The 108709-nt window shown below is 39.9% G+C and overlaps 1 protein-coding gene and 1 long non-coding RNA gene across 6 annotated transcripts; both read right to left on the bottom strand.

Annotated features, from left to right (window-relative positions):
- Nucleotides 1-30519: 30519 nt before the first annotated feature.
- Nucleotides 30520-91649, bottom strand: anxa5 (annexin A5). Of its 2 annotated transcripts, none has more exons than XM_062983605.1 (13): nt 91552-91649; nt 63765-63808; nt 52310-52394; nt 50041-50135; nt 49473-49586; nt 43734-43824; nt 42991-43070; nt 41215-41271; nt 34895-34988; nt 34486-34581; nt 33069-33127; nt 32427-32549; nt 30520-31554 (listed from the first exon to the last, which is right to left on the bottom strand). In XM_062983605.1, exons 2-13 carry the CDS (start codon nt 63771-63773, stop codon nt 31492-31494), a joined length of 966 nt encoding a protein of 321 aa, XP_062839675.1. In that variant the 5' UTR covers nt 63774-63808; nt 91552-91649; the 3' UTR covers nt 30520-31491. The 2 variants fall into 2 exon arrangements, with proteins under 2 accessions (XP_062839675.1, XP_003221850.1); XM_003221802.4 differs by lacking the exon at nt 91552-91649 and adding an exon at nt 64224-64376.
- Nucleotides 79278-93151, bottom strand: smim43 (small integral membrane protein 43). Of its 4 annotated transcripts, none has more exons than XR_010007012.1 (4): nt 91552-93151; nt 87626-87671; nt 87184-87241; nt 79278-81260 (listed from the first exon to the last, which is right to left on the bottom strand). It is a non-coding gene; the product is annotated as a small integral membrane protein 43 (long non-coding RNA). The 4 variants fall into 4 exon arrangements; XR_010007014.1 differs by having other exon boundaries at nt 87626-87740; XR_010007013.1 differs by lacking the exon at nt 87626-87671 and having other exon boundaries at nt 91552-93150.
- Between the last annotated feature and the right edge of the window lie 15558 nt (nt 93152-108709).

Genomic DNA, 108709 nt, shown 5'->3' on the forward strand with positions numbered 1-108709 from the left:
GATACTTTTAATTAGGTTTAAATATCTAGATCCTGCTCAACTAGGATCCAAAAACAAAAAAAACTCAAATAGTGAGAAATAAGAAACAAACATGGACAGGATTATACCATGAAAGGAGTTAGTTTGGTCCTCGTTATTCTATGGTTAGTTAGATGTCTGTCAGATATTACAAAAAATTAATGGTAAGTAATTCATCACTTGATTTTAGTTATATCCCAGGCCTAAGATACATGAAGACAAGGGGGAAGAATTGTGGGACATACAACTAAAATATCTTCTTGCTGTTATGGACACTAGATGAAGGTGTCTCTCGGTTTATTCCCTCAAGGAGCTTTTAAGCAGACATCCTTGACAGTATAATACCCTCTGGTGAAAAAAGGCATTTTAAATAAATGTTGTTGCTGCTGTTATTGAACTTGCAATGTTAAATATGCAAAGTTGCTTGCTTTAAAGTCATTTCGTATTCATGGAACCCTAACACAAACCTATCATAGGGCTTCCTTGGCAGAATTTATTCAGAGGGAAGTTGCCTTTGGCTTTCTCTGAGACAGAGAGATAGTGACTTACCCACAGTCAGGTGTAATTCAAAAACAAAATCCACTGTATTATAACTTCACTTGCAGTGGTGACATACTTCCAATCACCTTCAGTCACAGATATTTGATTTTGCTCTGCAGAAAAACTGATGCTTCATAATATGAATAATTTCCTAAATTATTAGTTATTGTTACAGCCATCAGCTGTAAAATCCAGCTGTGAATGTCAAAGGAGAGGGATTAGATCATTTCTCCCTCTGCTGTTTTCTATGAAAATTGTCATTTGAAGCAAATAGCACTCTTCCTGGAATTCTATTTGAGGACTATAGCAAAATAACAAATAATTATACTTTAGAAGAAGTTGTGAAAAAAGTATAGAATCACAGAGTTGGAAGAGACCATAAGGGTCACAAATTCCAAACTCCTGCCATGCAATCAAAGCACTCCTGACAGATGGCCATTCAGCCTTATGTAGAGATGACAGTTCAAGACAGAGCCATAGCCAGAAAAAAAATTCGGGAGGGGTTTGAAAATTTCGGGGGGGGGGGGTTGAACCCCTGACCCACCTGCCCCCCAGGTTCAGACCTGTCAATATCTGCTTGAGATAGTGCCTGGAGGGACTCTTAATTTTTTACGTCTCATAGACTTAGCATGGGGATTTGGTTAACCAGTAAAAATTCATGAGTAAACCGGGTTGTTTTTTTTAACCTGAAAAATTTCGGGGAGGGGGGGTTGAACCCCTAACCCCCCCCCCCTCGCTACAGGCCTGGTTCAAGATCATTTCAGATCCTGAGGTTTCTGTCCCAGAATCTGAGACTTAATGAACAGATCCCTGGAAATGTTGTTAAATACCATTACAGATGCTAATATCTTCTCGTTGTGATACACAGAAATAGAACATATTTTCCTATTCATAAATTAAGACAGAAATCTTAGTGAACAGGCTCAAGTGGTAAAAAGAAGGGATTATTCTTTTTTCACTTGTTTAGGAAGATGGCAGAAAGAACATTTCAACTAGTTTACTTTCTTCTCGCCTGAAAGTGGAATGCAGAGCAGAGCTAGAAAGGAGAATGCTATTTAGGAACTTAACTACACGTGGATGCTTAATTTGTTGCCAATCCGGAGCATTAATGCTCCAAACTGGACCCATAGGCAACAGCACTATTTTTCAGCCCACAACACTTGCAGGATAGAGTCCAGGCTGTCCAGATGGGCCAAGAGCACTTTGACCCTTCTAGACCATCATCTTACCATTGAGAGCAGAAGCACCTGAGAAACCAGGAAGAATGGGGCATCACCCGCCTTATCCCTAGTCATATGGGCATCTCTGCTGATGTCAACATGGGGTGCTTGTAATGAACAGGAACTCTCAGAGAGTTCTGTGGTCATCCAGCAATAGTGATTGCAACAAGACAGTGATAATTCTTCCCCTTTTCCTTGAACTTATCAGCATCAGACTCAGTTGTGCAATCCATGCTTTGCCAAATTGAGTTGCTCTGAAATCTCAGCCAAACTCTGGAGCATCTTCCAACTTTCTTAAACTTGGGGTTAAACTGGATTGACCTGTATTACATATGATCGATACCTGGACATCATGGCGATAGCAAGCAGCAACTTCACGGTAAGTGCAGTGTATTCATCCCATTTAATCATGCTCTGAATAAATACATACATAGACCCCCTGAAGCGTCTGCAAACAGCAGCAAAAAAAAATCAATTTAACCTTGCAAATTTGAGCTCTATATTAGCTGAACTGAGTTCTGCACACAGTCCTTCCTTCCTTGTCAGAAGAAACTGGGCCCTCCAAAACTGGGAAATTTACACTTTCTTTTCCATTCATGAGATAACCTTCAAAAATAGGATACTTAGGGCAAGGCACTGAGATCTGGAATACCTGTATGCAAATGCAATCCTTCGGGCAACTACGGTAATCATTCTGCAAGCACATGCATGTACACACAAGCACACACACATACAGGGGCCTTTCTGTGATATTTGACTTGTGGGTAGAGAACTAATTGGCTGATACACAATCATTGGGCTCGATAATAATAATAATTTTATTTCTTACCCGCCTCTCCTCGTGGCTTGACGTGGGTTACAAAACAATTAAAATACATAAGCACAGCAAAATACTACGAATGAACACACTATAAACATACCTTCATAAAAGTTACATACCAAGACATATCTCTACAAAATACATATTAAAACACACAAAACAGGGATCAAACAAAGGGTACTCAAATTCATGTTTAAACACTGTCTGGGTAGGCCTGCCAGAAGAGATAGGTCTCTACATGGTTTTTAAATTCTGACAGCTCACTTAGCTGTCAGAGTTCTTCCAGCATGTCATTGGTATATAGTTGGCATACTGCCAGTGGTTAGACAGGTTTAAGTGAAATGTATATTCAAGCAACTCACTTTTGTTTAAATCCTTTATATCCCTTAGGCAATGACCAAACTCACATTTTTCATGGGGAATGAGTCTACCCAAGGCTGGATTGGGGAACTAAGGATCCTTCCACACAGCCATATAACCCAGAATATCAAGATAGATAATCCACAATATCTTCTTTGAACTGGATTTTCTGAGTCCACACTGCCATATAATCCAGTTCGATGTGGATATTATACAGCTGTGAGGTAGGAGCCAGAAATGGGTACCCTTTTATACACTTGTGTATAGGATTCTTTGAGTGAATTGACAGGCTCACACCCAATTAATTTTCTCTCCAAATTTTCAGCTACTTTTAATACACTTCAGTTTTCGTCTCTTCCTTCCACTTTTCCCTTCAATTTATTTCTATGGCTGCAAACTGAGTTCAAACAACAAAAGTATTATGCAGTGTTGGATTTAGGACAAATGGGGCTCTGTGCTAGTTAAGGTATGAGGCCCCTTCCTTGGGCCCCGAAAGAAGCAAGACTGGTAGGCCTACATTCTCTGCTTTGTGGCACACTCCCATAGACTATGAACTCCATTGTTATGTCTGGAATCACTCCAGAACAGAATACATTAGAGTCTCACTTATCCAACACTCACTTATCCAATGTTCTGGATTATCCAACACATTTTTGTAGTCAATGTTTTCAATACATCGTGATATTTTGGTGCTAAATTTGTAAATACAGTAATTACAACATAACATTACTGTGTATTGAACTACTTTTCAGTCAAATTTGTTGTACAACATGATGTTTGGGTGCTTAATTTGAAAAATCATAACTTAATTTGATGTTTAATAGGCTTTTCATTGATTCCTCCTTATTATAAAACATATTCGCTTATCCAACGTTCTGCCGGCCCGTTTATGTTGGATAAGTGAGACTCTACCATACCTTCAAATATAGAATTGTGCCACATGAGCAAAATCCATTGTAAAAACAAATGGAGTAGGAAAATTGGCCCCCTGGCTAAAGAGGCCCTGTGCTTAAGTACACCTAAGCACAATGGTAAATCCGGCACTAGAATTGTGCATTCAATTAGCAGAAGGGAGATGGAAGAACTCTTCCCAAGAGGTTCAGGCAAATGCAAATTTGCTGCAGTGTCTGCTAGCTTGTCTGCTCTTTCTCATTAATAACTTTTGCCATCTTAACAAACCTCTGATGTTGCTTGGCCACATATATTTATGGAATTTCAAAGAACATGACCCCAGTTTACTCTGATGAGAATAACAGCTTGATCCATTTATACTTGTGGAGAGAAAAAGTAGGCTATACATAAACATAATAATATTATTATTCTTTGATACACAAGATTAGTACACAGCAAACAAGTTCACGATGCTGGCTGTTGTATTGGATCACACGTTGGACACTGCCCAAGTGTCTAGGACTATGTGATGTACAGTAGAGTCTCACTTATCCAACATAAACGGGCCGGCAGAACGTTGGATAAGCGAATATGTTGGATAATAAGGAGAGATTAAGGAGAAGCCTATTAAACATCAAATTAGGTTATGGTTTTACAAATTAAGCACCAAAACATCATGTTATATAACAAATTTGACAGAAAAAGTAGTTCAATATACAGTAATGCTATGTAGTAATTACTGTATTTACGAATTTAGCACCAAAATACCACGATGTATTGAAAACATTGATTACAAAAATGCGTTGGATAATCCAGAACGTTGGATAAGCGAATGTTGGATAAGTGAGACTCTACTGTATTGGCAAATAATGCATGCAGATTCAAGTAAGGTGGCCTTTTGCAAGTGACAAATGTAGGGTGGCCTTTAGCTGACAGATGGCCTATTGTTTTCAAGTGCAGGCCAAGGTCTTTAGGCACTGCACCCAGTGTGCCAATCACCACTGTGACCATCTTTCCTGGCTTGTGCCAGAGTCTTTGCAATTCAATATTTAAATCCTCGTATCACGTAAGCTTTTCCAGTTGCTTCTCATTGATTCTGCTGTCACCTGGGATTGCAACATCAACAATCCATACTTTGTTTGCTTTGACTCAGTCCGGATTAAGGTTTATGTACAAGGTCTTGTGGACAAATTGCTCAAATAATGTATGGTTTAAAATCTATTTATTGTATTTTGTTAAATTATTTAATTGTTTTAATTGCTTATGTTTTATCTTTTTTATTGTATATTGGCATTGAATTTTGCCAGAGTGTGAGCCACCCTGAGTCCCTTCGGGTGAGAAGTGTGGGATAGAAATGATGGAAATAAATAAACAAATAAAAATTTTAACACGATTGTGAGATCAGGAATATTGTGCTCCAAAACTCTGTCAGTCTGAATTCAGAAGTCCCAGAGTAGTTTGACTTGTTCATTTTCTGTAACTTTTTCAGGCTTGTGATCCCATTAGTTCTATTTGTGGCACAGGTTCCAATGAATCATTTGAGCAATGGTATTATGCTTCTGCTTGTAGTCCATCTGCGCGATCTTCTTTCAGCAGCTGAATATGTTATTATTTACTCAAGTAACAGATGAAAACATTTGTGATAGCAAGTACATGTGAAGGGTTTTTCTAGTGTACCTGTTTTCCTAGAAAAGCCCAGGAACAAAGGTACAATAAATTGCAATCGATCAAACATCAATCAAAACTAAAGTTCAAATCTCAAAGATACAATATAGAGTGACTTTGATTGAAGTTTGATCGATTGCAATTTACCGTACTTGTGGTTGTATTATTGTTTGGGGAACGGTTTTGAGGGCTTTGTGTTTAAAAAGTACAGATGAATCTCTGTACTTACTTAGCCACAGCCATAAATATGGCTACCTAGCCAAGGCCTGAGATATTAAACTGCACAAGTTTCTGTGTTCTGATAGATACTTGCATGCTAACATAGTAAGGAGATAGATTTAGCCTTGAATGAACACTTGAACTCTGTGCACATCAATTACAAATAGCAGTTTAGCTATATCAGGATTATGTAAGGGGTAAAGATTATTACATTGAAGCTGTCATACTTTGGATATATGAGATAACATGATTCATTAGATAATGCTAGATCATGTTGAAGGAATTGGGAATAAAAGGTGACTGTACTACATAGTGGATTGCTTATTCAAGAAAGCCATGGCTCTGAGCATCCAAGACCTGAGAAAGAAAGTTGATGATGCTGGAGATTTCTCATTCATAGGGACATCACAAATCAAAGGCAACAGCAAATAATAATAATAATAATAATAATAATAATAATAATAATAATAGCATATTGCACTGAAACAGTACAAATTCCAACATTGTCTTAAAAGAGAAAAGCAGAGTATATGTTATACTTAAATGATAGAGCTATACACTGAAAAGTACAGTTCTGATCTTGTATTTCTCTGTAATGAGACTACCCAGATAGTCTGGGTCTGGTTTAGACCTGCATTGAATGAAATACACAAGTAAAAACTTTCCATTTACAAGCATTTTCTTTTTCCCCATACTGCAGTTATCTTAACACAGTTTGCAAACACTCTTTGTGTATTTTCTGTAACAAGCAGAATGTATCATATGTTTATTTCCTTTATTGTTCTTAGAGACAAGTGGGAACTTATGCTTGGAAGAAATGTCGAAGCCTGTTTTAAGCCAGAGGAAAGATGTTTGTCGTAATAACTGTAGCTAGCTACATGTTGAGATAAGAGTGGTAAAATTGAGATACTTCTGCTTGCTACGTACCTAGGGGAAAATCAGTTTTCAAAGCGAAAGGCGGAAGATGGTCAAGTCATTCCTTTTTTGCTGCCACTTCCTATAGTTCTCATTAAAACTCTGTGATCTAATTATCCCCTGAATAGTAAAGCTATTTGCTAAGCAAACTCCATCTTTCCCTTCTGCTTCCCGGAGCTTTTGGCATGGTTTATCTTAGCCAGCAAAATGGAACTGGATAATTATTAAATAGATAGTTGCCGGTGCCATAACTGAACTTGCCATTTATTTGATTTATGAATTCAGTAATCCCATAATGTTGGCTGCAGCATTCCCAGTTCTACCACTTTCAGGTGCTGAAAAAACAGGTCAAGAACTGCACTTTCTCTCTCTCAGCCTGCCACCATTGTCGGATGCACCAGCTACTGCTGGACATTGGTGTACCTCTTTATTTGATTTCTACAGGTCCAATTATGATTGAAAGTGGCACACATAATCACAGTTTAAGTCCATTTAAAAAATCCTATGCAACATATCACATACTAAATGCCACACGTATCCAGTGTCCAAATATTCTATGCATCTAATGAGGTGTTAGCCTATATAGTGCTCAGCAATTTTGAAACCTAAATGAAAAATACAATAAGCTGCAAATCGTAGATTGCCCTCTGTATTTCCCTTTATCACACCTTAATCCTTCTCCCTTGAAATTGCAGCTCTTCTCTTTCCCATCTTTCTCTCTCAAATATCAGACTCAAATAATAAACATAGCCCCTTCTGTAGGATTTGCCAAACTAATGTAAGGGCTTACATTGGCTAATATATCTATAAGGTTCCCCGGCCTTGTGAGAATTGAACCTGGGTCCCCATATCCATTCATCTCCAGACATATTTTTCAAAGGCAGAGCTAGATTTACAGCAGTTTTGTTGGTACAGTAGAGTCTCACTTATCCAACACTCGCTTATCCAACGTTCCGGATTATCCAACGCATTTTTGTAGTCAATGTTTTCAATACATCGTGATATTTTGGTGCTAAATTCGTAAATACAGTAATTACTGCATAGCATTACTGCATATTGAACTACTTTTTCTGTCAAATTTGTTGTATAACATGATGTTTTGGTGCTTAATTTGTAAAATCATAACCTAATTTGATGTTTAATAGGCTTTTCCTTAATCCCTCCTTATTATCCGACATATTCGCTTATCTAACATTCTGCCGGCCCGTTCATGTTGGATAAGTGAGACTCTAGTGTATTTAATAATATACTAGATAGGATTCATTGTTGTTAGTTATGCTGCTTAGGGGATACCGAAAATGTTCCTGGGTGCCTGTCCACACACACCCCAGAAAGCCCATGCTTTCTAGGGTGGGCGTCCAGATGTTCTCCTGGAACTTTCTGGGAGAAGATCCGAACACTGTCACCTCCTCCCTAAAAGCCCCCCAAAGCCCTGTCTCGATGGGCTGTCTGGATAGGCCCCCAAGCAATCTTGGTTGCCTGAAGGTGGCTGTGGGAATTCTGAAAACTGTGCCCCAACTAAAAGGTTATTTTCCTAGACTCTGAATATTAAAACATGCGCATGAAATAAACTGCTTCAGCTTATACATAGGAATTATTTTTGTTCTGTGGAATTCTGCACTCTCAACCATAACAGGCTGCCATCTTAGGCCTCTCTGAGATTTCATTTGAAATCTTACACATTTTGCTGGTTGCTGACCCGTTTGATGTAGCACTGTGCACTTTTCCCAATTTTTTTCCTCTCTAAATTAATAGTTCATCCTAAATGGATTTTTCATAATGATGTGAGGTAATCACAGTGGATATGTGATTAGGTCATTGGCTTTTGTTGTGTACCAAAACAGCGTTGTGCCACTATATTTCTATATAACTTGCTCTTCACAACTGGTGCTGAAGATTTCATCTCCTTAAGGCTAGGCATCTTCTGTTCTAATGAATTCTGATAAGAACAAAATGCAAGCGCATGAGCTGATAGAAATGCTAATTAGCTAAGTCAAATCTGTCCTTCGTGCATCCATAATGTCCTGTGTTACACTGGCCAAACTGATTTTTTCTAATAAGATTCTACACATGGTTGCTCCAAATATCCCAGCAGGCATGGATTAAAGATTCACTGAGTTTAAATCCCAGCTCAATAATACATTTATCTATTCTGGATTATAAGTAGCTCTGGAGTGGTTCCACACAGGCATTAAAACATGGTTATAAGACATCCCAAAGTTGGGGTTTCCACAAAACATACACTCCTCATGTGCACAGTGGCAGAAATTCAGTTCAGAATGATCTGCAATCAATGGATCTTTGTGGCCACCAACCAAGCCTGGAACCGGTTCCTGGAAGAATATGTATCCGCTCTGAAGCCAACCAGTGTTCTTTAATTCAATTCCTGATTCAGATTAAATGGCTGTGTAGAACCACCCTCAGTTTCTCATTTATCTCTAAGAGTATAGAATCATAGAATCATAGAATAGTAGAGTTGGAAGAGACCACATGGGCCATCCAGTCCAACCCCCTGCTAAGAAGCAGGAAATCGCATTCAAAGCACCCCCGACAGATGGCCATCCAGCCTCTGCTTAAAAGCCTCCAAAGAAGGAGCCTCTACCACGGCCCCGGGGAGAGAGTTCCACTGTCGAACAGCCCTCACAGTGAGGAAGTTCTTCCTGATGTTCAGGTGGAATCTCCTTTCCTGTAGTTTGAAGCCATTGTTCCGTGTCCTAGTCTGCAGGGCAGCAGAAAACAAGGTTCCTCCCTCCTCCCTATGACTTCCCTTCACATATTTGTACATGGCTATCATGTCTCCTCTCAGCCTTCTCTTCTGCAGGCTAAACATGCCCAGCTCTTTAAGCCGCTCCTCATAGGGCTTGTTCTCCAGACCCTTAATCATTTTAGTCGCCCTCCTCTGGACGCTTTCCAGCTTGTCAACATCTCCCTTCAACTGTGGTGCCCAAAATTGGACACAGTATTCCAGGTGTGGTCTGACCAAGGCAGAATAGAGGGGGAGCATAACTTCCCTGGATCTAGACGCTATTCCCCTATTGATGCAGGCCAGAATCCCATTGGCTTTTTTAGCAGCCGCATCACATTGTTGGCTAGTGTTTAACTTGTTGTCCACAAGGACTCCAAGGTCTTTTTCGCACACACTGCTGTCAAGTCAGGCGTCCCCCATTCTGTATCTTTGATTTCCATTTTTTCTGCCGAAGTGAAGTATCTTGCATTTGTCCCTGTTGAACTTCATTTTGTTAGTTTTGGCCCATCTCTCTAGTCTGTCAAGATCGTTTTGAATTCTGCTCCTGTCTTCTGGAGTGTTAGCTATCCCTCCCAGTTTGGTGTCGTCTGCAAACTTGATGATCGTGCCTTCTAACCCTTCGTCTAAGTCGTTAATAAAGATGTTGAACAGAACCGGGCCCAGGACAGAGCCCTGCGGCACTCCACTTGTCACTTCTTTCCATGATGAAGACGACGCATTGGTGAGCACCCTTTGGGTTCGTTCGCTTAGCCAATTACAGATCCACCTAACCGTAGTTTTGTCTAGCCCACATTTTACTAGTTTGTTTGCCAGAAGGTCGTGGGGGACTTTGTCGAAGGCCTTACTGAAATCCAGGTACGCTACATCCACATCTACACTATAGAATTAATGCAATTTGACACCACTTGAATTGTCATGAGATTTGTAGCTTGGTGAGATTCCATAACTCTTTGGCAGAGAAGGCCAAATACCTTCTAAAACTACTCCTCCCATGATCCCATGGTGCAGTGATTCTCAACCTGTGGTTCCCTAGGTGTTTTGGCCTTCAACTCCCAGAAATCCCAGCCAGTTTACAAGCTGTTGGGGTTTCTGGGAGGAGCCCCCGGTGCACAGCAGGTTAAACCACTGAGCTGTTGAATTTGCTGACCAAAAGGTTGGTGAGGAATCTGGGGAGAGGAATGAGCTTCTGCTATTGGCCTAAGCTTCTGCCAACCTAGCAATTCGAAAACATGCAAATGTGAGTAGATCAATAGGTACCACTTCTGCAGGAAGGTAACACACTCCATGCAGTCATGTTGGCCACATGACAACACCAGCTCTTCGGCTTAGAAACGGAGATGAGCACCAACTGCAGAGTCGGACATGACTGGACTTAACGTCAGAGGAAACCTTTACCTTTACCTAGGATTTCTGGGGATTAAAGGACAAAACATCTCGGGACCCACAGGTTGAGAACCAATGCCATAGCATGAGTAGGCTGGCCAACAGAAAAGATGGGTGTGATTCTCTTTCTTGTTCTTAAACCTGGCTTTCTCATTCTGGGCTTTTTAGCCATCAAAGTGGCAGAAGACCCTCTGCAGAAATGTACAGAAAACTGAAAACTGGTATATAATTTAATCACTATGATATAAAATTGCAACATAAAATAGTTGTAACTCAAGAACAAGATGAGTTGCATTCATTGGTCTCAAGTTCTTTATTACTTCTTTGATTATTATGTCTTTAAAATAGGTATATTCACAAGGGGGAGAGGAGTAGTGTTATTGTCAGAATTTAAAAATAGAGCAGTCATATTGAAACTGAATAATGTAACATCTAAATCATATTCCATTAATAACATTGTATCTGGGTTTCACAGACACCTCTCTCTGGAGGATTTCTTTATTACTTCATATTGAATCTGTGACAGTCACACAAAAAGGAGCCCAATGTCTCTGCTGTGTTTTGATTTGGCTGAAATCCACCAGTTCAGAAGATAATGTTGGTATCATTCAATAGCAAACCCTTCCCAGTGTCTTAGAGTGTCTAAGAATATTTTATTAAAACTTTCATTCCTACTTACAAGGGAAAATGGGAGAATATTGCCTTTCTTTATTCCCATTATCCTCTAGCTCAAGGGTTCTCAAACTGTGCTTCGCGTTGCCCTTGGGGCTCCATGAATGATAGTCAGGGGCTCTGCAGTGCCATGCTCTTTCCCAACTATTCTTTATTCCTCCTTCTGAGAAATGCAGGGAAATTAATTGCTTTTTCTGCATGACAGAAGGGGATCAGACTGGATGGCCCTCTGGGGTTGCTCTTATTACTATTACTACTGCTGCTATTACTACAGAAGTTGAATTGCCATCTGTGCTTTGTGTTTTTCCTGAATGGCATAGGGAGGTTGACTGGATGGTCCCTGGGGTTGTTGTATCCTCTCAACCTTCTCTTCCGCAGGGTAAACATGCCCAGCTCTTTAAGCCGCTCCTCATAGGGCTTGTTCTCCAGACCCTTGATCATTTTATTCGCCCTCCTCTGGATACATTGCAGTTTGTCAATATCTCCCTTCAATTGCGGTACCCAGAATTGGACACAGTATTCCAGGTGTGATCTAACCAAGGCGGAATACAGAGAGAGCATGACTTCCCTGGATCTAGACACCATCCTCCTATTGATGCAGGCCAAAATCCAATTGACTTTTTTTTTGCCACCACATCACATTGTTGGCTCATGTTTAACTTGTTGTCCACGAGGACTCCAAGATTTTTTTCACACGTACTGCTATCAAGCCAGGCGTCTCCTATTCTGTATCTTTGCCTTTCATTTTTCTGCCTAAGTGAAGTATCTTGCATTTGTCCCTGTTGAACTTCATTTTATTAATTTCAGCTCATCTCTCTAATCTGTTAAGATCATTTAGAATTCTGCTTCAGTTCTTCTGGAGTGTTGGCCATCCCTTCCAATTGAGTCTCATCTACAAACTTGATGACTGTGCCTTCTCACTCTTCATCTAAGTCATTAATAAAGATGCTGAACAGAACCGGGCCCAGGATGGAACCCTGTTCCAGTCCACTTGTCACTTCTTTCCACAATGAAGAGGAAGTATTGATGAGCACCTTTGGGTTTGTTCGCTTAATCAATTATAGATCCACCTAACCATAGTTTTGCCTAGCCCACATTTGACTAGTTTGTTTGCCAGAAGGTCATGGGGGACCTTATCAAAGGCCTTACTGAAATCTAGATACGCTACATCCACAGCATTCCCTACATCTACCCAGCTTGTAACACTATCAAAAAAAAAGAGATCAGATTAGTCTGGTATGACTTGTTTTTGATAAATCCCTGTTGACTATTCGTTTCTAAGTGTTTGCAGACCACTTAGAAACGAATAGTCAACACGGATTTATCAAAAACAAGTTATGCCAGACTATTATTATCATTATTATTATTATTATTATTATTATTATTATTATTATTATTACTACTACTACTACTACCACTACTACTACTATTGCTATTATTATAAAAGATGGAAAGCAGCTTTCTGAGCTATGAGCAAAATTCTGATATTTATGTAATATTCATGTTGGCTTAAATAACTACACAATATCCCTGTTGGTTTCAATAAATAAAAGCTCGCTTCCAAAACAGTTGGACAGTTGGAATTTAATGTCAGAATGTAATGGCAGGGAACACTTTTTTGAAGGAACACTCCTTCAAGGAAGGAACACTCCTTCAAATGTTACATGGTGTTTCTCAAATAGAAATGAAAAATAGGCACCCCTTGAAAGCATAATAACTGTGCTTTAGCTGTAAGCTTGATGGTTTGTGATGTGATAATGTTCATTCCGAAGCAACAGGTGCCTCATAAATAGAAAGAAGCAATAAAAGAGATTTCAAACTTAGGTTCTGAACAAACTTCAACTGGCTCTAACAGTGAGGAAAAATGTATCCATTGAGATCTTTCAGATTAACTATCAGACTCATGCCAATGTTATTTCTAGGAAGTCGAACTAAAGCACTTTTCATTATTAAGTGATCATTTAAGAATTCTACATTGCTACTTAAAGACTAGCTAAACCCAGCCATGCCTCGCTGCAGCTCAGTGTGTTATGTAATGAATCTGAAAGTAAATAAAAGTTTTGTAGCGAACATTGGTTCACCGAGAAAACACATCATTCACTTCAATATCCTGCCTTGCCTTGCTGTGTCTATGTGGAATGTATGGAAAGGAAGGGAAAAGAATCATTTTTTATTGTAATGCTCTTGGATTGATTAGATTTTTGGTATGTCTTTTTTTCTGCATAAACATTACGATCAGATGGTTTGCCGACTCTGGAGCATGTGACGTGTAATTGCCCATGAGAGAAGCAATTGTTTTCTAATTTCAAACCACACACTTGCAAAGATTGCCCCTGCGCTTTATTGATAATAGTAGTAATTGGAACTCAAACGTCGTGTTGGTCAGAATGAGTGGGATTCCCAGGGCAATCACCCGTAACTCCTGAATGTATGTAGTGTTGGCCATGTTGGGTCTGTGTGCCAGGTTTGGTCCATGTTTTGTCAAAATTTCAAGTTGATTGACTGACTACTTTTCGAGTTCTGCATGCACAAACATAAGCAGGCTGTATTTTTATATATAAAAATTAGTTCAACCACCCTAAGAAGACATAAGCAGCTCCACATCACCATCTTGTGGTCGCATCATTTATACAATATGTTAATACATATACAGCAGGGGTCCTCAAACTTTTTAAGCCGAGGGCCGGTCCACAATCCTTCAGACTGTTGAGGGGCCGAATCATCATTTGGGGGGAAAAAACCGAACCAATTCCTATGCACACTGCACATATCTTATATGTAGTGCAAAACAACAATAATAACAATGAAAGAACAATACAATATTTAAAAATGAAAATAATTTTAACTAACATAAACCTATCAGGATTTCAATAGGAAGTGTGGGCCTGCTTCTGGCCAATGAGATAGTCAGGTTAATTAGGATTGTTGTTGTTGTCATCTGTCTTCAAGTCATTTCAGACTTTGGGTGAGCCTAAGTCCAAAATTATTTATTTATTCATTTACTACATTTATTTACTACATTTATATCCCACCCTTCTCATCCCGAAGGGAACTCAGAGCAGCTGTATGTACATACAATATATTATATTATTAGCATAGCACAATATTGGCATTATACTATATTGAACTATGCCACTATACTGTAATATTATATGCAATATATAACATATAATTAATATTATTATATGATATTATAGTTAGTATTGTATTGTATAAAATGATAATATTATTATCAGTATCATATGTATATACAATATATTATTAAAACAGATATAAAAATATTATATTATAAATGAGGGCGAGGGCCAGGTAAATTACCTTGGAGGGCCGCATCCGGCCCCCGGGCCTTAGTTTGGGGACCCCTGATATACAGTATAATATTATTATGTTTCTGTAAGGAAACAATGATCTAATACAATGATCCCCCCAAAAATATCCAGTTGTTTTAGACTCCAGTTCCCAGAATTCCTGACTGTTGGCCAAGTCAACCAGGAATACTGAGAGATGAAATCCAAAGCACCCAAAGAAACAGTATTTGGGAATTGCTGAAATAATAAATGAAGCAGCTTTATCATGAGAAGAAATTGAGCCCTTGAAAGACAGAACTGGCACAAGATATTTTTCTGCATGATGCAATGTAGAAAACATAACATAATAAATAAATAAATAAATAAATAAATACAACTTTATTTATATTCTGCCCTATCTCCCCGGGGGGACTCAAGGCAAATTCCAGCATACAAAAGGCAAACATTCAATGCCTCCGTGAAACAAACAAATACCAATATAATAATCCCACATAAACCCACTTATGAGTACAACATTAGAACCTAACATCAGTAAATCAAACAAAACATAATCAAACAAAATTTTATAATGACATAAAATCTAAACATAAAACATCCACAATTAATTTACAGGGGCCAACTAAGGTTCGCAAAGTTGATTGTCTGGCCAGGGATGGTAGCTGGGCTAACATAAAATGACAGAGCCCAAATACAGTAAAACAGTAATTCTCAAACCAGAGGTCAGGTAGTTATCTCTACCTAACATGTTGCTAAATTTCCCAGTTCTACTTACAGAAGCAGACTGGATTGGCAGAGAAATCTTACTTCAGCACTGATGAAGATAAGACTGCATCCTGCACTGCACAGGGGTAGGAAATAAGCAAAAGACAACATAACACACATATTTTTGCCCTCCAGTACAGGACTTAAAAGGGCTACTCTCAGGCTCCTAGGTTCAAGCAAGTGACGAGGCTGCTGCCCTCTGTGTAATAGTAGGGCCATTCCTATCCAAAGGCCAACAACTTATTGTAAAAGCATTTGCAAACTACCCCCCTCCACAGATTCATCCAATCCATGGTTAATTGATAGTTGCTACAGCAAGGGGCCTTCATGTCCACAAGAGTTCTATAGGAAGACACTAAAATAATGTGAGACCCCTTGCAGCATTGGCATTGACCAGTCTGGGCTTGTTGTTTATTAGTTCAGTCGCTTCCGACTCTTCGTGAGCTATCCGTTAGCCATCGCCATTACCAGATTCTTCAAGGCCAAGCCAGTCACTTCAAGCATTTTATCCATCCATTGTTTCCTGAAGTATGGACTGATTTGATCTTCTTGCGGTCCAAGGCACTCTCCGAATGTTCCACTAATACCACAGTTCAAAGGCGTCTATCTTCTTTCGCTCACCCTTCCTTATGGTCCAGCTCTTGCATCCATAGGTTACAATGGGGAATACCATTGCTTTAACTATGTGGATCCTCGTTGCCAGTGTGAGGTCTCTACTCTTCACTGTTTTATCAATATTGGCCATTGCTCTCCTCCCAAGAAGTAAACGTCTTCTGATTTCCTGGCTGCAGTCTGCATCTGCAGTAATCTTCATGCAATAATTTATACAAGGCATGGAAAAACTTCAGCCCTCCAGGTGTTTTGGACTTCAACTCCCAGAAATCCCAAACCACTTACTGGCTGTTAGGAATTGTGGCAGCTGGAGGACCAGAGTTTGCCCATGCCTGTTTTATACAGTCCTGATTAAGGCCAAATTGACCAAGGACACCACCAAAGAGCAGTTGCCCCAGCATCTCTCTGATCCTCTTTACCTCCTCCCGCCACCCCTGCTACCATCCCTCTACTTGTCTGCCCAGCATGGATCTTTCCTCATCCCTCCCCCCATCCTGCTCTTTCCATCAGCTCTGGAGGCCCATACATCACCTGTCCTTCTTCCTTCTGCTCTATATCTTCAAAGTATTGCAAGATAGCCTTTGTAGGTGCTCATGGCTGTCTTTGCCGTTGCCCCAGGAAGATGCGAAGGAGGAGGCAGTGGCGGAGGGGGAGGCAGACGCAGTGGCAGAGGCAGCCATGAGCGCAGCAGCGGTGGCGGCTTCCTCCCGTGCCTACTCGCAGCTCTGGGCTCTCTTCTGCTTGGACCCCGGTCCACTGCCTGCCGCCTCAGACCAGCTGGTGGGGGCCTCTGAGCTCCTCAAAGGTGAGCAAACAAGGATGAGAAAACTTGCATTAAAACAGTGTTGTCAAAGGCTTTAATGGCTGGGATCACAGGGTCCCTTCCAAAACAACCCTTCCATTAAAACTTCCTTCCGAGCCTGCCTCCCTCCCTTGAGGCACCTTCCCACAGCCTGTTTCAAAAGTTCCTCAAAGGGCTCCTCTCCAGTTTGTCCATCCCCTCTGCGCCCCCTTGAGGGGCTCCTCCATGCTCCTCCATGCATGGGGTGCCAAAGTCCTTCCTGTCAGAGTATTTGCAGTGCAGCGGTAGTTGGATGGAATCAGTACAGCGCAGAACGAAGAGACAATCAGAGACGATGGTAAAACTATTTACAAAGTTTTATTGTATCAACACAAACAGACTAACAGACGACAGATGAACACAGGACTTGACTTGAACTCTAGGCAGACAGAACTCGACTGAACAGATGCAATCAGTAAGCACACACACTTGTGTCTGGATACTCCCTAGTTCCAGCCACACATCAAGGTCATCATAGCTTCTTGGCAATTAACTCTTTCCACACTATGGTACATTCTGGATGATGCAATCAGTTGCAATACAAGCATGGCACAAATTACATTTAAACACTATCAATACACAAATCCCACATTAACACTTCCTTCCTTGCCAAGCCCCTGGCTTGGATAGTAGGGCCTCCCTTTTATCCAACAGTTTTAGTTATCCGACATTGGGCCCGTCCCTTTATGTCAGATAACCGGAACTCTACTGTAGTTGTACTACAGGATAAAATTAACGCCAAGGCATATTCAGTAGAGTTTTCTATTCTGTAGCTGTTGCAAACATTTGTTCCTGATCACTCAAAACTTTGCAGAATTTATCCATTCTTTTAATTTGTTTTTCTGCCATCTGTTTGAAAATGGTCTGAATGATTCTTCATTTTGAAAGTCATTCTAAAACAATGAGTTTTGTGAGGAAACAAAGAATTTTCATACACACAAAACCCCACCCGTGCTCAAAAACATTTTTGTAAACAAGGCAAAAGCCACTCCCAGAAAGACTGTGGCAGAATACAAACATTTGATAGAGAATAGCCCTCATTAGTCAGACATTTTGAGCATTCAGATGAGAGCTGATTTTGTGAGGCTCAAATTATAGGTTCTTAAAATGACCCGCTCTTAGAATGTAAACAGAAGCTCATCTACATACAACTCTGAGAACATTTTGTTCTTTATGAATGACTGAAACAGCAATTCAGGCCTAAACATTTGTGTTCAAACATCTGCAATCAATGGGAAGTAATGTATTTTATAGCAATGGTGCAGCAACCCATATATCTAATCAGTGCATCTAGACTTCCACTTGCATATTTTCCAGTGCTATGCTCCATTTCCTGAAAAGAACTGTAGACATGTATGCATATTTACTGTGTTCAATGAGCCTTATTCCCAAATAAATGGGATGAAGATAGTATATAACGCTACGTAGCAAAATTTCAAAAAAAATTCTGTTCCTGGTTTGAAAATGTTTTGTTGTTTATTCGTTCAGTCGCTTCCGACTCTTTGTGACCTTCTGGACCAGCCCACTCCAGAGCTCCCTGTCGGCCGTCGCCACCTCCAGTTCCTTCAAGGTCAAGCCAGTCACTTCCAGGATACCATCCATCCACCTTGCCCTTGGTTGGCTCCTCTTCCTTTTTCCTTCAATTTTCCCCAACACCATTCTTTGCCTTTAATATCCTTGTCTCCAGTGAACAGTTGGGCATTATTTCCTGGAGGATGGACTGGTTGGATCTTCTTGCGGTCCAAGGCACTCTCAGGATTTTCCTTCAACACCACAGTTCAAAAGTGTCTATCATCCTTTGCTCAGCCTTCCTTATGGTCCAGCTCTCACATCCATAGGTTACTATGGGGAATACCATTGCTTTAACTATGCAGATCTTCGTTGCCAGTGTGATGTCTCTACTCTCCACTATTTTATCAAGGTTGGTCATTTCTCTCCCCAAAAAGTAAACATCTTCTGACTTCCTGGCTGCAGTAATCTTCGCGCCTAGAAATATAAAGTCTGTCACTGCCTCTACATTTTCTCCCTCTATTTGCCAGTTATCTATCCATCTGGTTGCCATAATCTTGGTTTTCTTGATGTTTAATTGCAACCCAGCTTTTGAAAATGTTATTTCCTGTTTAATTATGTGATACTTACTTTGAAAGTAGTTGCTATACTCTAGAACCTTTGTTTTTGTGACTGCCATTTTTAACCTTTCATATGCCATTTTTAACCTTTTCTTTAATCAACTTTTTTCATGTTTTTATGATAGAACCAATGAGGAAATGACATTTATAGCACAGGAACAAAAAACATGTTATTTGACCACTGGATTTCTCAAAGGATTCCCTTTACAAGTTGGGAAATAATTGCAGAAACTCATTTGTACTGTGATGAGCATCTGGGCGTGAGTCATCCTTATGCAAATCTCCATCCTGATTGCATCCTATTGATTGGGATGCCCGTTCCCATCTAAGACGCAGATAAGAGCATACATCAAACTGTGAAAGTAGTAGATAATCAACTGATCCAAATATAGACATCATGTTTTTAAACACTTAGAGCCAGTTTCAAAGACACATCTGAGCCAATTTACATGGAAGAAGGAATCCTAACATTGGAATTTGTTTGCAAAAGCACTGACTACTGAAAAATTGAGGTTCCAATGAAAAAAGTTGAAACTTTTTAAACATGAAGTTCTGTTACTGTATTTACACAAACAGCATACCTTCCTATGAGTAGATAGTATTCTGCTAGATGAGTTGGTATCTGGGACTTTCAGTGTATCCACAGGGGATATATTCCAAGCCCTCCACCTCCCTGTGGATGTCTGAAACAATGCATAATATCAAACCCTATATTTATACTTGGACTGAAAGTATACCATAGATTGGCACTGGAGGATATAGAGAACCTTAGAAACAAGAGGTTGGGGGATACTATGGAGTGTGGGTAAGTGAAGCTGTGGATATGAAGTGCATAAACAAGGGGATCATACTGTATTGTAAGAATGTATTTTCTTAATTAGTTTAATACAATTTTGTTTACATTGGACGGTGGCAATTACAGTGGCACACATAGCAAAGAAAATGCTGCTTATTTTGACTTTAGAAAAGTTACACCATTCTGCATCACAAGGTAACACTGACAGCTAGATGGCACCAGAACCAAAAGCAAGGTACATTTCATTTTGAAGCCACTGACTGGTAGTGGTACTGCACATTTATATGATAGTTAATTGCCTACGGGGATTGTCACTGCTACTGTAATTTGAAAGAGTTAGTTTATAGAATAAGGTTTAATGTTTATATTTGAAAGTATATTCTGTACTTTTAAAAGTTGCATATTGTTTGATGTCATGGCCGATGGCTAGTACAATAAACAACTAATTCATCTATGGTAGTTAAACCCTCGTTTCAAAACTACACAATTTTAGTTAGCTGGCCAAGGACATTTTATTTTTGGCTACAACTGCTAGAATATTAGTGGGGTCTGGACTGCTTAAACTCATATGCACGCCTGGGGGAAAACTACTTTTGTTCTCACTCCCTCCAAGAGTTTGCAAATCTGGATTAAAGCAATTTTTTCATGAAAACACATTACCAACTCCTTTCTCTATCAGCTGGCATTTGGGGAAGAATAAGGGCAGACTGCTGGGGAAATGTGGGTGATTCTGGAGGATGGTTGTGAATTTTGAATGCTATTTTAAGTGTATTATTTTTTAAATCTGTATTTTGGCCTTGATCCACATTGTTTTATTTGGTTGTGTGGTGGTTTTTTTGTATTCACTTTGTTTTTAATTGTGACCAGAGTGTGTGATTGTTGGCAGCCTTGGGTCCTCGTGGGGAGAAAGATGGAGGTATGAATAGATTTAATAATAATAATAATAATAATAATAATAATAATAATAATAATAATAATACAACAACAACAAAACAACAACAACAACAACAATAATAGTTTATAAACATTCATCTAAAGCTCTCATTAAAACAAAATAATTGTTTTGTATTGGAATAATCATTTTGTATTTATTTAATAAGACTTGAAAATTAGGTTTCCATCATAACCCCAGAATTAATCCTACAACCAAAATCTTTAATCCTTCAAATAGTTTTATGAATGGCAAATGGTTAATCCTTCTCAGAAGGCTCAAATCTTACTCTTTAATAAGGAAAGCTGTTTCTATTGGCCAATCAGAAGGAATCCATGCTCATGATAATTTTAAAGAGATTGTGTAAGAAAGAACTTGAACTTGTAAAAAAAAAAATCCAAATCCAGACTCACTATTGCCAGTACTGGTCATGTGCTTAATAACATCATGCCCTTGAGCCTGACAAAGCTATTTATTCAGCATTGTCGAAAAACATTGGCATTTTAAAATCCATGAAAAGAAGAAAATCTGCCAAATACATCTCAAGCAGTCTGTCAAAGCTGTTCCACCATTAGTTCAAGTGAGGCAGCAGCATCATACAACCAATGTAGGGCACAGAATAGTGAAAAGATGCTGAATATCTTGCAAGTATGTGTCATACAGACTGTTCCAGGATCCCGATGCAAAACTGCTGCACTCTAGTGTAATGGGGGGTGTCATCTTGTGTTTTATATGAGCAGCAAAATGCCTCCAGAGTGGATTCTTCCAATAGTTGCTGAGGTATCCCGAGAAAGATAAAAAAAAACTTGGATCCAATGAAAATTTTACTGATAGAATGGGGCTTGGCATTCTTATAAATGGAAACTATTAAGGTTAAATAGAAAGCAGAACTAAATATAATTATAACAACAACAGCTATCAGCTTTATTCACACAATGCCTTTTCCATAAAATTGGGACTTTTTTCTACTTCAGTGCTACTCAAGCTGCCTGATATGAGGAGCTGGCTCCCCCTCCCAACATCCCAGGGACTCCCATTGGCTGTAATTATACAACTTAACAAAACAAAATGTTCTTGGTGTCTTGGCTTTTAGGTCTGTTTCTGGGGCTATTTAGGACACTGATTCAGAAAATTGCATTGGATAGACCATATCAACTCTAGTTTCTCAGATATGGCTATCATGATTTTCTATGAGCAATCATATGGTGACCGGTAGATGGCATGTTTTGTAACTCAAAATTGGATCTGGTGGGGAAAACTGGTAGTCATGGGCCCAGTTACCATCTTATCCATTTAATTCTTGTTTTTGCACTTTATATGTTTTGTTCATTCAGAAGGCATGAAATAGTACACTCTCTCTGGTACTGAAATATCAGTGAAACAAAAGAATAGTGGGAATGGTAACTGTTTGATCGGCTGATTTTTGGCACTTGTCTGCAGGCCCTGGCAGGCGCAGGCACTTTGGGCCTGCTTGCCACATACGTGCTCTCTTTTCAAGGAGAGTGTGTGTGTGGTGAGCAGGCCCAAAATGCCAGCTCCTCTTACTTGGTGCTCAGCACTCAGCGTTCAGCTGTAGGCCATGGCAGGCACTGGTGCTTTGCCACCAATAGGCCAAAAATATTCATTTTTTCAGACCTTGGACAAAAAAGTTTATTTGAAAAGGCATCCATTTTCGGGAGAGGTGCTTGAAAACAAAAATGGGACCCTACGAATGAAGCAAACAGGAACTGATAGTGATTCTATATAAATGCACAAGTCTAGAAACTGGTGCCATTTTTTTGAATCAAAAGGTCAAATATACCCTGAAACAGAGCTAACATTTGCTGCACCAAATATGTGTTGATTGGTATTACTTCTTTCTTAGAAACTCACCAAGACTAACGTCATTTTAGCCTGGGACTATCCTTGACCAAGTCCTATGACAATGAAAAGTAGACAGAGAAGAGTGTAATGTTAAATGGAGGAGCAATATAGGGATGAGCGACCTAACTCCTAAATCAGCCATTAGAATCAGAATTGCTACTTGCAAGTTCTTTTTTGTCATAGGTGTCCAAATATTTATTTAAAATAAATACATATGAGTCTATATCAGATCATTTCAGTCAAGATGGCTGGAGAAAACTTGCTTGCCTGTTGCGCCCCTGTTCAGACTTCCAACCTCTGTTGTAACTTTTTATAAAACAAAAATATAGTTGGCCTTTATTGTTTGTATGTATGTTTTACAATCTATGTTGCTACTAGCTATTAAAGAGATAGAGGCCTCCATTCTGATACACAATGGTATACATAATGGTGCCCACTGTTTAGCTAAAACTGAGCATCTATGGAATGACCAGCATCTAAGTTGTGTTATCTGTTCAATTTTCACTTTCAAATATTAGGCAGAAACTGACTTCTGTTGTTATCTGTCAGGGCTGAATAGCTTCTAGGACTGTGAGCTAGAAATTAAATGCGACTCCATTATCTATTGCGTCTGTTTTCTACCCATCACTATGCTCTTCGTAATTCAATGGCATTAATACAGTTCTTAAACCATCTTATAAATCAATTCAGCTTTATATAAAATGGTGAATAAACAACTTCTACAAAGAGAGATTTTGATCCACAGCTATTTGCCAGTGATTTATATACTGCTGGTCTGGACTTTATTCAAAGGCAGTTTCAGTACATAAATCTTGCAGGAGGTATTTTCTTTCCAGAATTGATTTATTTAAAAAATCTTTTAACTTCATATAAAATCAAAACCTATTCAGAGATACCTACCTGCAACTAAGTACTGGAGGCCTATTACACGTTCTATAAACACATTTTCATGACGGCTGACAATGCTGTATTTGTTGTATCTATACCATTCGGTGGAAACTTAGTAGGAACTTTAAACCTGGGTTCAGAAAACATGTTGCCATTGGGTTGTTGTGAGTTTTCCGGGCTATATGGCCATATTCCAGAAGCATTCTCTCCTGATATTTCACCCACATCTTTGGCAGACATCCTTGGCAGGTTGTGAAATTAGGTAAGTGACATAGATGTGGACAAAAAGTCAGGAGAGAATGCTTCTGAAACATGGCCATGCAGCCCAGAAAACTCACAGCAACCCAGTGATTCTGAGCATGAAAGCCTTCGACAACACATGTAGCTATTGTTGTACAGATATCATTGGCCAATGGAAATTGCAAGCCAATAAATCTGAAGAGCTACACATTTCATACCCTACAAATATTGTAAGGGTTTCTTGTACTTATTAAGGTCTTTAAACATAAGCGTCCCATGTAGGCATATTGTCAGCATTTCCCAATCATCTGGAAGGCATCAGATGGAGGAAAACTGGTATACATCTTCACATGTAAACATATTGTTTGTATAATCAACTGACTGGGACATTTCCTGTCTCTCATAAGTGTATTACTGTGAAGAAACTGCAGAACATAAGAACATATGTTGTCTACTAGTAGCTTCCCCACTGCTAGGGTCTGTGTGACAGTATCCTATATCCTAGGAATAGGCAAAAAGCGACTGAGATGACTGGTAGCACACTGGCAAAATTTTCTCACTCTCAAGAAGTTCACAATAATTTTTTAAAAATGATCTCCCATGGCTTCCCTACTAATTGCATCTCTTTCAGCTCAAATGTTATGCACCTATAAAATATGTATACGAATAATTCCCTTTGTGTAGCTCTAACATAGAGATTTATATTTAAAACCTCTCATGCAATTACAGGGATGAAAACTGTGCACTTGTATAGATAGATCATCTGAGTCTGTGCCTTATATGGCACAATCATCTTCTGGCTCTGACCCTGATCCACAATTTTGAATAAGGATCTGGACTATCATTGTGTACTTCACTCTACTGACCTCAGAGATTTGGCAACCAAATGGAAATTGTACACCATAAATCGAATGCTTGCCTAATCCTGGTAGCCTATTGTCATTTCTCTTAACAGCAGCCTAAAACATTTGGAGAGTGGCCAAGTACAAACCCAAAAACATGTGCAGTCCCATTGGAACTGGCCCAGCTGTCCAGCAATTGGCTTGTGTAAACAATGTGATCCAGATGCTGAAAGCAATGCCTATCATTCCTCATGGAAGATGGTTCACCCTTTGTTTCCTTGATATGTAAAAATAGACAGGAGTATTCTTCAGTGCACTCTTCTGTTTTCTGGCTGACTTCCCAGATTCTTGATGTTGGACTGTCAACAATCAATGCTACCTACACCATCTTCCTCCATGAAGTAATTTACAGCACTGACATGGGGGCATCGTAAATCGAAAGACAACTTAGAATCATAGAATCATAGAATAGTAGAGTTGGAAGAGACCTCATGGGCCATCTAGTCCAACCCCCCGCTAAGAAGCAGGAAATCGCATTCAAAGCACCCCCGACAGATGGCCATCCAGCTTCTGCTTAAAAGCTTCCAAAGAAGGAGCCTCCACCACAGTCTGGGGGAGAGAGTTCCACTACCGAACAGCCCTCACAGTCAGAAAGTTCTTCCTGATGTTCAGGTGGAATCTCCTTTCCTGTAGTTTGAAGCCATTGTTCCGTGTCCTAGTCTGCAGGGCAGCAGAAAATAAGCTTGCTCCCTCCTCCCTATGACTTCCCTTCACGTATTTGTACATGGCTATCATGTCTCCTCTCAGCCTTCTCTTCTGCAGGCTAAACATTAGGCTTGAGCGATCCATGAAAAAATTGATTCTAAACTCGTTTCAAAAGCAGGGGGCGCCAGCGTTTCGTTTCTGATGTCATTTCCGAATTTTGCCCCCCCAAAAATTCGAAATTAACGAAAATTCATTATTTTCTAAATTAATTCGTTAATGGCGGATGCGCATGCGCAATTCCCAAAAACAGCACAGAGGGAGGGGACTTTACAGGACTCTCCCACCCTCATTTTTTGAGTGATCTTCTTCAAACTTGGTACAGTGGTAGAACACATTTAACACTGATAGCTCACCAAAATTTAGAATGTTTCCCTTATCCTCTGATTTTTGGCGAATTTTCATAGCTTTTATAATAAACCATTTTTTAATAATTGCAGAAATCTGTTCCTGGTTTGACAGTCTTATTTCCTGTTAAATTGGGTTGTCTTTACTGTGAAAGTCATTGTTCTACTTCAGAAACTTTGTTTTTGTGGCTGAAACTTTGTTAAATTGGTGTGTGTGTGATATATACTGTATATATATATATATATATATATATATATATATATATATATAGTCCCTGCATATGTGTGTGTGTGTGTGTGTGTGTGTGTGTGTGTGTGTGTATAGGTAAAGGTAAAGGTATCCCTTGACGTTAAGTTCAGTCATGTCTGACTCGGGGGGTTGGTGCTCATCTCCATTTCTAAGCCCAAGAGCCAGTGTTGTCCATAGACACCTCCAAGGTCATGTGGCCGGCATGACTACATGGAGTGCCATTACCTTCCCGTCAGAGCAGTACCTATTGATCTACTCACATTGGCATGTTTTCAAGCTGCTAGGTTGGCAGAAGCTGGAGCTAACAGCGGGCACTCACTCTGCTCCCGGGATTTGAACCTGGGACCTTTCGGTCTGCAAGTTCAGCAGCTCAGTGCTTTAACACACTTCGCCATCGGGGCTCATGTATATATAATATACATACACATACACACAATGTGGAGAATATGTGGAAAGGTAGATAGATAAGTTGGGAACCACAGCGAAGGCACCTTCCTGGGAGCAAGGTCTAATAATAATAATCATAATAATAATCATAATAATCATAATAATAATAATAATAATAATAATAATAATAATAATAATAATAATAATAAAAATCCCTTACAATATCCAAGATGGCTCACTGCTACAGAATCTTGGGAGGTTTAGTTTGGTATGGTACCATTATTGGCAGAGAAAGCTAAGCTGTAGGAGTTGAAATCCAATCATTTATCCTCCCTATAGAATCAATTTTATATGCATTTTTAGCTACAGAAAAGCTGAAATCAGGACAGTAAAAGAACAACACCCAGAAAATGGGAATTCCAGACAGGAAACAATCAGGGCCAGCTAATACCTCCCAACAAAGGATTCCCCCAGGTAGGAAGCAGCCAGGCTTTGAAGCTGCAAGGCTATTCAATGCTAATCAAGGTGACCAATTGCAACATTCACACTTGCCTCCCACAGACAAGAGTTCTTTCTCCCACCCTAGACCTTCCACAGATATATAAACCCCACTTGCCTAGCTTCGCACAGACGTCAAAACCTCTGAGTATGTCTGCCACAGATGTGGGTGAAACGTCAGGAGAGAATGCTTCTGGCACATGGCCATAGAGCCCAGAATACATACCACAACAGTGTGATCCCGGCCATGAAAGCTTTCGACAACACAACCACAGTATCCATTCAAGTTCATGTAGCGTCGTATGGAGACCTGTATTGGGGGGAGGGAGGGTGCGAATCTGGGCCCCTGGGAGTCGTAGTCCTCCCTCCCTCCCTCCCCGGGAGCAGCCGAGGACGGGCCTGGCCCACACCCCCTCGCATCCCGGGCCTCTTCCTCCTCACCGCCGGGCCCCTCTCTGTCTCTCTCGGTCTCTCCATTCCCGGCTCCATCCGCCGCCTTCTCGCCTCACAGAGAGACACCAGGCCTGAGCTGAGGCGAGGCGGCGGCGGCGGCCATTTCCCCCCTCCGTCTTCCTCCTCCTCCTCGGCCTCCTTCCCCCTCGCCCCCTCCCATTGGCTGAGCCCGTGACGCCCCTTTTGCTGAGGGGCAAAAGGAAAGGGCCTGAATGGTGGGAGTTTGGGTGATTTGCAAAAGCTTTTTTTCCTAATGAAAAAAACGACGACATAGCAAAAAACGGCCTCTCGCGGTTCGAAACCGCGATATCCAGACGTGTGGACAATCAAGGCCGTATATTGCTTCAAAACTAACGAAAGTAACGAATTAATAATGGGTAACGGGGAAATCGAATTATTTGAGCAAGCCTACTAAACATGCCCAGCTCTTTAAGCTACTCCTCATAGGGCTTGTTCTCCAGACCCTTAATCATTTTAGTCGCCCTCCTCTGGACGCTTTCCAGCTTGTCAACATCTCCCTTCAACTGTGGTGCCCAAAATTGGACACAGTATTCCAGGTGTGGTCTGACCAAGGCAGAATAGAGGGGGAGCATGACTTCCCTGGATCTAGACGCTATTCCCCTATTGATGCAGGCCAAAATCCCATTGGCTTTTTTAGCTGCCACATCACATTGTAGGCTCATGTTTAACTTGTTGTCCACGAGGACTCCCAGGTCTCTTTCGCACACACTGCTGTCAAGCCAGGCGTCCCCCATTCTGTATCTTTGATTTCCATTTTTTCTGCCGAAGTGAAGTATCTTGCATTTGTCCCTGTTGAACTTCATTTTGTTAGTTTCGGCCCATTTCTCTAGTCTGTCAAGATCGTTTTGAATTCTGCTCCTGTCTTCTGGAGTGTTAGCTATCCCTCTCAGTTTGGTGTCATCTGCAAACTTGATGATCGTGCCTTCTAACCCTTCGTCTAAGTCGTTAATAAAGATGTTGAACAGAACCGGGCCCAGGACGGAACCCTGCGGCACTCCACTTGTCACTTCTTTCCATGATGAAGACGACGCATTGGTGAGCACCCTTTGGGTTCGTTCGCTTAGCCAATTACAGATCCACCTAACCGTAGTTTTGTCTAGCCCACATTTAACTAGTTTGTTTGCCAGAAGGTCGTGGGGGACTTTGTCGAAGGCCTTACTGAAATCCAGGTACGCTACATCCACAGCATTCCCTGTATCGACCCAACTCATAACTCTATCGAAAAAAGAGATCAGATTAGTCTGGCATGACTTGTTTTTGGTAAATCCGTGTTGACTATTAGCAATGACCGCATTTGTTTCTAAGTGTTTGCAGACCGCCTCCTTAATGATCTTTTCCAGAATCTTGCCTGGTATTGATGTGAGGCTGACCGGACGGTAATTGTTTGGGTCGTTCTTTTTTCCCTTCTTGAAGATAGGGACCACATTCGCCCTCCTCCAATCTGCTGGGACTTCTCCCGTTCCCCAGGAGAACTTGGGAGTGTGTGACTTGGGAGTCACACATAAACATACATATATGTGTATGTGTGCATGTGTGTGTATATATATACACACATTATGAAACTTGGATATTGTTGGATTTGGCCTTTAGTCATCTTCTGCTTCCTTTGTGTTGTTAAAAATAATCCTTCTAATGTGAGCCATACCAAACCAACAAATCATGAAGAATCTTTACGGCAGGTATTATATCATGATGTTTGTGGATTACAATCTAGTCCATCATAGGAATAATATTTTTAAGCATATCTCAAAATTACTTCTCTATCCCAGAAGTGTCATGCTGGAAGCAGCCAAAGGTCTGTTTGAGGGCAAGGAGGAAGAAGGAGATGGCAGTATGTGACAGCAACAATTCCAAGGAAGCAGCAAAAGGGAAAGGTATGGAACGCAATACATACTTCAGTATCCATCTCTTATCCATCTGTCTATCAATCCATCAGGCATGCAACCAAAATAATCATGTTTGAAGACTTTGTCTACTGAAATTATATACTTTTGGAGATGAGAAGATAAATGGAAAGGATTAGAGCAAGAGTTTGGAGCCTCTGGTCATTCAGATGATTTGGACTTCTCTTCTGTGATGACTCATGGGCCATGTAGTCCCGTTCCTGGTACTATTGAGGCAGATGAAGAGGAAAACTTGGGTTTCCCACCGTTTCAGCCAGAATTGGAGCCCTTGCACCTGCAAGATGTTTGCCCACAAGAAGTCAGCCAAACAAGCCTTGAGCAGAAATCTCCCCCATTTTCTCGCCGGGATTATTATAATCAAGATAGAGGCGCTCGGGAGGCGACTCGCAGGAGCGCCCGGATAGCTGCCAGACAATTAGCTGATTAAGTCTGCTTCCCTTGGGAAACTTTAAGGAGTCATGCATCTGGACACAGTATGGGTTTCGTTTCTTGTTCCCCAGGGAAAGTGTTCCTTGGCGGGAAAACAAGATCCTATATAGGTGTTTGCCACAAAGAAATCCTTGCGGAGTCAATTCGTCAGCTTCGGGAGTAGATTGTGTGTGGACTACGCTACTCCAGTTCCCTCGGACCTTGTTCCAGTTTCAAGCCTGCCTTGTCCTCGGATCTTGCCACGGACCTCGTTCTTGCTTCTTGCCTCTTGTTGCCACGTATCAAGCCTTGTTTGCCAAGCATCTAGTTTGCTTCCAGCCTTTGTTGTCAAGCTCCATTGGACTAAAGGACCTTGTCATTTCCCCACGCTTTGCTTGGCAAGGTGTGTGTTTCGGTTATTGGATTATAATTTTGGACTTTAATATCTCATATTGGACATTGTTTTCCTGGACTATATTTGACCTTTCCTGAAAGGTCTACTTCTGAACTATGTTCTTCACTTGTTTTTATTAACTTTATATATTCCTTTAATAAAGATATTAGATGGTTTCTGGCCTCTGCGCATGGTTATTGGTGCTCTGCAGCCTGGGTCTTGACACTTCCTACAATTCAATACTAGGAGGACTGATGAGGAAAACCCAAACTGTCTGGACATCCAAAACTTTACCATCATCAAGTTATAGGCAGGGCTTCAGCAACTGAACAGCAAAACTGAAATGGAAGCGGAATCAGTGTAACATAATAACAAGTCTTTAAAATACTCTGCATTGTGTACCTGCTTTGTATCAACAAATACTACTCAAACAATTATTTTTCCACTTTTTAATAGCACCATACAATACAAATACAGGAAGATGGTTTATGCACAATTCATAATTTTAAAGCCACTAGCAGAAGCTTTTTTTCAAATTAGTATTAAATGTAGTATAAAATATAGTTCTAAAAAATTGGTTTGAATTCTTGGAATGTATTTTGTTTCACTTTTATAAAAAAGGAATTAGAGTTCTGGGTTTTTGTCTATTTTACAAAGAAAAGAGGTAAATTTGTATGAGAGGCATTTCTGTTAAATTCTTTTGAGTTAGGAATGTATACATAAGAGTTGGAATCTCGAATGATGGCTGAAATCCTCTCCTGTATTTTTGAGATCGTAAACTGAATTTACTATGTCATAAAATGTGCAATCGTAAAGAGTTCTAGAGAACTCAAAAGTGCACACAGTTTGTGAATTTACAATTTTTCCTAATAAAGATTTTTTTATTGTTCCTTCATAAATCAACACTTACCTAAATGCCATGGCTTCAGTGGGTCTATTCTTCTTGATACTAGTAATTAAGATTAACCAAAAAAATGGTTTTACTTCGTCCCCCCTGAAATCAGTGGGATGGAAGTAAATCATGCAGATGAATATCTCCCACTGAAAGGGATTTCAGTGCAATTCATTTTGTTGAAATCCAACCTAATGGATTCAGGATGACTGGCCTGACTTTTAAGGAAGCATGTGTAGTGAAATAATGTATAAAATACAATGCATTGAAATATAAACAATGCCAATAAAAACAACAGCAACAACAAAAAAAGGTCCCTGGTGAGCAGTGGCAATCCTAAATAGTTGGTCCAATACAAATTTCAACAGGAAGAGTTACTTTTATCACTTGACTACATATATGCAAATTGCTTTTTATAATAGGGATGCAGCTCTAAATGCCAACAAGCTTAGCCATGTTAAGGGAGGAAGGCACATGGAAACGAGCATCTCTTGTCTTCTGTACTGCTCTTAAGTTAGTCATCTTCGCCCCCACAGAGCAGCAGGAGACCTTTCCGGTAGTCCCCAGATGTGTCTTTCTGCAAATCAAAACAGGGAAGAAGTCAGCTGTGACTCCAAGAAAGAAATCCTCGACATAGGATAGCTTTACCTATCACCATATGAAATCCATTTGTACAATCATACAATTGGAAACAGTAGATGGAATCTATCTGAAAAGTCATGTTATTATCTACATTTCATCCAAAAGCTGGAGAAACAAATCCCGAACCTCCACTTACAGAATTCCAAGTAATTTTTACAAGGAGTATTACAGCAATGCTGATATTGAAAGTTCGCTTACAAAAGAGATAACCAAGCTACAAATCAGTTTCAGCCACAGTTGCTATAAAACGAAAAGGTTTCCCTTGACATTAAGTCTAGTTGTGTCCTACTCAGGGTGGTGGTGCTCATCTCCATTTCTAAATCAAAGAGCCAACATTGTCTGTAGACATCTTCAAGGTCATGTGGCCAGCATGACTGCATGGAACACCATTACTTTCCCGCAGAAGCAGTACCTATTGATCTACTCACATTTACCTGTTTTTGAACTGCTAGGTTAGCAGAAGCTGGGCCTAACAGTGGGAGCTCACCCCACTCCGTGGATTCGAACTGCCGACCTTTCAGTCAGCAAGTTCAGCAGCTCAACGGTTTAACCCGCTGCGCCATCAGGGGAGCCTCACACTTGCTATATTTAAACTAATGTATTCCCATTTCCAATGGCAACCTACAAACCTCACAATTATTGATTTAACACATACCAATATGAAAGAAAATTTCACCCTGTATCTTTGAATTGTTATGGATTATAACATTTTTGTAACAGACATCTCATACTTGTTTCTGTTTTTTAATGGTAACATATATCGAGTTGTATTTTCTATGCAAACAGAGTATAAACTAAAGGCCCTACCTGAATTGCATGGTACAAGGATTTTGCAAAATTCTTTCTGAACTCCTTCCTGATATCCAAGAGATCAATTTCACTCCTTGAAACTATGATTCTGATCAATGTATCATCATCGGTGCCAGCTCCCTGGTTTAAAAAAATAGAGCATGAAGGTTTGAAAATCAATTAACAATACAATCTAGTCAGTGCAAGTGTTAGAATATGAACCATCTGACATACAGCACACTCTGATCTATGGCATCCACAACAAATGTTCAACTAAAATAACCCATAAAAATACTTTGTGTTAGCCATGGTCAGTCAGTATCTTCATTAGTATTTGAAATGCCATACAGCATGTATTAAACATTAAAAGAGTGGGGGGTTTTTTTTAAACTAAGCTTCCCATATATTTTATTTCATATATGGTTGAACATTTTGGGCATTTTCTTTCTCAGACTTCTCAGCAAAAAAAAAAAAAAAAGCATACATGCTTATGTAGGGGTGATATTTGGAGGACAAAATAGGAATTTTTTTTCTAAGTAAGCATGCATAGGATTAGACTATCAAGCAGCTAAAAGTTTCAGAAAATAAGACATAGGTCATTAATTCAGAACTGTTCAAACCTGAACTTTCAAAAATGTTTTTGCTGTTGAAATGACTTACTTTCATTGCATAAAAAAGTGATTCAGCTAAATAGGCAGGGACGCTTCGGACAGACTTCACTGGAAAAGAAAAACAATATATTCTAATGTGAAAGCAAGGTTTTGAAAATCCTATATTATTGAATGGCAGGCTGTTTTCTGGAAATGGCATTCGCCTTCCAACTAAGTGGGCTGTCAATGGAAAGTATTCAGAAGCTACAACTAGCAGGAAATGTGGCAGCCAGCTTGTTTATAGTTTGTGTTTTGGACACCGCATGTCACCAGTCCAGAGCCAGCTGTGCTGAGTTCTGATTTGTTTCCGACTTCAATTCAAAGTGTTCATTATGACGGGGGACTCTTTCATATTACATAGTTATAGTGGTATAAATCCACTTTAACTGCTATGACTGTATCCTATGGAATTTTGGATTTCTTAGTTTAGAGAGGGATAGTTAAAATCTCCAACCTCACTGAACTACACGTACTAACTTCAGGATGTAACCATGGCAGTTAAAGTGGAATTGTAGTGATTTAGTTATGCAGTACACAAGGGGTCCTACTACATAGCTTGAGACCAGGATATATAATAAACCACCTTTCCTGGATGAGGCTGTCTGGCATTTGAGATCTTATGGTCCTGTTTGTGTCCCACTACCTTGGGATTCAAGGTAGCACAACACAGTGCTTTCTCTGGAGCAACAGTTTGGTTGTGATGCTCTCTCGTAAGGGAAGTCAATTTAAATCTATTCCTGCTGTGCTTCTAGTAGCAGGTGAGGATTAAATCCGGGCTTCACTTTTTTGAACCTGTATTTTTGTAATCTGTTCTGGATTTTTTTTTTAACAATTTCACTGTATGATAAGTTGGGTGTCCTGGTGGACAGAGAAACAATAAATTACTTTATTCTTGCTGTGTGCCTTCAAATCATTCCTAATTGATGGCAACCTTAAGCATGGGATTTTCTTGGTGAGCTTTGTTCAAGAGAAGGTTTGTCTTTGCCTTCCTCTGAGATTGAGAGAGTGGATTTTCCTAGCCAAGCTGGGATTCAAACCATGGCCGACACTCAAACCATTACACCACACTGGCTCTCCTTTGATGAATAAATAACTACAAAGAATTGAAAATATTTGTATTTAAACTAGGACTCCAATAGAACCAAACAATGATCTAGGCTGCAATTTTATGTCCACGAGGATATCAGTAAAGTGAACACAATGGAACTGATTCATAAACATGCACAGTAGATCTATCACTACTATCTCTTAATAACATTAAAAATGTAGAATTCAGACCATGTTAAGGTGAAAGGCAACTAAGATCACCATCGCTACTTCCCCACTTCTAAGGACCTCAATAAAGAAGATACAACTATTTATCCTTGAATAAACAAAGTTTGTTTGAATTTCTTCTGAACAATGTACTAAAGAGGACTTCTCATTACCAATTGCCAGAAGCAGCTTCTCCATAGCTCCAGAGGTTTCCCGGTCAATTGTTTCTTCAATTTGAAAGCCAGAGATGGTCATATATTTATCAAACACTGAAAGATAGAATACATGTGGTGACTATGTGCACTTAAATTTTCATGTTATTTGTACAGTACTTATAAGTTGCCAAGAAAAGCATTTCCTCCATGCACTGTATATGTGAGACACTGAATTTGCTACTCACCATATTGTAAACCACTTTGAGTTTCCCCCAGGGGTGAGAAAAGCAGTATAGAAATGAATTTAATAAATAAATAATAATATAGATAATTTTAAATAAAACAATGATATATAACAATAATAATGTTCAACATGCTCAAATCACAGTAACAGGTCTACATATTGCTAATGTTTTCACCATCTTACCCTTCCTCAGGTGAGAAATACTTCGAGTTCCCAGAATGGTGATGAACTTCTCTTCATCTGTTCCCCATTTCAGCTCACCAGCTCTAAACAGCTCCTGTTCAGAAGAAAATAATAAAGTCTTGTTATCTAAGGGCAGATTTTGAAGATGTTTCTGTTTTTCTGGACAAATCTTTTAGAAATGCAGATACTTAGCCACAAGTGTATTTAAATACAGCCTTTACCAAATACACATAGGGACACGCATTGCCAGATATAATAAACTGCAGCTCCTATCATCCTCAGCCAGCACTTGCTATATTAGCAAAGGATAACTGGTGGTAATTCTATTTGGAGGATGGTATCTTAGGGAACCTAATTTGAGGAGGTGCTGAATATAAACAGAAAATTTCACTTTATGGAACATACAAACCACAAAAAATCAAAGAAATTAATAGGGTTGTCCAAAAATTCGTTATGATTCTTATTTCGGAATTGTTTCGGAATGTTCTCGCTTTTTGAACCGAGTATTGAAACGTTGTCCCTGGGCGCAACTGGCAATGTAATTCGAACCATCGTTGGCCCATTCTCTAATTGTGTCTTAATGTTTCGTTAAATTTTTTCCTCCAAAAAAATTTTTTATATATTTTTTAAAAATATTTTTTTTAAAATTTTTTTGTTTCTGCAACCTAACTTGAATGGGAGCCTAGCGCAGCCTAAAATGGCCGCCGCTCCCTGGCCAACCAGAGACTTCCACGATGGCTGGAAAAGGTGGGGGCTAGCGTCCTCTGCGTCCACGTGTAAGATCTCTATAAAAAAACCCTCCCCAACCCAGGCAAGCCATTCGGGGCTGGGTTACCGAGCAGAGAGAGTGGTTCGCATTGAGGGGAGAGAGGGCTAAGTGTTCTGGGGGTTGGGTCTGTTAAGTGCTGGCTGTTGTTGCTGACTGGATATTGTGTGTGTTTTTTGGGGGGGGGGAATTGGCTTGGGGCTTGTGGGATCTGGCAGAGTCCTTGCTGTGGCTTTAGGCAATTTTTATTTTTAAAAGGACGTGGGCGCCAAGGCATTGCTTTCCTGACGCTCCATTTCTAAAGACCTCTGCCTTTTTTTTTTAATTTAGCAATCACTAGATCAGCCCTTCTTAGCAATCCTAAAAGGGGGGGACATTGGAAGTTAGAGTTTCCAAAGGACATGTGCGTTCCTGCGAGGGCATTGCTTCCCTCACGCTCCGTTTGTAATCCCAAGCTGAGTGTTATTGCATCAATCACAAAGACACACATTGTTTTCAAACCTAAAAGGGTACATTGGAAGAAATAGTTTCCAAAGGACATTGCCAATCCTGTCAAGGCATTGCTTGGCATGTGCTGCGTTTCTAATCCAAAGTCCTCGGCCAGAGTTTCATTTTGGCAATCACAAGGTCAGCCAGTGGCACCATAGATCAAAAAGTTCAAAGGCAATTTATAGTTTTCAAAGGACAGTGGCACTCCTGTCAAGGCATTGCTTCCCTCACGCTCCGTTTCTATTCCCAAGCCTTGGGCTGAGTTTTATTTCTGCAATCACAAAGTCAGACATTGATTTGATTCAATAGAGGGTCCACAACAGTTTATAGTTTCCAAAGGATGTGGCACTCCTGCCAAGGCATTGCTTCCCTCATGCTCCGTTTCTATTCCCAAGCCTTGGGCTGAGTTTTATTTTTGCAATCACAAGGTCAGACATTGATTTGATTCAATAGAGGGTCCAAGGAAATTTATAGTTTCCAAAGGACATTGCCAATCCTGTCAAGGCATTGCTTGGTGTGTGCTGCATTTCTAATCCAAAGTCCTCGGCCAGAGTTTCATTTTGGCAATCACAAGGTCAGCCAGTGGCACCATAGATCAAAAAGTTCAAAGGCAATTTATAGTTTTCAAAGGACAGTGGCACTCCTGTCAAGGCATTGCTTGGCGTGTGCTGAATTTCTAATCCAAAGTCTACACAAGTAGAAGAGGGACTTTCACAGTAATAAGAACCCAATTGAACAGGAAATAAGACTTTCAAACCAGGAACAGGTTTCTTCAAATATTGAAAAATAGTGTATTATAAAAAGTTATGAAAATTCACCAAAAATCATAGGAGACAGGAAACTTTCTGCAATTTGTTGAGCAAAGAGTGTTGAATGTGATCTCCCACTGTACCAAATTTGATGAAGATAGCTCAAGAAATGAGGGCGGGAGAGCCCTGTAAAAGCCCCCCCCCCCGGTTTCCTTTTTTTTTTGCGATTGCGCATGCGCGTCTGCCATTTTAGAAACATTAAGAATCATTACAAATTTTCGGAAATATCTTAAATTTTTGGGTGAAAAATTCGGAAATACTTTCTATATCGAAGCGCCGGCACCCCCTACTTTAGAAACGAGAATTGAAACATTTTTTCCATCGATCGGACAAGCCTAGAAATTAAATATATAAATGCTCTTGAATCAAATGCCTCACAGATGGTTTCATATGAATAGTTCATCACATGATAGCTTCCATGGCCGACATTTCACAAAGTTCATAAAGAAAAAACACGATTCCAGATGCTAGCCTTGTCCACTCAAGAGAACTTATTTAAAGCCATCTGCTAGCATTAACTAACTACTTATGCAGATAGGATCATAATTTGTTTTGATATTACACCAACGCCTCTGGTACAATTATAAAACCTCTTTACAACCTTTCTGAACATATTTGCCAATTACTATGTAAATAAGCCTCTATGCAAAAGGAAAATGAGGGCAGCATGCATTTGCCCTCATCATTTTTATGGCTGTCTGTTCAAATCTAAAAGATGCAACACGCTCATTCAAAATGGCATAGCAATTCACAGGTTGGGTTGCAAAGGTGATGTCTGGCCAGATCCTCCATGTTATGCTCCCTTATAGGTCCAAAAGGGTAATGTTTACATTATTATGGGTAGCCTTTCAAATCATTCTGCAACATTTTTCTGGTGCGCTTGGCTTCACCCACTGAATTTTCCCCATGTGGTGTTTATTCCAGTACATTAGAACAGTGCCCTGGATTGCTAAATTAAGTTCTATGCCATTATGTGCCTGTCACTACAAATAAGACATGTGCAGTGTGTGTTCATTCATGTTTTTTCCAAACTATAGTCTTTCCACCCAACAGTCTGAGGGATTGTGAACTGGCCCTCTGTTTAAAAAGTTTGAGGACCCCTGATCTATGCCACTATGTATCTTACAAAATATACGAAGGCTATCCACAAAGTAGGTTACGTTTTGGATTTTTAAAAGGACAAAGTATAGGATAAATCATTTACCATATGCAGCTGAAAGACACATTCCAATACTACAATCTCATGTAATCCCCATTGAAATCTAGGCATGTTTCATATAGATAAATGAGTTTGAAAAGTACTGCTCCAGTAAATTCCCCGCTTGTGTCCTCATCTCTTCCCCTTCTCCCTTCCTGCAGCATAGCCAAAACGCTGCACTGCCAGCCACACCCTCATTGTTGGAAACGGAGGAGAGAGGCGGCAAATTTACTGGGGCAGACCTTTTCAAATTCATTTATCTATATGAAACGTGCCTAGATTTCAGTGGGGATTACGTGAGATTGTAGTATTGGAATGTGCCTTTCAGCTGCATATGGTAAATGATTTATCCTATACTTTGTCCTTTTTAAAATCCAAAACTTAACCTACTTTGTGGATAGCCCTCGTAGATGTGCTCATTTTAGGATGGAGCTCTGAAACCTGCAGGGTGAAGGCCACATAAGTCTTCTCTAGCACTTTAGCTACACTTCCCCAAAGGACAGTTATTTCAATCAGCCAGGACTAGATTGGCAACTGTCACCCAGAGGATCTTTTTGTTGGCTCCTCTAAAATTGTGGAATAACCAACCAGGAGAATTCAACAACTAAACACGCTGTCTGGATTTTAAAAAGAGGTCTGGGTCTGGCCACTGCCTGAATAAGTAACTTGACAAGCTGCAGTGGTGTAGATGGACACATTCAGAAGAACCTTTCTTCACTAGGAACAGAAGCAACTGTTGCCCTTCAGAAGTTTTTGTACTACAGCTCCCATAATCCATCTCCATTGCATATTCTGACTAGATTCGATGAGAATAAAAAATATTTGGAAGCCATTGTTGACCATCCACTACTTTATTACTTCTCACCGGTTTTATTTAGGGAAGGGCCATGACCATGAATAAGAAAGTGTGCTTAAAGGTTAGTGTGACAATGACATGATTAACAATGACTGCAAGGCATTTTTTCCACTTATACCACAGAAAACAGAAGACAATGGCCACTCCTGAGACCCACACTGAATACAACCCAAGGGATTGTGCAAATAGCAAGATGAATTGCTGCCTTTGGGTGTTGTTTTGCTTTGAGAAGCCGCCATTCTGGTAATTTAAAAATTGCTCTTGAAGCTCCCACAGTGCATTCCTTTGAGAGGAAAGTGTTGACTCATAAGAGACTGTGATTCAAAACAAATCATGGTGTTTCTTCAAAACTAATTTAGACCCAAAAGAACACATCTCCAAAGAACAGGTCTCCCCTGCTTGTAGCAATATTGAAGTTCATTCAGAAACTCCAAAAGACCATTTAAAGTTCACAGGGAGAAGAAGATTACTTAAATTTCTGATTAAATAAACTGCCTGATTCCCTGTTACTTTCAAGAGCCTGGTTTAGGGCGAAACAGCAGGAATTGCTCATTAGGCCAACAGGATTCCACTATTTTCATCAGGCCTGCAGAAATCAACATGAAGTTGGCAAACATGTATTGTGAAAATTCCTATTATCTCTGTAAGGCCCGTAAAGTATAGTCAATACTAGTTGAGCATCTCTTGTCCAGAAATCCAAAACACTCCAAAATCCAAAAATATCCATATGGGTGGCTGGGATAGTTACCTGTGCTTTCTGGTGGTTCAATGTACACAAATTTTGTTTCATGAACAAATCTATTGAAATTATTGTGTTCAAAATTACCTTCAGGTAATGTGCTATGAAAAATGTTCAGACTGAAACTGAAAGTCAACAATTAGTCCTGTCTCCAAGCTAGCGTATTATGTTCCAAAATCCCAACAAGAAAAACAAATCCCAATGTTTTTTGGTCCGAAGCATTTCAGATAAGGGAGACTCAATCTGTGCTGTTTTTAGTTGTTGTTTTTTCTTCTACAAAATCTATTTTTTCCATCTATTTCTACTAGAAACTGGAAAGTCACTTCTATTGATTCAAAACTGTGAAAGTACAGTATTTGATGAAGCTGTCATGGGAGGAGCAGCTAGGATCACTATAATTAACACAGCCAGCCAAATCTAAAATAACGTATGATCTAACTGGCTGCTTTGTTGCTGCCACTCTTTTCCTGTTTGTAAACCGGCACAGAGAAAACAAAGTGAAGCCATGGAAACATTATTCACCAGAAACGTTGGCTTGCTTGAAATCTTCCTGAAATAATCTTATCTGTAGTGGCAGGCCCTGCAATATAGTTACTTTTAAATAACAGTATAGCTTTAGCTCCCCACCTTGAAATGAGTTATTATATGACTATCATCATTATGATGTATGCTAAATTGATTTAGTATAGAGAGTTCAGCTAGAAACAAGGCAGCATGGATCAAATCCATGCTCAGTCCTGAAGCTCCCTGTGAGACACAAGGCAATCTAGTAAACTGAACTGCCTCCCAAGGTTTTAGGAAAGTTACATTTCTAGAACTCAGCTCCTAGAATCCCCTTGGCACAATAATTATGCTGCTAAGAAGACTTATATTTTAAAAAACTAACATTTCCAAGTTCTGGGTATTAGAGAACAATATTTGGTATTGCACTGGGTTCCTTTCATTAAAAAAAAAATCTTCACTCACCCTTTACTAGTTCCATTTCAAGTTTTAAAAAAAAAATCTAATTCAATACTGGTTGAACATTTCATTTACCTAATAGATTGGTGGGGCAATTGTTGCTGTTGTTTTGCAAGGGGTCACACTAATTGAAATTCTTAGAAAAAGCAGCTGATTGCTAACATTTTATTTTTCACAGATCGCAATATAGAGCAAAGGCCAGTTTGTTGAGAAAATGGCAGCAGTCACTAAAACATGACTGTCACTTCATTTTCTAGCAGCCATTTATTTCCTAAAAGCTTTTAAAAATGTGTCACTCTGCAAAAACAAAAAAAATGTTTGCCATTTTTCAGTCAGCTCTGTCACCACAACCCTTCTTAAACACACATCCCTGGATTTTGTATGAGCTGCTAATATCATTTCCTTGTAGGAATCTTGCCCTCAAGTTGAATTTATCATTGGTTCTGTCTATAGGATGCTTTCTCAAGCTCACATAGATGAAAAAAGGTCTGAGGAAATCTTACCTGAGCATCTTGCTCCACTAGCTTCTCATTAACTGGGCCATCGGGATCTCTATTAGCCTAAATGGGAAAAAATAAGTGCAGGTTAACTAATATATGGATTAAAACCATACCTTCACTAAACTGAAAATAATTTCAAAGGGAATTTTGTACCCACACTCTATTTCTTCACTTTGTATGTCCTATACCAGGAATTTCCAAATGTTGTTGGACTCCTAATTTTCTTCAGTGTTCATTATGCAAGCTACAGCTGTTGGCTCTTGCAATTCAACAAAGTCTGGAGTGCTACATGGTTCCTACCAACGATCTTTGATACTTTTTACCTTCAGTATGAGTATACTCCAAATACTAGGCTATGTTCTGCCTGGGAGAGAAAGGGCATTTTAGCTCTGAATGCTGAATATAGTCAGCTTTCCACCTCTGTGTTTAACTTTTGCTGATTTGATTATTAGTAGATTTGATTATGTTCTCTCTAGAAATGTCTACATCAGTGGTTCTCAACTTGTTAGTCCTGAGGTGTTTTGGCCTACAACTCCCAGAAAACCCAGCCAGTTTACCAGCTGTTAAGATTTCTGGGAGTTGAAGGCCAAAACATCTGGGGCCCCACCGGTTGAGAACCACTGCTCTACATGATCTGTGTGGTCACTTTCTAGACCTAGAGGACATAGAAATCCCTAGAGAGGTGTTTAAAATAAACATGTTTAAATGTGTGTGGTTTTCTAGTTTAACAGGGGTTCGGCACCCTTAATCTCCATGAAAGTGGAGGGCCTATTGTTCAACAGATCCAACTGCTGAACTTCTATGGGTAGGTCCTCTTACTACCAATCTTATGAAAGGGATAGTGCATTTCCACAAGAGATGCCGAGACTTTTGACTCCGTTTGTTGTTTGATTAGGTTTAACAGAATTTGCAATTGCAGTACAATGCAAAACTGACAATTTTGTTCATCTCTAACACTGGACTAGTAACACTAGCTCTCCAAGGAATAGATGGCAATGAGAAAAAATGAATAGAAGTTACGTCCTTCAAGGCAAGGAGGATAACGATGACTCGATTCTTAGTTCATATATTTGACTTTCAAACATCTTGGAATATAAAGAGTTTATATAAATTGGGCAAATCTCAGTTTGGAAAAAAGTTTTTTTGGAGTTACTCCTAAAATTGGTGGCCACCAACCAACCTGTTGATGGAGGACTGGAGATGTAGTCTAAAAAAGTAACTTTTAAACATAAGAGTCATGTGAACTTATTTTTTCATGTCAGGAGCGACTTGAGAAACTGCAAGTTGTTTCTCGTTTCTGGTGTGAAAGAATTGGCTGTCTGCTAAGGACGTTGCCCAGGGGATGCCCGGATATTTTTTGATGTTTTAACCATCCTTGTGGAAGGCTTCTCTCATGTCCCCGCATGGAACTGGATCTGATAGAGGGAGCTCATCCGTGCTCTCCCTGGGTTGGACTTGAACCGGCAACCTTCAGGTCAGCAACCTAACCTTCAAGTCATCAGTCCTGCTGGCACAAGGGTTTAACCCACCTCGCCACGGGGGGCTCCTGTCATGTGAACTGAAAACATGTTCTAGACTCCAGTTTGTATAAAAGAACTTCTAACTGCACTCCATGCAGTCATGCCGACTACATGACCTTGGAGGTGTCTATGGACAATGCTGGCTCTTCAGCTTAGAAATGGAGATGAGCACCAACCCCCAGAATCAGTCACAACTGGACTTAACATCAGGGAAAACCTTTACCTTTTACCTTTAACTTCTATTATAATAAAAACTTACCTGAAGAAGAACTACCAACATCCTTTGATAATAACCAGAGGTGTCGGATGTTACATGATCTTCTAGGTTAGCTTCATATTCTACAAAAGACCATAAACAGTTACCATTAAACACAATATGAACTATTTGTAATAATGCTGGTTTTGTGAAGCATCAGCACAAAATGATGCTTCACAAAAGCGAAGCATCATTTTTGTGAAGCAATTAATGTTATATGGAAAAGATGCCTATGGAAGTTAATGTAGTTGATGTTCTCTAAAAATGCAGAAACAGCTATAAACTGGCCTAACAACATCAGAAAATGGAATGGAAAAGTGCAGCAAGCATGAATTCATTCTGCTAGCAATTCATCCGAAGATTTATACAACAGGAAATAGCCCCAAAGAGTCATTTTATTACCAAAAACTTTAAATTACTTTCTCTTCCAATTCTGCACTACAAATTAGCATTTGCCCTACTCAGAACTTGAGCAAATTACTTTGTGGATTAATGTCCCCACAATCCTTAGAATATCCAGTAATTGTGTGGTTTTGGTAGCTATACCATGATCTCTAGAATTCCAGAGGATTGAACGGTATCAGTTAAAGTGGAATCATAATTCCATAATTGTTGGATAAATAGGATCCAAAAGAAATTGGGGTCCAAATTCTCAATTGGCAAAAACTGAAGCAATGTCATATTCTACCCATTTTCCATTCCCATAAATGCAGGAGTCTTTCCAAGTTGAAAGCTCAAAATTTTACCTTCTTCATAAACCTGCTTTATATTCCGGACTTCTGCAGGTGTTCTAGAAGCAAAAATTTCTGTCAGGACTTTTTCATTTGTTCCTGCCCCCTGAAAACAATAAAATCAACTGATGAGATGACCTATTTGCTCAGTTCATACAGCTAATATTAACACACACACACCCCAAAGACTGAAGGGAAGGATCAATTGTTTTCACTAGCCTTTTTTAAACTCCATAATATAATAATAACTGCGCTCCATACATTCATGCCAGCCACATGACCTTGGAGGTGTCTACAGACAATGCCGGCTCTTTGGCTTAGAAATGGAGATGAGCACCAACCTCCAGAGGTGGACACGACTAGACAATGTCAGGGGAAAACCTTTACCGTTTAATATCAAAATAAAGATAATTTAACACCCAACACAATGTAAGATATGGCCTGCCTCAAAAGAAATCCACAAGACTCATGGTTACAGAGTTCTGCTTTCGGAATGGCATGTGACCCATTAGTCATACATGGAATTCCATAAATAAAACACATGCTGACTTATACAGGAAACCTCAGGTAAAGTTAAGAGCTGAAATAAGAACTCACACAACTCAAAAAAAGATTCTTTCTCCTAGTATGCTTGACAAACTATTGGTTTTAGTTCAAAAAAATCAAAGTGGTGTTCTTCCCTTTCTATTTTCCCAGCAATATGATCAAAATGAAAACTTCCAACTTGGAAACAATGAGCTCATTTTCTCTAATGTGTCCAGGAAACCATGGGCTTTTGTCTACCCCCTTTTCCCCATATAGTACTCTCCTGCAGCAAAATTTGTAACAAACTCAAGAGAATTTAAATATGTCCCCCATTGTTATTTCTATAGCTGATGTCATCTGGTTAATGTAAGATGCCAATTAGCTATGTCTGCTAATTATTACAATACTCACTACTATTTGTTCAACACTTAAGACATTCAAGATAACACCAACGTTTGGTTTAATGAAAAAACCAGCATTTTCAAACTTGCTTGCCCCAAATGTCTAAAAGGCCAAAGATTTTCTACTCATGCATTATAAGCTTGATGGCACAGACAAATCTAAAAACAGATACTAAATACTTAAATAAGAGGTGAGGGTAACAGAGGCAAAAACTTGGGAATTTTTAGTTACATATAATAGTTACTTGTAATTAGTTTCTATCCCCACTGTTTAAAAAAACACTATGTTACATTGCTGCTGCAACTGATTTAAGGATAATTTCATTCTTTTTGAAGTATAACTATAACTTTAAATTGTTTAATAGTTATGGGTGATATGGCCTCATTAAGAAGGACTATCATACATTCAAACACTGGTTGGAACTATACCTTGCGCTGATTGTGAGACAATGTTGAAATGGATGGGAGGGAAGTGTGTTTGTACCACAAGCTAACAGTTTCCAGCATTTGGGTAATTTTTAAAAAGCAATTAACTCAAATCAACACCTTAATTACTTATAAGAAATGGGAAATAAAAATAGAATGAACAATTGTAAATATTTTGGAGAAGAGAGAAGTAATTAACTCAAGTCACCACCTTAATTACTTACAAGAAATGGGAAATTAAAAAATCAGAACAATAGCTGTAAATATTTTGGAAAAGGGAAAAATCACCACCTTGATTATTCATAAGAAATGGGCAATAAAAAAAAAAGAACTGCAACAATAGCTGTAAATATTTTGGAGAAGGGGGCATTAGAACTATAACTGTATATTTAAAAACGCAACCTTCCAAGTTCTGAAGAACAATAAAAATACACCCTCTATCCATAGATTTTTCATGGCAGGATTTATTTAGAATACAATGGGACTTTTCTATAGACACCCAGTGGGTTTCCATAAATCAACAAGGATGCAAACCGGTATTCAAGCCGCTATGCTACATAGACTCAATGCACAACTTCATCAAAATTCAAACACACCATGTATACATACAGAAAAATGTCCAGTGATACCCTACTCATCTTCTTTTCTCTGCACTACTAGAGTGAACCAAGATGTGTACTCCATCCTGATCTCTCTATTTCCAGTTTCCATGTGCTGCCAGGCCAAATGTGAAAAAGAGCGATTTTGGTGAATGCAATCACAAAGTTCAATGTACTCAGGACCTTTTGCAAAGCAACACTTCCAGTCATGTGCAATTTTGTAACTGGTTTCACAAGAACCTACAGGTCCTTTTTAGACTTTCCAACAGAGGAAGAGAGACAGTCCCTGAGTTACAAACTCACAGTTAAGAACAGGGCGAGACAACAAGAACTGAGAGAAATCTACCCCTAGGAAGGGAAATTCACTCATGAATGAGTTATCATGGGGAAAAGATGTCTCAACTGAAGCTTTATCTCAAATCCTAGTTTCTACAACATGGCATATTTTTCAAAAGGGTGTTACCTCATCCCTATATTATCCAAAGCTTAGATAGATAAATACATAGATAGATGGCTCAAATTACACTTTAAAATGTACAGTATCTGTTCCAACCTACATATAAATTCAACCTAAGAACAAAGCTACAGGATCTATCTTGTTCGTAACTTGAGGGCTGCCTGTATTGGGAATGGAGAGGGAAAGGCTCTTGTGAAGACAAAGTATTGCTTGAATATGGGGCAAAGCAAACCTTGTGAAATTGTTTCCAAAACATGGGTGCCACAACTACGGAGATTTGAATATATGTCTCTACCTTCATGCTTAATGATGGCAGAGAGATCAGCAAAAAAGACTTGCACATTTACCACAGCAGATAGGTTTGTGAGGAAATAAATGGCCTACAGAGAATCTAACCCACTGCTTTTCACACGGGCAGGATTCCAAAACTCTGAACTGTTTACTGTTTGGTAGAAATGTGAATTACTAGCTCGGGGTGGCAAGTCTAATATGTAGCTTCAATCTCTGATTCAGGAAGTAAAGCAACAGTGGAGCTGTAAAATCTTTGGCACCTGAAAGCAATCAATCCCTGCTTTAACCAAACCTCAACTTCTACAAAGCTCTACTCACTTGCATAATACAACCAAGGTGAGAGGAGTAAGAGCTTTTTCATTCATTCACATGGTTGACACAATCATTAACTGTTGACATACGTTACAAAAATTCCCTGCTGGAGTCCTTGTGAAAAGAAGGGAATGTGAGGCAGGGAATACCGCATCAGAATTATGGTTTTTATAGCTGTCCCTTCTTCTGTTTGCCATCTAATTGGTTTTCTTTCTTAAGTTAATATAAAATCATAGCCCTTAGATCTTCTCAGTCACCTCCCATGAAGTTCTCCAGATTCCTGGTGCAGGAGGGAATAAATATTTGGCTACAGTGCTTTGCTGAGAGTGGTTAGGCCACTGGAATGTCATTTGTTTACATAGATAAATAGTCGCTGCATTAGTAAGGAATTGAAGGTTGAATGGGCATGTATATGGTGATTCACCATACTAGAGATTGACAATGTTGAAATTCAATTCACATCACCCTTAGCCAGCACATCTAAAAGGAATGCTGCAAGTTGGGGTCCAACAATTTCTGGCAGGCTGCACAGTTGCCTGACTCAGTATTCCCAAGACTAATCAAACAGTTCTATGGAACATTCAGGCAGGATTTCTCTTCCCACCCTGCTAAACTTTCAGGATTAATTTGAAAGACAAGACCAAAGCATATGCAGAAAGAATATTGTCTATTGCGAACAACTTCACAGAACAATTCACTATCTTCTCTAAGGACCTTATCACACTACTGTATCTGACCACTTTAAATCCTGTTGCTGCCTTCTGCAGACTTCTGGGATTTGTAGTTTAGTAGCAGTTTAAAGGCCCCTCCCTAAACTACAAACACCAGAATTCTACAGGAGGCAACAACAGGATTTAAAGTGGATAAATCCTCTGGTGCAGTGGTTCTCGAACTCTGCTCTTCCAGGGGTTTTGGACTTCAGTTCTCAGAAATCCCAGCCAGCTTACAAGCTGTTAGGAATTGTGGGAGCTGAAGTCCAAAACATCTGGAGGAACACAGTTTAAGAACCACTGCCTGGTGTGCTGAGGACCTTAGTCACAGCTTCTTAAACTGTGGGTTCCAATCCCAAATTAGATGCCCTTAGTTCAATGTTGGGGTCCCAAAAATTGACAAAACTAAGTTTTCTGAACGTCACCTAACGGCCGTTTTATACATTTACATGAATCTGTTGTGCAGTGTTTACAGTGGACTCTGCAAAAGATGCTTCAGCTGTACTTCATAAAAAGGAAAATCAGCCTGTTTTGCAAGCATTGCAAATTCTTATTAGTCTGGTTTTTATACCTATTCTACTATATACCAGCGGTTCTCAGCCTGTAGGTCCCCAGGTGTTTTGGCCTACAACTCCCAGAAATCCCAGCCAAAGTATCAGCTGTGAGGATTTCTGTTATATGTTATTGTATGCTGTGCTCCGCCCTGAATCCCCTTCGGGGTGAGAACGGCAAAATATAAATGTTTTAAAATAAATGCATATATTTCTGGGAGTTGAGGGACAAAACATCTGGGGACCCACAGGTTGAGAACCATTGCTATATACCTATATACCCGTGGTCCCATAAAAATGTCTCAAGGCAAAAGAGTTCAAACCCTCAAGTCAAAAGAGTTCATATCCTCACACCTTCTGAGGATGCCTGCCATAGATGTGAGTGAATACTTCTGGAACATGGCCATACAGTCCGGAAAGCATGCGACAATCCTGTGATCCCAGCCATGAAAGCCTTTGACAATACATCCAAAGAGTTCTCCAGTGGAAAAATTTAAGAAGCCCTGTTCTAAGTGACCAGGAGCCTGAAACATGTTTCCTGGGGGCCTTCTTAGAGATAGAAATAAACTAAGAAGGTGGAACAAATTTCTATGGCTCTGGAGAGCACATTATACAAATTCATAACCATAAGCTCACCAGAAACCACTGATAACCAAGCAAAAGAATGGGATACAGAGTACTTCTGCTTTGTGTATCAAATGTTTCTCCTTTCCCTTGTTTCCCATTCCCCACCTTCTAACAAGAAGCCAACTTTGTGTGTTTACTGACCATGTTCATTGCTCACCCTTCACTGAGTAGTTGGGGAAAGTTTTCTCAGTCTTGTAGAGGATGGGGATCTCACACTTGTGCTCAGCTTGAATAACACTGTTATTGTTATGTGCCTTCAAGCCATTACTGACACTAAAGCGAACCTATGATGGGGTTTTCTTGCTAGTGCCTTCATTTGAAGCTGAAAGTAAGTGGCTTGCCCAAGATCACTTAGTAGGTTTCCATAGTTGAGTAGGGATTTCAACTCTCTAGAATCCTAGTCCAGTGGAATCTCACTTAGATGGACCTTTGGGTTGGCAGGAGATTTTGGTTCTGTTCTTTCCATCACTATTATTATGAAGTATATAAGTCAAAGCAGTTATGTTGGTCAACGTTTAAAAAAAAACTTCAACTAGAAGTACAAAGGCACAAAATGACAAACATTTTGTTAATGTGAAATTTTGATCATGGTATGAATACCTTTACTGTACACAGTCCACTGACCAGACATTGTATGTACTTCCTACAAAAAGATAATGAACCTCTGAAAATCTGATCACTCAGATCTCTTCAAAATTACTCAGATGAATAGGGAGATAAATGGAGTCATTAAAATGAAAGTAATTGCCAAAAACAATCAAGCAGATCAAACACCATAAAAAAGAATATCTGAGAATAAAAAGGAGGCTCAGTTCTCAAGAAAGCAAGATTTGAATATTTTTATTTTCATTTTACCTTAATGGCATGCTTCACTGCATGGGCATCATAAATTCGTGTAGGTCTCATCAGATTAACCATCAACGTCTCAAATTTGCCTGTGAGTTCTGACTTTAGATCATCAACAAGGTCCTAAGAGAAACAATGTAAGATGACTTATAAATGAGAAAAAACAGTTTGAAATTTATGCTTCAGCCAAAGTATATTGCTGGAATAAATAAATGGCAGTATATTTTGGGTGGGGTGGGAAAAGGATTGTAGGTACTTGGTATCTGCTAGGATTTGGTTCCAGGACCCTGCCCCATCTCAAACTTAGTGAATATCAAAATCCATGGATGCTCAAATCCCATTATATACAGCAAAAATGCCCCCCCCCCCTTATATAAAATAGTCAAGTCAGTATTTACTTTTGGGAATTTTCTTTTTTAATATTTTCAAGCCATGGATGGATGAATTCATGGATACAGAATCAATGGATAAGCCAATTATGCAGAGTAATACCAGCAGACTCAAAATACTATCCTTCACAGAACATATATGTGTACACGCATACACACAAACTCCGAACCCAAAGCAAAGTACTCACTCTGCCAAATAAGGTTTTAAAATCCATAGCAATTTCCTGGCGTTGAGCATTGCTCCTGTTTGTTAGGATCTTCAGGATTGTGTCTTCATCAGTCCCTGAAATCATGCAAATGCAAAACAGAGTGATTTGCTGCAAGAAGATGAACATCAATATTTTGTAGATGAAAATGAGTCACAGAACATAATTATGCATGAATATTCCATTCCTAGCAATCCTGCATTACTTACAGAACACAAAATAGTTTCATACAATCTCCAATCTGTCACTTTTCAGTTTATGGTAGGAAATTCAAGGATACTGAATTCCCTAGGAAAATGTTCATGCCAAGAAAATGAACATCATTTCCAAGCATTGCTCACCACTTGCTTTTGTCTAGTTTCACCAACCTACTGCTTTGATACAATTTATTAATCCCATTTCACTATCCCATAATTAGCCTGCAAATCAGATTTAGATATTTAATGACATCACAACTGAGTGAAAGTGGAAAGTGATACCTTCACTCAAAACAGGTTTCCAAGATGTTATTTTGGCTATATTTATTTATTTATTTACAGCATTTATATTCCGCCCTTCTCACCCCGAAGGGGACTCAGGGCGGATCACATTACACATATACGCAAACATTCAATGCCTTTTAACATAGAACAAAGACAAGACAAACATAGGCTCCGAGCGGGCCTCGAACTCATGACCTCCTGGTCAGAGTGATTCATTACAGCTGGTTACAGCTGGCTTGCTCTCCCGCCTGCGCCGCAGCTAGAGTAAAAGTAATGTTCTGCATTGATATGCTAGAGAAGAGTTTCTCAAACTCTGCTCCTCCAGATGTTTTTGGCTTCAGCTCCCAAAATTTCTAACAGTTGGTAAGATGGCTGGGATTTCTGGGAGCTGAAATCCAAAACACCTGGAGGAGCAGAGTTTGAAAAACTAGAATAAAAGCAATATTCTTCATTCAGGTAACCACCTTTTTACCAAGGACTCCAAAATAGCCATTGAAATAGAGACTGCATTTAGGATGGGCACAGATTTTCATTAAATTTATTCCCCCTATTTTAGTTTGGGGCTGCGTTGGCACAGCGCATTAAACCGCTAAGCTGCAGAACTTGCCAACCAGAAGGTCGGTAGTTTGAAGCCATATGTCAGGGTGAGCTCCTGCTGTTAGCTCCAGCTTCTGCCAACCTAGCAGTTGGAAAACATGCAAATGTGAGTAGATCAATAGGTACCACTTCAGTGGGAAGGTAACGGTGCTCCATGCGGTCATGCCGGCCAAATGACCTAGCAGGTGTCTACAGACAACGCCTGCTCTTTGGCTTAGAAATTGAGATGAGCACTAGCCCCCAGAGTCGGACATGACTAGACTTAATATCAAGGGTAAATCTTTACCTATTTTACTTCAGTTTTGTCACCAATTTCTCAAAGACAGAAAGAGAATGCTTTGACTCATCTGTCTGCCAATATTTGCTAAGTAAAAGTTAACACACTGAAGAAATCATTAACATTTCAAGGATACTGATAAAAATACCTATTAATCTGTAATTCTGAACAACAATGGGTTCTTTAATTTAGTAGTGCTTTTATTTCAAAATGTCAACTAATAGTAATTCATTAGGGGATCTCATGAAAAGTTAATGATTGCTTGACATCTTATCCTTTGCTCATAGAGATATCGATGAACAGATGTCAAGCTCATGTGTGGGAGGTGAGACTCAGACCCAGCCCTAAATATTTTTTTGTGGTGAAATTAGGTGCCTCGGCTTATATTCAAGCATATACGATAATCACACTAAACTATGGCCCATCCTTCTCCATTAAGCCCTCATCCTCAGTCTTCATAGACTTTCATATATCAAGGCTCAATGTCAGCAAAGCTTAGCTTCTCAATGTTACCTACATGATTCAAAAAAAAGTTTAGAAGTGGGTTTTTTTGGGTTGCTGTGAGTTTTCCAAGCAGTATGGCCATGTTCAGAAGCATGCTCTCCTGACGATTTGCCCACATCTATGGCAGAGGTTATTTTTGCACTACAACTCCCAGAATCCCCTTGACAACACCACTGGTGGCTGGGGAATGCTGGGAGCTGTATTCTAAAGAAAATAAACCTGCAAGTTCTGTTTAGAAGCCTGGAAAATACTGGGAGCCAACTTGAATGCAGAAGACTCTCTGCTACAAAAGCCATCCTCCCAATGGGCTGCCCTCCACTCCTTAACACAACTTTAACAAAGTAGCTTTAATCACACAGGCATCCATATCATAAGGATCTGTAGCACTTACCCAAGCCTTTCATTGCTTTTCGAAGAGCCTCAGCATCAGCTCTGGCATCAAAGCCAGGGAAAGGTTTCACGGTGCCTCTTGTATACTAAAAGAAAAACAAAATTACCTTGATGCACTGTATATCTATTCACATTAGCCTAAAAGCCATTATTAAAGGGTGCATTAGCCCTTCAATGGTTTCTATCTTATTAACTTCTTTTTAAAGCAATAAAAGCATCTTTTAAATCTAAATTGTCAACCACAAAGAATTGGCACAATTTCAGTTCTTATCCCTAGACGCAGGTACTCCATCAAAGTATCTTCTTTCATGGCAAAAGCTTCCCAGAATCGTGAATTTACACATTCTCATCCATCAGAGAGGAAGAAAGGTTTGCATAATGTGAAAATTTGCATAGAGGACAAATGTGAACATTTACCTTGTTTCCCTAAAAATAAATCCAAACAATCAAGGTTGCAAAAGAATGAGCCACTAGCAATCACAGAAAAAATTAAACACAAGAATGAGTGTTTAGTAGAGTTTGTTGTTTCAGGAATACGTGGCAATTTCCCCTCAAACGTATGCCATGGCTGCACCTTTGCACTTATCCCATTCCCTTGCCCATTGTTTACAACCTGGCCATGTCTACAGTAGCTTACCACCAGTTGAATGCCATTTTAAATTGAGTTTTAAGTTGTTGTTCTATATAAGTTGTTATTATTTTATCTAATTGGATTTTATCCTGTGTGTTTATTTTATGCTCTGTTTTTAGGCACTTTTGTGCCATGTGTAAGCCGCCCTGAGTCCCTTCAGGGAGATGGTGGTGGGATAGAATAAGTTGTTGTTGTTGCTGCTGCTGTTGTTGTTATTCCCCCAATTAAAAGAGCTTTAATTTTTCTTCCTTTTCTTTAGATTTCCATTATTTTACCTAGTAGCCTAAATCAGCCTGCATTGATCTGATGCCCTCAGGACAATGACATCTGGGGATGATAAGAGTTGCATTCAACATACCTAGAGTTTAGGAAATGCTAACATAAGGCAAAAAATAGCTCATATTCATAAGCAGCAATACAAGACCAAAGGTTAAGTCTTTAATAATACTATCCCATAAATCAACTGGGTTCTGTAGAAAATATATTCAGTTATATTGGCCTTCATAGTCTAGCAGAAAGATGATAAAAGTGTACACCTGTTTGTAAATTAACCAACCAGTCATGTAAGTTGTCCTCTCTTCTACACTTTTATTTTAATTTATTTTATTAACTTAATTTATACCCCGCCCTTCTCCCCGTAGTGACTCGAGTCAATTAACAGTCCCACATTTTAGTCAAAGTTTAAAAAGCACAATACAAAAGATTTTTTTTTAAAAATTAAATAGTGCTGTGTGGTAAAAACAGATTAAAATTTAATAAATACACTTAAAACAGCCTTTAAAAATCCCCCCACCATCCCTAGAATCACACCTACACTTCCCCAGCAGCATGCCTCTTATCCTTCCCCAAATGCCTGCTGGCAGAAGAAAGTCTTGACAGAAGGCCAGCAGGGATGGGGCCATCCTGGTCTCTCTTAGGGAATGGACAATGGACAAGAAATACTTTGTTACACATGTGTAAGCCATCATTATGCACATTCTGATAATAGCAGATGTGAAGGCAACATGTTCATCTGTGCCTTGTCTTTGAAAATTGCACATTGTATGTTGTGGTTGTGCATGCTATAGTTTGCATTGCAGCTGGCCACCATGTATTGTGCATTTGGCAATAACACCTAGGTGTTCCACGATGTTGGTATTCTGCATGCGATGGCATAGCCCACAAAGAGGTTACCTCCATCTGCAGGCATTGATGCTATGCTAAGAGGATGTCAGATTGAGGCGCCTGTGTGCCTTTCCTACAGAAGAAGCACTTGGAAAACTGGCAGTTTGTTGGCTTAGAGTAGATATCTACCAAGCAGCCAAGTATCCTTTAGGCATTTCTCTAATTTTGGAGCTGTTAAGAGTACAAGTGTTGAAATATTCCTGCCAGTATGATCTTCTTCTGTTTCAGAGGTGGAAGGAAGCCAGAAAAGCAAGGGCACACTCACCATAGCAGCCACTATTGTGTTTCTACGCCTAGATGTTTTTCCTTTTGTTAATATGGCAGTGTGTGGCAGCTGTTCCATTGAGAGGTAATATGATTCAGCTTTGTCCTGCCCTGAAACACACCACTGCTTTTAAAAAGTCTTTTGAGCAGATGCCAATGTTGGCTAGTTCTTCGTTTTGGCTCATGTATGCCCTCAGATGTAGATCCCTTGTTCCCATTTTTAACAATGAGCCAACTTACTCAAGATGACAAGTTTCCTGTAATGTTCAGATTAGAACCTGGATGAGATTTGTCACTGCAATGGTATGGGAGCTACTTATCACCATTATAACTATGTTATGTTAGAAATACATAGAACCATTTATAAGTGAGATGCCAACATGCCTCCACACATGGCATAATCCCCAATTCCTAAATTGGCATGCTTCCTATGTCTTTCTCATATGAAATGATCATGAGAAGCTTCCTTGACAAAGAAGGAACAAGGGGGATGCAACTTTTGTCATGGCTATCAAAACCAGTCAAAAATGGTAGAATCGTATTAATACATAGGATCTCTTCTGGAACATTTCACATGCATAGCACTTGTGCAGAAAATCTACAGTAAACTAGCTGAGGTGTGAAATTCATTGACTTACACGGACGATAAAAAGCTAGCAATGATTTAATGTGGACACAGTATCTTTTTCCCCAGTCATGTTTAATGTCAGTAAAAACCCATAACTAAGCACAAAATGTTAACCCATCGATTTAAAATGGATCTTGCTAAAGCTCCTTCATCACACGTTACAGTTTGTGTACCCAAAATATGATCCCAAAATTATAGTTCCACACCAAAAGACGCACCAGCTGGAGTAGCACAGGTCTTTTCTGCCAGAAAAAATAACTTTCTGCTGATGTATCTTAAAGACCTACTAACAAAGCACACTGCCAGGAGAAATATTCTGTTGTTTACACTCTGTTGACAGAAAAGTGAAAGAAACAGTGTTGGAAAAGAAAGGGGTGAAGGAGGATGTAATTACATCAGATATAATCTTTCCTCAGCCTGGGATCTCAGTGGCAATGCCAGCACAAAATCAAGCTCCTAGATTGTCTCTAGCAGTCCTAGCCTAAGAGGGTTTTGTATTCAAGCACAGCTAAAGCTAGTCTAGTGTTGGCCTTCTTCAACAGTTAGAACTACACTCTGATTCAGAACTTGTTCTTCTTAACTGACTAGAATCCAATTTTTCTTTTAACCTTGTTTTAAACCTAAAATAATGTTTATAAAGATACAAATGGGAACAAGATTCAGATTAGTCATTGCGAAAACAATGTGTAGCAGGAAAACGCTACATAGCATTTGTGTGGGTGATGCTCTTAACTCAGTTCTTAGATCTTATCGTAACACCAGTCCTGGCAAATTCCAGCAGGGCACTCCTGGGAAAAAGATCCAACAAGAACAAACCCAAAGCATCAACCCCACATGCAAAATTTTGCAATACATCCTCAATAACAAATTATTCCAGTTCAATAGCTCTGTTTATCTCAGGCCCTGAGCTTGCAAGCAGATACATGCGTAGTACCTGTTAAATTAGTATTCTGGGAATAGAGGCCTGTACCATGGCCTAGACAGTTAACCGCTTAATTATTCCAAGAACAAAAGCCAGGTGTTTTAGATCAGCTGCTGTACTGGAAAACTACCAGACTGCCCAAGATTTCATCATCCAGGATAGCTGCCAGCATTTAACTAAGTAAATGAAGCAACCAAGAAAACGACTACAATCGGATCATTTGTGTGCATGCATTCACTCTGAAAACAAGAAAAGCAGCAGAAACCGCATGCAGGAGAAGATGAGCTAAATGGTGATATAAAGAAAGCAAATGAAACTGAGGCCAAACTAAATATTGCCCAACTTATGGCTGATGGTTCACCAATGTAGGAGGAATATATGAGCACCTTCCAGTTGATATAATTAAGCAGATCAACACTGTGATTCTTTATCCATTCAAAATATCCTCAGCCACTTCTCTCCACATGGAAAAAAAACTATTCAGAGTACAGTATCTTTCTTTTCAGCTGGTGGAAAGAGACATAGCCATAGTAATTACAGACATTGTTATGTGCCTTCAAATCAACTCCAATGCAAATTCCCTGAGCCCCTGATCATTCTTGTATGATTTCAGGTGTACACTCAGATAATAAATCTCAAAATGCCACTTGGAATCATTGTAAATACCCCAAAGCTTCAAACAACAAAACAGCTCATCGACTGAAACTCTGGAATTAAAAACCAGAAGCCAAGTTCTGGCTGTCATTAGAAAGACAATTTTACAGCTTGCCACAAGTGCCAAAAATTAGCTCCACTGCGATTTTCCACATCTCCTCTAAAGGAATGCGATTGATCGCGACTTTTAGTTCAACCCTTTATCTGTGTCCTGGGGCAGGGGATCTCTTCCCAGATCTTTTATGTTGCTCTCCCAAGTGAAGGTACAATGCTTGGGTACTAATGCACAACTTATGATCTCAAATGATCAAGAAGTGGGGGATCACCAGTTGGGGATTTCTAATGAATATCATTATGTCCCTAAAAAACATTCCTCCACCATTCACACCAGATCTAAGGCTACTTTTTATTTATTTGAAACAGGGTGGACAACTGTTGCCTTCCAAGTATTTGGGGGTACATCTCCCATCATCCCATGGCATTGGCCATGATGGCAATGGCTGGTGGATGTTGGAGGTGAAAAACATCTGAAGGGACGAGGTTGCCCATCTGACCCAATCAACAGGATGCTTTTTTTTTCGTGTCAGGAGCAACCGGAGTTGCTTCTGGAGTGAGAGAATTGGCTGTCTGCAAGGACGTTGCCCAGGGGACGCCCGGATGTTTTGATGTTTTACCATCCTTGTGGGAGGCTTCTCTCATGTCCCTGCATGGAGCTGGAGCTGATAGGGAGCTCATTCGCGCTCTCCCCGGGTGGGATTCGAACCTGGCAGCCTTCAGGTCAGCAACCTAACCTTCAAGTCACAAGGCTTTTATCCCCTAGGCCACTGGAGGCTGATATTATGGTATAAAATATAGGAATACAGACTCTGTTATGATGGCCAGATGTATACATTACATTCTTTATCAGATACACAGGAATCAAAGCTTCACTTATCTAAGTTCTAAAGGAAGGGTCAACAACCAGAGGGAATAGGATCCAACCCACCATCCCTCATCAATCCACAGACAGATACAAGATGTGACAATACAATACTTCGTCACCATATTAAGCATAAAACCAGATGAAAATGGTGATATTTGAGGATTTCAATTGGTAGCAGGATAAACTGCCTTATTGGTACACATTTGTGGTCAACCTTGTACAGTTTCAGGTGGCAAAACACCTAATAATCTTGCAATTTAAAAATGGAGGGTTTTTTTTAATGATGCGAAAATGGGAGGAGGTGAAGGCACTCAAAGGCACTGTTGCTTCTACTACTAGAACATTTAAGGAGAGTAAGAGAAATACCTTAAGTCTTAAAGCTCAATCAAATATATCCTAGAGAGCAAGAAGGGGTCTTGCTTTTGTATCTGATGTATTGTGTGACACTGGCTGCTCATGCATACTGCAAAAGAAACATACTATATCAGCACAACAACGAGGTGCATCCAATTCCCAGCTTCTCCAGCTGACATCCACGCACCGTGGCAACTGCAAGTGCGGCTACAGACACAGCTGCTTTCAGAAAAGGGAAGTCACGCAGGTCAGGAAAACATCTCCAATTACTAAGGGAGCCAGTAAATATTGCAGAAAGAAGGTTACTGTAGACTTCAGGTAATGGTGCTGCACTATAGCATTACAAGTGCTGGGCAAACCACACTACCACTTATACAGGAACCGAAGACTAAGCATATATACAAAGTCCTCACCACTTTTACAGTAGATGCATAGGAGATATATTTGTAGAAGAGAAAAATTAGAGTACTCTGTTTGCAGTTGGCTCATGTTTGTCCATTCTTTATGCTCTGGGTGATATGCTTTTTGACATACCATTTTGAAAGACAAACAGGCCAGGATGTGGAAGAAATGTAAACAGAATCCCAACAGATTTTTTTCATGTAAGAAAGAATAGTGAGCTGGCTAATCTTTTCAAACCTGTTTCGACTAGTTAACATGTTTAAGATGTTTAACGTGTTTTTGTTTTAAATTGTTTGAACCTATTTGTATTGATTTCACTTCTACGTTACCCTGAAAGCCTGCAGTGCAGGTTGGGGTAGAAATATTTTAATAGATTACCAAATAATCCTTTTCATTCTAACCATTTTTCTTCATTAAATTCACTCTTCTGTGCTGAATTCCCAGCAGCATGAGAAGAGAAATTAGATCCTATATATTTTGCATTGCAAAATGAAAAAAAGTTTAAAAAAATAAAATTGTAAGAGGAAAAAGCAGTCATGTATAAATAGCCACTTGATCAATAATTTTTAAAACTGAAAAATGGCCTTTGATCATGCAAACATGAGTGCCTGGTGTGGAAAAACTGCTTAATTCCTTTCAAAAACTTCTGTTTTTTTCTTCTTTTTTTTAAAATAAGACGACTATTCAAATATCACCAATGTAATCTTTAGTTTGGATTCTTGCAAGTATTTAAAGCCACGTGTCCAAAAACTTTAGAACTACAGTACTAGGAAAAGAAATGTCTACCTCCACCTCTTTAAAAAATCTTTCCTTGGGAGCTGTATTATGGCCTGCTTTCTTTCTTATCAATTCTAGATCTCTTGCTTTTTTTTTTAAATGACCCATATTGTGTATAATGCAATCTGTACTGTTCAGTGTATTTGTCAGCTTTTTTCCCAGTAGTTTATTATTGCCATTCACTTGTTATCAAATTAAATGCTTAACGTTTATTTGTTTATGGCATGTCTATATACCAGCTGTTGGCTCCCAGCAGCTTCCAATGCAGTTGACAATAAAAAAAAACGATGAACTTAATACACGAGAAATAGCAGAGGAGCCATAAAGAACTATTAAACAAAAGTAAACTATGTAAAAGCAGCTGCAGAAGCCAGCACTTCAGTTATAGGAGTTAGTGAAAAGGTTAAAATAACCAAACCCTTTTATAAGTCTGACAATATAAAACAAAGATAACAGCATAGCGCAATCTCATAGCAATAGTTCCAGACCTTACCAACAGCTCATGTTATACATGAAATTATAGTGTTGGAAAGGCCATCATGCCAAACTCTTTTCTCAATACAGGATATCCAACTAGTTTTTCCCCATCAGGCTGTCCAGCTTCTTTTTGAAGACATCCACAGGAGGAGGCCCACCACCACTTTAGGCAATTGGTTCTGTTGCCAAACTTCTCTCTTCAAGATGTTCCTTCTAATGATCAATCAAATTCTACACTCCTTTAACTTCGTTATATCATTCTGAGGCAATACAGAAGTCTGTATCCTCCTGTATATTACAGCCCTTGGGATATTTAAAGAATGTAATCACATCATACTTGCACCTTCTCCTCACCAGCTCCTTCAACCTTTTCTCAAATGTTTTGTTCTTCATTCCTCTTGTTAATCTTTGCATGTTTAGTAAATAACCGAAAAAGAAACCCAGGCCCAAATAACTTGAGATTTCACCCATTTGTTGATCAGTGTTTTCTCTAAAGAGTTCTATCACTAAGGCAATCCTACTGAAGAGCAGAGTTGTGGAGGAACAGCTGCCACCACTGTCCTCCTGAGTCTATTACCTGGCCCTAAGGGTGATGTTGTCCTATCAGCTTTGTCTCCATGGCAGCACATACACACAATTCAAAGGAATGTATCTGTTTTGACTGGAGCCAGTGTGGTGCAGTGTTTTGATTACAGCAGTACAACTTTGAATATCAGAGTTCAAATCCCCATTTGGCCGTGAAACACACTGGGGCAAGTCACACGCTCATTCTCTGAGGAAGGCAATGGCCAGTCTCTTCGGAATAAAATTTACTAAGAAAACCCTTTTGTTTTGGATTACAATTTCTACAATCTCCAGTGACCAATATTAACTGGAGAAGTATAAAACCAAAATCCAAAAAAGCTGTGGGGGTTGTCAAATTTCATTTCTGGAGTGGCATGACTATGTTAATTGCTGGTTGCAATGATTGTGTTGACTCCAGGCACCCAAAATCCAATGTTGCATCAGAAAGCAAAATAGGGGAAGGAAGGTGTTAGAAAAAAATGTATCACTACACATTTTCTCAGTCTGTGTACTTTTCCCAACTCAGTGATTTCACTTCTTACTAGAAGCTGAAGTAGACCACAAGCTAACCATGAGTCAAGATTATGATGTGTTGGCAAAAAAGCCAATGCAATTCTAGGCTGCATTAATAGTAGTATAGTGTCTATCAAGCGAAGCCATGATGTCTCTCTATTCTGCTGTGGTCAGACCTCACTAGGAATACTGTGTCCGGTTCTGGGCATCCCAATTCAAGAAGGATAATGACAAGCTGGAACATGACTGGAGGAGCATGACCAAGATGGTCAAAGGTCTAGAAACCAACCCCTATGAGCAGTGGTTTAAGAAACCAGATACATTTAACATGAGAAGGTTGAGAACTGATAGGATAGCCATCTTTAAATATTTGAAGACAACAGCATGTCATCATGGGGCTTCAGAGACTAGGATTTGAATCCCTGCTCTTGCCAAGAAAACCCCATGAAAGGTTCACCTTAGAGTTGCCGCAAGTGGGAGATATGACTTGAAGGCAAACAACGACAACATGTAGAAACTTATATTTGCTGCTGCAGTGACCTAGGTACAAACTAATGAATTCAAGTTACAAGAGAACAAGATTCCACCTAAGCATTAGGAAGGACTTCCTCATGATAAGAATATAACAGTGGATCAAGCTACCTTTGAAGGGTGGTAAACTTCCTTTTTCTTGAGGTCTTTAATCAGAAGTCAACCGTCCACATCTCCAGAGTACTTTAGCTATGGATTCCTGCACTAAAAGCAAGATGCTAGATGGCCCTTGAGGTGCTTTCCAACTTTTTGATTCTATAAATGTATCAAGTTGTATCAGAATTACCATAACCTTTGGAATTAGATGTTGTACTTTCTGAGACTACAACTCCCAGAATCCACCAGCTAACATGCATAGTAACCATGCTGAAGTTTTATTTTGAAGCTCTACACTTAGAGGTGTTTTGTAACTGGAACTCCATATGTCTGTGTATTTTACAAAGAAGCATCTGGAGGGGATTTGAACTGGGCTTGTGATTCACTGGTGGGTGTGAAGGAACATGTAGAACGGGCAGGAAGGTTACAGCCTGCTCTTACCAAAATCCACATTGTGCTGCCCCAAATCAGATTTATGGAAATATTTTAAAAGACACTGGCAGTTCCAGTCAGGCCATGTGTAATCTGATCTTCGGTTACTCCCCTCCCATGTATAATTTAACCCTCGGCTACCATTCTTCCACACACTGAAAAAGTATCATAAAGATACATCAGGAGACATTTACTTCAAAAATGAATAAATAAATAACTTTTCAAATGCCTTTCAACTTTTAATAAAGCCAGTAAAAAAGGGACTGCAAACTAGTAAGTAAATAACGGTTGAAAGGAAGCACAGCAGACCTTTTCCTGCTCCCTTTTAACCACCAGAAATGGGTAACACCCACCAATTTACAGTGCAGAGAAACTTGGCGAAAAGGAGCGGAAAATGGAAAAAGTCTGACGTGGATGATTTCACAGAGTGAAGAAGAGTTCACACTGCTCCCAAATCAGCCTCTCTTTTAAACATTTCGATTTTTTTTTCAGACATTACTGAACAGTAAACAAGTCGGAGTAAAAGTAAAACTTTCTTCATCCTAACACAGAACATAGGAAAACATTGTTTTGCACCAGGCAAAGGGAAACTTCAACCCTCCAGGTGTTTTGGAATTCAGCTCCCACAATCCCTAACAGCCTCGGGCCCCTTCCTTTTCCCCCTCAGCTGCTTAAGCAAGAAGGAGGAGAAGTTAAGTGGCTGAGGGGGGAAAGGAAAGAGCCTGAGGCTGTTAGGGATTGTGGGAGTTGCAGTCCAAAACAGCTGGAGAGTTGAAGTTTCCCCATGCCTGTTTTAAACAATACTTTCCAGGATGCAAGGCCAGGGACCATACTGGTTTGAGGAATTAAAGGCTTCTAGTTCAAAATAGTAATTTTTCCCTAGTTCTTATATATGTGATCAATTTGCCCCTCCACCCAAAATCACCCTTCTTTGGAAAAGAAATACCTGTGGGGAGGAAATGGCAGGGCAGCACAGAGGCTGGACTTCATTTCTACCTTTTTAGTGGAACCATACTATAATATAATCTGAAAACAACAGAGCCTGGGTTGCTGTGGGGTTTCTGGGCTGTGTGGCCACGTTTCAGAGGCATTCTCTCCTGACATTTCACCCACATCTATGGTAGGCATCCTCAGAGGTTGTGAGGTATATTGGAAACTAGGCAAGTGAGGTTTATATATCTGTGGAAGGCCCAGAGTGGGTGAAAAAACTCTTGTCTGTTGGAGGCAAATGTGAATGTTGCAATTAATCACCTTGATTAGCATTGAAAAGCCTTGCAGCTTCAAAGCCAGGCTGATTCCTGCCTGGGGGAATCCTTTGTTGGGAGGTGTTAGCTGGCCCTGATTGTTTCATGTCTTGAATTCCCCTGTTTCCTTAATGTTGCTCTCCATTTACTGTCCCGATTTTAGAAGTTTTTTTTAAATACAGGTAGCCAGATTTTGTTCATTTTCATGGTTTTCTCCTTTAAATAAAAACAACACTCTGAAAACAGGAATTCTAGACATGAAACAATCAGGGCCAGTTAACACCTCCCAAAAAAGGATTCCTTCAGGCAGGAATCAGCCAGGCCTTGAAGCTGCAAGACTTTTCCATGCTAATCAAGGCGATTCATTGCAACATGTGCTTCAGGCCATGAAAGCCTTCGACAACACAGCAACAGTGTCCCTTTGCGATGATTAAGGTGACTGGTTTCCTGCCCCTCAAACTAACTTACTTCACAGGATGATTGAGGGCACACAGTGCATCCACACTGCAGAATTAATGAATTTTGACACCACTTGAACTGCCATGGCTCAGGGCTAGGGAATCCTGAGAGTTGCAGTTTTACAAAGTCTTTAGCTTTCTCAGCCCAAGAGTGCTGGCGCCTCACCAAATTACAACGCCCAGGATCTCATGGTGCTGAGCTGTGGCAGTTCAAGTGGAGTCAAACTGCATTAATTCTGCAGTGTAGATGCCACTGTATGGCAGAGTCAAAGTGGCCCTGAAATGGAAATCAATAAACACATGTACTAGTAATATCGACAAAAATTGTGACAGAATTGTGTTTCCTTACCTCCTACATTCATTTAATTGGATTTTCCAAGGAGAGAGAGAGAAAGAGAGGAGGGAAAGGCAAGTCTGACTCACCTTGGCCATGGCTTCGGGGGTTTTCCAGGAGATGCAAAGGAAATCTGCAAAAGAGGATGGAGTTCAGCCCAGGAGAAGTCAAAGGAGTGGTCAGGGTGATTTTCAACGCCCACAAACTGAATTCACAGGAGAGTTAACGCAGTTTGACACCACTTGGAAGTGCCGTGGCTCAATGCTCTGGAATCAGGAGAGCTGTAGTTTGGCAAAGAGTGCCGAGGCCTCGCCAAACAACTCCCAGCCCTGAGTCGAGGCAGTGCGAGCGGTGTCAAACTGCATTCACTGTGCCGTGTAGATGCGCCCGAAGTCGGAAAAGTCGCTCCGGAGGCTCCAGCCAACGCCCCAACTTTGAGAAATCTCCTTTCACCGAGGCGAGGAAAACTCTCTGGAATGTATACAATGCGGACCAACCCACCAGGACATCTCCTGTACTCGCTCTCTCAGCGCAGAAGCAGAACTCACCTTAAACTCAGCTGAAAGGGAGGCCCAAAGAGAGAGACGCCGCGCTGCCGACAGAAGGGAAGCCAATGGCGCAAAAGGCAGAGGGAAACTCTCCTCGCCACGCCCTGGGTGGGAGGCCTCTGGCCACGCCTTCCTTCCTTCCTTCCTTCCTTCCTTCCTTCCCTGCCTCTGCCTTGGCCTTCTTTCTCCCTCCGGAATCACAAGATTGTCGGGTGGGGATTCCCCTGACTCATCCCCACTGTGCAATGAATGCAGTTGTAATCCCGCTTGCACAGCCATGGCTCCCATGCTGTCTCTGGAATCCTTCAACTTCTGCAGTATTTGACAGAGAAGCCTCAAGCTCTTGGCTGGATCTGCACGGCCATCTTATTCAGTTTTTGGACCTAAATTATCTACTTTGAACTGGATTGTACTTTATAACAGTTAGAAATACATGCTACTTCCTAACTGGTTCTGTCATAAAAACATGGGGAAAGTTTTATTAAACTGCAAAAAAATTCTTTTTGCATGACATCCCGCAGCACATTTTGCTATGGTTTTCCAACAATAATAATAAATTTTATTTCTACCCCGCCACCATCTCCCTGAAGGGACTTGAGGTGGCCAACAAAATACAGCATAATGTATTACAACATAATACATTAATCTGAAATGATAAAAAAAACCAGAATGACAACCACACACATTCATAACTACAATGTAAAACATTAAAATTCATAAAACGCAGTCACAGCTGCGGATAAAAACAAGTTGTTTCAATTGACATAGCCCAGTGCCAACATGATGCCCAGAGTAAGTCCTCAGACTTTATTTATTTATTCATTTACAGTATTTGTATTCCACACTTCTCACCCTGAAGGGGACTCAGGGTGGATCACAATGTACACATACAAGGCAAACATTCATAGAAGGAGATGCAGTCTTGAAGATAGGTTGGACCCGAAGCGTATAGACTATCTCCTCGAGTCTCAACCAATTCACCACCCTGGACACAACATATTATTTGAGATCACAGAAATGCTGGACCACTCTAACAACCACCATGTCAGACTACCCAGAGAAGCCATTGAAATCCACAATTTCAACAGAAAGGACAAAACCATGAAAATGAACAAAATGTGACTAACAGTATTAAAAACTCTAAAATCAGGACAGTAACTAAAGAACAACACTCAGAAAACAGAGGAATTCCAGACATGACACAATGAGGGCCAGCTAACACCTCCCAACAAAGGATTCCCTCAGGCAGTAAACAGCCAGACCTTGAAACTGAAAGGCTGTTCAGTACTAATCAAGGTGGCCAGTTGCTACATTAACACTTGCCTCCAACAGACAAGAGTTGTTTCTCTCACCCTGAACTTTATCAAGCTATAAAATAATGTGTCCTAATAACACGATTGCTCTTCTTATTTCCTAGAATATCAGCCAATGGAAGTGAGGATATTCCTGGATTTCAATAAATGAGTTACTGTATTGTGGAAAAAGGAAAACAAGAAGAATCAGGCACAAGTTTTTAATGCCCTAAAGTACCTGGTGAATGGTTGCTGAAAATAGCTGGAGACAAAACCTGATGGGGAAAGGCTGATAGTGGATGATACCAGGGGAACTTCATGTATGGTTTGAATAATAGCACAATAAAATTACTCATTTTAATGGGAAAATTATACTTTCAAATAAATATAGCTATATAGGGTTGCTGTGAGATTTCTGGGCTGTATGGCCGTGTTCCAGAAGCATTCTCTCCTGCTGTTTCACCCACATCTATGGTAGGCATCCTCAGAGGTTGTGAGATCTGTTGGAAACTAGGCAAGTGGGCTTTATATATCTGTGGGATGTCGAGGGTGGGAGAAAGAGCTCTTGTCTGTTGGAGACAAGTCTATTTATTCATTTATCGTGTCAGAAGCGACTTGAAAGTACAGTTATAATGTATTTTTAAAACACAAACAAAGTTAAAAACTTGGCATTATACTAGATTTCCTTTGACCAGAAGCTGGCCACTTGGAGTGCCTCTGGTGTGGCTGAGAGAAGGTCCTCCACTATCATTGAATAGCCCTGGTGACCTATCAAGGTGGCCAATTGCAACATTTACACTTGCCTCAAACAGACAAGAGTCCTTTCTCCAACCCTGGACACTTGCCTCGTTTACAACAAACCTCACAACCTCTGAGGACGCCTGCTATAGATGTGGGTCAAACATCAGGAGAGAATGCTTCTGGAACATGGCCATACAGCCCAGAAAACTCGCAGTAACCCAATAATTCGGGCCATTGAAGTCTTCGACAACACATATAATCATATAGTTTCAAGAAAGTTAACATGCTTAAAACTAAAGTTGCTTGTATCAGATTGTAGGAATCAGAGTTGTCACTGTGTCTAAAATTTTTAAAACTTCTGTTTTCTCAAAACACAAAGTTCAGGAGGACTTTTCCAAAACCAAAATTCACCCCTAAAAGTGTCCAAGACACATCTTTCACAGTTAGAGAGAGGGAGATGTTATCTGTACCTCTTTTAAAGATTAACTTTGGAATCAGAATATGATCTTTGTGATAAGAGAAAGTGGGTGAATCTATGTACGGAAGAATCCAAACCAGTCAAATTAAACACTCTCTAAATCCCCAGGAAAGAGCTGAGTTAGTCATATCTGTATGACGGCATGCACAAAAAAGGCAGAACGAAAATCTGGTGGAGTGTAGTAAAATGACAATGAGTCAGATGGTAGTTATGAGTCAGATTCCTATGATGGAGTCCCAGGGAAGGAAGAGGAAAGTTAAAAGTCAGTTCATGTTCACCTCTTACAACTATACTGAGGCCTATTATGTCTAACTTTTTTATTAGACTGACATAAAGTATAATTTATTGGGCAATGTCTGCTACAAAGAATCATTGCATTTATTACCTTGTATAAATCGTACCTCTGAGATTGTTTTACTAACTCTGTTTCAGATATAAATTTCTTTCTATTCTCCTGGATACATTTGGATACTTCAAATGGAACTGTAGGACTGTGTTTGTGGAATACTTTGTAATTCTCCTCTTACAAGTTTGGTGTTGTTATTTACACTAACAGACAAGCATAAGTATTTAAACAGAATGGCCAAGTTAGCAAGGAACAAAGATAAGACTATGACATTGGAGGCTTCCACACTATAGAATATTGCAGTTTGACGCCTGGATTTCAGTAAAGCCTTTGACAAGGTCCTCCCATGACCTTCTGGCAAACAAATTAGTCAAATGTGGGCTAGGCAAAACTACAGTTAAGTGGATCTGCAATTGGTTAAGTGAACAAACCCAAAGGGTGCTCACAAATGCTTCCTCTTCATTGTGGAGAGAAGTGACAAGTGGAGTGCCACAGGGTTCCATCTTGGGCCCGGTTCTGTTCAGTATATTTATTAATGACTTAGATGAAGGATTAGAAGGCATGGTCATCAAGTTTGCAGATTACACCAAACTGAGAGGGTTAGCCAATATTCCAGAAGACAGGAGCTGAATTCAAACTATCTTAATAGATTAGAGAGATGGGCCATAACTAACAAAATGAAGTTCAACACGGACAAATGCAAGATACTCCAGGGAAGTCATGCTCCCCCTCTATTCTGCCTTGGTCAGACCACACCTGGAATACTCTGTCCAATTCTGGGTGCCACAATTTAAGGAAGTTGCTGACAAGCTGGAATGTGTCCAGAGGAGGGCGATTAAAATGATCAAGAATCTGGAGAACAAGCCAGATGAGGAGCGGCTTAAAGAGCTGGGCATGTTTAGCTTGCAGAAGAGAAGGCTTAGTGGAGACATGATGGCCATGTATAAAAAAATGTGAAGAGAACTCATAGGGAGGAGGAAACTACAGGAAAAGAGATTCCACCTGAACATTAGGAAAAACTTCCTAACTGTGAGGGCTGTTCAGCAGTGGAACTCTCTGTCTCGGAGTGTGGTGGAGGCTCTTTCTTTGGAGGCTTTCAAACAGAGGCTGGAGGCCATCTGTCAAGGGTGCTTTGAATGCGATTTTCCTGCTTCTTGGCAGGGGGTTGGACTGGATGGCCCACAAAGTCTTTTCCAACTTTATGATTCTATGATTTATGACTCCACTTTAACTGCCATGGCTCAATGCTATGGAATCCTGAGAGTTGTAGTTTCATGAGGCAACAGCACTCTTTGAACCCAAAAAATCTAAATGTCTTGTAAAGCTACAGCTCCCATGATTCCATAACATTGAGCCATGGCTGTTAAAGTGGAGTCAAACTGCATTTGTTAATAAAATGTTAGTTTATTTATTTAGCGCCCTTTCTCCCCAAGCAGACTCAGGGTGGTTTACATGCATATAAAGGCAAGCATTTAATGTCATAGTCAAATTCACACGCATCAAAATAATACAAAACAACAACAATAAGCTTATGACTGAGAAAAAAAATTAAAATGAAAAGAAGATACAAATACTTAAATAAAACATAATTACACTAAATAACACATAATTATACTAAAAATGTGTGCCTAAACAGATTAAACAACTAAAATGCATTTTAAAAGTGCCCATGCAGATACATCCTGATTTTTGACAATGCAGATACACCTTGATTTTCAGCTCAGATTCATGAGCCAGGTCAAATTGCACTGATCCTGAACCAATCTAGGTTTAACAGAGATATGCAATTTTAAGATTTTGTTCAGTCTCACTTCACTGCTTTAGAAAATAGTCTGCATCAGTTTGAACCATGCTGAAAATTTTATTTACATAAAGAATTCCATACACAAAGTAAGTGTTACTTTGTAAGCAAATGCCATTAGTTTCTGCAACCAGTGTTCGGTCAAATAAATGCATTACCTTCCCCAGGGCCATTTTGCCGGAAAGCTTTGGTGTTCCGTAAGTCTCTAGAATATAAATTAGTTATTACAGAAAGTAACCCATTTGCAATATAGTATATAATGCTGCACATTTTTGTGAGATTTCTGAACTACATTGGGAATGTATAACACAATAAAGCACATGTTTCCTCTAATTTGATAAAGATACAGACGACCAAAGGAACCAAAGACTTTAAATGGATCCCTTGAAGTTTTAGCTGGTCCGGCATCTTACTCTAAGAAGATGGTTGCATTTATTAAGTACCAAATTATGCATCAATCTACTAGCAAAAATAATACATACATGAAATATACCAGACAGTTATGAGGAATTCCCATTTTTATTCTATTGGATGGTAAAAACATCAAAACATCAGGGCGTCCCCTGGGCAACGTCCTTGCAGACGGCCAATTCTCTCACACCAGAAGTGACTTGCAGTTTCTCAAGTCGCTCCTGATATGAAAAAGTAGACTAGAACTGGAAAGGACAGCTATGAAGGTACTAAATAAACTCCTGAAGTATAAAAATTATAATTGAATTTTAAAGTTAGAATTGTTCATGCTATTGTATTTTCAATTTCTATGTATGGTATGTTTGTGAAAGGTGGACAGTGAAGAAAGCTAATAGGAAGAAAATCAACATTTGAGATGTGATGTAGGAAAAAGTTCTGCAGATACCACGAACTGATAAAAAGACAAATAAATGGGCCCTAGAACAAATTAGGCCTGAGCTTTCGCTAATAGCCGATATGACTAAACTGAAACTGTCATGTTTTGCACAATCTCTATGAAAGTGTCTGGTCAAGAGAAGATGCCACAACATCGTCATGTTGTTGGGAGGGGCCCAGATTAGGATGTTACCTCTCAATGACAATTTTTAAAGTCCCCACATTTCTAGTATTACAGAGAGCGAGACACTGAAAACTGTTCACACCTAGAACTTTTTGGTAAATTCACCTGCCCTTTTCTTTGGATGCCTAAATTATACTTCTAAATGCTCCGTGTCATTTTTAGTTACTGTAGTGCTAAAAATTTAGGGAGTGAAATAAATTTTCATAGGAGGGAGAGAATTCGTATACCCTGGAACAATTTTCCACCATTAAATTACACACCTGTGCAGCAAGAGAGAGCTGTTCAGCAGTGGAACTCTCTGCCCCAGAGTGTGTTGGAGGCTGGATGGCCATCTGTAAGGGATGCTGTGAATGCAATTTTCCTGCTTATTGGCAGGGGGTTGGACTGGATGGTCCCAACTCTATGATTCTATGATTCTAAGCTTCAATGCAGACATGATCTTGAACTAACCACTATACACTGTCCAATAAATATATATTCAGTATTCAAGTCTTGAACTTCCATCAAAAGAACATAAGCACTAAGTATCATAACCCCAGTCTACGTTTGTTGGCAAAAAAAAAAAAAAAGAACCCAAACAGCCTGGGGACTAGCGCTTCTGAACTTTTGTGATTCTGCCCATTATGGATAATAAGATAAAGAAGAATTTGGTGGATGTCTGATGGATTTTGCAATCCATTTTCAACAAAAAAAGCCCATGTCAAAAATCATGAATTTCAATCTCAAGCCAATAGGTTCTGATCATTTTTTATAAGAATTATGATTTACATGTTATTTTCATTAATTTTTATAAGAATAAGAACAGAACTTTCAACAGCCTAATAGCTATTTCAAAGTCAACATGATTGTCAGAAATGTTCTTTTTTTAGCTTGATGGGCAGAGAGATACTGTAATATGCCTGTTTGGGTATTACATATGATAGCAGTCAAAAATGATTTATGTCAAAACTAATTAGGATTGTCGGTAAAAAGAGTGTTTACTGTTTCCCTTTCTTTGTGCTGGACAACTGAAAATGGCCAGTGGTTACCTTGAATCTTAAAGGAAAGCACTTTTCATTGCAGAATTGTTACTTGGAAATACAATCAATTTTTAAATTAATGTTACTGGACAATTCTTGAATCCTCTTGTGCTTTCTAATGGTGAAATGGAATGTTAATGGAGCCTTCTCAAAATAATATGGCTAAGCTCCTTCATTTTACTGGAAAGTTGTTCATTTTTCCACTCTCTAATTCCCCTGTCTTTTTATCTAGCTCTCAAAAACAAATTAGGTTGTAAGAACAGATTAGAGAGATGGACCAAAACTAACGAAATGAAGTTCAAGAGGGACAAATGCAAGATACTCCACTTAGGCAGCAAAAATGAAATGCAAAGATACAGAATGGGGGACACCTGGCTTGACAGCAGTACGTGTGAAAAAGATTTTGGGAGTCCTCGTGGACAACAAGTTAAACATGAGACTACAAGGTCATGCAACAGCTAAAAAGGTCAATGGGATTTTGGCCTGCATAAATAGGAGTATACAGGGAAGTCATGCTACCCCTCTATTCCGCCTTGGTCAGACCACACCTGGAATACTGTGTCCAATTCTGGACACCGCAATTGAAGGGAGATGTTGACAAGCTGGAATGTGTCCAGAGGAGGGCTACTAAAATAATCAAGGGTCTGGAGAACAAGCCCTATGAGGAGTGGTTTAAAGAGCTGGGCATGTTTAGCCTGCAGAAGAGAAGGCTGAGAGGAAACATGATGGCCATATATAAATATGTGAGGGGAAGTCATAGGGAGGAGGGAGCAAGCTTGTTTTCTGCTTCCCTGAAGACTAGGATGCAGAACAATGGCTTCAAACTACAGGAAAGGAGATTCCACCTGAACATTAGGGAGAACTTCCTCACCGTGAGATGAACTGTTTGGATTGGAACTCTCTACCCTGGAGGCTCCTTCTTTGAGGGCTCTTCCAACTCTATTATTCTATGATTCCAAGAACACTCTTTCTTAAATAAAAAGAAGCTTAGGAGAGAAAGTCATCTTATTGAGAGATAAATACACTCAACACAGAGAATCGCAACAAGTAATCTGATAGAGGCCAAGATGTAAGACACAATTTATAGTAACAAATAAATACCATACCTATTGTTCTTGTGATCCACATATTGTTATTGTTTTGCACAGGGAGCAACTCCTTCAGCTTTGTGGTCCTTTCATACTATAGTTCTTAGAAAATCATAGACAGGTATGGGGATTTGGAAATAGAGTAGGTGTGCATACTGGGTTTCCTGGGAAATATTTCTTTACTATCAGAATCCTTCAGACATAGAGAATGCTGGGTGGAGGATTTGGCAAATTGTAGCCAAGAAGTAACTGTCCAAGCTCCAATAAAAATTCACTCTGCTTCCCTATAATTTGCATCTTGATTGAGATTGCAATGCAGTGCTTTTTGGAAAAGCTGTTGCACCTCAGCGCTGGTTCACTTTGCTCTTAACACACACTTCACCACAGCAGCTAGGTTTAAACAGTTTATTGATAAAAGATAGCAAAGTCTGAATAAAAAGCAGTAAAAAAAGCAAACATCCAAATGCAATGGCAGTCAGTAAAAAGCAATATTCAAATGCAAAGGCAGTCAGTCAAAAGGCTATAATCCAGAGGTAAAAGCAATTTGCAGACTACAGCCCCAAGTCTCTGATATAGGAAATTAGTCCTGAAAAACAAGGCAACATGAACTTCAATGTAAAAACCAAAAACACAGGTTCCAGTCATGAACATAAACAAGAATCCTTAGACAAGGCAGGAGATGTGCTTCCAAAAATCAACATTGCTTCATCTGAAATCTTTCCCTGTCTCTCCCATATTTACCCATGTTTACAAGCCAAAAAAAAATTCTCTGTCCTTGAATTCCCACACGTTTGCCAGCGATTTTCAGGGAACGTCTGAGACAGTGAACCTTTAACCTTAATTTTGTATCTCTATCTGAGGAAGACTCCTCTGAGTCACTGCCAGAAACACCTGAAACTTGTTGATGTAATAACTCCTGTGAAAGGTCACTCTTATCATTAGTTTCTGTTTCCTCACTAGCCTGCAGCCTCTCTGACAATTCCAAGCCAGAGCCTTCAACATTTCCAGCATCAGAGCCTTCAAAATTTCTCTCTTCAGCGTTGCTTTGGCCAGCCTGCATAAACCCAAATCCCCCTTCATCATCAGACTGAACCACAACAAAAGCCGTGAGTGTATTCAGCTGCCTTGACTGAAAACTGCTAACTACTTCTTGCAGATTGTAAACACAGTATTACAATTGCATAAGGTCAGAGGTAGTCATGAAAAAACAACAACAAAGAAATCCAGAGTTGAGCAATGTCTTTATTAGAGGACATTTATACAACATTTTATGGCAACATTTTATGGGATCCTAGGATTTATAGTGTAGTGAGATGGTTTCTCTGGCTGACTATTTTAAATAACCATCTCTAAACTGCAAAATCCAAGTTTTCATTGTATGTTGTGATGGCAGGTAAAAGTGGGCAAGCTTTCATGTTTTACAGAACTTTTCATCAGGCTAAATGACACAAAGATTTGGAAATTGAAAAAGAAACAGAAGGACATGAGATGGTGTAGCCATGACTATCAGAATTAAATTCAGTCTACAGATATATTACAGATGGAATGCGTCATTAGTAGGTGTGTGCATATCAGATTACAGTAGAGTCTCATTTATCCAACACTCGCTTATCCAATGTTCTGGATTATCCAACGCATTTTTGTAGTCAATGTTTTTAATACATCGTGATATTTTGGTGCTAAATTCGTAAATACAGTAATTACTACATAGCATTACTGTGTATTGAACTACTTTTTCTGTCAAATTTGTTGTATAACATGATGTTTTGGTGCTTAATTTGTAAAATCATAACCTATTTTGATGTTTAATAGGCTTTTCCTTAATCTCTCCTTATGATCCAACATATTCGCTTATCCAACGTTCTGCCAGCCCGTTTACATTGGATAAGTGAGACTCTACTGTACATGTAACACTACCTATTGGGATGAAGAAGCAACATGTTTTGCCTAATGTAAAAGGCAGATCTTTGAGCCACAGCCAGCCTTGCGTTTTCAGAAATAGAGACTAACCCATTGTCTTTCTATCCTGGCATGCATGTTATGGTCTGACTGTGGACTGAAACATGACAAACCGTTGTGAGACTGAATAAAGCAGTCACTTCAGGTAGCAGATCTGGGGTAGGATTAAAATGCAGAAAATTGTTGTTGGTTTTCACTAACCAGAAGTGGGAAGAGGTGCTTGTGAGATTTTCTGCTTCTGCCTCGGTTGGCAACATGCCTTGGACCTGCTCTGAGTACCATGCAAACAATTCTATTGAAACAACCAGCCAACCATCAACCAGTTATTTTTATATATCATTTTATATATCATACAAAAACATTGTATACATTTTGGGGAGGAAAGAGATTTTGAATGGAATCCCACCCCCATTTTGAAAAATGCATTATCTTTAGAGGCCAACCTTGCTTTAAAATTTCCAGCTCCTTCCTTGGAAGCTTTTAAACAGAGGCTGAATGGCCATCTGTCAGGGGTAGTTTGATTGTGCTTTTCCTGCATGGTAGGACGTTGGACTAGATGGCCCATGTGGTCTCTTCCAACTCTATTATTCTGTCATTCTATTGCCTCATACTACTATATAAAATCCAGATTATCTGCTTTGAACTGAATTATGTGGCAGTGTAGGCTCATATAATCCAGTTCAAAGCAGATGATCTGGTTTATCGTCTTTGATAATTTGTTTTATATGGCAGTGCAGATCCAGCCTTAGATTCTATGAAAGTTAGAAGAAAATTGGAGTTGGGGGTAGATGGGTTGTGCAGCTCTAAAAAGATTCTGTGAAAGAGCCTCTTTATCAGAGCTGTTGTTAACTCAGAAATTAACCTGGAAATAATCGCCAGATGCCGCTTGGCCAATGTTACAACTGACTTTGGAGCAATTTTGAGGCTCGACAGGCCAAATGATGCAGTTCAGATAGAAACAAGAATGGATATACTTTTACAGTACTGAAGTTTGGAAAGAGTGAGGCACACTGAATCAAATGAGATGGTGTGGGGAGATCCCTGCAAGAATCAGTCATTCTTCATTTTTCCAGCTAACTAACCACAATGAAACATTACTGTCGTTGTTCCATCTGGAGAAATCCTTCCAAGAAAGCTGAGCTTATTAAAAGGCCCCATCTTATACTGAAGATCCACATCTTTAAAACCCTGCACGGCTAGGTGGATGCCAATTAGGTTTATCCACTTAACAGATTTTTGGGGTGGGGGGGTGGGGGGGAGGAGGTTAACCATAGATTCACATCAGAGGACCTGGAGATTCCTAGAGAGAACAAATCATGAATAATGAAATAAACAAAAGTCAAAATGGAAAGTTTGAAGGGGCGACTGTATATTTGTAAACTTGGAGAGCTAGTGCTACTTTTGTTTGTCTGTCTGTTTGCATATTATACTTTCAGGAGTGGTATTTTCCTACCAGTGTTACAGAACTGAAGCAATCATCCAAATTGCCTTTGCAGAATTCTGGGAAATGTAGTTTAGGGAAGCCGAGGATCTTTCCAGTTGAGAATTCCAAAGGCTCTGCCCAGAACTACATTTTCCAGAATTCTGCAGGAGCAACTCGGACGATGGGCTCCATTCCATAAACACTGGAATGGAATTCCATAAATCTGAGCACAATCTCCAAGGCACCAAAGCTGGACCTCGACATGACATACCTCCTTTCTGTCTGTTCTGTCTGTCTGTCCAAACAGCATTGAATGTTTGCTGTGTATGTGTACTGTGGTTCGCCCTGAGTCCCCTTGGGGAGATAGGGCGGAATATAAATAAAGTATTGTTATTATTATTATCTTGTGAGCTCCCACTACCTTTTAAAAATGACGTCAAACTTTGAAATTGCGAAGGATCAACATTTGGGAAGCCTGGTCTATACTGTCCATATAACACAGTTTCAAACTGCATTTTATGGCAATGTAGATGGAGCCTTAGAGTCAAATGAGATGCTTAACATATATTTAGAAAAGGTGCTCCCTCAAGTGGTAAAAGATGTTTGCTTGTCAAAGCCAATGCTTACTGTGGTTTCTGCATTTTGCATTTTGAATATTTTATTTTGTTATTGAGACATAACAAATTATCATCATTTGCAAGTCTAATTGCCAAGGCACACATCTCCTCTAGACTCATTAAAGGGGGAAAGAAAGCTTTATTGCAGGGGATGCATTCTCATTAATTTCTAGTTTGATTCTTATTTCGAAGTATAGGGACTTATCTTAAGGAGTAAGCTAATATAATAACTCCCTAATGTCTTACTAACATTAATGCTTCTAATCATAAGGATATGTTTTATTTTTATTTCCAGCATTAAGAATTCTGAACAGTGGCACTATGAGTCATGGGAAAGAATTAGGCATATATATATTTAAAGTAAATGAAAATAAAAGCCAAGCACAATAAAATCATCAGGAAAAATTCTAATGGACTCAATCTATGCCACATTTACAAATCTCCCCAGGATCCACTATTCAATAACTTTAGATAATTTTACCCAAAACAAAATAATAACTAAGGACTGAAATTTCTCATCCATTTATGGCGCAGCAATGTCTTCTTAATTGGCCCAACCAAATGGAAATCAATGTGTTCCAAAACTGATCATTCAGTTAGAAGAACTCTGAGATATACAAAAGGTTGGGAGGTTTTAATTATTTGCCAAATGGCTTTAAAAGCTAAGCAGGAAGGGCATGACCACACATTATGGTGCAGTGAAGGGAAGCAGCCATAGGGCGTTGTAACACAAAGCCATTATTAAATGGCAGTGGAATACTCTGAGTTTAAGTCTGAACTTTAAAGCATTTATCCAAGGTGCTGGACCCAGGTTGAGATAGGTTTCATCTCTTGGATAACTCTTATAAAGCTTAGACTAAAACCAAAGCTGAATATCTATTCTGTTGACTTTATAGTTGCCAGCCTCCACTGTAATTGATGGCTTATGTTTGAAAAGCTAAAGAAACTGAAAAGACTGGAGGCCATGGGCATTGATGGAAAGAAATGAATAATGTATGGTTTGTAATTCTTTGCAGAATGGAAAATTTATCCAGATAACATGCAAGTTGTAGCTGTTTACTCAGTACTAGCAACCTGAATTGTTTGTGATCTGTTCTTGTTAATTTGCCCGCAAATATATACACACTTATTGGTTGTACTTCCTGACATATCCCTTCAATGAAATACAGCATTTGAAGGGGAGAGGAACGGTCATGAACGAGAAACATTTGTGGCATACTAGTGTTTCCCTATGGAGGTTAGGTAGACACACAATCCATGATCAGAATTTCAAGATGTTTGTTTAGAAACTTCCCCTGCTGCCTAGGATAATAGCAGTCAAAAAATGAATGTTTCCAAGTTATGTCCACAATACGTAAAATTGTAGAGTCCTGGAAAGTACTAGTGAGATCATGGAAATCATGGCAATCACAAGGCAACATGAGTTCTCACAAACAGAATGAATACGGCAAGACAGACTCACTTTATGCCTTGTGGTAAGCCTGATATGTGTAAACAACAAGAGACCCCTTAGCAAGATATGAATTAATTGATATATTTCCATGGCATCAGCAACAACTTTCATGTGGCTGTAACATTATGGTTTAGAGATTATCAACTTTGAAGCTGAAAAAGTAACGTGCCACTAGCAACCACAGAAAGGGCATTCTTGTTGAGTATTATTTCTTTATTTATTTATTTACAGCATTTATATTCCGCCCTTCTCACCCTGAAGGGGACTCAGGGCGGATCACATTACACATACAGGCAAACATTCAATGCCTTTTAACATAGAACAGAGACAAGACAAACATAGGCTCTGAGCGGGCCTCAAACTCATGACCTCCTGGTCAGAGTGATTCATTGCAGTGATTCATTGCAGCTGCTCTCCAGCCTGCACCACAGCCCGAGCCCAAGTATTACAGACTACAAATCCATCCACTCCAATGAGGGTGGGCCCCATCATTAAGCAAAGGGAGCTGTGTGTGCCATAAAGACTGCCCTCTAAGCCTTGGACTACAGATGAAGGAAGGGATATTGTACCAGGGTCATGTTTAAGCAAGAGTGAACTTCCAATCCACTCAACATTTGCTTATGGAATAGGAGTGCTATCCTGTTTGCTTCAGACAGCAAAATATATTGGTAATAAGGATAACCATTGAATTTTCTTTTTAATATGTCTACTGCTCCTGTGAATGATCAATATAATTGGTATGTCTTTAGCTATCATATAGTATTTTGCAACTGTAATCATGTAGAAGAGCTGTACAATAATGTACAGATTAGTAATCATAGAATCCTAGAGTTGGAAGAGACCTCATGGGCCATCCAATCCAGCCCCCTGCCAAGAAGCAGGAAAATCGCATTCAAAGCACTCCCTACTGAGAGCCATCCAGTCTCTGCTTAAAAGCCTCCAAAGAAGAAGCCTCCACCACACTCCGGGGCAGAGAGTTCCACTGCTGAACAACTCTCACAGTCAGGAAGTTCTTCATAATGTTCAGGTGGAATCTCCTTTCCTGTAGTTTGAAGCCATATCTCCACGTCCTTGTCTCCGGGGCAGCAGAAAACAAGCTTGCTCCCTCACATATTTATACATGGCTATCATGTCTCCTCTCAGCCTTCTCTTCTGCAGGCTAAACATGCCCAGCTCTTTAAGCCGCTCCTCATAGGGCTTGTTCTCCAGACCCTTGATCATTTTATTCACCCTCTTCTGGACACATTCCAGCTTGTCAACATCTCCCTTAAATTGTGGCACGCAGAATTGGACACAGTGTGATTCCAGGTGTAGTCTGACCAAGGCAGAATAGAGGGGTAGCATGACTTCCCTGGATCTAGACACGATACTCCTATTTATGCAGGCCAAAATCCCATTGGCTTTTTTTGTCACCGCATCACATTGTTGGCTCATGCTTAACTTGTTGTCCACGAGGACACCAATATCTTTTTCACATGTACTGCTGTCGAGCCAGGCATCCCCCATTCTGTATCTTTGTATTTCATTTTTTCTGTGTTATGTATGTTTAATTTTTATTAGGGAAAAGGCCATTCCTCCTATCTTGTTCACAGACATTTTTATCCACTTGTTGCATTTAGATTGATTGCTTTTACATCCTCTGTTTTTTTTAAAGAGTTGATCATATTCTTATAAAACGGAGATGTTCAAAAAGAGATGTTTTCACATTCATTCTCTTCAATAAACTTATCACAAGGTATATCCAAAACCCGAATACCAGAATAGCAGAGCACAAAACATGACAACATAACAGCAACTAAATATCCTATCTATCTGTCATTTTTGGATTTTTATTTATACACACTTTTGACAGTTCACAGGACTCTATAGGATGAGCACAATAAAACAAATTAAACAATGTAAGTAAAGACATAACATAAGATGCATTCCCCAGAAACATTATAATCAAACTATAGTTTTTGATTTTGACTGAATTTCATGAGCAGTGGATTGCAACCTTGAACAGATAAATACTCCCACGTTTTCAAGGTTTTAGCTTCCAAGTGGTTTCCTTTATGACTGAAGTATCCAATGTGTAATCGGTAGACACATTGCCTGCCTCTTTTTAATTTTACACTGAAAAGATTTTAATATGGTCTCAGATGTCATTATGGTGTGAGGGAGTGGAGAAGATTGGGGAAAATGTTACCATTGTGAATGTTGGACATAGAGGGGAATGGGGTGCATTGTGCGTAAGTCCACTCTTGAAGCTCTAATGTGACAAGACTCAGAGACAGAGCAAAAGACACATCTAGAGCACCATTTTCCAACATGGACCTCCAGATATTTTATTCTTTAGCTTCCAGAATTATTGGCTGTTGGCTAGTCTAGCTGGGGCATCTAGAAGTTGGATCCTAAACATCTGGAGGATTTTTTTATCGTGCCAGAAGCAAATTGAGAACATACTGCAAGTTGCATCTGGTGTGAGAGAATTGGACATCTACCAAAACGTTGCCCAGGGAAGCCCGAATGTGTTACCATCCTGGTGGAAGGCTTCTCTTATGTTCATGCATAGGAAGCTAGGGCTGATAGACGGGAGCTCACTCCATCTCACGGATTCGAACTGCCAACCTTCATATCAGCAGTTCAACTGGCACAAGGGTTTAACCCATTGATCCACTGCAGCTACCACATCTGGGGGATGAATGTTTAAGAATCACTGAATGTCAGAGGCTGTGTGATTGGGATGATCCAAAGAGAGTACATATGTGTTCTCATACTTACTGATTATTGTGAGTGATTCGGAGTATATAGGAAAATATATTGGGAAGTATGAACAACAACAAATGAATTTTATAGATGATTTGAGAAAATAATTGACGAGCCTTTCTGCAAAATGGGTATGTTTTTGGAATACAAACCATGGATCCAAAGGAATCCTTTTTGTAAAAGTCTCAAGTATAATTCTGAAGAAAATTTTTCTTTTATCCTCACCATTTTGCTTTTTGAGGAAGTGCGTTTTGTATGGCTGGCACACTCACGGTGGCAGCAATTTTGCAATGGAGCCCACAACGCTCTATCACATATAGATTATCATAAGCATCTATTGTATGCAATCAGATGGAGGCTCTTTATGTAACCAGGACACTACAGGCTTGCAGTTTAAAATCATTAGCAGGCATTGTAAGCTCTGCAGAGTGGATGCACCACTGATTGATGTTTTGGCTGTATAGATCTTTAAGAATAATTATGACATAATTTTTTTTGTTTTCTTCACCATCAGTGGTAAAAGTGAGTACTCTTTAATCCAGCTATAAGTACTTTTTATTTCAGTCCAGCATTTCCAGAAAGACAGATACATGAACCTCAAGAGAGGACAAATTTCATTTGTAAAACAAAGTGGATAAAGGTGGCAGAGGGGGAATGAGACTGCTTGCTGAATGTTCATTTTGGTTTTTTATATTGCTGTCAAACGAGATGACTGTCATTCAGCCATTGCCATGGACACAGTCCCATAGAGAAAAGATATTCTGGAGGCAAAGGGAAGGGAAGGGAAGGGAAGGGAAGGGGGAAGCAAAACAAACTTCAGTTCAGGGAAACCCATAACAGGCATTTTGAAAGCTATAGTTTATCACTGAAACACATTCACTATGTTGTGTGGCCATTATTGGTTGCTCCGCAACATGTCCAGTCTCCAAACACAGCAGCCTCGTGAAGCAGATTGTCCTTTTGCACATCCATCTCTTTTTCTCTTCCTCAAGGACAAAAGATAAGCTGTTCGTCATGATGACCAGCAGGACAGAAGGTCCATCTGGAAAGGGAAGATAATCTCACCTGAGCAAATCATTAACACCTTGCATTATGCAGATTACAACCTTGCTCAAAGTAAATAGGACAATTCAGTCTGTTCACTCTTGAGACTTGGAGGGAGGCAGAGTAAAGAGAGAGTATGTGCATCTGTGCTTAACCTTTCCCGTCATCCTACTTTCTCCCCCTCTTCCTTCTGCTCCGCATTCAGTGATAACCAAAATATCTGGCAACCCAGAATCAGTTCAATCTAATGGAGATAGAAAGTGACATATTTGAAAGAGTCATATTCAAGCTCTTCCTTCCCCATTCACTTCTATGCAGGGGTCTTTCAATAAATGGGAAATGTTGTATTCCTTCCAACTTTTCTCATTTAAATATTTTAAATCTATTTAATTCAGTAGTTCATTGCAACAGATAGCTTAATTAGTTTTTTTTTCATTTTTCATTCACACATGCACATATTTGCACATGCAGCCACAGAAAAAGTTAGACATCTGGAAGAGCAAACAAGCGAGGAGAGGCTGTAGCACCTTTGCACTTTAAACTCCCTTTGAAGCAATCAAAGTAAGTTGAGAAGAAACAGGAAAAGTGTGAGGCGAAGAAAGAAACTGGGACATTTTAAAAGAGGTAAAAAAGTGGAATGACAAGGGGTTAATCAGAAGGATACTTGCCAAATTGGGACAATTGTAACATATGCAACTACCTCTCCTTCTCTTATGGCAGAAGGCAGATAATAGCACAAGAAAATTCATGATGCATTTTGAAAAAGTTATGCATAAACTAAGAGGAGCAATATGTTGACAGATGCTAAGGAACTGACGATCAATAGCTTCTGTCTACCCCTTTGCTACTACTATCTTAGAGTTGTATAGTTTATTTAGAATTGTATGTTCATTTAAAACAGCATTTCTCAACCTGGGGGTTACGAGGGGGGTTTCAGAGGGGTCACCAAAGACCATCAGAAAACACATATTTCTGATGGTCTTAGGAACCCAAATCCCTCCAGTATTTTCTGTTGGTTCATGGGGGTTCTGTGTGGGAAATTTAGCCCAATGTTGGTGGGGTTCAAGGGGCTCTTTGATTGTAAGTGAACTATAAATCCCAGCAACTACAATTCCCAAATGTCAAGCTCTATTTTTCCCAAATTCCACCAGTGTTCAAATTTGGGTATACTGAGTATTCGTGCCAAGTTTTGTCCAGATCATCATTATTTGGAATCCACAGTGCTCTCTGGATGTAGGTGAACTATAACTCCAAAACTCAAAGTCAATGCCAACCAAACCCTTCCAGTATTTTCTGTTGGCCATGGGAGTTCTGTGTGCCAAGTCTGGTTCAATTCCATCATTGATGGAGTTCAGAATGCTCTTTGATTGATTGTAAGTGAACTATACATTCCAGCAACTACAACTCCCAAATAATGAAATCAATCCCCCCTAAACCCCACCAGTATTCAAATTTGGGTGTATCAGGTGCCAAATTTGGTATAGTAAATGAAAATATATCCTGCACATCAGATATCTACATTATGATTCATAACAGTAGAAAAATTACAGTTATGAAGTAGTAACGAAAATAACGAAATGTTATGGTTGGGGGGTCAGCACAACATGAAGAACTGTATTAAGGTGTTGCAGCATTAGGAAGGTTGACAACCACTGATTTAAAAGAATAATTGTTGTTTTTGAAGTGTGTTGTCCAAAAAATGTTATTAAGTGCAAAAACATCTACAATCTGTTAGAGATAGGGATATTTGTGACATGGGGATAACTTATCTGAAGATACAGGGTGTGTCTTACACTGTAGGATTAATGCAACTTTACACCACTTTCACTGCCATGGCTCAATACTATGGAATCATGTAGTTTTACAAGGTCTTTAGCCTTCATTGCCAAAGAGCACTGGTACCTCAACAAACAAAAAAATCTCAGAATCCCATAACATTAAACTATGGTAGCTAAAGTTGTGTCAAACTGCATTAATTCAGCAGTGTAGATCCACCCCCCAGAGGCCTTCAAAACTTAAAGTTCCCTAATGAGATTTTTTTCTACAGTTCTATTTCAATTTTTAGGGGGGGGGAAGTAGACTGGAATAATAAGGAATTGAGCCTCACAAGCCAGCTCTATATTCGATAATAAAAAATTTCCTCTTTCACCTTTTAATCCAGGAGAAAATTCTGCTCCTCTATAAGTTCTGTGATTCTGATTAAAACAGGGCAACCGTCGGCAAGAGCCAATAAGTATGAAGTGCTGTTCAGCATGCATACTCACAACCTTTTCAACAGGTCCCTGAGTTTCTAATTCGGGGGTTGGCTTATGAAATTTCTCATTGAAATGATGGCCTCTTCAGTTAATGAACATATGATACAGCACTTGGAAGTAAAAACAAGAACTAATGGGCTTGATGACAGTGTCTATATGATTTTTAAAATATTAATACTGTGGTTTTAATATTCTGTGAGGCACCTTTGGGATTCTTCTGAAACTGTCAGACAGCATATAATGCATTATTAATTAATCATTTCATCTTTCTGATTTAGAGATAATGAGAATAAGAGCACATATCTATCTGAATCCCTGGCTTCCAGGTTCTTTTTTAAATCTGTCATTATTTATAGATCATGTTGTTTCTCTGCATTGTCAATTAGAAAAATTCTCCAATTTGTTAGTTTTTCAACATACCCTTATATTTGGTCAATATTTTTCTAGCAATTGATGGTAGATAAGTGTATAATATCTCCTATGCAACCAGAACCAGAACTAGCTACAAAATTTCCATTTTGTTACCAGATATATGGCATTTTGAAGAGCCTCTGGTGGTGCAGTGGGTTAAACCGCTGAGCTGCTGAACATGCTGACTGAAAGCTTGGTGGTTCAAATCCGGGAAGCAGGGTGAGCTCCCACTGTTAGCATCAGCTTTTGACAATCTAGCAGTTCAAAAACATGCAAATGTGACTAGATTAATAGATACCGCTCTGGCGGAAGGTAATGGCACTCCATGCAGTCATGCTGGCCATATGACCTTGGAGGTGTCTACTGACAACGCCAGCTCTTCGGCTTAGAAATGGAGATGTGCACCAACCCCCAGAGTCAGACATGACTGGACTTAACGTCACGGGAAACCTTTACCTTTATCTATATGGCATTTTGTATGTATTTAAAGTTATACTTTGCATAACTTTACATAACAATTCAGCATTTCCAGGTAACAATACATTCTTGGCACCTCTGGTATTCATTTGGCTGTTCAACTCCACAAAAGTATCAGTTTTTCTGAACCACATTTTATGTAGGAGTCAAAATTGTTTCAAGCCAAATAATTGATTTGCTTAAATTTTCCCAACACTCTTCACAAACATCAAATGCCCTTATGGAACCTTTATCAGGTTAGCAACATACCTGAAGTAGAAAGATAAATACAAATAAAAACACAGTATTCATCGGATGTTCCAAAAAAGATAAAGGGCACAAATCTTTTTTTAAAGCAGGCTTTTTGGGTCTTTTTAAAGCAGGCTTTTTGTGGTCAGGCTTAGCGCAGTGGGCTAAATTGCTAGATGAAGAAAAACCTGCTGATCAAAAGGTCGGCAATTTGAGCCCGGGTCAAGGTTGAGTACCCACCATTAGCCCCAGCTCCCTGCCCACATAGCAGATTGAAAGCAGAAATGTGAGTAGATAAATAGGTACTTCTTTCAGTGAGGAGGTAATAAAGGTGCCTTTGAGGACACCAATCAGGAGGATGACAAAGCTCCTCAGCATGGAAGATGGACTGACAGCCGAAGTTGAGCACAGCCTCCAAGATGCCAGAAATAAGATGGGAAATGCCTTTACCTCTGTCTGTCTGTGCATTGCCTGTCCTTGTTAATTGTATAACAGCAATGAATGCTTGCCGTATGTATGTTCTGTAATGCGCCCTGAGTGTCCTCGGGGAGATACAGCAGAATATAAATAAAATACATTATTATTGGAGCCCCCGGTGGCACAGTGGGTTAAACCATTGAGCTGCTGAATTTGCTGACCAAAAGGTTGGCAGTTTGAATCCGGGGAGCGGGGCAAGCTCCCGCTGTTATTCCTACCTTCTACCAACCTAGCAGTTTGAAAACATGCAAATTTGAGTAGATCAATGGGTACCGCTCCAGCGGGAAGTGCTCCATGCAGTCATGCCGGCCACATGGCCTTTGAAGTGTCTATGGACAACACCGGCTCTTTGGCTTAGAAAATGAGATCAGCATCAACCCTCAGAGTCAGACATAACTGGACTTAGCGTCAGGGGAAAATCTTTACCTTTACCTTTATATTATTATTACAATTATTATTATTATTATATTAAATAAGATTGTGATTGTGTACCCATGGCCCTACTTCCATGGAGAGACCCAAAATTTAGGCAGCAATTTTGATCCATAACAACAAGCTACTTCTAGTGGAATTCATTTCCAGCAATAAAGTAGGGCTTTTGTCAAGTTAATGGGTCTCAATTGTGGCATGGTCATTTGAATGCTTACCTTTGGAGTTTAGGGTTCAAATATCAGCGCTAATGATGTTGCTAAAGCTCAAATGTGGCCAGGATATGATAGAGAGCATCAATTATCACGAGATTGGAGCGGGTTTCAAACAGATTAAGACAGAATAAAAGTGTGATGTGATAAGGTCCTAAAAGTGATGTGATAAGTTTCATGACAGTTATATGTTTCTGATATCACCTCTTTTGGCCAGAAATGAGTAACTTTGGTGAATCCACCCTCACGTTTCCCCAACTTTGTTGTCATGTTGCCAAAATTCTTTAGCAAATTCCAAATTGCAATTGAATTTCAGCTAAAAAACCCCCCCAAACTCCAAATAACAAGAAAGGAATTGTTGTTTCAAAGCACAATTCAGAGGGGCTATTTCAAGGACTATTTTCAGGCCCAACGCCATTCAAGTTATACCACTGTTATATTAGAGAACCAGAAGTGATATTACAGAGACATATGGTTACAGTACTCCCAAATATACTTTTTGGCTGTTTCAGCTTGAGGAGGCTCCAAAATAACATTTAAGAAAACCATCCTTCAAAGAGTTCATCTACACTACAGAATTAATACAGTTTGACATTATTTTAATTGCCATGAATTTATTCTATGGAATCCAGGGATTTGTCATTTGGTGAGCACCAGTACTCCTTGGCATAGAAGACTAAAGACCTTCTAAAACTATAACTCCTGTGATTCCATAGCATTGAACCATGGCAGTTAAAGTGGCACAAAACTGAATTAATTCTACAGTGTAGGTGCATCCTAAGTGTCATTTGAGATGTGTGTTTATGTGCACATGTAGGTCCACACAGGGGTTGAGGAACGCAGGCCACACAATTCATATTTCTGTGAGTTTGAAACTGTATTATAGACTCACATAATTCAGTTCAATGCAGTTAAACTGCATTATATGAATCTATACTGTCAAATAATACATTTCAAATTGCATTATATGGCAGAGTAGATGGGGCTTGTAAAACGCTCTTTAGACATGGAGTTTTTGCTTGTTTCAAATGGCTTTCGAATGACAATTGAGGTGTGAAGGGGAAGATAAGGATGCTACACATGGGCCAAAGCGTCCTCATCCGTGGCTGAAGGTGACATTATAGCATGGCCAATTATTTTTGCAAGGTCACTAAATCCATCAATCTTTTCTCTAAGATGTAATTTAAAGCCAATTTTCCCACTTTCAAGAAACCCAAGACTCTATTCACAAGTCTACAGTATCTCTCTGCTCATATATGGTGTTAAATCATATCAGATAGTGGCAAAGGACAGTGGAGGATTCAAACACCTTATAGGACAGGAGGACAGTTCTTATCGTGTGATCCAGTCTGCATTAGCACATCGGTAGTTTTCAAGGGTCTGACCAGACAGCAATCAGCAGGTGTCAAGTCTCATGAAATAAATCACTTACCTGACCTTCTCTGGATAACTGGCTGCTGAGCAGAATCGCCTTCTCTGGTTCATTCCACCTGTAAATTATAATTGTCAGCACACAGCCACTGTACTCATGGTCAGGACGTGATGACAGGCATCATTCCTCAAGGAAAAACAACAGTCTCAGAGATTAAAAGTAGCCAAGACATTTTGCAGAATACATTTGAAACCACTTAACCATGCATGTAATTTCTATTTCAAACAACTCTTAGCCTCTGACCTGTTCCGTCTGCTGCTCTAGAAACTGCAAACAGATGCAAGTATTCCCTAAACTCACTTCGACAATTATCTCCATTCAGATCCACAGACTTGGCACTTGCACATTTCTTTACAAGGGCATCTGACCAAATAAACTAAACTAAAGGAAAATAAATGCAGCAACAAAGGTCAGTAAAACTAGGAACTTTTATTCCAATTACCTTGATGCCTCATCTGTTGATGCCAGAGTTCAACCCTGGAAGCTTCCTACAAGGAAAATGATGTCATGTTCAGTTTGGAAGCAGGAATCTCAAGCTTTAGCACCAATCCTTGTTTCTAAAACAAGCCAAATTTTCAAAATCCAATTATCACAGGAACAGATAGTGAGGTGACATCTTCTGAACAGGAGCACAGGCAGCAAAACCACAGAGATGTTACTTTTTGCTATCCAAAGCTTTTTGGATAGAGCTTCACTTTAAAAATATACCTATTCCAACTTACAAACAAATTCTAATTAAGAACAAAGCTACAGAACCTAACTTGTCCATAACTTGCCAGACTGCTGGCACTGCCTTAAAACCTAGAAAGACCGTTTATTTGAGCAACCATACAACAAATCCATTTTGAAATCCGCACCCTGCCACTAATAGGGAGCCTATTAAATTAAATCTAACTTCAGTTCTCTCTAGAATAGGCTCATATAACTGAACAGAACTTGCATGCCTTCAAGTAATATGCAACTTATTTCAACACTAAAATGAATCTATCATGAGGTTTTCTTTTCAGGACTTGTTCAGAGCAATTTTACCTTTGCCTTCTTTAAGCTGAGACTTACCCAAGGTCATTCAGTGGGTTTCCATGGACAATCAAGGATTTAGACCAGGCATGGGCAAACTTGGGCCCTCCAGGTGTTTTGGGCTTCAACTCCCACAATTGCTAGCAGCCGGTAGGCTGTTAGGAATTGTGGGAGGTGAAGTCCAAAACACCTGGAGGGCCCAAGTTTGCCCATGCTAATTTAGACCCTGCTCTCCAGAGTTGCCGTCCAATGCTCAAACCATGACACTACACTGGCTCAATCTCTAGAAAACCATTAAGTTCACCAGATTACCCTGAGTTTGTCCTGTATTTCAGGATGCATCTACATTGTGGAATGAATGCAGTTTGATGCTGCTCCATGCTATGGAATCCTGGGAGTTGTAGTTTGGTAAAGTACCAACACTCTCTGGCAGAGAAGGCTCAAGACATTGTAAAACAACAACTGGCAGGATTCCATAGCATGGAGCCATGGCAATTCAAGTCATGTCAAACTGCATTCATTCAACAGTGTATTTTATTTATTTATTTGCAATATTTATATTCCACCCTTCCCACCTCAAAGGCGACTTAGAGTGGATCACAGAACACATATACAGCAAACATTCAATGCCAATTAGATGAAAACATGACAGACAGGTAGAGGCGTATATATATAAGCTTTCCATCGTTCGGCATCTTTTGGGAGGCTGTGCTTGGTTCCGGCCACAAGGGGGTGTTGTCACTCCATCTACCGTGCCGAACTTTTGATTGCCCTGCCTTATTTTAATACCTCCCTGCTTTAACACAGTACCTATTTATCTACTTACATCACTTTTTTCGTCCTTGCAGATGACCAATTCCCTCACACTAGAAGCAACCTGCAGTTTATCAAGTGGCTCCTGACACACACACACACACACAAAAAAACTTTTTTCGATCTGCTAGGTGGGCAGAAGCTGGGCTGAAGGCCGGGCGCTCATCTCGACCCAGGCTTTGAACTGACAACTTCCCAGTTGGCAAGATTTACAGCAACTATCAGGTTGGCGATTATCCTGCTGAGCTAAAGCCTGGCCCTTTAGGGTGCAACAATGTAGTTGCACCCTCAGCCAACTCTACCCACAGTTCTGCTGTAAAGATAAAACAGTAGGGAAAGTAATGTATGTCATCTTGGATTCATTGCAGGGCTATTGTTACTGCTGTATAGGAAAAATATTGTTTTACCTATCTAAATAGGCAAAACTATAAGAGCACAAACATGACTGGACGTTCTACCATCCCTGGTCTATAGCCACAGATGCATAAAGACAACTTGTGGTTTCCCGACAGTGAAAAACATACACAATGTATTGTTCAAAAACAGCCTTTTTCTTTGTTTCTTAAACTTTGGGACTTAAGCCCTAACATTAGGCTGAGCCTCAGAGGCAGGTTTTGCTCAAAGTAAGTCGTGTTTAAGATCTTCAGGGAAATATAGTATATCCAGTTTCGCTAGCAAAGGATGCAGCAGTGTAGGGTTTTTCCATACCCGATGGAAAACAACACCGTCATTTCTAAGCTGCTTCCATAAAAGTAGGATGGAGACAGATGACAGAAATGTGAACTAAATGATCATGCTGCAAAGAAACATGGGACTGACCCATTTCATCTCCTTCCATACTACAAAACCTTCTCAGGACCAAACCAAGTCCTTAAAAAAGTACATTAGTTATATAGGGGAAAGCGTTGGATATTCAGACAGATTAATCTTAACAAACAAAATGTTTTAAAAGTAAAAGGGCAGGGGAGGGGGATAGATGCAAATATTAGTACTAGGTTTGATTGCTGGATTCAAAAACACCTTGTCGACATTAGCGTTTAGAGGAGACACTTTACAGATGTGGTCTGATGCAATACGATGGCAATGGCAATGATGGTCATCACTTTGGAAGTGTTCAAGACATTACCTCAAGAATTTGTGGGAGATTCTTCTCCTTCCTACTGCTTTACATATGTTTTACATATCAAAGACTTTTAATGAAGGTTCACTGAAACGGAGAGGCTGTTTCTCGCTTTTTCTTTTTCTTATTGCTCTTAGGTGCCTTAGGCAGGCAATGTACAGCATGCAGAGACCAAAAGCACAGAAAGTGGCCAAAGCCAAATTAAACAAGGGAAGAAGAAACCAGGTCTGCAGAGAACCCTTCTGACAGAGTTCCTAGAGATGAAATGGTTTCCATTTGTTCTTGATCCAGATTGGGTTTTTTTCAATTGCACAACATCTCTTGAAGGTAGGACACCAGTCACATTTTAGAGAAGGGCTGAAACTGAGGAGAGGTGCTATCCAGATGCTATGGGGCTTTAAATGAGAATAATGTGTTGTTGAAGGCTTTTATGGCTGGACATCTATGGCAGACATCCTCAGGGGTTGTGAGGTCTGTTGAAAACTAGGCAAGAGGGGTTTATATATCTGTGCAAAATTGTCTGTGTTAATGAGGCAAGTGTTAATGTAGCTATTGGCCACCTTGATTAGCACTGAATGGCCTTTCAGCTTCATGGACTGAGGGAATCCATTGTTGGGAGGTGTTCACTGGCCCTGATTGTTTCATGTCTGGAAATCCCCTGTCTTCTGAGTGTTGTTCTTTATTTACTGTCCTGATTTTAGAGTTTTTGTTAAATACTGGTAGCCAGATTTTGTTCATTTTCATGGTTTCCTCCTTTCTGTTGAAATTGTCCTCATACTTGTGGATTTCTGTGGCTTCTCTGTGTAGTCTGTGATGTTTTTAATTGTGAACTGCACTGAGTCTCCATATGATAATGCCCTGGTAGACAGATTTTGTTCATTTTCATGGTTTCCCCCAGGCCGTAAGCAGCCAGTCCTTGAAGCTGCAAGGCCATTCAACGTTAATCAAGGTGGCTAATTGAAACATTAACACTTGCCTCAAGTTCTTTCTCCCACCCTTGACTTTCCCCAGACATAAAAACCCCTCTTGCCTAGTTTCCAACAGACCTCACAACCTCTGATGATGCCTGATATAGATGCAGGCGAAATGTCAGGAGATGGCTATAAAGCCTAGGAAATTCACAGCAACCCAACTCCCATAGTTCCTTAGCAATGAGCCATAGCAGTGACAGTGGTGTCTATAGTACAGATCAGGCATGGGCAAACTTCGGCCCTCCAGGTGTTTTGGACTTCAACTCCCACAATTCCTAACAGCCTACCGGCTGTTAGGAATTGTGGGAGTTGAAGTCCAAAACACCTGGAGGGCTGAGGTTTTCCCATGCCTGATGTAGATGCAGCCAGAGTGGCATTTTGACCTAAAGAAGAAGCCGCTTTGAGCCCCACATTTCAAAAATTAAAGGTCAAATAAAGGAATCTCACCTGAGTGAGCCTTGGTCTTTCCTTCCCAGGGACCCTTCTGGAGGAGGAGGAGGAGGAGAAGGCCTTGCCTTTGGGTGGGAGGGGTCTTCTCTGGCCCCCCTCCCTCCCTTCCTCAGAGGGCTTGCTCCCGACAAAAGCCCCAGGGCTCCCTCAGCGAAGGGCGGCCGCTGGACTGGAGGGACCCCGTGCTGGCCACGGAGTTTTTCAGCTGCTTGATGACCCCGAAGAGGAGCAGGAAGAGCAGGAAGAGGAGCAAGAAGAACAGCGCCAGGTAGAGGAGCAAGTTGAACTCCCACTCCATGCTGCCCGGCTCGCGGTGCTGCCCATCAGTCCCCGAGGGCCCCGTGGGGGAAACCGGGGATCGTAGCAGGGTTTATGAAGCCCAGTCTTCGCCCAGCTCCAAAGGGGGAAAAATAGCAGCAGTCCTTCTGGCTCTGGTCCTGCCAAGTCAACGGAGAAAGAGAAAGCTCCCTTCGCGAGGAAGATCCATCCGATGGGAAGGCGGAGGGTGTTCAAACACACAGAGAGAGAGAGAGACACGCGAGATGCAAAACAAGCCCTTTTGTTTGCTGTCGCCCCGAGGAACCCAAAGCCAAGGCTGCGCCTCCGGACTTTCACCAGAGAGCCGCCGCAAAGCTATTGAGCGTTGGCTCGGGAAGTGTTCAGATGATGCGGGGGAGACACGGGTGACTGTGATTGTGGTGACGGGGAAGTTTGTGCCCAGTGGGCAAAGTCGTCTGGTGTAGTTCATGCATGCAAACAGCAAGGTGGAAGGAAAAAGGATACAGGCTGAGTTTTCCGTATCTCAAACGCTAGGGGAATACTTTTGTTTTGGATTTTGGAATAAAGTAGAGTCTCACTTATCCAAGCTAAACGGGCCGGCAGAAGCTTGGATAAGCGAATATCTTGGATAATAAGGAGGGATCAAGGAATATTTATTTATTTATTTATTTGCAGCATTTATATTCTGCCCTTCTCACCCCGAAGGGGACTCAGGGCGGATCACATTGCACACATAAAGGCAAACATTCAATGCCATGACACAGAACAGAGACAAGGCGCAGGCACCGGGCTGGCCTCGAACTCATGACCTCTTGGTCAGAGTGATTTGTTGATTTGTTGCAGCTGGCTTGCTTTCCAGCCTGGGCCACAGCCCGGTCCTATTAAACATCAGATTAGGTTATGATTTTACAAATTAAGCACCAAAACATCATGTTTTACAACAAATTTGACAGAAAAAGCAGTTCAATATGCAGTAATGTTATGTTGTAATTACTGTATTTACGAATTTAGCACCAAAATATCGCGATATATTGAAAACATTGACTACAAAAATGGCTTGGATAATCCAGAAACTTGGATAAGCGAGGCTTGGATAAGTGAGACTCTACTGTACCTGGCTTTGCATATATGTACACAATGAACCACAGAGTTGGAAAAGACCCCAAGGGCCATCCAGTCCAACCTCATTCTGCCACGCAGGAACACACCAGAATAACTTTTGGATTTTGGAATATACAGGCAATCCCCAAGTTATGAACCAGATAGGTCCTGTAGGTTTGTTCTTCAGTTGAATTTGTATGTTAGTCGGAACAGGGACATTTTTTAACTGTAACTCCAGCCAGGGCTGTAGCCAACCCCCCCCCCCCCCCCAACGAAATTTTTCAGATTTTTGTCCACTAATGTTTATCAATGAAGCCTGATTTCTAAATTATTTTGTGTTATGGAACTACTCTTCATGATTCTCTTTAAAAGGTTTCAACCCCCCCCCCCCATTTTTTCTGGCTATGACCCCGACTCCAGTCATATATGTATGTTGTTTATTCGTTCAGTCACTTCCGACTCACGCCAGAGCGCCCTGTCGGCCATTGCCACCCCCATCTCCTTCAAGGTCAAGCCAGTCACTTCAAGGATACCATCCATCCATCTTGCCCTTGGTCGGCCTCTCTTCCTTTTTTCTTCCATTTCCCCCAGCATCATTCTCTTCTCCAAGTTTTCCTGTCTTCTCATGATGTGGCCAAAGTACTTCATCCTTGCCTCCAGTGAGCAGTCGGGCATTATTTTCTGGAGTATGGACTCGTTGGATCTTCTCATGGTCCAAGTTACTCTCAGAATTTTCCTCCAACACCACATCTCTCTTCCTTCACTCAGCCTTCCTTATGGTCCAGTTCTCACATTCATAGATTACTACCATTGCTTTAATTATGCAGACCTTCATTGCCAGTGTGATGTCTCTACTCTTCACTATTTTACTGAGGTTGGTCATTGCTCTCTTCTGATTTCCTGGCTGCAGTCTGCATCTGCAGTCATCTTTGTGCCTAGAAATACAAAATCCGGCACTGCTTCCATGTTTTCTCCCTCTATTTGCCAGTCATCAATCAGTCTGGTTGGGTTGTTGTATGTCTTTTGGGCTGTGTTCCAGAAGTATTCTCTCCTGACGTTTCGCCCACATCTATGGCAGGCATCCTCAGAGGTTGTGAGGTATGGTTGCCATAATCTTGGGAGTTTTTAATGTTTAATTGCAACCCAGCTTTTGCACTTTCTTCTTTCACCTTGGTGATAAGGCTCATCAACTCCTCCTCGCTTTCAGCCATCAAAGTGGTAACATCTGCATATCGAAGGTTGTTAATGTTTCTTCCAGCAATTTTAACTCCAGCCTTGAATTTATCAAGCCCCGCACGTGATGTGTTCTGTATACAAGTTGAATAGGTAGCGTGAGAGTATACAGCCTTGCCGTACTCTTTTCCCAATCTTGAACCAGTCTGTCATTCCATGGTCTGTTCTTACTGTTGCTACTTGGTTGTTATGCAGCTTCCTCAAGAGACAGACAAGGTGGCTTGGTATCCCCATACCACCAAGAACTTGCCACAATTTATTATGATCCACACAGTTAAAGGCTTTAGAATAGTCAATAAAACAGGCATAAAAGTTTCTCTGAAACTCCCTATCTTTTCCCATTATCCAGCAGGTATTGGCAATTTGGTCTCTCGTTCCTCTGCCTTTTCGAAGCCCAGCTTGTACATCTGGCAACTCTCACTCCATATATTGCTGGAGTCTACCTTGTAGGATCTTAAGCATTACCTTACTGGCATGTGAAAGAAGTGCCACTGTATGAAAGTTTGAGCATTCTTCAGCATTTCCCTTTTTTTTGGTATGGGGATACAAGTTTATTTTTTCCAATCTGATGGCCATTTTTGTGTTTTCCATATTTGCTGGCATATGGCATGCATCAGCTTGACAGCATCAAGATGTTTAACAGTTCAGCTGGGATCCCATCATCTCCTGCTGCCTTGTTATTAGCAATGCTTCTTAAGGCCCATTCAACCTCACTCCTCAGGATGTCTGGTTCTAACTCACTTACCACTTTCTTTTTTTAGAAACAAGGATTGGTGTTAAAGTTTCAATCAAAACACGTTTTCCCCATGATAATTATTTCAGTAGTGAATTTCCCTTCCTGGGGGTAGATTTCTCTCACTCCTTGTTGTCACACTCCCGTTCTTAACTATAAGTCATTTGTAAGTCATATGTTTGTAATTCGGGGACTGCCTGTATGTGCATAATGAAAGGGAGCCCAAGTCTTAATGCAAGAATCATTTATGTTTTGCCTTATCCATCATTTTGTGTATGAAACACTGTACACTGGACCAGAAAGCAAAGGTGCATCTCAGCCAAATTTTGGAGACTTCTTGAATTTTGGATAAGAGATGCTTAACTTGTATATTGAGGGCTATGGTTCTGAATCCCCACTCAGCCATAGAAGCACTCTTGCACCTCAGGAAGCCAAGGAAAAACCACATCTGAACACATATTGCTAAGAAAACCCTATGACAGAGTTGTCTTGGGGTTGCTGTAGTCAGAAATGACTTCAAGGCACACAACAATAACAAAAAGCTACATTGGACATACTAAGGGCACTTCTGGACATTGGACTTGTAGTGCATGCATGTGCCTTCAAATCACCTAGTGACTTAGGGCAACACCATGGTTTGATAGGGTTTTCTTAGGCAAGGAATAGTCAGAGGTGGTTTAGCCAGTTCCTTCCTTTGAAAAATAGCCCACGGCACCCAGTATTTGCAGGTAATGTTCCATCAAAGTTCTGACTAATAACTTCTCTGTTTTCAGCTTGACATAGACACAGGCCCCTTCTATACTGCCATATAAAATCCATATTACCTGTTTTGAAATGGATTATATAGCAGTATAATCATATAATCCAGTTCAAATCAGAGGATTATCTTTTTTGATAATCTGGATTATATGGCAGTGTAGAAGGGACCACAGTTAACTTTTTCAAGGAACCATTACTCATAATTCAGTCATATTTAATTCACCAAGTCATAGGATTAGTAGTCTATCTTTGCACTAGTGTCTTTGTGAACACTAAGGTCCAGTTTGAACATGGGTGTATTTAAGAAAAGGAAAAACACCGTATCAGCATGATGCAGTGGTGCAGAATATTGATACGGCTAAATTTTTCAGACATTTTTCATGATAGTCATTATAGACCCATTGCCACATCCTTCAAAGAGAAACTAAAATGGTAGGCAGCTGGGTTGAAGCATGTTTTATATATATATGTCCCCGCGGGTGAGAAGGGTGGGGTAGAAAATTATATATATATATATATATATATATATATATATATATTCTAGCAGCTTTCATCTGTACCCAAAGGAGCAGGGCTTTTGCACAGCTGGTGCATATTTATCGCCTACTGAAAACCAAGCTACTCCAAAAGATTTTGAATTACAGGTGGGATACCTCACAACAATATAAGACTGCTTCAAAAATCCACTTTGTTTACAATTATTTCAAGGATTGTTGCTAATCTCAAAGGGAACCAGGAAGCTAGAAGGAAGGGCTGGCAGATGGCATCTTCATCTCTGTTAATAAAAAGGTCCAACTGCTTTAACCTTGCAAGACTTGGCTCCATTATAGTGTGAATATGAAATCCAGAAATGCTCTTTCAAATGTCTCACCATAGTCAAATGCCTCTGGGAAAATCACAAACTTGGTTAAGTTGAATGAAATCTTTCAGTGTTTCATATATACAAGTAGAAGTCTTTAAAATGTACCAGTTTGTTCTATATATGTGTGTATTATGTGTGTACACTCATTGGTTAACCTATAAGCATTGGAGAACAGCTTGTCTTGTGTGTATATGCCTCCAGGTCACCTGTCTACTAGGAGCCCCCCAGAAGCACAAAGGGTTAAACCCTTGTGCTGGCAGGACTGATGACTTGAAAGTTGAGTTGCTGACCTGAGGGTTGCCTGTTCGAATCCAACCCGGGGAGAGCATGGGCGAGCTCCCTCTATCAGCTCCAGCTCCATGCGGGGACATGAGAGAAGCCTCCCACAAGGATGGCAAAACATCAAAACATCCAGCTGTCTGCTGGGCAATGTCCTTGCAGATGGCCAATTCTCTCACACCAGAAGTGACTTGCAATTTCTCAAGTTGCTCCTGACATGAAAAAAACCCTGCCAATTTATGGTGACCCCATGAATTTGATTGGATTTTCTTAGGCAAGGAATACTTAGGCCCCTTCTACAATGCCATATAAAATACAGATTATCTTCTTTGAACTGGATGATATATCAGTGTAGACTCATATAATCCAGCTCAAATCAGATAATGTGGACTATCTGCTTTGGTAATCTGGATTATATGGCAGTGTAGAAGGAAAGATGGGTTGACCAGTTCCCTCCTCTGAAATGCAGTCTCCAGCACCTAGTACTCATTGGCAATCTTCCATTCAAGTACTAGCCAAGGCTGACTCTTCTTAGCTTCAAGATCAGATGGGATCTATTAGTTTTAGGTTAGCATTTTCTGGTCCTGGAGACAAATTTCTTGCCAGTGCTACATGTGCTGGGGTTTTTTAAAAAAGATTTTGGGTTTTTAAGCAATTGCCACCAAGTACTGCTTTTAACAGTAGTACCCGTCCTTTAGAAGGTGATGACTAGAAGTTGAAAGATAGCATATAGAAGGTATTGTAGCCCAGCAGCAGTCACAACAGGCTGATGGGTTCACTGATGATTTTGAATCAGACGGGATTGTGGGCTTTCCTGGGATTCATTCTGATGCAGGCCCTGGGATTCATTCTCATGCAGAGCTGGAAAGTGAAACTGCTTCAGACAGGCAGACAGGCACAGTTGGGTCTGAGAATATAATTGAACCTCAAGGCCTTCAAGGCCAGTCACGGGAGTTGGAATCATCCTCTCCAGATAAGGAGTCTAGCGAAGATGAATCAATGAGAAATTCTCATGGGAATGCACCTGGTGATTTAAGTCAGGAGGTTCACTTGCAAATTCGGGCAAATAACCAGCTTCATAGGTCATGACGCCTTTGTGGAAAGCAGAAGTTCCAGGGGAGACATAATGCTTTTATGTCTGTATATTAGGAGCTAATGGGCCCTTTACTCTTCTGTTCAGGCAATGTGGCTTTCAAGTTATAGTCAGACCTGGGTTCCCTAGTTCTTGTCTTGTCCTGGAATTCAAGTATTCTGGGAGTTTTTCCATGTTCATGTTGGATATCCTTGTTCATGTTTTGCTTATGGACTCAAGTTGCTTTTGGATTTTGGGACTATTCTTGTACTGCCTTGCTTCTGGATTTGCAAAAGACATTTGTTTGCTGACTTTTTGGATTCTATACCTTTTTTCCTTATCACTGCTTTTTACTATATATCTGTTGTGTGTTTTTACAATAAACTGTTTGCCTTTACTCTGGATTCTTGTGTGGTGCTCTAGTCATCGGTAGCTTCAGGTTTGGAGTGCAACAGAAGGGATCTACAGAATGGCACAATGAGGTTTCTTGTATACCTCTCCTTTTCTTATGTATTTGCATCCATGCAGTGGTGTAATAGTAAATTTAAAAGAACAGGCACATATCATAACACTTCTGCCCAGGAGAGTGCAAAATGCATTTCATTTCCCTAGCATCCAGGAGGAATCATTTAGCCTAAGTCAACAAAGCTACTGCAGACACTTCAACTCCATTGAGAACAGGTTTTTAAAAATATAAAAACTGGCTTCTTATCTAGTTACTTAACACATATCATTAATTTTTTCCTCCAAAATTCAGATTTAGACAAGCTTGTAACAAAATTTAAAAATAAGGAAGAGACTGACCTATTAGAAAACCATGAAACAAACAACACTTTAAAATATTATGGAATTAAAAGCAATTCCAAATCACACAGTGAAAAATTATAGCACCAGTCGGTTCAATACTTCATTTTCCATAAGGCCCTAACTGTCCATTCAAAGATCAAAACACTCCCAAATATTACAAAAGGTATAGCTTACATCACTTCACTTCTATTCCATGGAGATGTGATTGTGTGATCCTGTGAGGCAAGAGACCATGCTCCAGGTCAGACAAGCTTTGGGCTCAGACATTACTCAAAACAGAAACAGTCAAGAAAAAGAGTAGATTTGGAAGGAAGTAGACAACATCCTGAAGTGTAAAACTATATCACTGAATACGGTTAGAATTGTCCATGCCTTCATATCTAATTTCTATGTATGGTTGTGAAAGCTGGACAATGAAGAAAGCCAATAGGAAGAAAATTAACTAGTCTGAATTATGCTAGAGGAGCATATTCTATACCATAGACTTCTAAAAAGACAATGAAACAGGTCCTAGAGCAAATCAAGCCCGAATTTTCCCTAGAAGCCAAGATGGCCCAATTGAAACTCTCTGTTTTGGCCATATCATGAGAAGATATGACTTCCTAGGAAAGATAATAATGCTTGGTAAAGTAGAAGGCAATAGGAAAAGAGGAAGACTACATTACAGATGGATAAACTCAATCAAGGAAGCCACAACCCCGAGTCTGCAAAATCTAAGTAAGGCTGATGATAGGATGACTTGGAAGTCTCAGATTCATAGAGTTGCCATAAGTCAATGTTGACTTAACAGCAACAAAGCTGCCCTGAGTGACTCTCCAGCTATGATATGAATGCAATCAATCAATCAATTGACAGCAGTTAACAGCAATCGCCCACAAGACTATATTATTTCTGGGAAAATCCATTTTCCCTTTGGCTACTAGAAAGATTGCCGTTAAGCCTGAGGGGCTGTTGGTAGTAGCAGATCATGTCATCCTTGCTAATTGGAAAGTGTCATTGCTTTGCTCCCACAGGCCCTTCTTCCACTACACGTCTGCTCTCAAGCCCTCTCCTTCTCCCCACCGATGATGTTCAGAATTGTCCTTCATCTTCTCCTCATAATAGTACTTCAGTGAAACTAATTTCTTGTACCTATGCGGGAGAGGAAATAGATGAACACACAGGGGTGATAGAAATTTAAAAATACTCCCCAGCCACAGACAGATTCCAAAAGAGAAAACTGGACTTATCACTCGTGCTCACCTAAGCACATCTGAAGGATTCATGGTGTGATCAAAGATTAAACTGAGTGCAACTTAATTAGGGGGCCTGTCTAATTTATTTAACTGCCTCAATTTCTGAGTTATTGTTGTTGTTGTTTTTGCTCATTTCTATTGCTGGAATTTGACTGCACCACTGCCAAAAAGGGGCAATAATAGTAAATGTTTAAATAGTCGGGTGAATGATGTTCATGTCTGTCTCATGCATGGTAAGTGAAAGAACAACATGAGCCTGTTTGGAGCTCGGGCCCGGGCTGTGGCGCAGGCGGGAGAGCAAGCCAGCTGCAATTAACTGCAATGAATCACTCTGACCAGGAGGTCATGAGTTTGAGGCCCACTCGGAGCCTATGTTTGTTTGTCTTTGTTCTATGTTAAAAGGCATTGAATGTTTGCCTATATGTGTAATGTGATCCGCCCTGAGTCCCCTTCGGGGTGAGAAGGGCAGAATATAAATGCTGTAAATAAATAAATAAATAAATTATGTGGGATTCAAAGACTCTAGCTCAAATTTCATTCTTTTCCCATTATAAAACCGAAATGTAGCATTCAAAGTAGCTTTCCCCAACCGCATGACCTTCAAATATGGCAGGAAAACAATTCCTATCTGCCGTACACAGAAGGGCTAGTACCAGTTGTGTTATCGAGACCGCGATTTAGCAGGGATCTGCCCTGTGAGGGAGATCCAGTCCGTCTCCGAGAAGAGAGAACGAACCTTGGCGAGCCGACCGTAAAGTAGGAAATGAACCGGATTATAATTTACCTGAGACCGAAAGGAAAAGCTCTGCCAAGTTGAAGGAAAAATCGTCAAAGTGTTTATTAAAGCGATTCAGCTGAATGGACATCTAGCAGCGATCGATCGACATGCAAGATGTAACGATACATTGGAAAATAAAGCCATTTTATACATTTTTCAAGTTTGAAGTCTATTTGAACTTCCCGCCCCGTCCCTTTGCTCATCTGCTGCTGATAGGTTGAGAGTGTCACACTAGGCGGGAGCTAGGATTCCCGCTCTGCGTCTCAGCCAATGAGGGACAACCTTCGCCTTTGCCAGGGCCAATCAGGTTGGGGAAGGCGGGGGTCAGCTAGACAATGGGTTCTGGTGAATGAATCATTGGAGTTATCTTATGCAAAAACGATCACCTGAGGCTAGCGTCTTCTAAGATAATCTTAAGATTATCGCTGTTTTTGAATAGGGTCATTTGGGATGTCCGGGGTCCTTTACGCACGTACACAGTTCATGAATACCTTGAGGTATGGCGGAGATGTCAGTTTATATTGACACTATGGGATTACAGAAACAGGACCAGTGGAGAGTCTTCCTTTGGCTCCCCAGGGGTCCAGGATGGGATTGTGGTCAACATTACCATATGAGATACAATCACCCGTGGGGCTGCTCCGATCTAAGGTGACAATCTCTAGCTATGGGTCATGCAGATGCAAATAGATAAGATTGCATGGTGACAGTTTATCCTCTTTTGTGCGAAGCCCAGAATCTAGGGTGAGGAAAGGCAGGGATTTCCGGGTCAGCTAGAGTTCAGACTGTGCCTTCGTTGATTGAAATATACTAGGGAATATAGAAAATCATATCTTATCAATTTCCACCCAAAATTGCCGAAAAATATACTAAATATTAGCGTTTATAGCTTATTTTTCCTTTCCTGCGCTAATAGCGCACGGCGGGAGGCGCTTAGGCAAGGAATGCAGGTTTGACAATCAGCTGATGATTGAAGAAGAAATGGAAAAAAATGATCTCTGTTGGTTGTCTTTTAAAGGTTAGGCGATTTTAGACATAAATATGAATTAGGGTGTTTCTTTGGTGCGAAATTGAGTGAGTTCTGAGTGAAAGTATAGGCTGGGGGGGGGGGGGGGGTTATGGGATATCGCGAGTTTCCTGAGAACCGGGAGGAGATTCAGATTCCCTCCGGTTTTAAAGCAAAGGAAGGAACCCAGGTTTTTCTGTAATATCTTATATATAAGAGGGAAATATGTGGGTTTGGGGGTTTTCCAGGGAACCCATAGACCAAATTACCTTTGGTTAATCAGCTAATAAAGAATTGATCCCAATATTTCATAAACATATAAGCATGCAATTCATGGAAAGTTCATAAGCAGTTCAGGCAATAGGAGGTTCATGGAAATAACAAAGTGAAGGGATTCTGGTTGATTTCTTTTCTTGGTAGTCCGGCGATCCACAGAACTGAAGACAAGTATGTGAATGAGAAGTCCGGTCATTCATAATAATGTAGATGAAGGAGTGAATGAAAGAAGTCCGTCCGGGAGTTCTTGTCATTGCAAGGATCGCAGCTGGTCCTTGAGGAAACTACATTTCTCTCCCAGGGAATGGCTGTCTGCCACCAGCAGCCTTGGAGAGAAGCCCAAGTCCCCTGGAAACAGCCCGCCAGCCATGAGAGCCGAGAAGCGGCTGTTGCGGAGAAAGAGACAAACGGAACCGGGTTTTTGACAGTCAGCTGATTTGGAGCTTCAAACTGGACCCATTCGGGCGCTGTTGGTTGTATTTGAACCAGGGACCTCAAAGAGTGTTAAATATAAAAGATAGGCATGCTTGGAGTGTTTTTGATAAAGTTATGGGTTAGATTGTCCCGTCTGCCATTCCACTCAATGGTGGTTAGGTTAGTGGAAGGAAGGAGAGAGGTTTTTCCATGCAGGAGTCAGAGAAAGGGATACAAAGTAGCCACTGGAGAGAGTTTCAAGACAAAAGAGGATACTTTTATTGGGGGATTGGCAAACTGGAGCAAATGATTGATTTATATCCAATATTCTCTGAAGCAAATCACCTGGATAAGAGGATGCATTAAGACGTGCTGGCCTTCCCGATGTTATCATTTAATTGATCTATGTACACACTGGACAAAACTGAACAATTAATTAAAGACTTGAAGTCATTTGACAATCTGCTATTGTAAAAGAATTACGAGTAGTGTTAAGTACTGGAAAAATATCTGTTTATTAAAGGATATCTGTTTATTAGAGACAACTGCTTATAATGAACTAAAACTGATATATAATTTTTCACAAATGGCAGTTTGCTGTGTTTTATTAACTTATAATTTCTTCTCTATTTTGTGTTAAAGTCTAGATACCCAAGTAACATTATTTATGTAGTTGAACTTATACCACTCCTGCCCCAAACAGATTCAGAACAATTCCAAAGTTTCCAAAAATACATTTAAAAATAACAAAATAAAATAAAAATAGCAGGGAGTATGCCAAAGAGGTGTAGTCTGGTTGAGTGTTGGGAGGAAACGGAATCAGAGGGTAGCCGGTATGGCGGTTTGAGCATTAGAATCATACCTGTCAACATTTCACAAATGAAAACCAGGGCATGTGGCCAGGCAAACAGCAGATGGCAAAAATCAATGAGGAAGAGCATACAAGACAGGAGAGGCTGTAGCAACATTTTACCCAAAGGGCAAGATTCTACACCCTCCTTATAGCACCCCATTGTTTTGTTAATTGACTGTCAACTTCATTTGCATTTTGAATTCAATTTGAAGCAACTGAAGTAAGTTTAGGACAAAGGTAGAAAGTAGGAGGAGAAATTGGAACATTTAAAAAGCAGCCAAAAAAGTGAGATGGAAGAGGATAAGACAGGTATGTCCCTGCTATGCAAACTACCTAAGTAACGTGTAGTCGAAGGCTTTCATGACCTGAATCACTGGGTTGCTGTGAGTTTTCCGGACTGTCTGGCCATGTTCTAGAAGCATTCTCTCCTGACATTTTGCCCACATCTATGGCAAGCATCCTCAGAGATTGTGAGGTATATTGGAAACTAGGCATGGGGATTTATATATCTGTGGAAGGTCCAGGGTGGGAGAAAAACTCTTGTCTGTTGGAGGCAAGTGTGAATGTTGTAATTAATCACCTTGATTAGCATTTAATGGCCTGAGTAACCTTGGGAAAGTCACACTGTCATGACCTAAGAAGATGACAACAACAAACCACTTCTGAATGAATCTCAAAACAAAAACAAAAACCCGACTCTCATGATCAGGTCACCATAAACTGGAGCTAATTTAAAGGTACACAACAACAACAACAACAACAACAACAACAACAACAACAACAACAACAACAACGGCGTTGAATAGACTGGATGAAATGCTGAACATGACTCATCTACAAGTGCAACTTTTTGCTGTGGTTCCTACTTGTCTCTTAAGCTAGAGAAAATAACCATAGATCAACATATCTGTAATAAGAGAAGCCAGTTCTATTTTTATTTTAGTCCACACATAGGATACCCTCTTTTGAATAGTATACTGAGCATTTGAAATCAGTGCATATCGTCCTCATTTTACTTCCTATGTGAAGATGGAACGGTGTTATGTTCATGCTGGCAGTAATGAGAAGTTTTTATGAAATTGCTATTGGCTGGAAATGTTATTTCAATCATACCTAACTTATTCATCTGAGAAATCAATTATCCACTAGCTTGCAATAATTCTGTACAACTAGATCATTATTGCTGCCTGTATCTGAAAACAATTTAACACACGAAACAAAGGAAGCTATTAAAAGTGGCTATTTCTGCCTCCCTCATGAAAAGTAATTGATTATTCTGATTTTTTCAAACAATACATACAAAACAGAATATGTATCTATTGATTTACTTTATAAAGAGATAAAGCCCTGCACAAAGAAAAATGCAATCACTGATGGCTTTGTTCTTGTTCTATCATCTATCTATCTATCTATCTATCTATCTATCTATCTATCTATCTATCTATCTATCTATAACTATAATAACAACTTCCCCAACCTCTTTCAGTTTTTTTACAGTAGACTGTGAGTACAGTGTTCCCTCACTACTTCGCGCTTCACTTTTCACGGATTCTCTGTTTCGCAGTTTTTCAATAAACTCTAAAAGACTATTATAAATCAGGACTACTATAAGGAAGGGAGGAAGGAGAAGCCAAAGGGAGAGAAAAGGAGCCCAAGCAGCAATGGGAGGAGAAGGAGGCGATTTATCAACACACAATTGGTTGATAAAGACTTAAAATAGTGTATAATTACTAAAATAATGTATAAATATTAAAATAAATATAGCGTCCCTACTTCACGGATTTTTACTTATTGCAGGGGGTCCTGGAACCTAACCCCAGCAACAAGTGAGGGAACACTGTATTAGTTTAATAGTCTTTTGTCCAAAGACACAATTGACCTTCACAAAATGACTTTTAGGTTAGGTCAGTGATAGGCATGTGGCCCCATACTTCTCTGATTGTGGCTGCATGCAGTCACGTGTCATCAAAAATGGATACGCATGTCAGTGCTGACACACATGTCATAGGTTCGCCATCGTGGGGTTAGGCGATAAGTAAAAATAAAGAAACACTGATAGTTACCACAAAATATTTTTGTGTACATTGAACACTTTCACTGAGTTGCAATTATAAGCACACTTGGAGTCTTATACACAAGCACTCTGTGAGGCTTACTGAAGAGTTTAGACATTTGTTTTAAGAAGAATTAGTATAATGGTATGTTGAAGCCAGCAACAACCGAACAGTGGTAGGATGAGGCTCTGAGTCCCTATGTATCATTCTATTATTGATAATTTTTATTTTACTCCAGAATGCTATTATATTCAAAAGTCACAAAAGTGACTTCTAAGCTGTACTAATAAATGAGTAGTCCTACATTGTTTTCTAATGGAAAACCAAAAACATTGATGCACATAACATTTTATGTTATATGTTGATATTCAGCATTATTTTACACCTATATTTTACGATGGCATGTGATCCTTTATTAGCTTGACTCAGACTGCATAATGGAGACTTTCACACTACACAGTTACAGTACTATGATTCTATTTTGCTTCTCTACAGAATCCTGGGCTTTGCATTTTGGGGAGGGTATTTACAACTTTTCAACCAGAGAGATCTACAATAAATCTCAGGATTCCACAAGATGCAACCATGGTCTTTAAAGTGGAATCATGGTGCTATAATTGTGTAGCATTGAAAGGGCCCAAGGACATTGCTGACTTCACTGGTGTGTTTTCATTTGGTTTAGTTTTGGAGAACTGTAAATCCCACTCAGCCCAGGAAACCCCCTGTGTAACCTTGAGCAAGTCATAGTCCCAGAGGAAGGCAATGGCAAAATTATTTTGAATAATTTTGCCAAAAAAACCCCAACAAACCTATGATACGGTCACTGTAAGTTGGAGTCTATTGGAGGCATATAGAGCAACGATGTGTAAATTACATTTTCTTAATAGTGCCATGACCAAAATAAAATTGTTTTATGATGCCTTATAAAAACCATCAGTCCTATAGACTAGCCTTCCTAAATTTACTTGCCTTCCAATGTATTGGACTGTAAGTCTCATTATTCACTGCAAAAATGGCTAGTACTGTCTAGAGAGCTGGATAGGAATTTTAATCGAATACATCCAGGTTGGTCATGCTACCATATGCTGCTCTCTATAGAGATACTGCTCATTACTTCAATTCATTTATTTTGGATTAATCACAAGTGCATGTTTGATGTGGTGGAAGCCTTTCATGTGATTTACACACTGAAAATGATTTCAGAGCCATCAATATTTTTGTGAACAGGATTAAACAAATTGGTCACCAAGGCAGAAGACAGAAAAAAACATTTTATGGCAGGATAAAAATAAAGAAGGAGATAGAACATGGTTATTAGGAGATGTTAATAACAGTTGCCACATTAGATGATACTCAATTGTGGAGAAAATGCAAGAGGGTGTCAATATGTTTTATCTTTGCACGTTTCAGAAGCAATTCAGTACTCTCTTAAAAATTCAAGCCCCATCAAAAACATCTAATTGGACACAGGAATGAAACCGCAATGAAAACCACTATTTTTGCCTGTATAGCTAATAACAATTGTGCAGGGAACTCAAACCGTACAGGTGTGTTTTAGTTACAACTAAACAAATGACAATAATGATAATTTTTTCTCCTTAGGATGTATTTTCCTTAAGGAATGATTTAACTACCTGCCTTTTATGCATCATGCTTTGTCAATATCATTTTGTGCACACATTTGTTTTAGAGTGGAAGTGTAAGCAATTAACTGTGGGATGGAGCAAGTGGCAGTTAAGAAGAGTGCCTGAAGTGCCATACAGCAATTTTTTATTAGACCTAACAATTGTGTTTGATAATGCTTTCATGTCAGCACATTGAGAATTAGACTCTACCCGCCTCTTTCACTGTTCCGTTTAGTCTAGAAACCATTAGTTTATTATCATGGATGAGCACCCTGGGTCCATGCCAAATTATTGCTTCTCAGTCATTTTTGCCTATTAGAGCTTAAGTGGTTTGACTTATTCACACCTAATTTCTTATGCATTCTCTTTCTGTTATGTTTTCATTTTGAAACAGTGTCAAAGCTTTCCTCGGCATTCAGATTTGATTTTCATCATCATGAAGATCAAATCAGTTGTAATGTTTCTTTTTTAGCAAGTCCCTTTATATTTTATGAGGATGTCTTTCAATAAAGTGGATTTAGGATTGCACCCATGATAATAGTAAAGTTTGCTGGTGACACATTCAGGATTTGTTAGTGTATTAAAATGAGATGAGATCCTTGTCCAGTAGAAAAATGGGAACTCTCCAAACGTCCCATAGTCAATCACAGGGAAAGTGTCAGTGGAAAGAATTCAAAATGTAAATGTCAAAATGTAAATACCCCACTAAGGCAATTGTAAGTAGAAAAGAATCTTAGGCAGATTTATTCTGAAGAAAGTCGCACTGCGAGACCTTCTTGCTATCAACTGTTTATAGCAGTGGATCTCAACCTTTCTTTGACCACGGACCACTTGACCGGGGACCCTTTTGACCAGGGACTGCTCTCCAACATTAGTACCAAAAGGGTTAGGAATGAGTTTTTGGTCAACTTTAGATTCAGTTGGATTCAGTTGGATTTAATTGGATGCATCCAAAATGTAGATTAAAGAATAATAATTTACTCTGGTAAATTTTGATGAGCGGATAATCATAGCAGATCTTTGTTATGAGTGATGGAACTGCCAGGTTTTAGTTATACAAGAAAATAGTCAGGTTGGGGTGCTGAGTCAGAAAATTGCATTGCATTGCATCAGCTCTGATATAGAGCATATGCCATCCAGTAGTCGCCATCTGCTTGCACACAGAAAACCATATTTAATCATCTAGAACTGATTCTTTTTGCATGTCTCATGGACCTTATTTTAGGTCTCACAGCCCATCAGCGGGCCGCAGCCCACAGGTTGAGAACCACTGGTTTATAGAATTGCAGACTACAATATCCCGAGGCTGAATTTCTGTGGATAGTTAGTTTGCAGGGAGTTTGTTTCATACTGGGTCTTACCTCTGAGTAAACTTGCATGGATTTTGGTTATTATACTTCAAGGCATGCACAGTGCACCCCCAAAAGGACTATTTTAATTGCCAGCAAGGCATTTTGTGCACTTTAACATTAAAAGTACCAACTTTTTAAACCTCCGGGATGGTTTTGCATAAAGTTTGGGGCATTTTTGACACCCTATGTGGCTCCAGAGTGCCACATGGAGCAGAACAATAGCCTCCAGATCCCTTGAAGCTGCCTAGCCATTATTCATCCAAATCTATTACTTTGTAATGCTGTACTGTTCACCCTCCACATTTAAAGATTTGTCTTTTGCTGATTTGATCATTCATGGATTTGTTGAAGGCTTTCATGGTCAGAATCACTGGGTCACAGATGTCCTAGATGTTTCTAGATGTTCTATAGCAGAGCACTTGATGAACTAACCTGGA

The sequence above is a fragment of the Anolis carolinensis genome, chromosome 5 (genome assembly GCF_035594765.1).
Source record: "Anolis carolinensis isolate JA03-04 chromosome 5, rAnoCar3.1.pri, whole genome shotgun sequence".
In the NCBI taxonomy this organism is placed as follows: Eukaryota; Metazoa; Chordata; class Lepidosauria; order Squamata; family Dactyloidae; genus Anolis; species Anolis carolinensis.

What these genes read in the sequence shown, in the direction of transcription:
- anxa5 (XM_062983605.1), bottom strand. An exon ending in AAAGCAGGTTTATGAAGAAG is followed by an intron (nt 43,071 to 43,733) that starts GTAAAATTTTGA and finishes GGTCTTTTGTAG; the next exon opens with AATATGAAGCTAACCTAGAA. An exon ending in CACTTTTTTATGCAATGAAA is followed by an intron (nt 32,550 to 33,068) that starts GTAAGTCATTTC and finishes TTTTTAAACCAG; the next exon opens with GGAGCTGGCACCGATGATGA.